Here is a 112335-nt window from a genome sequence, read left to right as displayed (position 1 = left end):
AGGAAAGGAAAGGAAAGGAAAGGAAAGGAAAGGAAAGGAAAGGAAAGGAAAGGAAAGGAAAGGAAAGGAAAGGAAAGGAAAGGAAAGGAAAGGAAGAAAGGAAGGAAGGAAAAGTGACAGGAGTTCAATACCTGTCACCTAAGGTAAACTAAGTTGCATCAGTAACACAATGGTCCTTCAGTGGTTCCCTTCTCATCCACATCCCTCTCTGTGTTTTGAGCAATCTGTGCCAGAGCAAGGAGGAATTCAGAAGTTTAAGTACCAATAGTAGAAAATAATGACTGATGGGAGTGGGATGAAACCTAAGTCTTCCAAATCCATGCCAGCACTGAATTGCTGCCTGTGATGCTCTCATCCCAGTTTCCAGTGACAAATCTGAATCCCACCCCTGCAGTACAGAGAGCTGCAAAGCCACGGGATCATTTCCATGGGTGCCCATAGCCTCAGCACGTGTTGGGGGTGCTGTAAGGGCACCCATCTCCCTGGAGAAGGTCTGGAGTGCATATTTGGGAAGTGTCCTCTTAAATTCTTTGTGTCTGCCTTGCCAGGGAGCAGTGACCTCTTCCTCATTTGCATCCTTTGCCTGCAAAGTTCTGCTCAATCTCAAAACAGTTTGGAACTCAGTTATTGTGCAGATTCACACTTCAGTTCCAGAGCAGATAAAGAAATGCAAGGCCAGCCAGAAGTTCATCTGAATAAAGCTAATCCCTCTTACAGTGGCACATTCTTAGGCCAGGGAACTAAAATTAAACTAATACTCCTCTTCATTCCTGCAAGAGGTAACTGGGGTCTTTCTTAATGATTTGAGTCTTTTCTGGAAAGATGAAACRGTGTAATGAGGTGAATTTAATTACTATTACTTTAATTACTATTCTCCCTCAATTGTAGACTTGCACACACATCCTTTTTGGTAGGTAATAAATACTTTTCAGTATTTACCAGTACAACCAACAGCATGAACTCCCACACCACCAACAGCTACCTAACCTCAGCCTCCTCTTCTATGATTTTAACATTACCTAACCTCAGCCTCCTCTTCTATGATTTTAACATTTCCAGAGTCAGTTCTGTGGCCAGGATGAAGCAATGCCTGGCTGAGATCAGCCCTCTGCATGCCGAGCAGTTAGCTGGAGCTCAGCCAGGAGATAATCCATGGTGGTGGGAGCGTATCTCTGATCTCACCCCTGCTCATYTGAGTGTTGACTAAAGTTTGTGTGCTAGAAAATCCAGAGCCACCCATGCTGCAATTCCATTCCCTGGAGAGATTGTGAGGGGAGGCAGATGTTCATCTCCTGTGGGAAGGTGCTGGATRGCAAAGCTCTGCTGGTCTTGCACCACCTCCATCTCCTGGAAAAAGCTGCTTCTCCCACTGCATCTTCCCTGTTTGCTTTATGCTCTTGTGGGAAAGGACTGACACAGAGGTACGAGATTCTGCTGCCATTCATTGCAATGACATCAGCCTGTGCCACTGAAACACCCACTCTGTGCTAACAGGTAATTTGGCTTGATAGACACCCTGTAGTCAACAGGATTTGGCCTCCTGTTGGCAAAAGAAAGTCCAATTTAGTTCAAAACAGTCTTAGCAGAGCTGGTCTGAAGGTCATGGTTTCTCCTTTAGGATAACCATGTTGGGATCTTTCCTAACTTTAGGTGTCTACTCCAAAGCTGCTTTTGTGTCCTAAACACAGATATTACTCTAAGTATGTGTTAGGGATGAAATTAATACTGTCTGTGGATATAAAGAATTGTTTGTTTAATACTGTCCATGGATATAAAGAGTGGTTTGTTTCATCCTTGAACTGAAACATACAGGGGACTCATGCCTTAAATTTAATACTTTTTTTAATACTTCTGTATTTTTGAGGTCTCCAGTGCTTAATCTGTGAGCCTTGATACCTTCCTCAGATGTAAATACATGTGCAGGAGGCCCCTGAAGCTAGGTGGGGTGACTCTCATCTGCCAGTTCCTCCTGATCTGTGAACAATGTAAGTCAATGACAGCTCAGATTGTTTCAGCAGCAATTACCCAGAGCAGCAATTACATTTCTGCAGCAATTACAAGGAGTGGCACTGGAGGTACAGGAAAATGAGGGGGAAAAAAGAGAGAGAAGGGAATATTACATCAGGGATATTGACCATGTTGTGAAATCTTTAGCTCAAGCCTGTTCTGAGGCTGTGAGTGGTACAGTCACTTCTGAAGTCAGGATTTGTGCAGTGGGGAGTGGGCTGCTCACCAGAAGGGAACCTGGGCTCTTCCTGGGACATCTCTGCCTGCCTCACCTTTAGGAGTGCAGGAGAAATGGCCTTGGAGTTTTGTCAGGGACAGAATCCTTATTGATTTGGTGAAAAAAACCAAAAAAAACAGTGCAGCAGGATGAGACCATGGACAGGCAAGAGCAGAGGGAGACAATGGGGACATCAGTGGTGGGGTTTTTGTCTGGTCTCTCTGCCTACCTGATACACCACCAGCCCTCCCAAATGCACCCCCAGGCATGGGGCTGAGACCCAAAGATCCTTTTCCTGCACAGGAACAAGACCTTGGCATCAGGGAGATGGAAGGGAGAACTTGAGGGGTCCCTTAATTTGCCACTAGATTGGGGATGCAGAAACCCCAGGGAGAGCCTTGGAAAACAGTGCTAGATCAACAGACTGACAAATCCAGGGTGAGAATCCTTATGATGATRTTGAAAATTCCATGTCCAGGCAGCCCTGCTGGCCCTGGGCAGCTGCTCCAGTGACCCTGAGGGGTGGGAGCACTCTCTGCACAGGGCACAGGATTTTAGGGGAGGGCATCTYTTGGTCTGGCTTCCCCTGGTTATGGCCAAAAAGCTGATCAGCTGCTGTCATCTGCCTCTTCAGCCCTTGGCATTGGAGTTACTGGCAGAGTAGAAAAAATACCTACTTTCCATATACATATATATATATATATATATATATATATACACACACACATATACACTCACACACATATATATATACACACACATACACACATGAAAACATACAGAAAATATATATATATATATATACAGGTTTAAGTAGAGGATGTTGTTAGGCCTGTAATCAGAATAATTTTGGAGCGTTATTTGTGAACTCTGCTGTCCACCCTACCATCGGAAATGACCCCAAAGTCACGGCAGGCTGTGGGACTGGCATCCTTCCCATGAGGTTGTCCCTTCCTCGTGCTCTTTCCCCTTCAAAAGGGAAGGCTTCAGCTGCAGGAGTGGAGCCCCTTCCCTCACACACTCCTGACTTACAGACCATTTTAAAGTATGCCATGGGGGCGTCTAATATGCTAATGAAGAAAGTGGGTGGAATTGCAGGGATTTGAGCACAGCTAAAAATGTACATGCCTAACAATTGCAAATCAGCCTGTGCTCAAGTTACCTAAATGTGTTGGCATCGGTGGAAGGTGGGTGCCTCCACACCTCTTCTTGTCACTTTTCGGTGAGTACACGGCTAAAAAAAACCCCGCACGCCTCTCTATATGGGCCTACTGTTTCAGCCAGGGTTATCAGCAAAGGTTTATTCCAAAGTCCTTGAAAAATACAGTTACCTACTTTCCACTCTTATTCATGTGGTAGGAGGAAGAGTCTCTCCATGCAAACACACCCKAGGCTGGTTGCAGGCATAGTATTTTAGATGTGACATCTGGGTGTATGARCAGAGCTGTTATCCTGGAATGGACTTTGGAAAGCTTGGTTAGATCTGGGTCTGSGAGGTGTAAATTAAGATTCTGCGTACTGTGAACTTGTAGCAGTGCAGCAGCACTTTAAATCAGTCACAGATTCATGTGGTTAGGAGTGTAAAAGCACAGCTTGGTTTTGTTTCTGCAGCTCAAGCCCAGCTCTTCCATTGCTATATTTACATGGGTTGTTTTTTCAGCAAAGAACTAAAGTTTTTTTGGATGCATCAAAAAGACRTCCATAAGCACAGCTGCAGGTAAAGGCACTAAAAATATGTTCCTGCAATATCTAGATGCAACTGCTGTGGTTGTACCTGGCCAAAAATAGGATTTCATAGAGAAGAAGGCATGAAGCCATTAGAAAAAAGGCCCAGGGTGCTGTAGGGTGCTGTGCCTGCTCCTGTGGGATGCAGGCAGTGAGGACAGGCTGGATGGGTGGAGGGAGGTGAATACAGCATCCTCTGACTGCAGAGGGACTCACAAGGTCTGATCCTTTCAGCTGAGGGCTGGTACAGTCTCAAAAGTGTGGGAAGAGAGGGTGCCAGGGCAGAGCAGGATCAAAGAGGCCAAGTCTGAGGGGCAGCAGCGAAATCAGGGGGTGGAAATGCCAGATCAGCACCGGGGTGTGGGGTTTGGTGAGGGCTCATGTTCCACAGAAACACACCAAGGGCATCTGGAGGAACAGGGGAGAACATCCAGGAGCAGATCCATCCCCTGGGAGATGGGATGGTAACATGCAAGGCTGCAGAGCTGCCAGAGGAGACCCCAAACCCTGCAGGAGGAACACCCAGTGACACCCTGAATCCATCCTGTGCACAAAGGGTGACATTCCCTGTGCTGCTGCACTCTGTGGGGCTCAGGAGGCTGCTGGCAAGGCTGGGACATCCACAGCCAGAGGGAATGAGGGTGAGGAGCGAGTGAGATGGAAAAAKAACCTGACAGAGCTGAGAAATGCTTCAGTCCCTGGAGAGAAGAGAGAGGAAATCAGCACAGAAAACCCCAGCGCTGTGAGCTGGTGGGTGAGGGAAGCCAGGAGAGCTGCTGGAGGTGCTGGGGGAGTGTGGGAGGTGAGAGGAGTGAGGAGGAGTAAACATTTGTGTGAAGGCATCTCTTTCTGTCCCAGGATTGTCTGCTGAGTGCTGCAGCACCCAGTCCATGTGTGCTGGCTCTGGCAGCTGYGCTTTTCCCAGCCTGTGGGGAGGGGGTCTGTGAAAGGGTTTGTGTGGCACAGACTGTCCCCAGTTTGGGGACTGCAAATATTAACAACAAAGTCTGGTGCAGGAGAGGATGGACTGTGACTCCAGTTTGCTCTGAAAGCCTAAACTATGTCACTTTTTCCCCCTGGGATTGCTGAAGTTCCCAGGGAAACGAGGGATGACACACAGGTGTTCGTGGTTGCAATGCAGCTGGATTTTTCACTGTTTAAAGCCCATATGAATAACTCAGCTTTTCACTTTGATTTGGGCCAAAACATTTTTTTTTTTTCTTGCTGAAATAAGCAAACAAGCAAAATGATTTCACTTTCTCTCTTTGCTTTAGCAAAAGAAACCCAATGGCTTTTTTCAAGGCACCAGTCCAGAAGTTGTAAGAGAAGGTGGAGGTTCTCTTCTTGCCTGGTGGTGAAGATGCTGGGTTTGGATGTGACAAGACCATTTGCTGACACATGTGTGACCTGTGCCCTCCTGTGCTGGGACAACTGAGGAGGTGAAGGAAAGAAGAGGAAGGGTTCTTCATATGCTCCCAGTGTTGCTGCGTTGCTTTATTTATTAAAAAAAGTCACTCTGCTTTTAGCCAATGAGTGTTAGCCTCAGTTCTGGTGATTGGGATATTATTGGGCACAGCTGAGTTTTGGTAATGGCTGCAAGGGTGATGGGAATGATTTCAAGCAGCAGAGATGAAGGAAATCCCATCTGACAGTGACACCAAGGTCTCCAGTGTGGTTTGCAGATCCCCCAGAGGAAAAAAAGAGTTGTTTGTCTTTGTGCATCAGACTCATGTGAGTATCGAGCCCTTTGCTGGTGCACCAGGAGCAGAATTGCCACATTGCTTGCATCGTACCCATTCCTGCAAGATAAATCAAAAGTTTTMTTTTTAATGCCAGAAACAGTTGTAATTACTTCCTATTCATGTGTACTCAACAGGTTGTACAGAGGTCTTGGGCAGASCACACTTGCAGAGGCTTTAGATCCTGCACTGCACCAGCTCCTGGTGCCAACGCTGCTCCTGAAATTGTCTCCTTATCCAGGGAGTGGGGTTGGGCTTTGTAGCAATAATGTAAACTAAAGCCATGAAACCACATCATCCTAGGGGGCAACACTACCCCATTACCTGGGGCTACCTTATCATCAYGAGAAAGCTTAGAAATTTGCAAAAATGCTGGGGGAATCAGTAATTAGAAAAGCCTATAGGTTTTCTTCAGTTTTGCAGTAGCTGAATGGAAGTTTYCTCAGAAACATTTACAGTGGTCAGAAAATAATGTAAAAAATGGAGAGCACATGAACTTGCAGTCACAGGGCAGCCCTGTCCCTAGCTGGTACATAGGAATGAATGCAAATGGATGTGTGAGTGTGTGTGTGTGTCTAGACTTGTCTTTTCCACCTATGTCTAGTAAACTAATTGACGAAAAAAACCCTTCTGCAATTTTATTATTTCATATTGATGGCTGACTCAGTTAATTTACGTTTTGTTGATATTTAATGATGGGGGATGGTTGTTAATATTGTTTCACTATTACTAGGTAGTTCAAAGACTGGGATCAGAGCGAGCTTTTATTAATTATTGTTAAATTTAAAGAAATAAAAAAAAATGCAGTGTAGGGAGTAAGGAAAAGGCAAATGTATGAGGCAGCATTATCAGGATGTTTTATACAGACTTACCAATATTTCTGTCTCTTTCTCATTTACTCTGTGTTTATTTGCCTTTTCTTTTTCTCATGATGTCAGTATAAAGGGGAAAATGAGGGAAAATAATGCTGAAAATAATGGAATTTGCCTTTGATACAGAAGGGAAACATGAAAAAGAATTCCTAGTCTTATTTTGAAACTTTCCATTCTCTTTAGTAGCAAAATCTGGCTCCAACTGCATTTGGATTATGTTTTCTGCAGGAAATGTTCAATATTATGTGCAGCAAAATTAAGAATCAGAAGGTGCCTTTCTTTAATAGGAAAATGGAATTTTCTTTGAAAACAAGAATCAGACTCTAGCTGGAGTTTCACTGGTGGGATGAGTTGCAGTGCAGGTCCAGGCCTTAGAGCTGCCAAATATTCCATCCCTTCAAAGCCAGGTTTTCCTCTAGCTCTTATTTTCAGATTTTTCTCTTCCTTATTTACATTTATGTATATGTATACACACATATATTTATATCCATTTAGGATTTTACGGAGCCTCATTTGAAATGGGCACTKAGGTGAAGTCTAAAACCTAATGTTATGGAATTTATCCTGAATGACATATGGATTTTTTTCCATATCTTTGTTATTTTTCTTGTTGTTAATTTATTAGCTCCATAGGCACCTGATTCTTATTTCCCTCTATACAAAGTTTCCATCATTAGGCTGGAAACAGTGAGACCCAAATAAATAAGACTTAAGAGTTAGGTTATGGAGAGCAGCTCTGCAGGCTCATCAGCCTGATCCACAGGACAATGGTTCTGGCACAGATTGTACTCTCCACACTTATGAACTCCCAAAACCCTGTGAAGTTTATAAGAATTCAGTAATGGAACAGAACTTTCAGTTTTCTGAGTASTTTCATGCCAATGAGATAAAATATTTCTCAAAAAAAAAAAAAAGGGTCATACTTTTCATAGAATTTTAACAATTCTATGAAGAGCCTAAAGGAGGCAGGCAGAGTTTCTTCTGTTTATAAGCTGAAAGATTCACTGATCATTTAACATAATTTTGCAAAAAACCACACCTCAAATCCTGCCTTTTTGCCATGGCTGTAAGACCTGTTCAGACACCTCTCTGCTGAACAAAGGCAGGCAGTGYACACAGAGCAGTTTGGGTTTTTAGTGATTCAGATCTGTCTGAACCCTGAAATCACCGTTCAGACCTCACTCAGGGGTAATTCCCATTTTATGGCGGTGTTTCTCTGGCAGCTGTTGCAACTCCTGGCTTTGATGTCTTTTACTTTGTGCCAGCACTGTCCTGAAGTGATAGGTGTTTATTTCTGATGTTGGTGTTTATTCGTTTTTCTGCTGTTGGTGTTTATTCCTTTTTCTTGTGTTAAGGGATCACTTTGAGACAAAATCTTGGAGTTGTGGCTCCCCAGAAGGACAAACTGCAGCTCTTGATGGAGATCTACAACACGAGCTACAACAACTGGGAACAGACACACTGACAATAGATTCCACTCTTGCTTTTCTTTTCTGTTACTTTTAGGCATGGAAAAATGCTTCCCTACAACACTCACTGGTCACCATAGAAACACAWTGTTTCTGGTCCTGGAAGTGGATGATTTTTAATCTGGAAATGGGTGGAAAAGGGTATTTCCACAGCCTTTAAGAATTATCTTCCCCCTCCCCTCGCTCCCCTGCTCCTCCCTTTCTACAGAACTTTGGGACCCCTTGAGGTAATGAGTTTTGGGTGGTTTTTTTCCTTTTCTTTGCCCAGTTCAGTAGCCTGGATGGTAAGCAGATATCTACAAGCCACTGAACGGCATTACTGATTTGAAACCTGATGGCCAAACTGAAGAATGAGGCAAGAAAGTGGAAATCTCTCTTCCAGCTTTGCTAGGTGTTCTCAGGCAGATCAGACTGGCTGTACATTCTATTTCCATGTTTGAAGGGAGTGAAAATAAGACAGATCTGTTCCACAAGTCTATTCTGAAGCTTTATTTACTTCAAGTCTTCTGGCAATAAGCAATTCATAAAGGAGAAGATTTTTTTCTGCCTGTTTGCTGTTTGCTAGATTTTAGGAAGGAAGTTCCAAATTCGCCTTCTTCCCATTGTTACGTGCCTTGCTCACAGTAGGAAAGTTTAGTCCATAAAGCCATGCAGGCCTGGTTGTACTAACAGGAGTTATTACTGTGATGGARGGCACAGCAGTGTGATTTCACAGCTGGTGTGAATTCCCTGCAATGTGATATACCATCGTCTCAAAATTGGAGATGCAAGGGCATCTCCTCTTCATCACTGAGCCCTACACTGCCATGGCCTTGTTGGGTCAAAAAAATTAAAAATAATCATATCCCTTCCACATCTGTGCTGGTGAAACTTCAAAGGGCAGCACACAACTTAAGCAAGGACTATGGCATTCTTGCTGTTGCTGTGGCTCTGGGGATTTTGGGTGTGAAGAGGTGYGGTCCCTGATTGACAGGAATCAGCAAAAGCCTCGAGCACAGACACCGTTGTACCAGCCAAACCTGTGGATTTTGGTTGTGGGGCAAGGTGGGGCTGAAATAGGCTTTGCTGGTGAAATCTCAGTTTTAGCAATACCCTCTCCATCTGTACTAGAAATGATTCTGCATTGCAGCTATCYCAGGCAGGCAAGGCAGAGATGGCTTTGCTCAGGTGATGGCAGAAGGAAACTTTGGTACATGAAGTGAGTTAACAGAGTAATGTGTATTTTCTTGCTTTTTAACTTTGCAGAGTGTTGCTGGAAGGCTGCTGTTYCAGTCCCAGCTGGGCAGGTACCAATCTGTTAATGACTAATCCTTGGTATTGGCATTGATCTGGTCCTGTTTTGCAATGCAGTGTCATCTCCTGAGTGGGCCTGCTTGGAGCTCCTCCTTGTTGCTAMACCATGCTTTTAATCTGCTCCTGAAGAGGAGAAGGGAAACATCTGGATGAGAAATCAGCTGGAGTTTCAAGCCACACTGGATCAGCTCCTCTGGAGGTGCTGTTCAGTGCTTGCTGCTTACACCAGGGATCATCTCCAAGGGTCAGGCACTTTGCAAACTCCTCACTCCCTGTGCTTTAGGGAGACTCTCCCCCTACGTGGCATTAGTGACAAAAGACATTAATGATTAACAATGATAACAGCTCTGCTTACTTAGAAAACTAAAATACCCTAAAGTCACATAAATCACAGACCATTTTGAAAGCTTGTTCCTGATTCACCCTCACACTTCAGCCCAGCCCTGGAAATTTTCCTCTGCCAGGCAAAACCTTCATGAGAGGAGMGCAAAGATGAAAGTGTGTGCTCCTCTCACTGTTGTCCTGGCTCTGACTCTGAGCAGTGATGGTGCAAGGATGGTAAGTGATCCTTCTGTTTTGGGGTGCTGGATCATTTGTGATGCCTGGCAGGACCGTGCAGCCTTGGGGTTGGATGAGTGAAAGTCTGAACAGACACAGACAAAGAGAGATTCAAAGGGAACACAAAAGGGATTTTCCAGATGAAGGCTGACTCAGTGCTCACTAAATGGGGGGCCTGTGGGGTACCTGGTACTAAACCTTTCTCTGTTTAAAGCAGTTGCTTACATCTGTGCCTTACTATGGAGGAGGAATGGGAGGGGAGGAAGGACCACAGAAATTGAAATCCTTTACAAATATATCTCAGAAATGTGTTGACACAAGCATGTACTGTCAGTAGCATGGAGGGAGAGTTCTCCACTGCTGTCTGGTAGCCAAACAGGCCAGTTTAGGTTACAACAGGATAGCTTTGCCTATCTGGTTCTCTTCAGACTTCTCCCTGTTTCCATGCCAAACCCCTCAGTGTTTTTGCCTCAATGCCTTGTGTCTTTTTTGGGGGTATGTTTGCCAGGCACATGAAGCACTGCTGAGCAGGCTGTGATGGTTTGAATTTTCTAGTTTGCTTTTAAACCCCACCATGGCCTGGCAGCTGATAGCCTGGACCCTCAACACATGGCCTTATGGTCGGCCTTATTTCACTAACTAGGTTAAAACTAGCTCAGATATACTTAAATGGTCCTGTGATCATAACAATCTCAGAGAATCACAAAAGTGTGTCCTCAGATATTACACGTGGGAGCAGAGAGGAATGCTCAGGGTCAAGGAAAAGTCACCCCTGGCTGAAGCCATTGCAAACTGCTCGGTGGTGGYAGAGTCCATATGGAATACAAAAACTGTTCTTTCCTCAGAAAAGGAAGCYCAAGCCCTTTCTCTATATCTTAGCAACAACTTTTCTTAACCCTCACTTTTTATGTCCACTGTCCAGTTCTACATTCATGATGTGCTGCTTCTTTGACTGCTTTTGTGATATTTTTGAATTGCTCRAGTTCAATTGGCAGCACCTTTGGTGGCAGCAGCACTTTATGTGTATTACCATTTTTTTATTATTTCCTGTGGCTTAAAATCAGCTCAGCTCTTTGCCTGGCAAACCCAAATACAGTTAGAAGCTGCTTTTGTAACTAATGCCCTGAGGGATACAGTTAAATAGCAAGAAAAGGTAAACGTTGGGATATTATTTGTAACTGTGAAYTGGCCACAGAGAGTGCACGTTTGCTTCCTGTTGAGAGAAATAGGAGATGTGTCCCTTGGCGACAGAAAGATGAAATGGAGCAGAGCTTTGACCTTTGTTATGTTGTACTGGGTTTTCCTGGTTTAACAGAGACTTTTCAAGAGTCAATGTGTATCTACCCTCTTCCACCAGACTGTGCCCCACCAAAAATCATAAGAAAATAATACGATTTTCTCAGAAGCATTGGGAAAAATACAATTTCAGGGCACCCTGGAAAGTACATTTTTACCACTAGTATGATTCCCAGAGTGAATTTGTGTCTCCAATCCACATTCTCTTTTTCTCTTTATAGCACTACAAAACTGGGGCAGGAAGAGGCTCAAATCATGGGTTCACTCGCTCACAAGGTACAAAGTCAAATCCAAGAGGTTTCATGAGAGTAAGAATGSTCTGTCTGTTCTTATACGCGCTGTGCAAGTCGGTAGGAAGCCTGTCTTTGTTTGGACATGAATAAGGATTATAGAATGGCTCTGCCAATATTAATTTCTGTGTAAAGGGGAATTTGAGATTAGCTCAGGAATCTCAGGTAATTTTCCTTCAGGTGCAGATTCATGGGAAGGTGCTGATGGGATTTTCGTTTGTCTGGTTCACAAGRTGGTGTGGCTGAAGATGTGCAACGCCTTTAATCAGAGCTGCCCTGTAACTTTCAAGCACAGGAGCTCTTTGTATGTACAGGTTCAGTTTCTACCCTGGCCCTTGATCTCTCTGGGGGAGCAGGGTTTGAGTCTCGTGCATCTTTCTGGGTTTCCTTTGTTCTGGTGACACCCCAATGATCATTCATCCTGGCTGTGGGATGCATTGCAGTTTCAGTTTTTAAAGCTTTTTTGGTGCTGTGCTTTTGCTGTTAAAGATCACATGCATTAGGCCATTACTGGTGCCTTTATAAGTGATAACAGTGGCCTTTGGGATGCAATGTTCCTCCTGAATGGGGATGTATTTTCACAACTCTCCTGCCTGCTTATACTGGGAGCTATCAGACAGAGTAAGCTGATATGGGAACATTTGCTGAATTAGAGAATGAAACCTGGGGTTGCCAAGGGATGGCAGAGGGGATGGCAGGGGTTATTTCACATTGATAAAGAAAGAGGAAGTTTGGGCAGGTGGAGTGACCATAATTCCAATGTAAGAAGGGGTTGGATCACAGGGATGGGTTACTTTTTCTCTAATGCTACTAACTGACCTCAGCAGCTCTTTGAAGTGTCTCTGGGCTCGTGAGGGCTGTCAGATATTGTAAGAGTGTGCAGGAGCCCCAGCCAGCATGGGAGGGGTGAGCTCAGGAAGAGGAGCAGTCGTACATTGTCTCAGAAATGAAAATGTGCTGTGCTGCCAGTTTGGTTGARTGCCCCATTTCTCTCTTACAATTGTTGGCTTCCCATTCAGACTTTGGGATATCAAAACAGATTGCTTTTAGTTTAATGGTTAAATAAGCTCTGACAGTTTTTCATTGTCTTTTTTGTCTTCAGCCTCTCTCATTCTCAAGACTCATCTTGAAGGATTTTTTCTGATAGACTCCCACTAGCCTTCCTTAAACTCCCACCACTCTTCCTTAGACTGCCATCACTGWTGTGGCAAATATAAAACTTGCCCTTTTTAGACACTGGTCCCATCAGTTTCTTCCCCCTTGTAAAGAATCTGCTTATCCCAAAGGGAATATGGTATGATAAAAATTACTTCTCTATCCCCAACCTTTAAAATCTTCTTCCTACTGACTGTTTCTATTTCAGTTTGTACTGTCTGGTTCCTTAATTATTTTAAACAGATATTGCAATGTGATATAGAACATGAAAGGATATAACTTCAGAAATTRTTTTAATGTGCAATTACAATACTACATAATTAGAAATGATAATTGCAATTAATGAGTATAATTGGCATTTGCTGTACCAGAAATTGCAGTATATTTTGAACTGAAGTGATCTGAGATCTTTGTTCCACTGCAGAGTCCATTAATCATTGTCGATTCAGTCATTATGAAGGATTTTAAGCCTCTTCTTATGCACTAGACGTTGCAGAGACGCAGAGTCCAGAGTAAAAACTTGCAGATATTTATCTTCATAATTTCATATAATAGTATATAATATAATTTGTGGGTTGGTTTTCAGCTGCATTATGAGTTTTTTGTATTTGTATTTCAGTGKTTACAGAGGATGGACATTTATGCAAATTTCCTTTCCGGTTCGGTGGAAGGTTTCATCACACATGTTTGTCAAATTCATTTTCCAGAAAGAAATGGTAAGTTGACATTGCTCGTAAATGAAAATAGCATTCAAATGAAAATGTCATCCTTTTAGTGCTTTAATCTTGCTTTTGGAATAATTTACATGAGCTTGATGTTGTGCCCAAGGACCTGGTGCRGTTCTCCTGCTGGCAGTCATGGCCCTCGAGCCAGGACTTGTGCTGGGTTTCCAGGAAGTTCAGGAACTGCAGAAATGTTTCCTTGCTGCCCTTCCTATTGGAACTGCAACTTAAATGAGTGACAAGAGCTTGGACAGAAAAAGTATGAACTGATAGAAATCCTCTGCTGAGGGAGAAAGGAGAGATTCAGACACCAGCAAGAGAGGACCCTCATTTAAGGGACAGTTTGATTTGTGCAGGCTGTACTTGTCCTGCAGCAGAGACCATCTSATTTTTGAGGAAAACTGTTTTCTCCCCACCCCCATATCTCTCATTTCTATCCAGATTGGCACCAGAACTCATTTGGACAGTGAGGTATTACTCCTGTTGGCTGGGTAATGATTTATTCTATTAATGTGTTTAAGGCCAGGTCTCCTTTTTTTGGGCAAAGGTTACTCTTTTACTTTTGCAGAAGCTGTTAGAAGTATTCATGATTCATTTTTGGGTAGCGGCAGTCAGTCAGTAATTCAGTCAATTTCACTGAATTATAGCACTGAATAAAAAGATAAACTTTGCAGACAATCTTGTATGATAAACATATATTAACTGAAATCAAAGGCAACAAAGCAAAGAATATGTGGGTACCATTAATTTGAAAATTATGCCAGATGAGCCATGTGGAAGGCAAACAGTTGCATGTTTTCAAGGCAGAGATAATGTTTTAGGGTTTATTTTACTTGCCCAGGCAGGGCAGAACTCTCATTTTTTACACTGGACTGTCTAATTTTTTCATCATTTGCTGGCGTCTTTCTGATGACACATCTGTTTTGAGTGTAAGTGCTGGTGTAATGTAAACAGCACAACAAAAGCTGCTTACACAAACAGACCCYGAGCTTCAGGCCAGGAAACCACTTCAGAATGTCACCAATACCCACAGACACAGCCCAGGCAGGAACAGCCTCCAGGGAACAAGAATTGGAGACTATCTCAGCTAAAGAAAGGGCACTGGAATAATTTTCCAGTTTGAACSCTCTCTTTGATGAACTGCAGGCATAAAGAGTTTGACCTTTGGATCCACTTAATTTCATGCAATGCTTAAGAGGGATCCTGTTAATAGATGACACTGTGTGTTTGCTTTTAGCCAGYTAGGCCACAGAAATGGAAAATGCTGTGAATGGATGGGGTCCAAGGTTAGAGCACACTTCAGAGCTGACCTTGAACAACTTGCTCTCATGCTTCCGACTTTTTAAAAGCCATTTACAAGCGAGGAACCGAGCAGGAGGACAGCTGGAGCTGTTTGGTTTTGACAGACCRTTTCACCCCGTGGGTGACCTTCTGACCAGTGTTTGCTCATCACTCATGAGCTAAAAGCAACTCAGTGTGTGACTCCAGGCACAGAGATGCTGGGAAAAGAGCCCGGAATAGCAGTTGGGAAGCCTGCTCTGTGCATTTTTTGTGTGWCTTGGCACTAACCCAGGCTGGGCTTACATGGAATTCCTGATCCCAGGGGCTGGATAGGTGAGGGAAAGGTTTGTGCCCTTCCTGCTCCTGCCTCCTKCAAGCTGCTGGTAAGGGATGATGGAAGGCTCGGTCCAAATTGCCTCTTGCAGGGAGAATGCAAGGAAACCAGACCAGGAGAGCACTGAATTATGAATTTAAGTTCAATCCTCGGTCCTCAAGTCACACTTTGTGTCAGGAGTACAGGCAGGACTTTTCAGTGCAGGCCAAACCCCACTCCAATTGGCTTTAATTTTACTTTTCCTTATACTACATATGAYACAAATATTGTGTTTCAACATAAATCTGCTCCTGACCACAGAAAGATCTCCCTACTTTCTTTGAGAGCAACAAACAAATTGTATCTTTATAAATATTTATCAAAAATACAGGAAAGAATACAAAATAATTGCAGTATTTAAATAACAGTCTTCCTTTWACAGCATCCTGTATTGCATTTCCCTGTAATTATAATCTGTTTTCACAGATAAATTTCTATTTCGTGGCCTGTTACCAAGTTTTACATGATATCTTAGTAAAGATACAGTGTAAATTTTCCTTTTGTGCTGAGGACAAAAAACGCAGCTGGAATTGCTGCTGAATTTCACTGGTACCTTCAGAAAAACAGAGTAGTTTAGGGACAGATAAAATGGGGTGCAATGAGCATGGAGCAAAGGGGGAGGGTGGACTGAACAGGACCAAACTGTAGCTGCAGGGAAGCTGCCAGCACCTGTCCCTGTCCCAGGATGGGATGGGTTCCTTTGAGATTCTCCTCGAGTGAAATTAATGGCAGGAGTAGATCTTGCCTGAGATTTTGGCTGTAAATTGGGAGATGYTGACTCACACCCTGCAGAAGCCTTATCCTGTGCTTGAATTCTGGATGGGTTAGTTCTGTGTCTTTATGTTTTCACTTTCATATTAACAATTTTACACGACAGGCTGATGTAAAGACATTTGCTATGCCATAAATTTTGAGCGTGGGTGGATTTGCAAACAGCACAGAGAAATAATAAGGTCATTGGGTTGGTTTGGCTGCTGGAGGTAACATCCCACAGGACCAAAATATCACCACATTTTTGGTGAGCCTCCAATCAAAGAGAACATTTTTAAAAGAAAAAGAGGGAGACAAGTGAAATAGTTTTGAGGATGAGCGGAGGCTCTCCCAGACAGTGAGAGATCTGTGGTGGAAAATATAAAAGGATTATGTGACTGTGCAAGAGGCTTGGCACCAAGGAGGCAGCTTGGCATCACAGCAGAGAACCAACCTCGCTGCCATCACTGCAAGGGGACAGGGAAGGGCTGGCTGTGGAGGGCATCGAGTGGGAGGACCAGAGAAGCCTCTGTCAGGGTCTCTGACAACAAAAAAACCTTTTAAAATGGGAAAATGTGAGATACCCCTTTGCTTAGAACTTGGCTGCTGCTGGACAGTGACACAGGCAGTGCTGAGGACACTTTTCACTCGTTTCTCATCGCCATCCTCATGCGTACCAGACCACCCTTTAAAATGAGCACAATCCACTTCCCACTGAAGGAACACTGGGAAATTTCCATCAACTCCCAGCAGTCACACCAGCCTCAGTTCCTGTGGGAGAGCAGCCTTTTAAAATATGTGCCAGGTTAATCTGCACCAGAACCACCAAGCACCTCTTTTAGTGATCCTTACMTAACTGAGGTCACCAAACTTAATATACACAGCCTGTTCAGATGCTCCACAGGACTCATGCATTTTAAATACCACATGGGATCTAATTAAGGACGAATGTGGGGCAGTTAAAATGTAGAAATGCACTACAAYAAAATTTCAATTTAACTTGTGACATCCAGGAGTGAAAAATTTGTTCACGCAGCTGCTCAAGGCATGCCAAACATAATGAAAATAGATCATCAGGCACAGTAAATAAAACTCTGCTTTCTGCTAAGGCCATGTAGCTGGTCAGGGAGCATTTGGTGGATGGTGCATTGGGACAGGACATGGACCCCCAAAATTCAGCCTCAGTTCATTCATGAGCTCCTTGCTTGGCCTTGGGGAAACCTGCAAATCCACCTCTGCAAATGAGGAATAGCAGCTCAGTGCTCCTTAGAGCGCTCTGAGCCTCAGAGATAACAGACTGAGATAAGAGACCACCCTGAGGTGCACGGGGCTCAGTCCCTGCTCTGAGAAAAGGAGAGGTTTTATCTGTGCCTTTGGAAATCACCCTCGTGTCAGTTATTTCCTCATTTTGTCTTGCAAGTTCCAAAATAAGAATGCTTTAAAGGAACTGAGCGTGAAAAGGGTGAAATAAGTTTGTCACTAAAAGTCAGGGAAAAGTCCCTCTKTGGATAGTCCTCCACAGATTATTACAGGAACCATCAGGCATCAAAAAYGGGCTGGGTCCTGTTTTGATTGTTTTGTAACAGTGAAGAAGACATAAATTATTTGCTTTGGTTTTGYTTTTTGATTCTCTCTTTCATTTTCTAATCCCAGAAATAGAAATAATGTTGGGTTTTTCTGGAGGATTCATTGAAAATCCTGGGTCCTGCATTTACATCTCATTTTTAATCTGTTTTTAATGTGAGACAATGGGAACGGAGCAACTTYAACTAAAAGAAAGTGTATTTTTTCCTGTGTTCTTAAGAGAATTTGAATGAAACTGATGGTAATTATGAAAAAAACAAGCATGAGCTTCCAGGCTGCTAGAATGTGATGGCTCTGTAGTTTCAGGGCAAACATTCAGGTTGTTTAAAGCTGCACTGAGCTGCTTTGATTCTTTGATTCTTTGATTCTTTTCAGGTGCTCAACAACACATAACTTTGACCGGGACAGGCGCTGGGGACACTGTTCTCTGCCGCCCAGAGAGCACTCAGGTAAGTCCAGGCACAGCTGAGCTGCTCCAGACACACATCCCTGGCTCGTGCTTTGCTCCCTGCAGGAAGGAGGGACAGCACCTTCAGTTTGGCTTTTATTTGTGCACACAGAGCAAGCCTTCTCATCAGCTGTGTCCATAATCTCTCTGTGACGCTGCACAACCATGGCATTAGTGAATAYCACACAGTCTGTAATTTACTGTTGAATAACTCAAAGCCATGCAGAGAAATTATGGTAATGCCAGYGTGGAGATCTGAACTCCTGCTGGGGCTGAACACAAAGGTGATCATCATCTCCTCCCTCATGGCTCGGATGTGCCTTTTAGCTTTTCCTTTATTAAGGAAAGGAATTCCTGTCTGTTTGACCAGTTGGCTTTTCAGAAGGCACAGAAACATTTGACACCCTGTAAAACACRCAGCCATCACTTCCAGCTGCTCTTCCGTGAGGTGTCATGGCAAAGAGCAGATCTCAGACCAGACTTCCTTGAGCTTTGGACTGTGTCAGAGAAGACAAGAGGCCAGACATGTTCATTGCAGGAGAACTGAGGGATAATGAAAGGATTACTGAGCTCAACAGCTCTGTGGTCACCGCACTCCAGTTCTACAATTACCTCATTGTGAAAGTCTGTCCAAAAGGGGAAGTCAAGGTCTGCAGCAAAGTCTCCTTTAGATAGAAAAATCACTTTAATTGACACCCTGAGCGAAAGTTCCCCAGGGAACATGCATCCCTGCCTTCAGCAGTCCCTCAGTGACTGGCCTTTGCTCCTCTCTGCCTCATTATTTCCATGTTTCATGAGCTGGATACTGGAGAATCTTATTTTGTAAGGAATATATACATGTATAATATACATATATATAATTCTCATTTCATACAGCCGCAGACCAGCTTAAAAGATCGGGTTTTGCTCTGGTCGAGCTTGATGCCCCTGAGCTTTTTTTTGGATCTCTGTCTAAAATGCTGATCATGTTCCTCTTTTTGCCATCTCACTCTTTTCAAATGTGACCTGTCTTATTTAGTCTGCAAGATACGACCAACACCCCCTGATATTCACTTCCCACTTTCAAACGAAGGACATTTTCCACCATGCCCTTTCAGGGAGCTCTCTCAGTGTCGGGAGCTTTACTGCCAAGCTGATTGCAATCTACCAGAGCACTTGAAAAGCCAAGTTAGCTGAATCATGCTGACAATCTAAAATTAAGCAGTGACAGCATCACCTTTTTAAACTTGTCTACTTTAAATTATTTTCCAGCCTGGCTTTAAAGCAGATTAACAGTAGATCAGAGAGGTGAGTGACCTAGCCCCAAAACAAGCAGCAATGTGCACACTTTGTAGTGCAAGTGTGTCAGACATCAACTTTATGGGCTGGTCCTGCTTACAAGAGTCAGGTTATGAGGGCTGCACTTAGATATTCATGAGCAGCTTCCCAGAGCTTAAAATGATGGTAGCTGTGACTTGTGAGTGCTTTAATCCTCCAGTGAATCAGGCACTGTGATGGTGACAGCTGGAGACTCCTCCAGGAGCTGAAAGAGCTCTCCAAGCCTAGTGTCACATATCTGGGGGTGACTTGTGCCACCTCTGTCCCTCTGTCTGCCCATCACCAATGTCCTGCCAGACATCTGGCTGCCTGTGAGCCTTTTTGGGCTGCCTGYGAGCCTTTTTGGGCTGCTTGGCTCATTTTTTTGCTTGTTACCCACAGCAGTGTTGCATAGGGTGGGTTGGAACAAGAAAGCTGCCCTGTCTTGCTGCCAGGGTATCTCTGTTTATGTACCCTAACATCAGGGAGGGATTTTCCTGGCTGCTGATTTCCTCCAGAGGAAAAAAAAAAAAAAAAATAAGAGGAGTTATAAGTGTGAGAGAAGAAAGGAGAGAGTAAAAAGGATGGGGTAGCTAGAAGAGATCACTGCTRGCTGTTGCAAAATAAAAAAATAGCCTGTGTTTCTGGAAGCATTTAGAATTTAGAAAAAAAATTAATAAAAGGTTTTTGCTGTTATTTTATTTATAAACGTTAAGCAGCAAGCACTTTATTTGGGCTTGGAAGATGTTTAACAGATCATTAGCCATAGCTTGAAGAGAAAAGGTTTGTGGTGAGGTTGAAAGGAAAAGCAGCATAATGAATGAAGCAAAAGGARGAAAGTTTGCCTGCTGTGGAAGACAGGTGGGAAGAAATAAGCAGTCAAACTGTGCAACACTGATTTTTAAAATGTGTAAAATAATATGATTTTTTTGGAAAAGAATCCACTGAAGTGTTAAATCTTTGGGTGAATTTTTCTTGAAAAAGAAAAAAAAAGAAGAAAAAATGGAATTTTAGGGAGAGAGTATCCTTTGGCCATGAGAGGTTAGTGAGCAGTGTATCTCTTGTCATGGAGAAGGGGGCTCTTTAGAGCAAAGGTTGAAGCACAAACCCTCTCCAGGTCAAGAATACCACATGTATGTAACGAGTCAACTTCAAAACATTTGGGGTGCTTAAAAATCGATGTTGAGCAAGTGTTGGAGGCTTTGATCCAGAAAAATGCATCTGCCAAATTCAAAGGAAAGTTTAACCAAGAAGCCTTTAGCTTTAGGATAAATGAAACTTGGCTGTGAAGTTTCTCTCCTCCTGTGAGGGAGCTGTCAGTGCTGCACACACATGGGCTGTGCATGCACAGYTCACATGTACACACACATATCCATACATGTGCAATGCCCCTATAGGTGGGGCTGCCAGATCTCAGATAGTCTGGTAGGACTACTGCTCTGAATGCTGGAAATCTTGGACAAATGGCCAAAACCCCAGGGAGAACCAGACATGGGGAAAAAAGTGCCAGACAGCATTTTGAAGATCCCTCTGGACTGATATGGAAAGAAGAAGTGGAGTGGTGTAGGCWGTGCAGGAGGAAGAGGAATCATCCCAGGAGGGGCTCTGAGGAAGGTGGGTGGCAGGAACAGAAAAATTTGTTGAGGGTGTTTTAGACAATGCTGAGAAGGCACAGACTTGGCTCTACCCAGYGAAGGGACAGCAAATGGTGGGCAGGATTCCCCACAGGGAACTGCCATGTGTCCATATGCTCAGGAGCAGAAGCTGTTCCTGGACTCCAGGAAAGATGTAAAGCAACACAGAACAYGCCTGGAAGGTCAGACTGGAGTAGTGGGTGGGGTGTAGTGAGGGACAGATTGAGAAAGAAATCAGTGACTGGAAGTGCTTTTTAAAGATTTAATAAGGATACAAAAAAATTCTTGAGAATTTGTTAGAGCAGAATATGGAGACCAGGTTGTGGTTTGGATATAGTGGGAATAGGAAATACATGATTTTCCTTTGAGGAAACATTACACCACTGGAAGTTTCATAACTATCGACAGCAGGAAGAGTWGGAATGTCAGTGACTTCACTCGCTTTCCCTTGATGTTATCCTGGATTGAAACTATCATTGAATACACCCAGACCTGCTATCTGATAGGATACAGGAATTACACCSCTCTCTTCTGAAGTAAATATTTTGATCTGTGCAGGGGAACCTCAGATTTACACTGCTGTAGCAAACYTCAGGATGTACCTTTTGTGCTTCCCTTCATCCTTCAGTTTGTGTGTGCCTCTGAGTGCTGCATCCCATGCTCAGGACACACTCTCCAGCTGAGGAAGCTCCTGGATTGAGTAACTCTGGGGCTGGCCTAGCAGAGTTTGATGGGCATTAAAAAGGAAGATTTGAATGCAGACAAGGAGTTGGGCCRGCTCTGGAGCAGGTGTAAACGTGCTGCTGGTTCACTTCAGGAGAATACATCCCTCGGCACTGCCTGAAATCAGGAACACTGCCTGACCAGCAAGACTCTTACTTTAGCATTGCACATTGCCAAGCAAAGCTTCTATTGCAGGAGTTGTCTTGGCACACACCTCTTCTCCCATCAGCTTTCCCCATCATTTAGAAAATTCCTTAGTAAGTGGAGATACTCTACACTGGTTCAGTTCTATTCTTTCTTRGCYGGATTTACTTGGATGTGCTTTGTGRTTTGCTTTATAATTTTTCCCTTGGTCCCAGCTGTCCATTAGTCTAAGACATAATCCATAATCCCRCAGCAAATTCTTCTCGAGGGCTGTCCTCAGTGCAGTTTGAAGGAGATGAAGGTGGATGTGGCAATGCCAGGGCTGCAGGGCAGGGCAGAGGCAGAGCGCAGCCTTCCTCCCTCTCCAGGGTAAAGGCACAGCTCCATCTTGTGGGCACCTGTCCCCTCTTCTTCCTCACCACAGTGAAGCTCTGGCCACTTCAGGAGTGTCTGGACCCAGCCCTTCGGACAGCTTACCCTGGGGGAGAAGGCTCAGCTCGGTAAATTGCCATATGGTTTTTAAAAGCTGCATAAATACAGCATTTTAACAGCTGAAAACAAACCCACTGTCAATTGGTTGGATAAACTCTGTTTTAGGTTAATAGATGATGTTAAACCCTCCATGCGTTGAACCAAAATGGTTCATGGAGCCAAAGGGACAAAGCATGACTTGTACCTCATATTTATTAACAACATGTGGCCTCTCCAGATCTCTGTGCAGACAACCCCTGCCAAAACGGAGGGACCTGTTCTCTCAGYCACAACCACAGGATGTACCACTGCACCTGTCCTGAGGAATTCACGGGCGAGGACTGTCAGCTCAGTAAGTATCTCCTTCCACGAGTGTTACAGTGTGAAATAGGAGTTGTAAGCAGAGCTCATTAATGTTTGCTTAATGAAAAGGTAGTGYTGTTGTGATGGGAGAGACCACTGCAGCATGAATGTTTGCGTGGGTGGATTTCCAAATTGTTGTGACAGACAAGCCATTCCTGACAGGACAACTGAAAATAGCTCAGCTGTACAATTATAAATCCAAGTATACTCTGAGCATGGGAAGCACAGAAAGACTCTTCCCCTTCCTTTGCTGTTTTTAAGATTTAAATATTCCTTACATGTCCAGAAATTACTAAAGTCTAGTGGGCAGGGAACAGAGACATGAAAAAGCAGCACAATTTCAGGTGATGCCTTATCCCTTATGTATATGCACATAGAGTCTATTGACTTTTCCTGTGATGTCATCTTTGCACCAGGACAGCTGCTCCACCTTCAGGGCAGTCATTTTCAAAGGAGCAGAGTTGGGCCAAAAGGCTCTGCTTCTGGGATTTTTCCATCTGATGGTGGTGTCACTCCCAATTTACAGCACATCAAGCAAAGAATTTGGCTTTTACACCGAGGGTTTTCAGTTTTGCTTGCTGATGTTTAATGAAGACTTTTCATAGAATTGTAGAACTGCTTATGTTGAAAAAGACCTTTAAGGCCATTGAGTTTAMTCATTAAYCCAGCACTGCCAWGTCTGSCCCTAGCCCATKTTCCTTGCAGCTCTAGACGTCTCTCCTGACAAGAAACAAAGCAGCTTTTTTTCAGTCCTGGTGCTTCCCTGTCTCTGGCACAGTGGATGATGCGTTAAAGTGGGACAGACACTGTGATTTGGATTTCTGTGTTTGCTGAACGAACTTTGGGAAGGGTTTCAGTGATGGTGCTGCTGTCCTGCTCACAGGGCTTTAGGAGAAAGCCACCCCTATCTCGAGATTCCTGGAGCTGCTGCTCTGGTGGCTCAGTGACCCCAGTGCTTGAGAAGCACTGTCAAGAAAMTTGGATCTGCTCAATGGGAAAGAAGGGATGAGCAGGGAATGATGCAGATTGTGGTGCCATTTCTTGCAAGAAATTACATCTGAAAGCTTGTGTTGTTTGTAAAACTTCATTTCAGGGAAATGTTTTGACAACAGCCTCTACGAGTTCTTTGATGTGGGTGTGAGCTGGTCAAGAGTCCAACGAGGAGTGGTGGAGCAGTGCACGTGTGTGAACGGCCAGATGGAGTGTGGGCGTGTGGCACACAAAAGTAAGGCACTGTTTGGGATCACAGTAAGGCACTGTTTGGGATCACAGCTGCGTGGAGAGGGGTAAAGGACAGTGAGGGGGTCAAAACCTGACACCTGAGTGATGTTACACACCCCAGTGCTGCCCTTGCAGTTCATGCACCCTCTTTAAAACACAATATTTCAGCTTCTCTTTCCTAGTGTAAGCAGTTATACTAGACTAGGAAATCCCTTCAATGTGTCCATCCTTATTTGAGAAAGCAATTACATGCTTTATGATGAATTTTAAGGACATCCCTCAGTGTTTTCTTGGAGAGGGGTGAAACCCTGGTCTGCAGCATGTAAGAATATGCAGCAGGCTATATGGCAGAAATGGTAAAGATTTTTCTCCAAAACTGTACCATGTTTGAGAGGCACACCCTGCACACCAACAATCACTTCATATTGCTGTTTCACCTCTTTGTTTTTCCCAAGCTGTTCCACTCTTGAACTGCCAGCATGTAAACTTTACCCATCTCCAGCATCCCCTAAGACCTGCTTTTATTCCCACCTTACATAACTGGAAACTAAAGTATAGAGAGTCAGTCCTAGGCTTTCCAGGACATTGGGAGTCCATGGGAGAGTTGGGAAATTTGATAGGACTTAATGCTTCCCAATCACAAATCTTAAATATTGAACTGAGCTCCCTACTAGGTATGTTACTGTGATTTTTAATAGGGCTCAGTGGCAAGCCTGGAATTAGCAGAAYCCCCTGTAGAGAAAGAAATGTTAATACCATCAGCACTAGTAATAATAATTACCACCCCCATTTTACCTATTGTTCATTGATAATATCTTTCAATAGCTGACATTATCCAATATGAGACAGACCTCAGTGGGCAGAAATCAGTCGAGTTTCCTTTTCTTTTATTTATCACAAGCGTGAGATAAGCAAAAAAGAAAAACTTTCAGCAAATGCATATGCACAGAGGAGATGTACTAGAGTGAGTTAAAACTGACTGATTCTCTTGAATGATTTGTACCGTGGTTGTGTTTCCTTGTAGGTTGTCTTCATGATCCTTGCATGAATGGTGGAGAGTGTAAAATGGTTACCTCCACTGGGAAAATAGTATGTGATTGCAAAGAAAATTATGTAGGAAAGTACTGCAATATTGGTAAGTAAAAACAACCTACAGGCAGATGGAAATTAAGAGTTTTCATCTGGATGTGAGGCTGGTGGGTTTTGCCCCTGTGCTGTATTCTGCATCTGAGGATATCTCTTGTAACAACTGAAGAGTCACACAGAATGAGGGTTGAATTTATTTCTCCAGTGTAAAACATAAAAAAAACACTTCACCACTGAGACTCTGATTCTAAAAATATTTTTTCATGTCCTTTGCTTTATAGAAAATCAAATGCAGAAATTTKAATCCAATTACACATGCCCTGTAAAATAAGCATATGCTTCTATTTTGCAGAATCAGTCACAGAGTTGTACTCTAGAGCTGCTGCCTCCCTACAGATCCATGCATCCCCTCATAAAGCAGGGGTTTTATGTCTGACAAAACCTAGCAGCCATCCTTTGGTATCACTAAATTACTGTGGAAAGTAGACAAAGAGAAAATGCACATCCTTTAGGTTACCTTGTACTTTAAATTAATAGCACATTTAGCCCAGWACAACTTTTCTCTGGTGGGTCAGGGCAGAGAAATCTGCTTTTTGGTATCTATGTGTTAGTCCTGTTTTGTGTTTTAGGTGTTACATAGTTTTTGATACAACTTTCCTCCAGAAGACTTGACATTAATCCCTGCAGGGTTTAAACCACTTGTAAAGCTTTTTGAGTGCTAAAACTTCAAGTTATGCCAGTGACTACTTTTTTAAATAAAGCTGGTTTTAGGCATAAATCATAAAAGGCGTTCAGTCACACCAGCCTGTGACCCCATCAATTCACTGGCTGTGTCTTTCTGAGTGCATAAATCCCATGGCTCATCAAAATTGAGGACATGAATCCCTGAAGCTCTGGTGGGCACATTTTTGATCTGAATGGGTGGTGGGGGAAAAAAATATGTTAATGAACACTGTAATTGATATCTGACATTCTTTTTGTTACTCTGATGGTTAAGAAATGGTGTAGCCAACTATTTAAGCTGTGGAAAAAAAATCCATTTGGGAGACCAGCAGCAGATCTGGAATAGCAAATAGCAGGAGGGTTTGGGCAAGTTGGGTGGTGTATGAGCTGGTCCTGGGCATTCACTCACCAGGTATCTGATGAGTTATGTGAAATGGGTTTGTGCCTCTTTTAGATCTTTCATAAGGAGCATTTTTTTGCTCTGTTGTCTTGTCCTTTAGTTACCCTGGGAAGACCATCCCGGGCTTTGGGAATGCTGCTGCACGGATGTGGGTCACACATACAACCTGAAGCTCAGGGCAGGGCTGCTCTCTGCTCATTTTCACATGGAACTGCTTTTCCAATTCCTATTTTGCGATCAGCTTCCCCTGCCCAAAGCAGCAATGGTGCGCAGAGACCCCCACCCAGCAGGGTCTGGATCAGAAATATCAGGATGGCAGCACTACAGCTGCAATATTGGTTTCTGTCTGACTARCTTAGAGCAAGAAATAAGCAGGTGCTCTTTGATTACTTGAAAATAATAAAGCAAACATTTGGTTTGCTAAACAAGTGGCGTTGGATGCTGACAATCCATCTGCGTTCAGCTGCTGACACCCCCACACAGAGCAGGAATTGAAGGGTTGTGTTTACGTGTTAGGGCCTTGCAAAGAGTCTTAAAAAGAGAAAAAAACTCTTTGTCAAGATTTAGTCATTCTAAATTAATGCAAATAAAYGAGTCTTCAGGTCTATAGACCTTGTAGTCTATAATCACACACTAGGGCAAAGGCATTCTGGTGAAAGTGCTACAGGCTTGTACTCTCCGAGCACTCAGAACTGATTTCTAAATATTTGTTGGATTAATTTTTTCTTCAACCCTTAAATTTGATGCTGTGAACAGAGATGGCTTTTTTCCTTTGTTTCCTTTTTACTGTCTTGTATGGTTTCCCAAGTCTATCAGGATGTAATTGTGAGCTTACYCTTTAGCTGGAATAGCTGGTGGCTRTAATGCTTCATTCAGAGAAAGTGGTCCAGTATCTCATCTCCAAACCTCTACTATTGTAGAGGCAACCCTAAAGCCAAGGCGTGATGCAAAAATGTGTCCTTATATTTCCTTTCTTTTTTTTTTTTAAAGCAGAAAACAATCAATTTAATAAATGTAAGTCTGGCAGACTGTTACTGAGCTGTGATGTGTTTGRGGTCTCTCTGCCCTTGACTTACACACAGAATAACCAGCCTTCATATGTTTCTAAAAACCAGGAAAACCAGCTAATTAATCTTAACATTATTAATAAACAAAGTACCATCCTTCATCCATCAGAACACAAGCCTAAGTACCACTGTGACTCAAGCATTGTCAGAGTAGACTGGGAGCAGAGAAAGCAGCAGCAAAGTACTGAGAAACACTTATCTTGGTTGAAGATTTATTCAGCAGCCACTTGGACCATCATATCTGTCAGACCTTTACCTGTTTTCCATGAATTTGTCTAAACTCTTTAGTACTCCTTTATGCTTTTCCCTTTCACAGCATTCCATGTCAAGAAGTTCCAGAATTCAAATAGATGTGATGAAAAGAAGTATTTTCTATTGTTAACTAAAAACCTACTGCCTGGTAATTTTATTCTTCCCCTTTGAACAGTGAGTAACAGAATAATCATAACTTTTGTGATTTTAAAGATGCCTATTTATCTGTCCATTACTTTTTTGGACTATAGTGTCCCTGTCAGTACTCAAAATTCATCTTTTCTCTGATACTAAAATTCTCTTGCAAACAATCATTATATATATGTGTGTGTATATATATATATGTATGTGTGTATGTGTATATATATATATATATATATATATATATATATATATATATATATATTGCTAGGCCATTATCATAAATGGCCATGTAGCTACTGGAAATTTATGAGCTGATTTCATAAAAAAAAATAAGAGGTGATAAAAGTAACAGAGGAGATATCCATAACAAAGGAGATTGATATACAAAAGACAGTTTCTAATATAGATTTCTATTCTTTGTGGTAATACATTATTTTTTTTTTTCTTAAAGAAGCTTTCAGTACTAAAGAAAGACCTGCCATTTAAAAAAGTGTTCTGAGACAGTTTATATACATAAGATTTCAGTGAAGTTTAATTTTGAAGGAAATTAGATACATCACCAACAAATCTCTCCTCAAACAGATGTGGATTAAAATTGTTCAAGGATCCATTTTTAATTAAGTTCAATCCATAATGATTGCTCTTAAATATGCACCTATTTTCAGAAATAAGGATCTTGTGTTAAAAGAGAAGCTGYATTCTCTTTGGAAACAGCTCTTGCTGAGAGAGCTCTGAATCCAGACTCTRGGTGAAGATTCAGAATCAATTGTCCAACTATGCGTAGCAATGGTTGTCACAGTGAACAAAGAAAGTTATAAAAAGGGCCCAAACTCAGCCACTTCAGCAGTAAAAAGGGGAAAGAAGTGGAACCTCAGAACATGTGAGYGGAATATTTTATCTCTAGCCCAGGCTGGCAGAGGGAATGAAGAGGGATTTTTTTTGGTAGATAATTAGCTCCAGAAATATTTAGCTTCACTGGAGATGATAACTGATGACCAACAGCCATGAACATGTAATTGAAAAATTATTTTGACGTTTTGCATTTCTTTGAACAGATAGGAGTCATGGTGGAGATGTTGGATGGAAACAAAGGGACAACATAGCTAAAGACAGAGGAGGAGTTATCTGGCCATAGGATATATAATTCATTATAATAAAGGGTAAAGGAAGGAGACACAGAATTTTTTCTCAGGCTGTTGGTGCCTTTATGTTTCTCTGGTTGAATCCCCACCACTGCATTCACACTATTTGCTTTATAATATGTGCTAGTAGGTGAGTGGAAATTAATATCTGTCTTGCCAGATTTTCATGTAAAAGCACTTCCTTTTTCTTAACCCCTGCTTTGTTCCTGTTGGTTGTGTGTTGGTTGTTAGCAAATTTGGGGTACTTATTTGTGTTTTAAGTTTATTCTTGATTTATTGGCGGATATGTTCGTGGGGAATCTTTATTCTGTTTACTTAGTCACCAATTCTTTTTCTGAAACATTTGCTCAGTGGGRTTGTGGGTTGCAGTAGATTTGAGTGTATTGAGTGCACAGAGGATTACAGGTTTTGAGTTTTCTTTGGATTAAGGTTTATGCAGCCATAATGGCTTTGATAATATTTTGGTCCTGATGAAATATGAAGTCGGTGAAGGTATTTTTGAAAACTCTGTTTTCTGGTGTTTGGGGTATTTTCCTCATTAGGCTATGAAAAATGGAATTAGAGGGGTACCACAGCTTTAAAGAAAGCAGGAGTTGGAATGCTAATTGTGGAAGGCTTCTGCTTATGTAAGGAGATGTGGTGTATGTCAGAAGTAGGTTGAGGATTTTTAGAAAAGGAAAATGACAGAATAGCTGAATATATAATTACATGCAGGAAAAAAAAAAACCAAAACCTTCTTGGTCACATCTTTGGGGGTTAAACCGGGGGAGTTTGAGGTAATAGAATTAGCAGAAATGACAGCAAACCCACCTTTTTAGTGGTTCTTTTACTGAAATAGGCTGTTTGCAGTTTTCTACYAAAAAAAGATACTTTAGTAAAGGAAATTCAGCTCTGGAGGCTGGAAGGAAAGTTTTAAATCTTTTCCTTCTGAAGAAGGCAGAAGATAATGGATTTTAACTTTCTGGTTTTTATTTACCATCTACTAGAATGCTTTTGGATTAGTGTTWACTAATTCACTTTCTAGAAACACAGGGGAAAATAGGGTGAAGTATAATAACAAGGTCAGCTGGCTGACAATGCTAAATGTGTGTTCAGCCAGTCARTCAGTGAACTTGGACAAGTGGGTCTGTAAATGAGACCCAAAGAGGATTTCTAAGTGGGGCTGAGAAGATTCTTGTTTCTTACATGTGTGAAGCACTGGACTTAGTAATGAAACCAGGCTGAAAAAATAATAAAGTTATTATTTCTTCATGGTTGCGGGAGAATAAATGGAACAACAGATAGAAACACACATTATGGATTATTATGGCTTGGAGAGGACAGGTTTTATAGGTCCCCTGGGATTTTAAATGAGGCAAAGGCATGGGCTAATAATGCAAGGATAAGGAAGAGAAAGCCCAGGGCACTACTGCAGAAATAGTAGGTTGGGTTGGATTTTTACCAGATTTTTTTTTTTATTCTAAAAAATTCAAATAATTCTGGAGTTACATGGATAAAAACTATGTCCAATAGACTGCTGCCTGCAATGATTAATGGTAGGGGACGTTGGAAGATGAAGAAATGAGTGAGTGTGACATTGTCCACTGTGTCCCCACCTCTGATTCATTGCACAGTGCCACCCTAGGGGATGGTGAACAGGAGACCAGAGACAGCTGAGCCTTTGCAAAACAACTATTTGGTGTCTCTTCTGATCTCYCAGCATTCTCTGTAAGTTTAGGACCATAATAAAGCTTTTGGCTAATATAGAGAAAAACAAAAATGAAGAAGGAAGTACTTAATTTGATTAATATTAGTGGCTGCTAACTTGAAGTGGCTGCTTAGTCCTTACTCTTGTGAGAGAGCACCTGACCTGGCAGCACTGTTACTGGGTGCTGGTTAATGCAAAGCCATAAAGGTGTTTTTAGTCCTACTTTTGATTTATTTGAGACATGACGGTGGAATCAGTTCATCATATTTTATAGATGACAAACATCTTCTCTTGGACTGTGAGGGACTGACATCTCTTAATCCATGCAATCTGTTTTCCGGTGTGATTATCAGTTAGGAAGGTGTCAAAGGGTAGATGTGGACGATGTGATGCAGCTCCTCCTCGGATTATTGTGTTCTTTGTCTGTCCCATCTCCTGCTTTCTCCCCTCAGCCCACTCAGGATTCTTCGGGAGCTCAAGAGACCCTTCCCCTCGTTACTGTCACTCTACAGAGCAGCTTCTCATCCGCTTCATCATTATTTGCTGTACAGTCTCTTTCTTTTCCTGTCCAGAGAGTTATTTTGGGTCCTACTCTAAGCACATCAGGACCTACAGGTATATTCAAAAGAATGAACGCCCTCACTATGAGGGGCACTCAGATACTCTTGAAAATCCTGTAGGCAGTCTGTGCAATTATCAAAGTAATACTGTGCTGATATTGACTTGTTGCTGGAATTTCTTTCTCCCACTTCTTGACAACCTATTTCCTAAATACATTGCTCCTATTAGCTTTAGACACCAACCTACTGGATTGTGTTTATGACTCTGTAAATCATAACTATTGTACTAGAATTGAAGAAAATAAATAGAAAAAATGAAGTGAAAAAAGAGCCAGTCCTTTCTCTTATCTAGGATATTACTTTTCTAAGCTATAAGAAAATACTMRCAGRGYTTATAGATTTCTCGATTTAAACTTWTATATTAAAGAATTCARCTTACTCAGAAGGTAGCTTTGTACTTGCTTTTATAACAGACATAAATCTCTGCAATTTTAGCTCAGTTGATCTAAGCATTTGCAAGTAGGAAGAKACAAATATACTTTGAAGAAGAAATATATTAAAAAATCAGTCTAGTTTCAGTAAATTGTGCCATCCTTATGTCAGGATGCAACTTAAAGAGACTTTTTTGTTCTATGCAAATCACTTTGTTTTCAAAGTCTTAAATCCATCTTTGTTTTACATGGGAATGTTCTCTTTGATATAATTGATTACAAAAATATGTCAATTTTCCTACATTTCTGTCTAGTTGTTAGCTCAGACAGATTGTTTATGTCACAATCAGACTGCAGTTTCTGTGGGGATTCATTCCAGYGTTGGCTGCTCTCATTCCAGAGGTTTCACTCCTAGTCATCAAACCAGAAAGTGGCATCATTGTTTGAATCAATTATTTGTTATTAAATACATGCAAGCTGCTATTCATGGCCTCAAACAGAAATATTGAAATCTAGGTAAATATTATAAATRTATGATTGAATTATATTGAAATGCAGATATATTGCTTCCCTTACATTTCATTGGTGGTATGTGTTCATTAATTTTTAAACTGACAGCTCAGCGGGTCCTGTTGCTCCTCACATTCACAGACAGGCAGGAAAATGTGAAGCAATTTGCTTCAATCCAGGAGCAGTCCAGTCCTGGAATCCTCTGCCCACATGGTCAGACTTCACATTCTCATCATTAAAAGGTGAAAAAACTGACAACAGGTTTCTTCAGTGGAGTCTGGTGCACACTTGGGCACCTTTCTAGGTATTTACAGAGATTTCCAGTGGCATGGGGAGACACTGGAAGATAACCCAAACCTTCCTTTGGAAGCAGTGCCAGGTTAGTGTGGATTCTTTCAAAGCTCTCTGCGTGGTGTTTGTTTCATTTAGCACAGAAATATTTGCATTATTGCTTTCAGAACACCTGGCAGGGTGAGTGTGTCTGTGTGAGCTGTGTTTCAGTGCATTATTTGATGAAATGAGATGCCTGTAAGTGCAATCTCCATGAATTCTGGAGAATCTTTTCTATCACACATTTATTGGCAGCCCAGAGGAGTTTTTGGCTGCATGTGCAGCAGGGGAAGTGCAGCTCCCTGAAACCAAAGGCTTTTCACTCCTTTCACCTCTGAGGCCATCTCACAGCTACCCAGGAAAGGAGATCAGGGAACTTCTGGATGAATGAAGAGAAGACAAACCCTTCTGCAAGCATCCAGTGAGTCTGACCTCATGCAGAAAGGAAATTTGGGATGGCTTGAAGAGCAGAATACCCTGTGATGCTGAGGCCATGCAAGCAGCAAACCTAGGAGAAGCATAAAATATTGCTGTTAATTGCTGTTCATCTYGAGKAAACTGCATGAAGCTGAGTCAGGGGAGGTTTAGGCTGGATATATCCTTTTTCTCTCCCCTTCTCTCTGTTCCTGCCATAGCTCATATAGAGCAATACAAAAAAATAATCTAACATATTTAATAAAAGTGTTACAGGTCAGTCAGAGATAAAATAAAAGCATTGCTGAATGAAAAGGTTACTTTAAACCATCCTGTCCCAGAATTAGRGCCACTGGGGGAAAAATGTTTTWWWMMWTTTWWYMMCYWWWRRAWTWRGGSCMMYKGGGGRAAAAATGTTTTCATTCTGTTTTTATAAACAGAATGAAAGAACTTATGTGTATCAGAGCCCAAAAAAATCAGGGAAATTGCTGGTGTTTTGGGAGGAAGAAAATCTGAAAGATGCTTTGTTTTTTGCAGAGAGATTTTCATAAGAAACTCCTGAAAATGTTCAGGTATGCAACTACAGGACTTGAAAGAAGATCTGGAGACAAAAAGTCTAGTGAAATGTTTTCAGGAAGTTAGCAATTAGAACTGGTTGGATAACTGCTRTTTCTGGTTGCTGTTAATTTTAAGACCTGAATCTGTTTTTTTCTGAAAAAATTAAAAGACAAAGATTTGTGGTGACTTGCTGATAAAATAGAAAATCTTAACAAAAATGGAATGCTTTATATGAGTTATCGAAACACTTTGGATTTATAAAACAAAATATAACAAGAAATTATTTCTAGTTTTAAATGTTATTTTTTTTCTGAAAAGAAATGATCAGGGGTGATAGTGGCATAGAACTGCAGAGTAAATTGTAACTGCATTTGCATCAAAACTTTAATGATCTGAAAATTTAGGCCAGTTCCAGTGTCAGCAGTCAGTTGTTGGCAGTACAGTGAAGTGAATGAACAAGAAAAACACAGATTATGTCCTCCATGACTTTCCTCYACATAAGAAAATAAATATGTTTCASARTTATGAGACATTGTGGAAGCTAYATGAATTTGGGACTGAACAAGTCCCAGTCAGAGCAATCCATTAAGAACTGCTGAAAGCAAACCACCTACACACTTTGTGACAGAGAGGGAAAAAAAGAGAGTTTTTCAGTGCTGTAACAGTTCAAAAAAAAAAGAGAATTAGAGGCAAAATATCTATACGACTGCAATAATTGCAGAGGTTTTTTTTTTCAAAAACTGTTTGTTCTGAATTATAGGTGATAAAACCTATAAAGCTTTGCACATGCCTCTCCAAGCAGTCAGGAGAAGGTCTCTGAGTGCAGCACAGACCTATGGAAAGCTACTGATGGAACAACTGTGTCGACTTAGAAACTTCTCCACAAGACATGAAATTAACTCATGTTACTCCTGTATCCAAAATACTCCTTATAAAACAAAAAACAAACAAAAAACTCCTTGAGGCATATTATCGTTTGCCTCAACAAGTAAAAATTGTAATCTAAACTTTTTAGCTACAGAAGGAGAATGTGAGAGATGATTTAGAAAGGAGCCAAATTCTTCCAGTTAAAATATGCTGGCAGCCTTAGCAATGACTGGCAGACCTGATGAAATTGAGATACATTGGATTTTAGGACTGACAAGGATAAGCACAACTTGTAAACACCATCTGCAAGACATCCACACCATTGGTATTGCAAAATATGGCCCTGGGTCTGTATTGAAATGGAATCTCTTGTTTCATTCTCATAAAAGGAGTCAACTCTAAATTGTTTATGAGTGCAATAAATATGGTACAAGTAAATACAGCACCTGGCACTTCCCTAGATAAATTAAAAAAAAATTAGCATACAGCATGATGGTGGCATTTTCATGACAAAGTTTCAGGAAAACAAAGCAGTGTAACTTGCAGCTTGCTCAGAAAATAAATGGCCGGGTTGCCAAGACATGGTTACTCTTGCTAACAATGCCAATGATAGACAAATTATTTTCTGTGAGTTCTTAGACTATGGTTGTCAAAATATGAGTTTGATTTAACATTGTATTTACAGTCATTGAAATAAAGAGAATTAGATTCAGGTTCTGGGTGGGAGAAAATATGGTTTCAGCATGTCAGAAATGTCAGCCTGGCCAAGCTGGAAAGTAGATTTTGCTAAGAGTTAGTGTGCTAACAAACAATGATGCTCTTCCAACAAACTTCTTGACCTCCAGCTCCCAAATTTATGCCATATGCTTGCTTGTGGTTTTGAGGTCTGTCACTGCCCTGATGACTTTGCAGGGTGATTAACAGCAGCAGTTCAGTGCTGTGGCTCATTATTTCAGTGCTGGTTATGTGCCCTGTTTCTTGTGTCACCTTCTTCTGTTAAAAGAAACAGATCTTTGGCAATCTGCACCCTGTAGTGGGATGGGTCATCCTCAGAGGGTGTTTTTCAACAGTTGGTCAATACTGTGATGTTTTATCTTGAAGTATGTTTATAAGTTTAGAAGAAGATTCCACCAGTCTTGTGACATGCAAAGGACATGCCATGTTGACATGGCTGGGACAAGAAACCCTCTGAGGCTCGCTCACAATTAATCCTCTTTGTGCATTAGATGGTTTTGTGTTTCCTTTGGGATACTCTTAGCTGTGTTTTGAGGTGTAGGCTTTCTGCTCAGCCTAGCTATTTGTACACAAATGCATCCCCATATGTTTTTCAGCCATAGTGCTGGTATGTGCTGTTGATAGATCTTGGCAGCTGAGTATACAGGTCACAGAATATGTATGTGCCAGGCCTATCTGAACAAATAACCCATGTGCAGGTGACAAAGACATGGGTTTTCAATGAGGAAATTCAACCTACTAGTTGGATTTTGTAAAATTGATGTATCTGCAACATGTAGCTACATATTTGTAATACACATGGCCATAGCACATATATATGGGTACATATGAGGCCATAAAAATAATAATTTTCAAAACCCAGCCTTTGAAGCACTAGCAGGGCAGGATTGTTTTCAGTACTTTACAACATGTTTATCTCTGTTTGAGCTGGTGCCTTAAGCATCCAATATATTCAATGAAGATTCAGTCAATGTGAACAGGAGTGCATGGGATCCACCTCATCTTAAAAATGTTACCTCAAACAGCCTGGATCAGTTTGGCACTAGAAATCTCTGTTTCTCTTAATTAACTAAAAAGGGAGCCTCCAGCAATGAGCTCAGTTGTGTCTAAAATTAGACCAGAGRAATCCCAGCCATATTGCTGACTTTGCTGCAGATTGCTGAGTGAAATCTTCCATGCACAGCACAAATTTTAGGCCTGATTTTCTGCCATTCTGCCTCCTGAGTAGTTACTTGCTCATGTGTGAAATGAGGTTAACTTACTACTATTTTTAAACAGAGGTTTTAACTTCTTGGGTTCATTYTTTCCTTTATTAAAAGAAGTCCTCATTTGATGCATTCAGGTCCTGTAAAAGGTGAAAGGCACTACACAGTGGGGTCCTCTGGCCCTCATTTGGGACCTCAGCTGTGAAGTGAGTATTTAAGATACAATTAGCATTGATTGCTGACCAGTCTCTTGCTCTGCCAGTCCCCAGCCACCGGTGCTACGTTGGCAATGGCACAGATTACAGAGGCACAGCCAAAACAGCCATTTCTGGACACAGCTGCCTGCCTTGGAACTCAGACCTGCTTTACCAAGAGCTTCAYGTGGACAGCCTTGAGAAAGCTGTGCAGCTCGGCTTGGGGCCCTTCCCTTATTGCAGGTGAGGAAAATTCTTATTTGTTCAGTGTTTGTGCATCAAGAGATGGATGAAATGTGGAAATAACAAGAGTCAGGAATCTCAAAGCAGATTTACCCCAGTCCCAGAAAATTTAGGCTGACTTTAGCATTTAGCCTAACAAGAGGGATTGTACAGAAGACAAGATTTGGTAGACAGGCTAAATCAAGAGCTGAGAGAAGCTCAGACACAAAATAATGTTAAAATTCCAGGCCAAATTTTTTCCCCTGGGTAATGATTTTTTTTTTCAAATGAAACCATAGTGGAAAACTTTTGAAATTGTTCATCAATGACTATCCAAAAGGATAGTCATTGCATTGATGATTATGCATTCAATGCATTGAAATCAGTAAATTGAAATGGCTTAATTTAATTTCTTTTTCTTTGCTTGTGAAAGATGTATCAAAAAGAAATATTTTCMAAAGAGAAAAGTTATTTGAAAATGAAAAATCAAAGCACTGAATTTAAATAAGATTGAAATGGAATGTTAAATTTATTTCTTGGATTTCTTACATAAGAAAACTATTGYCAAACAAGATTTCACAGTGTTTCAATTTTGATTGCACCACATAGTGATAAACTACATTTCTGCTGAAGTTTTCTGTTGAGTTATAATGAGAACAGCTTGTGCTATATAGGTTTGTGCCTTCTTCTCAGTCACCTTATGTTCCCTCTGTTTCTGRGGTCTCCATGAGCTCAATGGATATCCACAAATAAAGGAAATGTTTTTATTTAGAGAGAACATTTCTCATCCTGGAGATGAGAAAATGCTAAACCAATCAAGCTGCAGATGATTCTCCATAAATTACTGGCTGATCACTAAGATTTTGTTTGTTTGCTTGATTGCTTATTTTTGTGTGTGTGGTTAGGTTTTTTTTTGGTTTGTGTTTTTTTTGTAAATGAATTACTTAGACCAGTACTTCAGGAAAATCAGAATATACTGAACTTCCTAATTTGTTTGATGATAAAAAGCAGTAGCTCTTCTTTATCTAACATAAACTAACAACAAGCAATTCCTCCCACKCCTTTAAACCTTCCCACCTTGCTTTCCAGGGCTTGGTCCTCATGCAAACACTTCAGTATTTGATTTATGGCATCCCAGTACGGATGCCATAAATTTATCTGGCACATATTTTATGCTTCGAYAAAATGGAGCCCTTTGATTTACATCATTTATCCCCAATATTCCCTTTCAGTTTGAAATGCAGAGAACAAAATGGTGTAGGAGCTGATGTGTTCATGTTCTGTAGAGCTGAGAAAAAAGCTTTTCACTTTTTTGTCAGCTTGTTACAATTTCTGGGGATATCTCTGCTGTACTATATAATCCTGCAGATATCTTCTTCTTCAAATGGTCTAATTTAGAAACATTGTTGGCGGAAGATGACTCAACCTGTGTTGCTTCTTCAGTTCTGAGAATTTGAAAGTGCTCTAATCTTCTTCTGAAGAGCAGTCAGATTGAAAAAGAAAAAAATTATTGAAGAACCTTACAATAACAGATAGTGCTTGTGATAAATCGAACTGAAATTAGAATTACTGCTTTGCTGGAGCTCTGAATTACCTTGTCTACTTTTCTTGGTCTAATAAAGATCCTTTTGTGTCTTCAAAGTCTCCCTATATTTTTGGAGGAGTAAACTGGGCAGATTTCTGGTTACTTGTAAGGTATTGATGAAGACAGTTAGGCTTTACCATGGAGAAACCCTGATGGAATCAATCCAAAGTCTATTCAACACCAAGGTAGCAAAGGGCTAAATGGTTTCCATTATTCTTTTTTTTTTTTTTTTAACCTTTTTGAAGAATACAATACTTTCTTGAGGTAGTCTTTCATTTCCTCAGACTCTCCAGGGAATGTGAACCTGAGCTTTGCAAATTTGTTTTTGCTAGCTATTCTTGTTATAGATTTTCTATGAATCTACCTGTGCTGGAATCTCCTTGCCTAAAAAATAACCTAAAMCAGGATTTCTCCCATGGGATTTAGTTCTGAAAATAGCTGAGCTCATATCTGTTAAAACACTTCAGTGTGGGCTGTAGCTAAACACTGTGAACATGATCGTGCATCCAAATACTTGTAGGCAAGTTTTACAGGTGTTCAGTTGTGTCTGTATTTCAGGTCCTAGAGAATCTTAGCCTTGGTTAGTTTTAAGATGAAAATTCTACTCAAAGGCTGTTCGACCTTGTAGAGCTTAGCAGGTGCTTCAGCACCTTGTSAGATGGCTCAAAATCTGACAGTCCTGTCAGTCCCCTGCACCGTGCAAGAGGAAAAAGCAGAAAACTTCTGGGAAGCTTGGAACAACACTGTGGTTAATGCTTGTAATTCCCTCTTCCCCTGAATTAACTAGGAATCCAGATGATGATGATAAGCCATGGTGTTACATCATGAAGGACAACAGTTTGTCTTGGGCGTACTGTGACATTCCAGTTTGTGGTATGTAAAAATACCTTAAAATATCTCTTAAAATCGGTGCTATGAATGAATGAAGATTTATTGAGCTTCAACAAGCTTTCACTGTATAATTTTGAATGTTTGACTGTTCCCAGGAGTGTTGAATATTTTATTGTTTCCAGTAAACAGCAGGCTTCTTTTGCATTTTTTGKAGTTGTGACACAATCTGTGATTCTTGTCCTGAAATAGCAGCAGTGTCATGCTACTCTTTTCAGTCACAATCATGCCAATGTCCCCAGATTTTCTGCTAGAACACCCAAGGTGCCAGAAATGACTGMTGCTTTGGTACAAATTGTCACCACCCTGGGAATTGCAGGCTCAGAGAAGGGAATGGTGCTCTGTGAGCAATGAGAGGTCTGCATCCTGAAGATGTGTGAAACGTGGTATTTAATCCCAAGACATAAAGATTCTGGTAGTCTGATGCCATATCCCTTTTTATCTCAGCAAGAAGGGAAAGGAAGCCACCAGTTCCAGACAAAGTAGATCATCCTGTAAGTACCAAAAGACCATGTGGAAGAAGACATAAAAAAAGGAGTTTTGTGAGACCTAGAATTGTTGGAGGATCTTCATCTCTGCCTGGATCTCATCCCTGGACAGCAGCTATATATATTGGAGAGAGTTTCTGTGGTGGAAGCCTGGTTCAGACTTGCTGGGTTGTGTCAGCAGCACACTGCTTTGCCAACAGGTAAATTCACCCCTTAGTGTGACAGTGGGTCCTCACAACAAACCTGAACTGAAACAAGAAAAAAGACGAGGTTAAAAAACACCAGTGTGTCAAAAGGAATTTCTGGCAATTTGAATGYTCTTCATGATCTGAAAAATGGAGTGCTCTAATCCCATAAGCCCTTATCTTGTTCCTTAAGGAGTCTCAAAGAATCTAAATACCCTGACTGAAGGAATAAGGGAGGGTGAAGCAGCACATAGAATGGGACATTGCATGTGCAAGAATCTGCAGGGGGATAGAAGCATTTCTCATCTTCCTGGTTACCTTTTTGAATGTTTATGCCTATTTTGAGATATAACAGAGATGRCTGTGCTCACTGCTGTGTTTTGTTCGGATGATTTATTGGAGACAATAAATTACCGTTGGTTGACACAAATAGAGTGGGCTGAGCTTTACAAAAAGCCACATGGAAGAAACAAACTGTCAAACTTCTGAAGCTGATTTTCTTGAGRGATTTTTATTTTTCTCCTGTGGGACACTGGAGAAACTATTGATTATAGGATGCTCTTACTTTAGTCTAAATACTTAATYTCCTATGAATGTTAAACACTTTCCCTGATTTCGGTTTGATCACATTGAAGRGAAAAATATGACATCATTTGATACCCATTGTTCCTTTCCATAGTAAAGAAGCCAAGAGAAACAGAAAACCTTGTGCCAGAATATATACACTGATAGCTTGTGGAGCTAATAATACCACTGTGAATGCTGTACTGAAGCATTTGAAGCTTAAGCCACAATGCATTTGTTTTTCAAATGTTGTGAAATAGCTACTAACTTTGGCAGCTGTTCAGGACATTTCCACCCACTTCCAGCTGGTCGTTTTGTACGTACAGATTTTCCATAATTACTGCATTGTAGTTTGTGCTCTTCTGTTTGTTTAGTACCTCTGGCAGTCACAATTCCAACTGTTTTCCACTAGGCGACAATAGATACCTGTGCAGCTCAATTATTTCTTTTCATTTTCTGTAACCCCTCCTGTTTTACTTCTTTTCCTGAATGAACCATCTGTAAGTCATAGTAGAACCATTCAGTGCTTCTAAAATTATTCTWAATACTGTTCCAGAAAGTGAACTTYCACTGTTTTACAGGCCCAAAATTTGATTTTCAAGGAAGTTGATTTACTACTGMAAAAAACCTGAGAAAATCATGGCCTTACATATTGATCAGAGAACATTTCATTGTCTTCTTGTGTTCCAGTAACACAGATTAACTTTGCCCTTTTCTTTGTTAACCTTAGGCAGAGTTCTTGTGGCAGGTTGCTGCTGTCTCTCTGCATTTCAATTAGCCAGAATCCCTTTCCTCTGAGCCCATGGCTGCTGTCATCGCTGTGTACTCAGTGCTGGGGGAGGCTCCACGGTGCTTCTGATGGGCTCAGAAATGCAGCCAGGGAAACCACTCTGCCCCTGTGCATGGTGTGTGACAGCAGATGTTTGCTGCTCCTGCACTGGATAACAAAACGCGAGGGCTCCAATGCTGAAGCCAACTAAATTCACTGTAGGCTTAAGCAGATTGAATTGGTTTTCAAATAAGAGTGAAATTTCAAATAAGAGCGAATTCTGTTGCTTTCAAAGCTAGAGAGGATATTGCCTTTTCTAARCACCTCCTGATTATTCCCAAATGTCCCTTACTTCCCAGCTTCTGAACTGGTTCTTATGAGTTTTCTTTCCTAGGACACTGGATGTGAGATGACTGTGGTCTTTTTAAAGTAAAAAACCTGATGGTTGGAAAAGATGGTGTGAATTGCAAATACTGTGTTGTCCTCTGGTAGTGGMGTTTCCCATTAGATCCATGTGCTGTTGTGACCTCCATCAGGTTACTTTTGATCCTGGACAACAGATTGAACACAGATCAATCTAATGTCAGAGCAGAACTGGTGATATCCTTTAGGTGGAACTGCCCAGATGTTCCTGAATTCTCAATGTGCCAGCATTTGGAAATCTTGGCCCATGCCTGTAATTTTTTTCAGGAGACTGGCTTCCCAGAGAAATGAGATATCCACCATTGACTCATCTTTTGATCCCTCATTTCTTTCTGAGCAGTTTATGTACTCAAAGTCTGGTTGAAGTTGACTCAGTTGAGTTTCTCAGAGAGATGTTTGCATCTCCCAGTGATGCTTGTTAGCCAAACAGGAGCTGGGCAGCAGTGCCTGTGCTGGTCTTGCCCGTCTTTCAAGAAGCAGCAGCCTTTAATTAGGCTGATCAGGACCCACAGAACCCAGGCCTCACTGTAGCATTGGTTTTCTTTTTCCTTGCCTTCCRTGGGCAGGAAGCCTGGGAAACAGGTAAAGGTGTTGTGAGAGGGTAAACAATGGATGTGATGGGAGGCTGAGGTTATAATGGTGCATAGGACACCCAGGCATTGGAAAATCAGCTGCATCTGTCCTGCTAATCACAGAACTGCTTGTTCTCTCTTTTGTATTGCAGTCCCCTAAAATCCACTATTAGAGTAGTTCTGGGTCAACAAATATTTAATAAAACGACTGATGTAACACAGACATTTGAAATAGAGAAATACATCTTGCATCCTCAGTATTCCGTGTTCAATCCTACTGAGCATGATATTGGTGAGTATTTTTGTTCCTACAGTTTTATTTTCCATTTACTCAACCTAGTTTCAAGTTTAGTTGGTCTGTTAAAAATTGTMTTTATAGTGGAAAAATCATAGATACTGGGAGAGGCTTTTGAACRCAGAGGGTTCTTAGTTCTACCAGAGTTATAACAGCATCTGAAAGCTAAACAAATTCAGATAACAAATAAATTGAAAAATTTTAAATAATTATGATAATTAGCCTTCGGAACAATTTACCTAGATGTGTGGCAGATTCATCATCACTTCAAGTCTTCGTGAGATTAGGCATTTTTTCAACTGAACCAGAAGCTGTAGGCTTGTTGCAGGAATTACTTGGTAAAATCCTATTGTCTGTATTGTATAAAGGATCTGAYTAGATGAATATAATAACCCCATCTGCTCTGAAAATCTGTGGTACTAAGAATCATTTTTTTTACACTGAGATAGAAGTTAAATGCCCTTYTGATTGACCTTATAATATTAGTCAGAATGACAATGGAACAGCAACTTACTTCTTATTTTCTTACCTGCTCTTGTGAAAAGTGTCACGTCACCCCAGGGCATCAAGCTGTGTGAGCACTTTGTCTGTGAGACTATTTAATAGCCTGACACGGGGAATATTTTAGGTCAGGCATGTACTGGCTTTTTTTTTCGCTCCCAGATGGTGAGTATTTTCTACTCCATAGMAAAAAAGTGTTCAGGCTCTGTGTTGGTGGAGCTCTGTCACAGCATTCCAGGAGATGAACTCGATTTGAGGCATTACTCTGCTTTGAAATATCCTTGTGAAAACCACCAACGACACTCTGAGATCTCACAGCTCTTTAAATTACTCTGAAATTAGGCATGCCTCACCACTGTGCCATGTCCAGATATAGGAAGAGCTGAACATGCAGTACCTAAGACAAGCCCAACTGCAAAAACAAACAAGAAGGCAGAAACTGTGCTGGGGGGAGGACAATGCAGGGGCTTTTTCTGTCCAGTCAGTGATTTCTACTGATGCAGTAGAATGATTGTTTCCTCCTGAGAACACTTTTTGAAAGGAAGCAAACTACCACAGGAGTGTTTTCTAGGAAATTTGAGGGATTCAGAAACCGAGTTGGTAGGGAAGAGGAGGAAGGTGAGGAAGAGCAAGCTGCTGAGTGTGGGAGGAAGGTTTGTGTGGGTTTCTCAGCCTGTGAGATGCTCTTCCCATGTTCCACCAAGGCCAAGAATTGCAGCCWGTAAAGAAATAAGACTGACCAGTGGGATCACTTGCTTTCCACACTGCTGTGCTCACAAAACCTTGAGCTTCCAAAATACCTGAAGAGAAAGTTTAATGGGTGTGTCTGCATTACCTCTGCTCTGTTCTCTTTGAGTGGTGTGGCCAAACCAACATGATGCCCTTGCTCCACCCAGTACAAAGCCCCCTTTGCTGCTCTACAGCCAAATGAAAGAGATTKGTTACAGGGGAATCAATTTTTGAAATCTTTCAGTATCAGTCTCACGGTGCTGCACAGCTTTGTATTAACACTCTTTTCAGCCCCATGACTTAGGAAAGGAAAGTTGACTTAGRTTAGGAAAGGTTGTGCAGGTTATGTAATTCTTTGTAGCTTCAAGAAGCTTSGTTTTGAAATATCCTGAGGTTTTATTCCTTAATTTTCAAGATCTTGAATTTTGCTGAACTCAGTGACAACAGAACATGAAATACACCAGCTCTTGGAGTAATTAATTTTTTTTACATGGAATTGGAATTAGGCCAGTGGCCAGCTTTCAGAAGCTGTGAGTATTTGCACATCCCACTTATTTCAGCTGAAAGTTGGGGATATGTCACTGTTATTTAACTATAAGGTGGGAGGAGATACATATATTTTCTATCTTCCCCCTTCTCTACAGAGGCAGTGAAGCAAAATCTGCTCAGTGAGCATAGCATAAAATAAATATTCCCACAAGGGGAGTAGCTGAATGTTTCAGCCTTCAATTTGCCGTGAAATCAGGTGCTGTTGAGATGAGTCTGTCTGCCTTTGATTGAAATATCTTAATTAAGAGAGGCTTAGGGGATAATTAAATTTGTATCTGAGACCCATTACTGCCAATCCCATTAAAGAAAGGGAACAGTCACTTTCTTCCTCCTGTATTTTCTGTTCTGCAGTTTTGATTAAGCTGAAGAAGAATGGCCAACGTTGTGCTGTCAAGTCCCAGTTCGTTCAGCCCATCTGCCTGCCAGAAAGTAACACTGTTTTCCCTGACCAGTTGAAATGTCAGATTTCTGGATGGGGACACAGGCATGAGAGTGAGTAAAAGGAGAGCTGGTGTCTGTGGGAAAAAAGAAAAAGATGATAACAAAAACATAATGCTCTGGTATATGTTCTGCAACTGAGAGTTTGGTAAAATACTTTGCAAGGGATTTCTGGTGGGATTCTTTTTTATCTGCCTTTAGAGTTTACAACATTTACATCTGAAATAGTCATCCTGAACTTCTTTTGTAGTCCTTGGAATTTGGAGTGTGGTTCCCTTGATCAAATGTTTGCACCAGTTTTTGGGTGGGATGGGGCTATGACCTGGAGAGATCTCCATGGACTGGGAGGGAGAAAGTAGCTGGTTGTATGGCTGACACCTGGCATTTTAGCAAAGTGAATCCCACCCTGATTGCTCCAGGTGGATATCTAAGGCTGCAAACCAAATACAGTCAATTTACTAGTCAGTGATGGAGGGGATTTTTAACTTCACCATCAAGAAACTTTGAAAACCTCAATAGGAGAGGACCAAATAGACTTTGGGCTCAGAAGTGCTCACACCCAGCTTGAGAAAGGTGGAAAAAATCCATCTCATCCTTTCAGAGAAGGGATTTTAGGATTATGATGCTGGACCTTGCTACTTCAATGTGGAGATAGCAGAGACATAGGTAGGTAGGTGAGAAGGGTTGAGGATCTGKTTGCCCCATTTCCATGAGAGATACAGTATGAGCTGATATGCTGGTTAAATGTGTAAAGAAATTAGAAAAAAAGTAATGGAGCCTTCAATAAATGGATGATTTATTATCACATCTGGAAAGAGGTGAGGACAGGAGTGCTGGGATACTGTTCCTGAGTCTCTAGAAAATGAGATAACCCATTTTATCTCTAATTTAGTTAGTTAGTGTCTGGACACTGCAATAGTGTTGTTTTAAAAGGCACTTGGAACCTGACTGGAGGATCAGAAATTATCACTATAACAATTTTTATCTTTWAAAAATGTTCACTATGTGAGAAGTGTTAAATGTGTTTATTATGAGTTGACTGTGTTAAATGTGTTGCACTGTGTCTTGTATTTTCATATTATGCTCTTGACATTCTATAAAAATGACTTTATTTTCCTCTCTGTGAATTTTTTTTAAGATATATCTGGCTATTCAGAGGTCTTGCAGGAATCACTGGTTCCACTTATTCCTGAGCAGAAGTGCAGAAGTCCTGAAATTTATGGAACAGAACTCACAGAAAATATGTTCTGTGCTGGCTACTTCGATAGCAAATCTGATGCTTGTCAGGTAATGCTGTGTGTCATCTCCAGGCAGGTGATAGAAATACATTTTGGTCAGAAATGCTGCAGTGTTACAACTCTTATTTTTGAATTTACAGTGCTCCTAAAGAAAAGAACCTTATGTGACTGCTTCCATCTTTATGTTTTAACAWGTTCAATGTCAATTAAGCTCTACAGAAGGGCTCCAGGGTATTATGTTCCTCCTGCCTTCACATGGGGCAGTGGCTGTGCCCTGGAGGGTGTGTGGCTCTGGCTGCTGCTGAGCAATGCATGGCAGGGGATGGTCCCAGCTGTGAGATGTGCTGGCAGGACACAGCACCAACCTRTGTGGGGCCACAGCCCAGAGCTGCTGCTTTTTCTGCTGCTGAGTTTTCTATAGTGGATGTGAGTGAATGGTGGAGAACGTCAGTCAACTGCAAACTGTGTTATGTAACCTCATTTCATGACAGAATGACCTCATGCTCCTGCTGCTTTGAGTTATGTCACACCTTGGCTCTGAAAAAGGATGCAGAGTTGTTGTGGTGATAGATGAGCCTTCTTAAAATGCAGGAGCAGATTATTCCTTACATAAAWCTTCAGATTTTACCTACAGTTCATTTTGAAGGAGGAGGGTTTTGCTCTATTAGCATAAATTCGTGAAAAGGCAGCACATAGCTAACAATTATCAGTATAAGTGGAGCAAAGAATATCAAGKATGTGCTGGAAGCCCTATAGAGGTCATAAACTTATCCTAAAAAAGGTGTCAAGAGYGAAATGGCAGCAGCCAGCAGTGGCTTAAGGCCAGGGCTCAGAACTTTCTGTTCATAGAAACCAGAGAGATGGAAACTCCCCTGCCCACCCAGCTCCCCTCACCTTAGCCAGGAAATGCAGATACAAGAGACAGAATTACAGCTGATTCCCTCTCCCTGACCTGCAAAAAACAGACCAGGAATGAGAGGGAGAAGGAAGAAAGTGGAAGGAAGTAGAAAAGAGCTGCACAAAGACGTGGTCTGGAGAGAATTGCAAAATCTGAGCAACAGCCATTTAGAGTCACAGACATTGCTGAAGAACAGTACTCATGACAGGAAATCATTATTAGTGATTCAGTAATTAATTTTTCCCTATTGTCAGACTTGTAGTGTGGTCTGAGGAGAAATATTGTAGACCTCTTAATGTAACAACAGATGTAGCTGACCTCTGGGTTTTGTTACTAACACTTAGGATATTAAACTGTAAACTATCTGTTATGTATAAAAATATTCCAAGACCAAGAAACTTCAAACAGATAATTTGTTTTCATTGATTATTTTTAAATTTACAAATATTTTCTTGGAAACTATTTTTAAAAAATCAATCACTGATACCAAAATTGAAATCAATTAGCCTAGTTGTGAAAAATAAGCAAATAAGCAAGATTTTATTTGATGTCCCTCACTTATCTCAGAAATAGCCTAGTAGAAAGAAAATTTTCCTATGTGTTTTGCTCTCAATGATTTTTCTTTTGAAATAGGACAAAATACATTTCTCCTTGGTCTCAAATAACTGGAGTGGTGCCTACTTTCACCAGTACCATTTAATAAGTMATATTTTTCATTTCTAACATTTTAATTTCTTTAGAAAGTCAATCTAAGAGTAACAGTAATAATAAYAGTAATAATAATAACAATAAATAACCCTGTCCTGAATGTTTTCAAGGTTTAAAGTAAGTAGAAGTATTTCAAATTAAACAYTGTTGTAGTGTAGTTTGGGCTGCTTTTTGGTTTATGGTTATAAATACTCATTAGCAAATTCAAACATATGAAAAACCCCATAAGCCACATAAAATTACAGCATCCCACAGTCACAAAGTGTGCCTGTATGCAACACCTTTTTGTGAAAACTTTCATGTTCTCTCAGAATTCCAGTAGACTGCAYTGAGAAACTCTCCAAATGCACCTCTGTAACCCCTCCAGGCAGTGATGGCATTACAACAGTACCAAACCTCTAAGGCTTGCTCTCTTCCATTGAAAATGATCTAAATCATCCATGCTTTTCAGTGTGTCTGAATCTAAAAGAATGTAATATTTTTAAGCAAAATCTGGTATTTTGATACTTTTGTTTAATTGATACTTAAAAAAAAAATCACCATTATTAGAATTATGGCTAAAAGCTTTCTGTAATGAGCTTCAGTAAGCTGCTGTTTCCGTTTTTTTTTTTTTTTTTTTTTTTTTTTTTTAATACATTTCAACCATTTAAACTTATTTTAGGATTTTCCCAAACAGATCTTCTGACTGCTCTCTATCAAATTAAATAACCTTTACTTACTTTTGCTTTTAATATAGGGAGATTCTGGTGGACCTCTGGCATGTGAGAAGGATGACATCTCTTACCTCTATGGAATTATCAGCTGGGGAGATGGCTGTGGCAGAGTCAACAAACCTGGAGTATACACACGAGTGACAAACTATGTAAAGTGGATTAATGAGAAAATAACCCCCCGAAAAACTAGATGAATAGTTAAACATTTGAAGCAGGTTTCAGGAGTCTTTTTGTTTTACTAAAGTGGCATAAATATTTTATTGTAAGCTGGCATGAAAACTGTCATGGTAATTCTTAGCAATTCCAAGCCAGACTACCAAAAACAGGCCTTGCTCCATCTGACATCAGCTGCCTTGATCCAGAGTTCTAGGGCTGTGGATTGCTCTGCATACACAACTGTCTTTATTGTCTTAATAAAAAATCCCAAACATGCCAAGAGACTGAACAAAAATCTACAACTCTCTGTCTGCTTGGTGGATTACATAAAAAGTGATTTTTTTAYGGTTTCTGGCAGAGCTGTCATACCCCAAACCAACATGTAACAACATTGTCCTTGCATTCTTGAAATAAAAAAATAAACAGGAAGACAAAAAATTAAATTCTCTCTCCCTGAGAAATGATCCCTTGGAGCTCAGGTTCAAGAGCACCAATAGAACAACGTAGGTGAAGCTGCCCCTCAGCTAATGGCAACAAACCAGTTCTGGGGAAAGAAACCAGAGGGTTTAGGTTTTGTTTCAATCAAAAACGTAAGCATATTTTTATATAAACATATTTCTGTGTTCCACTGACGTAAAATCAGGAATGAGCCTGAKCTCTACTGAATTTGGTGTGCAAGTTTCCAGCAAGGTTGATGCAACAYCTCCTCAGAGCTCAAAGTTTTTTCCTGAAAAATATTGGAAGTTGGAGCAGCTGATTTAGGTTGATACAACCAGGACCTTTTGCAGACTGTGATCTGCTCTTGGCCCTGAGGATAGCAATGGAAATCTTCACCTTGATGATAAATCCCTAAACATTTCTTTAATTTGACAGTGTTTTGAAGATGTCTTCGATTTTGTACTAACARGTTGTTCAACTATTTAGATAATTCAGAAAGGAGGTTTTTTGTAACAGATTTTTCAACTGGGTGGCTGGGGGTGCAGCTTGACGTGTTCCTTGGGGATTTRGTGATAATAAATGTGATCATAAACCACAGGCTTTACTGTCATGGTCTATGAAATTGTTATGGGAACCATCAATTAATTATTACAATACAYAGAGGCTGTATTAGCAAAAACAGGCAGAAAATGATCCAACCAAAAAACAAGTCTGACAAAGAAGAATGGAAAATTCTCCTTTTTTTCTATTACAGGGAGCCTTTAGCCATGTCAGATGTGTACATTTGAAGTGTTGATGTGAAAGGTATTTCTTCTCTTGTAGTGAACTTTTATGAACTTCCTTAAGTGTTTCAAGAAAAGTTGTGTTTTAAGATAATAGAATTTTAAAGTGGTGCCTAGATATTCAGATGTGTGTTTTGTTTTATAGTAYTGGCAGTGTCCTCACGTGTTTCTTAGTAGTGGTGAATGATATCTGCAGTTAAAAATATTTCTTAGGGAAAAATAACCAAAACCTGAATTTGTGTAAGTACAAATATACAACAATGCTAATCTAGGTAAATGATGTAAACTGTTTAATAAAAACATTTACCCCTGTTTCTTGGACTTAGTCTGTTAAGTATAAAGTTCCAGTAAAATCTTTTAGTCCCTCTATWGGTTGTTGTACAGGTTGAGAGCTGGTAAAAGGGTGAAATAACTCTTTGTGCTGGAAAGCATCCGAAAAATCTCCCCATAAGGACCAATTTCAGCTGGGGGTGCTCCCAGTTTCATGCAAGTGTCACACACATTTCCAGTAGACAGATGTAAGCACCTGGATCTGTTTTTCAGCTATGAATACTGTGAGTTCTAMGATCAAAGCCTTTAGTTTGTTTTTTTCAGGCACTAAACGCTAGCTTGAAAAACTGAAAATCCACCTCTGGGATCTCAATTCCAAAACAAGCTGAAGATTCYTTGTTGTCTGGCTCTGCCTCTCTGGCCATTTGCAGTACAAGTCTGGCTTGCTCAATGCCCTGAACTGAATGTGACCGTGTAACAAGACCAACTGTACCTGCTGCTGAAAGATGAGTACTGCACCAGCAGGAAKGAATGATTTGCTCTTCTTTGGTAGGGATGCATCAGGAACAGGTTTCCACTCAAAGATGAAGCCATTCTGAGTATCTGTATCTGTTCTGTGACTTCAGTTTCACTTTGAAATGAATGTCCATCCACACTGTCCACACTTTTGTGTTGTATCTATCGTCTTGTTCTTCTCTTGCACTCAGGAAGGTGGTTGTTTGATAAGAAAGGTTTTAGACTGGTGTTTCTGACAATTTGTGTAGAGTTTTTTTAGCTGTCCTGTTTCAAAATCTATGCTGCTTGCATCAGTACTCAACACCACCAGTACAAACAATAACACAGTTTAAAAGAATATTTTGAATGGTCTGCTTTCTGCCCTCAGAGGTCTAAATGACAAATCTCCAGTTGATAGTCATTTGAATATTTTGAATGCACTAAAATTAATATGTAGCTTTCAAAGCAGCCTGTTTGTCCACTATTACTTCATTGACTGTGTGGAACTAAATGAAAATAATTTCAGCATCACCTGTATGGTGATTAGCATCGTGTATGCGCAAATGCAGAGTAGAAGGGGCAAGGAAATGTCCAGGCTAAGTAAGATGTCCTTGCCTGACCTCTCACACCCCTGACATCAGTCACATTCCTATGGGKCACTCCACCATCTGCCTCCTGCTTTTCTGTTCAGCATTACCCCTTGGAAACTAATTTTCCATATTTTTCACCCCCTTTAGGTGATTATTGCATTGGTTAAAACGAAAACCCAACTCAAATGTACTAGTGAATTTTTATCTGATTTTTTTCCCTAACTCTATATTGAAATTCAATTAGAATGCAAAGCCACTTTCCTAATTCATTATGAAACACACTTAAAAGATGATTTTATTAAATTGTATGTTATTCCATGCAAACTGATCAATTCAAAAGGAAGAAATAAATGCAAACATCTTACACCCCCCCCCTTTCTATTATGCTATTGAAAGAAAAAATATGCCATAGTCTTGTTTAAAAAAAGCTGAAGAACTAATTACCATCAAATAAGATGCAGCAGGAGTATTTTTGGAATAATGGACTCTAATTAGCCCATTGCTCGTGGAAATAAATTTGAGGACATCATTAACACATCTTATTCTATTAATTGTAGCTGCTCGGGGTTTGGCGTAAGCGGGTTGTTATCTCGTGACAGTTGCATTGCAAAGAAGAAAAAAAAAGTGAGAATTTTTATCGGGGGTAGTTGGCTCCAAGTCTTCTTGGAGCCAAGAAGAGCTGTAATTATACTTTTGAAAAGTGAAAATTGGGCATTACAAGCAGGTTGCGGGAAGGGGGTGTTTCGGCCGGCCAGAGGCGGGACCCGCTCCGCGAAGGTAATCCAGTCCGGGCTTTTCGGCCGCCCGGGCTTTGCGGGGCAGTCTCTGCGGTCAGCGGCCAAGCTGCTCCCGCGGGCGGCCGCAAAGCCCGGAGCCGGAGTTAGAGTCGGAGCGGGGCGGGGGTCGCGCCCRGATCGCATCCGCCGAGGCGGCCCGCGCGGGGCTGCGGCGCTCTGGGTGTCCCGGCCCGCGCCTCGCGCTGTGAAACCCCGGACAAAAAAAACCCCAAAATAATTAAAAAACCCCCTACCCCCAACCCAGAAGTAAAACAGGTGAACAAAGAATTATTGAGGCGGTGCGCGGACCCCCTTTCCGCAGGCGTTAGGTCGGGGGCCGGGCAGGGCCGCGCTGGGCGCCCGCCCGCCCTCACGGGGCCCTGACAAAGCTATTTTGGAAGTGACCCCTCGGGCGGCCGGAGCGCGGGGCGGGCGCAGCGAGCCGGCGCAGCTGTCCGGAATCATGACTGAAGATGACGGATTCCGTGGTGGTGGAGGGTCACGTCAAGTTGAGAGACGGAAAAAAGGTCCCCGCTCCCGGCGCCCCTTCGGCCCGCGGGGGTCCCCGACCGCCGCCCCCTTGCTCTGAGGGGAGAGCGCCCGCTCTCCCCTGCCCGCTGCCCGGCCCCGGCTAACCCTGTCCCTTTGCCTCTCGTTGCAGTGGAAGAGCAGGTGGCTGGTGCTGCGCAAGCCCTCCCCGGTGGCAGGTAAGCGGGGCCCGGYGTGGGGACGGGGCTCAGGGCCCGGAGCTTGCCCGGCTCCCGCGTGTCAGTGCCCGCTGCGCCCTCGGCGGGGCCGTCCCAAAGCCGCGCCGCGTTCCGGCCTCGGGGCGAGCTCCTGCGCTCGCCAAAAACAACGGGAAAAGTGACTTTCCAAGGCACAGCCACTGGATTTGGTGCCCGTTCAAAAGGCACTTTTTAATTTTTTTTTTTTTTTTTTAATTTTGGAGGGGGAACTTATTTTTTCAGGGTGATTGCTGGCTGTAAAAAAAAATAAAAAAAAAGCCGGCATTGTAAGCTCGGTAGTTATTTTTGATCWGTGTTTTGACAGAAAATATCACTTCAATTTAAAAATAAAATGACATTTTGAATTAAGGAAGAAAAAAAAAAATAAGAGCGTTTCCATGCTTCTGAAGGGGAAATTGAAAATGTTGCACGGAGCTGATGTTTTAGTGCTGCAGAGGGAAAAGTAGGCTTCAGGTTTCCCCATCTATTCCCAAYAGGGAAAACATTTGGGCCCAAAAGTATATCTCTGTAGGGCTAAATGTTGCCTACACTTAGCAAATGTGGATCTGTATTGCTGCAGAATGGATTATGGCAGCTTTTCTAGGCTTTTAGTAAAAAGACTGAAGGCTGACTGAAGGCTTCTTATATTGCCGAGTGGTTACAGTAATTTTTAGTGGCTTAAATATCCGTATCCCATCTGAATCTGTGAAACTCCTGTGTGAAAGGGCATCTSTTTGTCCTAGAGCTGGTGTCTAGAWSCATGAATATGGGCCTSAGTTCCTAATGTGAGTAAACCAAGTTTGAAGGGGGTAGATGAAGGAGCCTGACTGATAATGTAGCTTATTCGTCAAAAAATGCTATTTTAATTCTAGCTAAGTTAGCCAGATTTACTAAAAAAAGCCCTGGCGATTTGCTTTTCTTGGTTCGTAAACCATAGTCRCTCTTTCTTGAGACACACGACTGTATTGCAGAATGTTTAAATACCRTGGCTGCAGCTGTTTTTGCTAACAGGTGCACAAAGACAATTGAGGATCCATGCAAAGCTCTGCATTAGTTAGCAGACAGTTCAGTCTTTCAGTCATTTTTCATTTGTGTGGAAATTTGCCAGTCCCTTGCCAAGCTGAGAGCTGCAGGGCACCTCACTGGGGCTGAGAGCACCATCCCCCATATTTATGAAATGTGCATGGGGGTCTTTCTCTTTCGTGGTTTGTAGTTCAGTGTAAGCTGTGGATGTTTCAGCTTTGATATTGACCATTAATTTCATGTATAACGGAGTCCTGTGTGGTAGGAAAGGAATGTGGGGGAAAGAGGGCTGCTTTTGTCATAAATGCAAAAGTTGGTAGAGATTGCTCCCCTTTTCTTGTCTTTTGGGTTTGCTTATGAAATTGTTGCTTTTCCTGTGGGGCCATTGCACTTKAACTGCTTTCTACCAGTGCATAGTTACTGTGTAATAAAAACCTCTGGGAAAGGGTTAAAAACAACTAGCGACACAAGCAAACACTAAAAAAAAAAATAAATGAAGGTGTGGCACATAATGATTTTTAGCAATGGCTGCTGTGTAGCATTTAAGTGGGAAACCTGAGCCAACGGTAACAATCTGGCAGTGTAGTCTGCTCGCCATTTAGTGGTTGGGTAATCTGTGAGCTACTGTAAGAATTTCATTTGTGGTTCAGTATGTTCTAATGAAAATACAGACAACAATAGACTCTCGGCCTTTAGAGTCTGTAATGTGAACAGCTATCCTAGCATAACTCCCAATGCTCAAAATTAACAAGTCAGTCCCTGCCAGACTCAGGACAGTATCTGAAATGCCACGGGACTTTGAGTAAAACAGGGAAGATTTATTATTGGTTTCTTTATTTCTGAGCCTGCAGGTTRACCTTGAAACATGCTTACAGTGTTTGCTTCCTGAAAACAAGGCCTCCAAACTACCTGGGGGTGGGCTGGGAAAAGGAGTYGGAGTTTTACATTGGCTTGATTAAGCTGATCCTGCAGTTGTCTAAAGCACCTTTGTATTGCAGCAGAGCACTGAGAAGTTTGTTATGGTCTGTGCTCTGCCTCATCATCTCTGACAGTTTTGCTTCTTTTAGACTGTTTGCTCATGCTGGTGTACAAGGATAAATCGGAACGAGCAAAAGGGTATAAGGAGAGGAGCAGCATGACCTTAGAAGACATCTGTGGCTTGGATCCTGGGCTCTCCTATGAGGGCTTGAATCACACGCTGGCAATCATCTGTCTCTCTCAAGTTGTGATGCTGGGATTTGAGAACAAGGAAGCAATGTATGCGTGGGATGTACGAATACGCTACAGTTTGGGGGAAGGTAACCTTCGTCTTCTCATGCTCCCCCCCCCCTCCCCCGGTAAAAAAAACAAAGAAAAGTGAAGCTAAAATGCAAATWAAAAAGTACAGTTCAGGACGAGATTGTCACTCATTTGAGAGTGGAGAAACTGTTCTCCCCCTTAGATGTTAAAGCAGGTAACCCTTATGATAGGTTTTGACTACAGTACCACCCTGTACTGATGGATAACTGTGACAACTCTTAATTTGGGGTTTTGATTTTGACACTGACAATGTGTAGCTTTGAAATGAAGTGATCAAATCTCTACTTCTGGTCCTGTAATTGACTCAGGGATTCTGGTAATGGGACTCAGAGGGAGCCTGAGTTAAGAGATGGAGTCCTGAGTAGAACTTTGCCAGTTCATGCCTAGTTTGCTGAGCTATCTACTGGATGTTACATTGATAATGCTCGTTGCTGTTAGTGCTCCATTTCAGAAAGAGACTTTTTGCAATAAGGAGTGCAGTCAGACATATTCTTTCAGCTAACTTAACCTTTCTCCATCCTTCTCTTTTACTTTCTTGGTTAGCAGCTCTAAAATGTACAGTAGTGAACAAAGAGATAATGTTGTCAATCCATAGTATCTGTCTTATGTTTGTTTAGTTATAACTAGGGATGGAAGGTAGGTGTGTGGGAGACACACATTAGCAATCTTTATCATTTGTTACATATGCTCTGCCATCTGTTGGGTTTGTGGGCTCGTTCCTTTTTCAGTACTTATGTAGAAAGATGGCCTGGGAATTTTGCAGTAAAAAATATTTGGAACTATCAGAAGTGAAATGTGTGGATGTACCTCTCAGGGCTATCAAATATGAAGCCTTGCATAACAGGCAAGGTCAGAGGGGGTTGCTGAACAGTATGAGTAGGTGGAGTAGCTGGTGCACTTTAATGATRCAGCTCCCTTGCCTTCCGGTTCTATTTATTTATTTATTTTTACTAGGTTTGGCATCTATATATAGCATAGACTTGTCCTAAAAGCTGAAGGAGTATTTGAATATGACAGGTTAGGTCTGGTTTTTATGATCATACATTGATCATGCTGAAGTAATCTCAATCTGGGTGTGAGGGTTATGGTTGTGATTGGAGGACATGCAAAAGCAGCAAAGGGATTTTTTTCGAGGCAAGCTGTGAATGAGGTAGGAATAGAGCCTATTGAATTATTGCATGTGCAGCCATGCAGTAAAGGTGAAGTGGGAGAGATTGTGTGTGGAGGTGAAGAAATGCAAAAGTAAGAAAAGTGTRATTGGTTGAACTGGCAATTATTTGTATAAAGTTAAATGCGAAAAAGCTTAGGGGAAGGAGAATAAACCAAAGCATAGAATTKTTTTTTAGAATTTTATCTTTCAGTACCTGTTTAGTTAGGAAAAGGAAGYCAAAGTGAATCTAGCTTGAGTGGAAAGAAATAGAAAATAGAGAAGAACTGGATGAAGAGAGGATGGTGACAGGTGTTTTTTTCTTAAAGAGTAGTAAGGGTGCCTTTGTGTGCCTTGAAAGTAAGGTGGCTGGATGATAAAAATAGGCTAGGGAGAGATGACCTCAGAGTCTGGGAAGCAAAAAAAAAAAGTGAAAGGAGCTGACACTGTTCTTGAATGAGGACCAYAGAATGGAGGCGTTCACACTGGAGTTCCCAGTGTTTTCTCTCAGCTTTTAGCAGATGAGGTGTATATGATTCCTGGAATGTGCTTGGGCCCACAACTCATTCTGAGAAGTTAGCATACTGCAGGTCAGTGCATAACTGTGAAAAGGAAAAGATGGGCTGAAGAAAATGATGAATTTAAGTAGTACCTTTTTGTTCAGGAATATACTCAGCTCTGTGTTTTCACAATTTTTTCTTTTTCATAGAGAAGGAGAAGTCAGTGGCTGGGGAGAATTTTGAAAAAAATTCCAATTTTACCAAGAAAGCAGTGATGGAAAATGTTCAAATATGCTTTTACCTCTACTTTGGCTTTGTTCAGATTTGGGTATACTGGTGGTTTTGTTTTTGACAGCAGTCTAGAATTTGAGCTGGAGCTCTTTGTTTTCAGCAGCTGTTGTAACTTGCAACTGATTGTGTAAAGAGTGGGCTCAATTCCTCATTTATGAAGCAGAAAGAATCCTGATGCTGCTTCTCCCATGGTTTAATTGCCAGCAAAATACTGGGCTGAGTTAACTGAGCAGAGGAGTCCAAATGACATTAAAGATTCCTTTCTTTGTGTTGCTGATCACTATGGTTTTGGAGTTTTTTTCATAGCTTATGTTTAAGCAGGTTGCGTAATAACTGCGTGCCCAAAAGGGGACATGGTGTGACTATTGATTTGCTCCCTAGCAGTGCTACTGGCAGAGCTGTAAGCAGAGCTGTGGTTAGTGAGATCTATCTCTGTCTCCTTGCACATTTCACTCGAATGACTTTGTGGCTAATTCTGCTGGAGCCTTAGGGAACTCACCAAATGCGTGTCATAGATGAGGAGTTGGCTTACAGCTGGGATCGTGACTAAGAATATAGCAAGTAGTTAGATGAGAAGCAAGACTCAGACCCAGATGAAATTTGTGATGCTTGAAGAAGCACAGGCAAGGAACAGGGAAAAGTGGATGTAAGAACTGAGAATACCTGGCAGCTGCCCTGTAGATTTCATAGGCAGATAGGCAGAGAACAGTTTGTGTGATCTTTGATGCATAACCAAGAGCTAAATTTATGTGCTTCTTGATAAATACCACCAAAAACCTTCTCCTGGAAATATAACAGTCTAGATGCTTCTCTCTACCAAAAAAAACTTTGTTTTTTTTTTTTTTTTTTTTTTTTTTTTTTTTTTTTTTTTTTTAATTTGTTTTTTCTTGTGTCTAATCACAACATGAAAGAAACTAGAGGAGTAGTGGAGGTCAAAACAAATGTTTGAGAATCATATGCTTGCTCACTTAATTTTCTCCCTTTGAGACTTGAGCACTTGAAGTGATACAAATAATTTATTATTCAGAATGCAATAGCCCTGGAAGAGAAAATGGGAAACCAGTCTAGAACACTGCTACTTTAGGTAAGGATACTGCAATATAGGCTTTACTGGAGTTGGGATTTGAATCTGGATTTTGTAACCTTGAATGAGATAGGTGCTTCTTTTTCTTTCTCCACTCTTAAAATTCAGGAAAAATTCAGGGGGTATGAAAAATTAACTGACATCTGAAAGTGTACCCATAAATCACTTAGTTTCCTAGTAATTTTAAATGTCTGGGCATCTAATGTCACCAACTCCTGACAGAATCACAAAGGCGGAAAAATGTAATTTTCCCTCTTTTACTGCTAGGAAGGAAGTGAAGCAGTTTATTAAACATTGTAAATGAGTCAGTAAAAGAGATATGGTTAGAACTTGCTTGGTTCTTTGAGCCTTGGTTTTTGGGCTCTTTGAGCACTKTGTTATTTGTGTGCATGCAGGTAGGAAAGGAGAAACAGGTTAGAAGAGGAGACAGAAAGCAACCCATGTAGTGATGCAGAGAAGGAAGACGTGGGTGAAGTCTGGGCTGGAAAACTGGCTGATCTGAGATAGGGAGTAGCCAGAAGACTTAAGAGAAATTAAAGTAGCATCACAAATTTAATTTTGTAGCATTAAGCTAATATAGGGTGGTTTTTTTTCCAATCCTAGACTGGCATAAGAGGTAGTAATGGTTTCACAGCTCCTTATATGCRGCTCTCTGGGCTCCTCATAGCTCTTCAAGCCAGAATCTCATGGTGTGGGCAGGGGTTGGTGCAAGTTCCACAGCTGAACAGAATGACTCATGTAACACTTGTATATTCTGTAGTAATTTTTTTTTCCTTATTTGATAGTTCATAGATTTCAAGTCTTTGTAGCCCCTGGYACTAAACTAGAGAGTGGGCCTGCTACCCTGCATTTCTGCAATGAYATCCTGGTCCTGGTGAAGGACATTCCTCCCAGTGTCATGGGGCAGTGGAAGCTCTCCGATCTGCGTCGGTACGGAGCTGTCCCCAATGGATTCATCTTTGAAGGGGGAACCAGGTGCGGCTTCTGTAAGTACAATGGAACCTGTCTTCTAAAATGTTGCCTGATGCCTTTTGCAGAAATGTAAATGCAGTCTCATTCAAAGGGGAGACTGCAGAACCAGCTGTGCTACTTTGTCATACAGGCAGCCTCTTATCAGAGGGTCTGTTCAGAGCAGATTGCTGCAGGGTTCAACCCTGCTGTTCAGTAAAAATCTGACTCTCTGGAGTCCTGGCTGAAAATTGCCCTGTGGCTGTCCAGAAGATATTAAGTCAAAAGTTGCTGTTGAACACAGAGTAAAAATAAGGTAATGAGATTTTGTGTCTTGTGTCATGCAAGAGATAAGGTAAAATGATTTAATGTTCAGATTATTAAATTTTGATTAATTATTTTGCTGTTTGCTGAGGGGGAAGGGATGTGGAGCTTATACAATATTCTCATTGTATAAATGATAATTTCTAAATCCCATAAAGGACTTTTTGCTCCTAAAAGTTAGGAAAAACTCTGTGGTCCCTTCCCTGTTAGTAGGTTTGTAACTTTTGGGGGYAGGGTCGTGTGATATATGGGGTCAAAATGAAAGCAAGCAGGCTGAAGCTAGTTTATGTAGCCTAGTAGCTAAAATGCACTTTTAGATGGCGAGAAATCTCTTGTTCCAATGGCCAATTTAGGACTTTTCAAATTCTCACTTCAGATAGAATGTAATGTTTGTATGCAAGATCTGAAAAGGAAATTTAATTAATGCACAGGTATAATAACATATATAATTAGGTTTGTATTCATAAGGTTTTAGCTTCCAAAGCAGAGTTTGAAGGCATGCTGAATTGATGATCTGTGAGTACAAATGGGTATGCAGATTGCCAGTTTGGATGTGAAGTTGTTTGACTTGCATACTTTCTCAATTAACAAACTGAAAAATTAGAGGGTTTCAGAGTTGATCCAAATACAGATATATTTTTCCGGGGACTTGCATACTTTTGCTCTGCATAATTGCTCTGCTCTGTTAATTCTGGTTGCCATACTTCTATGGAGTGGGAAACCCGAGTTCCTGACTTCTTTCTGACATGGAGGGTGTGGCCTCGGGGGATTGGTCTCTTCTCCCCGGTAACAAGGGATAGGAGAAGAGGATATGGCCTCAAGATGTGCCAGTGGAGGTCTAAGTTGGACTTTGGGAGGAATTTCTACACAGAAGGAGTTATCAAGCATTGAAATGGACCTTTCAGGGAGGTGGTGAAGTCAGCATCCGTGGAGGTGTTTAAGAAATAACTGGACATGACACTTAGTGGCATAATCTGCTTGACATGGTGGTGTCCAGTCAAASGCTGGACTTGATTTTGTCAGGGTCTTTTCCAACCTAATTGATTCTGTGAAATGAGGAGCTGTAGGCAATGGAACCTGAATTACCTATGGTTTTTCTTTCTTTTGTGTACATGCATTTTTAATTTTTTTTTTAAGTTTACAGGTGAATAGAATTGGAAAAGTACTTTGGGAAGGGTCCCACTACCTTGTTGACCATTTTCATGAAATGTGTGTTGATAGCAGAGACCCTTCAGTTACCACGGAAGGGTTTTTTTGCCTTTCCCCTGCATGTGTGCATTTTGGGAAAAACAGTATAATCATTTTGGTACAAAATAGCCTGGCATAGTTGGAAACGCTTTACAAGTTCAGGCTTATCTTGTTAAAGGAGCTGTTGCCCTTAACTAAGCAGTCAAACATAGCCGCAGGCATAACAACATTTAAATATGTGTTTAGTCTAAACRCTTGATTTAATATTGCCACTATAAGAAAATGCTTTTTGAAAATAGAACCTAAAGAAAAACATAACTCTGGTTGTTCTTGACAAAAGTGTGTTGGTAAAGAGAAAGGCCATCTTTCTTTAGGTATCTGACTCCTTAACCTCAGTCTTCTAGAATTCTTGAGGCAAGCAGGTAGTGTTCAGGAAAAAGATTGATATGTTATTTCAGAAGTTGTTTTAGTTCCTAAACAAAAGCACTCTCCATTACCCTGTCAAGTAAGTGTAATATARTATTATGCAGACTCTATTATTAATGTTACTTTCCTACAGGTTAAACCGTATCTTTGCTCACATTCATCCTGTGGAGCTCTGAATGTAGAAGATTAGTGAATTTAAGGTTTAAATATCAATGTAATAAATRCTAATTAAAAGGAGCCAATAATCCTGTGGTTTGATTGCCTCTCCTCTCCATAATAAAACACATGAAGCCCCAAACTGAAGCAGAGCTTTTTTGGGTATGTCTGTGGTAAAACTGAGGTCTAAAAGGTTTTAGCTTTCTGTTTCTTACTTCCTCACAGAAGTTTTCATAAATATAAAATAYTTTGTTATGTTTTGTTGCTTAGTACAGGTTTAGTTCAACTTCAAATGCTTTGGTACTCAAGCCAGGTAGAGGGAAACCATCTGAGATAATGCTGAGATTTCAAACATTAAATCTAGGWGCATTTTCAAGATGGTTTGCACAAGTCTGTTCATAAATTCAGAATTTACATTCTGAACTCCTCTTGCTCTTAACATCACAATTGTACTGATAGAGATTAAAAAATATTTTTCTGCTTCTGAAAGYTACATAAGTTATTTTCTGGGCAAAAATTTTGTTCTTTCTGTAGCTGAAGCTTAGTCACACATACTGTTTGCAAAAAAGCAGGTGTCTTGGCCCAGGGGTCAATTGGAAGTTTTATGTGGAGGAACGGGCTGGAAAACAGGAGCCTCTCACTTTCCCAAGTTCCCAGCTCAATTAGTGTGCGCCAGTTAAAATGACCAGTTGCCAGGAGAATGTTCACTTGGAGGTCAGTGTGAACAAATTTAAGTGGGGTAATAAAAGGGCACGTTAACACCGTGAGAATTCAGGCTCTCCAGTGTGCAAGTGCTTCAGGATTAGCTTCCAGAGCCTGGTTTAAACCTGCCTTATGTTTTCTGACAGCATCTCCTTGAACAAAGAAACTTGTAGWACCCTTAGTGCCCTTTGAAAGAACAAATGCTACTGCTGCTGCTAATTGCAGGATCAGCAGGAGTATTGCTATGATCATTTTTGTGTTTTGGTAAAATTTGGTACTTCCTTCTTTCCTTTCTTGTTTCCTCTTCTGCATTTATTTGAAAATTAGAAGTAGTAGGGGTGAGTAAACTGGGGCAAGATCTGAATTTTTTTGAGAAATCCTAGGCTGTGTAGATTAAAACTTCTGTTTGTATGTGGTTATTCTGTGCTGCCTCCTACTTAGGCCTCCTGCAGACAACCAGAATTGTTATTTTTTTTTTTTTTAGTAGTCATGCCTTTATCTGAATTAGCATTAATAGGAGTGTCCTTTGTCATTTTTCCCAGAGAGAAAAGCAGTGTGAGATACCCTCTAAGGGGGGCTGTTTATGGCCAGGGTTGGGATGTACTGGTTGGATAACATGCTGATTGCCATGGAATGAGCTGCCAGGGTTCCTACTGTCCTGCAGCTAAAAGACTTAAGGCTCTAGCACCTGTTAGGAGTAGTAATTAATGGGAAGGGGCTGACTGTACCTGCTTTCACACACCACAGAGATTGAAGTAATTTTTGGCTATTGTCCATTTTGAAAGTGTGTTTGCCCATGGGTTTGCTTTCTTAATATGATGAGTTAAAATCAACATTAGCAAGATTAAGCAGTACTTGGAAGTTTTGTAAAATTGGTAACTTGTCTTGAATGCTTGAGGGATTGTAAAAGCTTTTACTGCTGCCTGCCACAGAGGACTGGCTCAGTGTTTCAGCCTTGTGCAAGTGATTGGAGGCTGCTTTTCACCGAGTCTCTTACCCATGGAGGGAGCTGAGTGAGCCCTTCAGTCTGGTGAACAGCTGTGTGGTATTACAGTGATGCATACCACATACTCCTCGGCTTCTAAATGCCTGTGCACCAAACCTGTTACAACACATGACTGAGATATGTAATTTCCAGTAGTGAATTTCTCAGTTTTCTCAAGAAAGCGGAAAAGAAATGTAATCTCTTACTTTTATGTATGCTTTAAAACTTGATTTAGTTAAGCCCTACCTACTCATTCATCTCACTTGATGTTTTCTTGCAAGGACCCTTAGACTGCTTCCTTCCCTTGCATTCTAGTTCTACCCACCAAAACAGGAAAGGAAATGTTTCCTGTGAGAGTCAATCAGCAATTAAGGTGCTCATGTGAATAATAGACCCTACAAAGAACTTGTATGTGTATGTTGGATTTGTAACCACATGCACATGGGCATACACTGCTTGCACTGGTTAGGTAAAGGTCATCACATTTGGTTTTGGGATTTCCAAATGACTGATAGTTATTTGCAGAAAAAATCCTTTGAGTTAAGCAGCCARCTCACACACGCACTGCCGTTGTTTCCATTAAAGGTTTGTAGAACCTCTTARGAGTTTAAGTAACTCTTGACAAAAGCTATAAAAGAACAAAGTGGTCCAGATGTGCTCTTTATGTACAGAAATATTTGAGGAATCCTTTTTTTTGGCCCTCAATGGCAATAGGGATGTGTAGGATTCTGCTGAATTATCAAGCCACRTAGTAAATCATTGTGCTTGAGACATGAATGTCCTCTGCTCTGTTGTCTCTATATCCTGCTTATTCATTGTGCACAGAATGCAAAGGTCAGGTTTCTGTACTTTCCCTCTTCTCTGTTCAGGGAGGAAAAGTCAGCTCAAAGAAAAAGCTGAATTTCAAATTATTCCTGAATTGCACTCAGGTGTTTTTTTTCCTAATACAATGTCCTCAATGTCCTTTGACTTTGACATCTCTTGGAGAGGGGAAATGGGGCAAGATTGCAAGTGAGTCACCAGCAAAAACCTTCATACCTGCATTAATAATATTGTAGTCTCCTAGATTGTGTCTGATCATGAAGCCAGGATGTGTTTATATTTCTTTGGTTGAAGAATTCTTGATAGGCAAGATCTGAAGAGATGCAAATGAGGTGGAGTGACAAATCAAGTTATGAAGATGCCTCTGACAATGTTGTCTTGAATAGATTTAAGCAGAACAGGCAGAGGCTTAGATGTGCCATAAATTAGGAATGATAAAAGAGTGTGGACCAGAATATGTTTCCTAGAGTGGTCAGTTTACAGCTTGCTGGCTGTACCTAATTTACTAAAATAATTATTGTGGCTTGTGGTTCACTCTTTATTATTCCTTTTGTTTGAATCCCATAGCCCCTTGTCAAGCTGTCAAAAGTGTATCCATTTATTAAGGGAAATGTGAGTATCCTGTTGGATATGACAGGGCATATGTTTGGAAAGTGATGGGGATGCAGTCATTCTGGTCAAGATCAGCTCTGCTGCTTTGACTAAAATTGGAAAAAATATGTGTGCAACTCAGAATTGGCTAAAGACATGCAGAAGTTAAACATKTCCAGATCAGGGGCCTGAGTCAGAAGGAGAGTCAGGTGAAAAAAACGTACTGCAGGTCTAAGATTTGGTATTGGAGTTTTCTGGTGTGCATGGCTCTACTGAAGTGGCAGCACTTCTTCAAGGTCTATATATTAACTAATTTACTTTTTTGTCTGTACTGAAGTTTTATTTCCCTGAATTTGCTGGTTACTGAGGTGGTCTTTTGCCTGATATTTTAAGGTAATTTTTTTTTTCCTGGAGTGATTTATATTTGGACTGACAATTCTCAAATAAAATGTTTTGTGGAGCTKTTCTAGTCTTTCGTGTTGTTTATGTCGCCATGTACCATGGAGCTCATAACTTGTTTGTTTATTTAGTGATTCTCATTCTAATTTTGCTTGGGGCTATTCTTAATGAATGGAAAGCAAATATCAGAATAGAGCAAAGGGTAAAGATCTGATGACAACCTGTGGAGTTGTGTTACTTTCTGTTAATAATAGACACATAGGACTTAGTCTAGGAAAATCTAAACTGTAATCCAACAATATAACCAAATTCTCATTTGTTGGTATATAAAAAGCTCCTCTTGCTTAAAACTGGTTAAAATTAGAACTAACTTGATTCATTCTTTTGAAGACACCTAAAGTATCCCCAACACTTCTTCCATAGCTAAAATTTGACCTACAAAATTTTAGGGGTAAATAAGAGAGGTAAAAGGTAAAAGACCTAGACAGCTGTTGAGAGTAAGGTGTCAGCATTTAGGGGGGATTGGAACTAGATGATCTTTAAGGTATTGGAGCTAGATGATCTTTAAGGTCCCTTCCAACCCAAGGCATTTTATGATTCTAATGTGTGTGTACTGACCTGAATTTTTAATTTCTTTTCCCAGGAGAATATCTTGTTGACTTCCTTTCATGCACTTAAAACTCTTAATTGCTATGTTATAAATAGCTTCAGCTAAATATATTTATAGTGTTTCCAGGTGAAAACCAGACATATTTATCTTGTGTTTTCTTGCAGGGGCTGGTGTTTTTTTCCTCTCCTGCGCTGAAGGGGAGCAGATCAGCTTCCTGTTYGACTGCATCGTCCGCGGCATCTCCCCGACCAAAGGCCCTTTTGGTCTGCGTCCAGTGCTCCCAGGTTAATGCAGGAAGTGTAGAGTAACCAAGTGAAGCAGGAGCTTGTCATGTCTCACACTCACTGCTGCTGCTGCAAGAACAGCTTGCAGACACCGAGGGTGTGCAGAGTGCAAAGTGGTTTTCATTCTGAAATGTCACCTTGCAGATTTATAAGCTGGATGTACCCAGTTTGCCCCTGCTGCTCTGGCTCATTCATACTTCTGGTGGTATTGCTAACTCTAGCCCTCTCTGATTTAACAGTACTAAAAGATGGCAATAKGAATTGAAAAGGAACTGTAATTTTAGTTTTAAACTTACACATTTAACTTGGATCTGTGTCTGCTTTGTTATTTTGATAGTTTAATGGAAAACTAACTTCTGGAGCATTTTGAGTTTATCCAAAACACAATGTTCTATGTCTTGTCAACCTTAGAAAACTCTGTTTGGCCTCCACATAACATTTATGTTTTTCAGCTTGAGCTTTTTTCCTGATGTGTGAGGATTAAACTTCATTTCTTATTTCGTGGTAAATGCTGCATCCACTGTAATGTTCAGAGAYGAATTTGGATGGCATCATAATAAACCCTATTGCCTTTTGATTTCAGCAGGTGAAATACAGTATTGAGTCAGAATGACTCTGTTGAACAGACAAAAGTGTAGAAATGAGATTGCAGAAAATGATCTGTGATTTGGTGGTGGAATACTGTGAGAATAGGCTGCAGGCATGGTGAAGGATGAGGTGGGATTTGTGGAAATACTTAAGTTTCTGTTTAAGTATTAGACAGTTAAGTATTTGACAGGGTTTTATTGCTGTTATAAGATTAATATAATTGCAGGAAACAAATATCATGGAAAAGATTAGATCTATACGTGACACTTGTTAAAATAAATTATGAAAAATTAGTTTAAATTAAACATAATAAACACAAGGCTCAGTTCATGTAGTCTTTCTCATGTTGTAAGACAGAAGTAAATTAAATAATCAAACAGAATAGTGGACAAAAAAGTCATTCTTGTGTGATGATAAGTTTACATTCAATTAACTGGAATGCTAAAAAAAAGAAGCAAACAGAAAAAAACCCAGCGACAGAAACAGTGTTGATGCTTAAAGCTTTGGTATTGAAAACGTTTTTCTGCATATCTAAAGCGATGGATGTGTATACATACAGGCATATATATATATACACAGATACATATATATACAACTAAATCTTTTACATAGCAAAAATCTATGTCCTGAAAAATTAAGCCTACAAACAACAGTTCTGTTGTCTTTTTTAAAAAATTACTATTTTGAGTTTTAACTTTTAGATGGCACAGTCTTTGAAGATTCATKTTTTAGAAGCATGTAGGAGTAAATCTGCTTTCACATCTTCGTTATCACTTCTGGTGTTTGTGGGTTGTTGTGCCACATACCACAGTCCCTTCCCTCCTTCAGGAGCTCTGACCTCACCGAGGAGCGTGAAGTGGATGTGGAACATCCTGGGGAGTATTTGGTGTTTTTTGTAAGAGAAGGCCTCTTTTCTGAGGTCCTTTCATTTCTCTTCTGTGCTTGATGACCTTGTAATTAGAATATCATCCACCTGATTACATCTTCTTTCTCTGGAGAGGGGAAGTATTTTGTAGAGATTTGTGCTCATGTTCTTGCTGAGTCCTCTGCCTTTATACAAGCTACCTTGGGCCCTCTAACTTTCCTTTTACCCTTGTGTCTTTCCATTTGTTGTCACTTCCTATGTACATGTTCCTTCATGGAAAAAACATTTTTTTATGTTCTCCTTTATCTGTTATCCCATGCAGAAGCTTGTACAGATCTGTTTAAGRCACACGCACATGTAGAGTTCTGGTGACTCATCCATAAACTAATTTTCCTTATCATGTTGTTGTTACACAGAATGTACTGTATTGCTTGAAAAGGGCAAGACTACCAGCTGCACACTGTCAAGTACTGAAATTCTCCCAACCTTTTGAAAGCATCAGCATTTAAACAGATTAATTRTCTGTACACTTCAGGTAACTAGATCAAAACTTCCAGATTGGGGATTCTATCAAGAAACATCTTGTCTGTGTTGTTCATATTTACTACAGTGCAGAATACTGCACAACCTCAACTGTACTTTAGTATGCAATGTTCTGCTGTTGTGCAGTTTAAAAAGATTTTAGASAAACCTTCTCTTCACAGTTTTGCTGCCTGAATTTGGCATCTTGCCATTGCTTATACCTTTCCAACTTAAACATTAAATATTCTTGAACACTCTGGGATTTTCAAGCAAAGAAAACACACAAAGGGCAGATTCACAGAGAAAGAATGTGGTAAAAATAGTCACAGTCACACCAACATCCATAGCACAAATACAATCTKTAGATGTTGTGCAGCCAATGTGTATAGTCTGTCTTAGTAAAAAAGATTAATGAATGAAGCCAGTTGCTTCAGGTGCAAACAGCTCAACTATATGGTTAGATAAAAGGAGTGCTGCAATATTTATTTGTTAGCATGAAAGTAGTCGGAGATAGTCGAGAATGGTTTGAAGAAGACTGAAAAATGAGCAGTTTTCTTACTTGCCACAGTGATTCTTAAATGAATGTAAAATGCCTAGTATCCAGATGGAATTTGTAAACTGGGTCTGCAAGGTGTGTTTGTTCAAGGACAATATTAACATCTTCTTTTCAGGATTGTAGTTTTAAAAATGAKACCTTATTTCCTAAAAAGCATGTTCTTTTCACATGGATATGAATACTGGATTTTATTTATTTTATTTTATTATGTAATCTATAAAATATGTAATGAAAATCCAGTGCAGCGGGACTCATGAACTTGTCTGAGCATTGCCAGGTGACACAATCTGGTCTGATCTCTCATAGCAGACCTGCTTTGAGCAGCAGGTCTGGCTATTGAATTCCTGAGATCCCCTCCAGCCTGAATTATTCTTTGGAAATGAATATTTACTATTTATTAAGTTACTATTACTATTAATTTACTATATGAAATTACTATTCTCATGATAAATAATAATTTTATTATGTGTACATCAAAATAAATTGAAAAAGGAAAAGAACATTAGATGTTTTATGGTTTATTACTTATTGTACGTATTTTGGGAGTCCATTAATTTTTCATAATTGTACCAAAGCAGTCCTATTGATAGCTCCATTAGCAGATTGAAGCTTTTGATTTGTTAAAAGCTGCATTATCAGGTTTAATGAAAAAGCTCCTGAAGACAAAGAAGAGGGAAGGTAAAGGTCGTGTAGGTATAGATACCTGGAGATGTTTTTAGGAAGTGTAATATTTTCAATAAAGCACTCGAGTGATGTGATGTCTTTGGATGGTTTGTTTTTCCCAGCTACTAGTTGGAAGAGAACTGCTGTAATTGTCTGCTAGCATGGTCTATTTTTTGGCCTTGAAGAGATATTTAGAAAASAGATCAGAGAATTTTACATTTTGTCTTGACAGAAGTCTAGATATGGACTTTGTGATGAATCACTGATTGTATGGGGTGCAATCTATACTGAATTTCCATGCTTATTATTTGAGAAATGTTTRTTTATCAGGTGTATGTTGAAATCCTTTTTTTCACTAGCAAGGTTCATGTTGAATGCCAGCCCTGAACACAGCAAAGGCCCAGCAGCCCACCAGTGATATCTKTGATCAGTGGGCACAGCAGCACTTTCTCTATCTGATTGTGACAGTCTAGTCCTGCAGTCTGGAAAGACCSCAGGTGTAATATTGATGGTCTGGATGCTCTCTATTAATTCTGGAGGCTTTTTTTGGGCTGCTTTATGACTGACTGGAGGGTACAGTGCTGCTTTCTGCTCTGGTCTATTTCATCTTTCTTTTTGTTAAAGCTTGATACACCTTTGTCTTGGCCATTGCAAGACAGCTCTGTGGTTGCTTTCTGCAGTGTCTGTACCAAGTGGATCTTCCTCAAACTTTTAGGACATCCTTTCGTTCCTCCAGACATCTTAACAAGGTGTGGAGATGTTAGCAAGAAGGTGAGGGTCCAGGCCTGTTTTATGGATATGCCTGAAGTTACACAGGAAGAAAGGAGAGATTTTCAGCTTAAATTACCTAATTTTGTTTAATGAAGTAACTAACCAATGTTGCATTTTAAAGACGCATATAATCAATTAAGTAGCTGCTGACTGAACTGGATACAATACATTTTTTCCTGACAGGTGCTTATTGAACAACCCCAGAGCTTTGAATTACTGTGACACTTTATTCGTATGTTACCAAAGTATTCAAAATCTCCCACGATGAGCAGCTGATGTGGCTTTAATGAATACCCACCAACGTAATGTAAAAATAAAATCTCCAGCAGAGGCATTTTTAGTCCAGCTAAATTTGATGTAATCCTTCCCCTTTGCCCCAAAGCAGTGTTTAAGAAGATTTCAATGAGTGCCTCACATAAGAAATCTTTTCCCTCATAGCAAGGGATCCATTTTTGATTGGAAAATGATAAAACATTTTATTAGTTGAAGGACCTGAGTGAATCACATGACAGGATCCATTTGTTAAGAGATTGGGAAGTGAAGGTTCTAATTGTTCTTGGAGCTGCTTTGGGACGTTGTGTGGGCAGAAGCAGTCGGAACTTCCTTGGCCAGCTGGCTCAGTACCGGTCATGCTGCTTCTGTCCCCCTGAGTTACCAATATGGTAAATTGCCACACAGCTATTTAGAGGGTGTGAACTGGGCATGCAAAAGGTATAGGATGATGCCAGCAAATCCAGCTTTGTAGAATTATGGCYGAAAAACTTACTGAAAAAGGATAATTTCAACAACAGTCATGGGAGGTTATAGGTTATGCTCTCCAGTAGGGACTGGTCCCTAAAAGGTGGGTGCCAGTGACTTCGATCCATAGTCTGATCCTGTAGGAAAACCTCCTGAAGAGACCTTGCTAGTCTGTAACCAAAAATACTGGTATAAGAATCTCTTTCTTCTGGGGAATAATACTGAGTGTGTTTTCTATAGAAGTCTGTCTTATTAGCAGAGAAGATTAACGGCAAAACAATTTGGGTAAGACTGATAGATAGACATTAAAAATAATTATCTAAAACTTAGACTCTGTGTATGTTTGTCAGGTTTCGAAGTTATTTGTCTGGGTATTTCCTAGAACCTGCTGAGTAAGGTTCTTCTGCTCAATCTTCCACAAAAGTGGGCAATGAGAGGTTGCCGCACATAACTATGAACCTGATTGTATATACTTCTTTTATACACAGGCAATACTGAAGGGGAAGTTTAAAAATTTTGAGTTCTGTTGTACAGACAGTATGTCTGGAGGGTTCATGTTGTTGGGTGAAACCTGCTGTGTTCTGTAGCTGTGCAGCTGGTAGGGAGTTAGGCTTCTGGAGGCAATTGAGAAGTGCAGATTTGCTGCTTCTACTTCCCTTCTACCTCATCTTGTATTTTATTAGAAGCCAATTTTACAGGATCAATCATTTGACCATTTAAAAAAAAAAAAACAAACCACCTTTTGCTGTCTGTTAGAGGGATATCAGGTACTTGAAAAACTAATTCTAGGTGCTCTAGTAATGTTCTGGAAATCTGCATTTGTCAAGTAATCATATTCTGAGAAAAATGAAAGGACCTTTCCTACTGACAGTTCTTTGGTGTGGGAAGGGTTAGAGTCTGTTTGCATCTTGGTTTGACCAATCTGCTGGTCCGTTATGCCAACTGTATGCTCAAAGTGTTCATTGAACATCTTTCTTGAACTTTTTTTGGACATACGGCATTTAAGCCGATACAGCAGAGTAACTGGAGCAAAGGACATTAAAAAATAGACTCAGCAGCTTGTAATGCTGTGTGCTACTGAGCAGATCCTTGTACAGACCTGCCTGGATTGCATCACAGGTGCTGGTGGCCAAATTGTGTGTTTTCCTTTGGCAGAGGTCCACATGGAAGCWTTGGGGGTTTCTTTTGAGTAAGCAGATGCACAGGTTCAAACCAGTCAATGCCTAATGTGAGTTGTCTTGTAGTGTAAATGGGAATGGAGACCTAAGAAAATAATGCACACCAGTCTGTTTTCTGTTCTTAAGTTTGGAATATGCCAAGTACCGTTTGATCTGAGACACAGGGGTCACAGACCCTGTTTGTCATGGGCCTCATTGCCTTGTCCCTCTTAGGACATCTTTGGTTTCCAGTGCATGTTGTTATAGATGACCTGTGTATATCTTGGTTTTTCTGCTGATTTTACCCAGATTGCAGACTGTCAAAGATGGAAACCTCCTCTACATGGGAAAGTAAGTTACAAAGTTCAGCATTATGACTTCTGTTACTACCTAGGGTAGGTCAGAAAGTGAATATAGTTAGGGAGGACAGATGTGGCAGTTTGTTTCTAGGCATAGTTAATAAAGCTCCCATGTAGCTTCAGCTGACCTGGCAGCACCCCTTCCCTGGACTGTGAGCATGCTTTGACTGCTGTGTTGACAGTATAGAAACCAAGTCTTTTAGAACTAAAAGATCTGGGGTGAAAATTAAACTTTTCTTTCATCTTTATGACTGTTTTTTTGTCTTACTAACTCAACCGCAGCAATGTATAGCCTTTTTCATCCTTTTTTCCCTTATTAAATGATTCAGTGTTTTTGTGGTGTGCTTCTACTACCCAGCTGTCAGATATACAAGAGCAGCAGTTGTTAGGAGCCTAMTCTGCTCTCTCTGTCATTAATTACTTTCCCTATGTATTAATAAAAACTACTGAAATGTCTGATGATGAATAAGTCAGCAGACCGTGTCCTCTGCAACCGCTGAACATGGCACACTCATCAGTGTTATTTGAAGGAATCCATAAGGTTTCTTTTGGGATAATGGTTATGATTACTTGCAACATCTGGTTTTATTGTTGTGCCTGCTGGAAACAAAATGTTTTAGAGGAAACTGGCCTGTTTTAATCATGARACTTCTTCCACATTCTGTTTAACTTTCTCTCTTTCTATTTTTGTTGGAATATAATGAGCCCTCAGTGAAATAATTTCAGCTGGAATGGCAAACTCACTAAAATGTATGAGGAAAATCCATGACAGTACGTTTTAGGAGTGATTTATGTAATTCTAACTTGGCTTGTATYAAACATGGAAACAGAGAGCCACCAGGTTGATTATTTTATCTCTGATGTCTGAACTTAATGACCTTCTGAACATCAAACTTGAAAACAAAGTCTTTKTAAATAGATGATCTGGATTGGAAGGTGTCAGATAAATTAATCATTATGAATATGACTTTATGATGTAGATTTGTAAATTTCTAGAATGAAAAACTTGGCCTTTCTCAATATTATATTCCCAGTGAATTCAGGACACATTTTACGTGGGCCAAATTAGTTTTCAAGTCCTCARTGTTCCTCCCCTGATGGTAACTGTTGCAGACAATGGGTATAATCTCTGTAAATCTTTGACATTTGTAATTTTAATTTACTATGTAGCACATGTCCAGGATATGCTTGAAGTCAGATTGTCCCATACATTTTTCCAATCAGCATTTCAAACATAAGAAACTAACATAGGAATGTCTATTTTTCTTTCCTTATTTTTTTTTTTCCGTGTTTCCTCCTTTATTTATTTATTTATTTTCTGTTTCTTTTTAAAGATCCAAGTACAAATCCAGCCTATTCAGAAGAAAGATTGGCTCATGAAGCTTTGCAATTAGAAAAGCGCTTGAGCTTGCTGTCTCATACGAGTCGCCAAGGAAGTGGAGGTAAGAAGGACTTTCAATGAAATAAAAATAAATTATATTCCTTCCTGCCCAGGCTTTAAAAGTTACATGGCCTGTGTTATAGGATGTGGGGCTTACAAGAAAAATAATGGRGAAACGGTCAAGTCATTTATTTGTTATGTGGTTTGTGAGGCAGTTCTCTAACAGCATTGTCTGAAGTCCTTAATATCTGAAGGAGCTTAATTATGTGCTTATATACATGTCCATGGCTGCTTTAGCCTAGATATTGCTGGGTAATGTGGTAATTTGTGACCAAATTCCAGTGAGACTTGCTGAGGTTTTTCTTAATTAGCATTTTACTATCAGACTTGACTGAATGGATAGAAAACAAGTGAGATTTGATAGATAAGCATGCCTGTTTTTTTTTTAATTCAGTCCCTCTGGTCAGAAATCATGGCCCAAATTCTTATACAGTTTCTGCCTTTGTTTTCACATTAGTTTTGTTGAGAAAGAAGAAAATAACATTGTGGAGGCTGTGTGTGCTACAAGAGAGTGTTTTCGTATTTATTTGGTTTTGCATTTTTTGTTAGTGTGGTGGTTTTTTTTGTCCTTTTGCCCTTTCATGTCAATGTCTAAATTTTATTCTTCCATATTCTCTCTTTGATGGCAGTAATTACCTGTTAAAATGCCTTTCTTGCAAGTATCATTGAGGGCAAAAAAAATCCTGCAATATATTAATAAATGAATCACAGAAGACCTTTCTGTATACAGATATATAAACATTTTTATAACAGTATTCTCATATGTACAGTGATGTATGGCTGTATTTTGGTAGAGTAACTCAACTGCATGAAAGCAAAATATGTTTGAAAAGGGGAGAACTTGGTGCATACACTTTAAAAATTTATTGTTGAATGCATTGTGTTCCAAAGCATGGTAGGGTTAGGGCAAGGTGACATACTATTGCATTTTATTTTTCCCGTGGGTCTAGGAGTTATTGCAAGAATTCTGTCTTTCTGATGAAGTTGCACTTGCAAAAAGCAGATGGAATTTCAGGGCCCTTCCTGTTTATACATACTTGCCATGCTTCAGTCTGTTGATTGTGTTTTGGACACAGGTTGATGTGTTCTCTTCTGTTCTAGGAGATGACAGGAGCCTTTCCAGCTCGTCCTCGGACACCAGCCACTCGGATGTCAGTGTTGGGAGCAGGCTGGCAGCGTGGCCGGAGCAGTCCTCAGCCAGCACCTCTCAGGAGAGCCATGGACTGGCAGCTGCCAAGGGCATTCACCTGGGAGAAGAAAAGACCCTTCCAGAAGGGGCCCGTGGCACCACCAAACCCCCTCCGAAGCCCCTGCGATCCAGACAGCTGCAGGAAATMGGCCGTCAGAGCTCTTCTGACAGCGGAATAGCTACTGGCAGTCACTCTTCCTACTCTGGGAGCTTCTCTTCCTATGCTGGCAGCTTGGACATTTGCCACGGGGATGAGTTTGGATCATTGCTAAGCTTGCCATTGAACTTTCCTTCGGATCAGAGCCTATGCACTTGTGCTCACAGTGAGTCCCAGAGAGCTGTGGGGTCRGAGTATCAGGTTCCCAGCTCTCTCAGACACGTGTATGATATACCCAGGAGTGTGTTACAGGCGGCTTCTAAAGAAGCRCAGCCGAAGAGCGCAGATTCCACGCTACCCAAGGACCAGGCCCTGCCAGCTCAAGGTGCCACTGACCCAAAACTGCTGCTACCGCACTTGGAAGCACGGAGGGGACCCGAGCACAGCCAGCACAGAGGGAGGCCTTCATCCTTAMTCACAGAAAGCAGCAAGGACTCAAGTGATGAGACATATGTGGATTTTGGTTCAAGGTGGTCAGATACAAAACCACAAGGACAGGTGTCAGACTCCAAAAGCAGTGAGCTGTCACCACCTGGTGGGGCCTCAGCTGACCCCTGTGACACATGTAGCCCCCACCTTGGGATGACAAGAGCTCTTTTTTCATCTTGTCCAATCTGTGGTGGACTAAAGGTAAATACCTAATACTGAGCAGATGCTAATGAACCTTAGTTAATAGATCATGATTAATTTAAAGTTATTTAAGTTGTAGATCATAAATAAGATAGTTTCCTTTATACTTTGAACAGGTAATAACTTATGTTGTTTATGCTCAAATGGAGAGGCTTAGCGCATGGTTTCCACAAACCTGTGCCTACTCAAGTAAACACTAAACAATATAGGCCACCAATCATTACTTTTAARTTGGCCAGTTTTGGCTTTGTGTACATGTAAGTGAAAGGAAAATATTGCAGGTGCTGGATTTGTCACATATAATGGCAAGCAAGCATGACATTGACGTAGTCCTGACAGGACATTGACCTGTCTTGCTGCTGGCACTTGCAAAGAAGGAAGAGAAGTCAAATAGTATGTGCTGCTCTTAAAGTGATCAGGGTGCATATTTTTATTTTATTGATGTTTTTCTTTGTCATCCTAGTTTGAGCATGCCTTGCACAAGAAGTCAGGTTAGGCAAGTTTCTCACTGGGGAAATACAGGAGAGTCAAGGCAGGGTGGCAGCYCAGTAAAGTAACAGGCCAGTGGGAGGTACTTTAGAGGAGGAACACAAAAACTCATCAGCAGTCTACAAAACAGGACAGCTTATTTGCAGGAAAACTTATTTTTGATGACCAGTCACATAAAGACTTAATGAACCTCCACAGTTTAGTTATTTGCCTTTCCAAACATTTGCCAATATTTGTTAGTAAGACTTTGATGCTCTTCTGACTTCTTTTTGGACCTAATACCTTTTTGTCTTTTTTATGGCAGTAAGTTTTATACATTAATTATAATTGCATGAAAATGTGTCTATTTTTATCCATGCTGGAGAAGATTTTTTATTTGTGAATGTGTTTGCTAAGCTAGAAGAAGGTAAAGCTGCTTGCTAGGAAGGTTAGAGGGAGAGCTTAAATTAGGGAATGTGTGAAGCAGGGATTCAGCAAGAGAGACTTGTGCATGAGGAATTAAACACTGCCATTGAAGTGTGTGTATTTAATTAAACATGAGATTACATAAACCACTGCTATGAAAAGGACTTGAATGTCTAGTAGATGATGAAAGAAAAATCAACAGGTTATAAATTTGAGAGATTATTTTCTTCTCATGAGGTGTTTCATTTATTTTCATCATTGACTTCTCATGTTTGGCAACTGGAAAGCTCTGCCTGGCTGGGCACTTGCACAGCCCTGTCACTGCCCCTTGGGTGTTACTTTGTCCTGTASCTGTGGCACCCAGCAGGCAGGGAGGCACCTGCACTGGTCAGTAGGACCAGTGACCTTCCAAGGCCATCCTTACCAGCCACCTGCACCAAAGTGTGGCTGGAGGCAGGGCAGAMAGGGGAGTGCACACCACTGTGTCTGCTGTTGGCTTCCTGTGGCTGCTGCCTGTTATTATTTTCCCAGTTCCCTGAATTTGGGAAAAATGACCAAGAGTGATTCCCCCCCTGCAAGGGCTCTGCTTTGGGATTAGAAAGCTCGAAGGTGGTTTTGCTAGAGGCAGGGAGCAAAGAAATAGTTGAGGTACGATTAGCTCACATGGTCTAAATGTTCCTGGGTGATCCAAATTGTTGATTTATTGGATCTTATCCTGGGTATCTGTGGAAGATGGGAAGCTGAAAGTGAGTATTCCATCAAATATCTTCAAAATCTTTAAAAGCTAAATTATATCACTACAACTGCTTGTTGACCACAATGACATCATTGCCCACATCTTTTATTGCAAAGTGCTGTCAGGTTTCATGGTGTTTCTAGCTGCCCTAATTAGATAAGTTGGCAAGAATTTCTGATATTRTCTATACTTGAACAAATTTGGTGATAAACACTGGTGGACTTTCCTAATAACTTTTATTTTAGTATGAGATATGCACATCTGCTATATTTTAAAACCAATTTATAAGCAGTCACGAAAGAAGTCTCATTAAATGGAATGATTCATGGGTTTGTTTTTACTTTTGAAAGAAAAAATAACCTTTTGATGCACTCTCCTGAACTGTCAAGATGAGTTATTTTAGCARTATTTAATGGACGCTGTCTTTGGTGTTTCGTCTGATGAGCACAGTGAAAGCACAAATCCATCTGCTGTAACTAAAAAAATTATTATTATTCCTTGTGCATTGAACAGGAGGATATATTTAAGTTAGGGCCAGGAGGAGTTGATTTGTGAATTGATGAAGACACCAGGTTTTCATGTTTATTCAAATTCATGTTCAAAAGGCCTTAATGTGCCAGTGTTTGGAGTTCCTTTGCAATTTTGASTTAAGCTGTTAATTAAATTGTGTTAATGGCTTTTAAATGCCGACTGTTTAAAGTGGTCTGAGTAGAGGAAAGTCTGCAGCAGTCATTAAGGCAATGAGCATTTGTTTGTTTTCTGCCCTGTATGTAAACTTTGGCAAATGGAGATAACGTTTGGGAATGTTGTGTGTGTGTGTGTTGGAGTTCAGCACAGGAAGAGTTGGAGAGAGGTTGAAGGATGAAGRCATGGATATGTGGAGGGCATGGTGGTGGTCCTGATTGGGACTTGTTAGGAACCACCTGCTCCACTAATGACAAGGATGATGATGAAAACAGGGAGAACAGACCCTGGGAAAGTGCCAAGCTCAAGCAGAAAATAGTGCAAGAAAGCCTCTCTGTCACTCTGCATGAAGAATAGAACCAGCATGAAAAGAGTTACTAAATATTGCTTCTATTGTCTGCATATTGTATTTCATATTAGACATAGGGGACTAAGAAGCAAGCATGCAGGTGATTTGCTTTCTGTTGTGTGCAATTGTGGTGTGCTCAAGATGTCCTTTACAGACTTCYCAAGGTGTGCCTTTGCTTTGTAATTTGACCTAGTTGATCTCAGTGCTGTAGATGATTGCAGAGATGAATTCATTGTCTATTGTAAGTATAATTTAAGCTCAGAATTGATTGTTATGAGATTTCTGAGTAAGCTGTAGAGATTTATTATTAGACTTATTACATTTTTAACTACTTAACTAATACTAATTTGATGAATAGAATTTCATTGTATGCCTGTTGCTCTGTAACTTCCTTTGATGCTATGGTTTGAGAAATGATGTCAACTTTTTTTATAGGGTGTTCCTTTTCTTTTTACACCACCATTGTTTGTAAATTTTCTTAGAAGTCTGAAAAATAAAATTATTTTCCAACTGTTATTGTCCTTTTCCATCTGACAAGTACTGGCTTTAGTTTTGCTTTGCTTTATGTCCTCTGACCTTCTTCTTGCAAGTTGAATTAATATGGAATGTTTATGGCTTTCTCTTCATACTACTTAGTGTTATATTCAAATCATTGTTGACAGCTCCAAATGTGCCTATTAGTAGGAATTACATTTATGTATGTCTTGCTCACACTAAACTCATATTTATGTCAGTGGGAGTTCTTATTTATGTAGAAATACAGTGATGAGTACTGCTCTGGTAGTTAACTTGCCATGATAGAGGGGAAAAGGAGTTGTCACTTTGTGTGTGGCTGTTGTCATCAGTCTCTGTTGGTATTCAGCCCCCTACCTAAGTTGATGATTTTAAAATACCAAAGCTTCCTTGGGGACAATATGGTCCCAAATTAGGAGCTGRTCTACCCAAATCCTCTGTGAGGTGSTTATATAGTTCCTGCTACCACAGTGACTCTGTGCCTCAAACTCTGAATCCCCCAGCATATCTGTAGTAAGCGGAAATACTTTTGTATTGCAGTAGTCATGATGAATAAAAGAGTTCAGGGGTTTTGTCGGGCAGTGGGATCCACAGCACTGAGGGGCTGAAAACTTTTCCCTACACAATATARGGAGAAGTGGTACCTGCTTTGGGGGCACGTGGGTCTCAGTTTAAATGGGGAGTTGGTTTGGTTGGTGAYGGGATATTTGAGTCTTTTAGCCTGTCCTGTGGAAACTGCTTTATTTGCATTACAACTCCAGATGAAGGCATGTGCATGTCTGTACTGATCCTTGAGCAGACACTTTAGTACTGTATTTAATCATGGAGCACCACATCCCCCTTTCAGAGCAGGTTAATCACCAGAGTCACTGCTCTAGAGAATCTGTGAATATCTGTGTGTCCCTTATCCACTGTAGACCAGGGAGAGACTAAGCCTAGGGAGAAGCACAGCTGATGTATCCTCAGGCAGAGAAGGGGCTTGAACTCTACAGCATCCAGCACTGAGGTCTCTTTTTCTGTCTTGCCTGGRCTAATTTTACCAGAGTCATGAGCACCTGTAACTGGCTTGGGAATAGAGCCTTGGTCTTCCAAATCYCGTACAAAACCCTTAACCCTGGAGTTAGCTGGTGTGTCTCGCTTTCATTGTAGATGCTGCTTTTGAAAGTGGTGAAAGAGAAGGCCTGTAAGGTGTTAACTTTTGTAGTGAAATTGGAGAAATGGCAGCTGCATGACTACATGGCCATATCTGTGTAACTGAGAATGTTTTAATTTTTTTTGGCTTTTAATCAAGTACTTTTCTAATGTAGTACTAAAACAGATACTAAAGAAATCACAATGTGCTGTTATCTACAACCTTAATTTAGCTATTTTTTTTCTGTTGGGAGTCATTACCTCTTTCCCCAGGAGACTGAAAACAGTATGTGTTTATCTTGTACTGTGTTTATTTCCATGCTTTCTCTGAGAGTGTAGGAACATGATTRTTTGTAATTGCACATCTTTTACATCTCTTTTCAAAGATTTTTTTTTACAGTATTGATGTGTGGTGCTGTAACATTTTATGCTTCCTCCCACTTTTAAAAAAGCTACAAGCTGTCTAAATTCTCAGCTGAGAAGGATGCATTTGTCACCTTCTACAGCATTGTTGCTGCTTGTATTTCTGCTCAAATCTCAGAGGTCTGGGCAGTTGGGCAACACACTGTCAGAACAGTAACTGGAACAGTTTTCACCTCAGAGGAACCTGCAACTCAGTTGACATTAATTGACCTGAATGATGTGTTTGTGAAGCTTTTGTATCTGGATCTTGTTGACTTCTACCATGAATTAGAAAACTTGCTTTTGTGCTCTTTTCTTTCAAGATTTARTTCCAGTTGTTTTTCTRTSAGTTCTGGCTGTGATACCCAAAGCAGCAGTGATGTGCATCTTCCATCATGTGTGTCACCACTAAGTGAGTGTCAGCACTGGACAATGATTTGGCCATCTTGGTGTTTTACTTACATTACCATTACTGTAAGAGGCTCTGAAGGCTCTGAAAGTTTTACAATAAAGTAGTGTTATTCTTCAGGCTTTTCAGAGACTGAAAAGCATCTTAAAACCCATTAATTTTCCCATAGTGTCTTTCTGAAATAGAAGAAACCCATGGTCATTGCTGCTCTTGACAATGAAATGCAGTCATTTATGGAACTGACTTTGCTGACAAAAGCACCTGGTGCTGTGCAGATGAAAGATGAACAAAAGTGTGTTCTCCAGTTGAAGCTGACAGAGAAAAGAGGCATAAACAGGCTGATGTAATGTCAGGCTCAGAGCTAGATTTGTTTTGTTTTCCACTTTTGGCCAGAAGCCCGTCTATTGCAGAGATCTTCATCCTCTTGATCTCGTCTCTTATCCAGGTCTGCTTTTGTACTTTTGTATAGAGATATTGCTTATCATTAGCTTGCAGGGAAGGAAGACTTTTTTTTTTTTCCTTCCCAATTCACCAGAGTTATTTTGTACAGTATTATAAAGCTTCTTGGCAGCAGGCTTCACTCCCAAGTGATCAAGAAGAGACCCAGTTTCCTTACTGCTGTGGCTGGTAAGGGCTCATATAAGTGACCTGGCYCTTCCAAAGGAGGAGGACCATGGARGAGGTCACCTGCTGGGTGTAAAAATKTGGCTTTGAGATGTCACAGTGACACAGGAGACATGCTGCCCTACCAGAGCAGTGCAGATCTGACTTGCTTTTGGTGCTCTAGGAGGCTTCCTTTTATCTGAAAAACTGTACTCACACTCTCCATCTATCATGAAAGAATCYTCACAACTCCTGTGCAAAGAATAAAGGTTTTAATCAAAATTCAGAATAATAAGAGTTGGCACTTCWTGGGATCTGGCACTAAGGGGAGCAGCCAGGCTGTGGTCTGTAGTGAGACAAGAAGTGCCTGCCACAGAAGCCCTGGTAAGTGAAATGATAACAATGTCAAGAGAAGAGAGCATCTTTCCTTMCGTGAGGGAATGCAGATGATGTAGCTCAGCAGAATTCATTCTTCTGTACCAAACACAAGCATTGCTGGATTGCTTTTCTGTCAGAGAGCCATGGAGATAATGATAAACCACGGTATTGACCTTCTATCCCCATCACAATAAACAAATGGAAAAATTGGCTTCCTCCCCTAAATACAATCAAGTTGGGTAATAGCTTTTATTATTACTAATATCGATAGCCACTTCTCCTTCTGTTGGGTGCAGTAGCTTATCTGAACAGAGAAAAGAAATACTTTAAAGGAGGAGTCATCTGACAATAAAAGCTGGAAAAAACTATTCCCTTTGGAATGTAGTGTTTGTGGAGTTTCTGTTTTTGATCCAGCTGTAAAGGAGGCTCTTCAGRTTGATTGGAATGTGACCAAAATGAGAAAATTGAAGTAATTTTTACTCTCTCTGTATTTTTTTTCTTTTCTCTTAAATAGGAATCTATTTCTTTCTGGAAAAATTCAACATAATCCTACAAAGTGTTAGCAGACACTTTCTGTCTTCATTTTCTAAAAGGGAGAAAGTAAAATTCACCTGCAGAGGAAGAAAACACAAAAAGAGATGAGGAAAGCGTAGATTACATGGAGCTGAACTCAGGGGAAGAGAATAACTCCAGTAGCAGCCCTGGATTAAGATTCCCAAATTTGATTCCCATGTGGTTTATCTCATTTTGGAAGAACATAAACAAAGTTACTTTCAAAAAACCTCAATTCATTCACTTGCATTTCTGAAAAATGTTTGTAATGTCTGCCAACATTCTATTTTTAAGGCTGTGCATTAAAAAGACTATGCAGAAAATATTTTGTTTTGATTAACAGTCAGTGATATCAAAGTAATTGCACGGCTCAGAARGAATTGGCGAGTGTCAGTAGGATAGCAATCATTTGGATGGGATGTCTGGAGGGCTGACAGCAGCTCACTTTGAGTAGATGAGAAGACTGAAAATAGATGCTCAGTAGGGGTGTGACCTTTCCARCCAGCCTTTTTTGACAGAGCCACTTAAAACTGGAAGTATGCAAATTAGAAGGGTGAAAGGTGTTTCAACAAAATGATACAAATTGTGCTTAGCTTGTCCWCAACTCAGGACAAGACGCAAGAGTGGAATTAGTTTTGGTAATTCAAGATTCCCAATATCCTAATTACTTCAGGATATCTATGGAAATACTTTCAGTCTGGCTGATAATATGCCATATTTACTTGTAATCAGATTAGATCTGAAGGTATGAGTTGTGTTATGGTGTAGGCAAATCCTGACTTTGCCTTATCTGACCATTTTCCAAGTTGTATTACTTACTCACAAGGAGCAAATAATTTCTCCAGCTAGTACATTAGTGAAATTTAATAATATGGTAAAAAGATTTTCATATGGGTAACGCAATTTTGGCACTTGTTAGCATGAAAATATGTGGCAACAAATCTACTGAATAGAAAATGGTTTATTACCTGTACCATTGAACCTGCTCCATGGTTTCATTAGACTGAAACTGATTTGAGGAATGAATCACTGAAGTATATAAAYATGTTCAGAACTGAATGAATGCTTTCCATAGGCAAAGAGTTAGTAAATGTGCATAAGCCATTCTGATACAAAAATGCCTACCCGTTTTCAGGATGGTCTGTTTTTAAAGTTCCTTGTGATTTTTTGTATGGCTTCATTATGCAGAGTTCTGAATGCTTTTTCTGAAATGCCAGGGAACTTGTCTAGAGGAGAAAGGAGAGGGAATTCTTTAAAAGTCCATGAAGAAGATAAGACTGCCAAATTTACCTCTCAGGCAATTATACAGTTCTGACCAAAAWGTCCCACTGAGGTCAGCAGAAGCCTTGTGCAGACTTCATCTGCTTTCCTCTGACACTCCTAGAAGCAAGGCCACTGAAATCAGTGTAGCCAAAGCATTCACTTCATTAGAAATTTGGGCTGCATGTAAGTTAAATAAGGTGGATCTTTGATATCTAGAACAGGCAGACTTCTGTCCCATAGCAGAAGTGTGGTGCTGACTGCTCTGGACCTCAGGAAACATGGAAAGAACTTGTCCTGAAATCTGGTGTTCTCACTCAGCCCAGCCTAGCGTTGAATGCATTTGACAAACCTGGCCACTGCAGTGTAAAGCTGGCTGTCTATGGCAGACTCCTGGCAGGAGTTTGTGGTGGAAAAGTGGTGKTTGGGGCACTGTCTCACTTTATAAAGAGAAATAAGAACCTTGGGATTTGGACTGATGCAKGAATTTTGTGTTAGGTTTTTATTGTGGCTCTGACCAACTTACTGCACTCTATATCTCTGTATTTGCTTCCCAAGGCTGTTGTCAGGATTGATGGGATGGTGTTTCTACAGGACTTTGGATGCTGAAAATTCTATCCAAGGGCTAAAGATTGTATTAAATGCAATATTTTCTGCGTAGCAGTGAGAGGGACAGATAATTTATATGCCTTTTAAGAGCACTGTGGACARAAAAGGAAGTCATTAATGAGAGGTGCTAAAGGAGAAAATCAACCTGCCAGTACGAAGCAGCTGCTCCACAATTTTTGTTTTAAAGTGGTGGCAAGTCTATCACTAATTTTTATAACTTCAACAAATTGAAAGCTAGTTTCTATTTAATGAAAAATCACAGAGCAGTTGCACTGAATACGTTATTTCAAGTGAGTTTTTTTTTGTGTGTGAAATTGAGCTTGAAGAAAGATGTCTTTCCAGAACTCTAGTTACCAGAAGAAAGTTGTGAATTCAGGAGCCCTTACACTCAGTTGAATCAGAAAGTCTGTGACTGAGGACATGGCAGTTGAAGATCAGTTCTTTCTAAGAATGGGATTAGCCTGAGGGCTGAGCAATTTTTTAGCATTTAGAAAGGAGCAAGGTATCAAGAACATGCTTGAGGATATGCCTGAAATTCAAGCCAAGTTGTAACAAGAGGCAGGAAACATCCATAATGGTATTATGTTTTCTTAATGTATTCTTTTCTAAAATCCTTATGGAGAGGCATATGATATAAAATCCAATTTTGTAGYTTTTTTTGATGCACTGACTTCCCACCCCAATTTCTCTGTTAGATAAAAGCATTTTGCCCAAACAGGGATTAGGCAAAACTGAGCTCTTCCCCCATGAGAGGTGTGAGAGCTGATGACTGCAGKGAACTTCTGGAGCAGTGGTTTAAGTAGCCAATTGACCCAGTTGAGTTCCCTTGGTTCTGACTAAACTTAGCTTTGTGTAAGAACCAAGGTGACACAARGAAACCTCAAAGTTACTGCACCTGACCGAGTACATCTTTTTTAAAGTGTGAAAAAAGCACTTTTTACCAGTTGTGCACAAACTTTTCTGTTCCATTCCTAAACGACACTGCAGAGGGAAAGACTTCCTTGCATTCTGGTCATCCCTGCTAGTGTAACAACATTTTGTGCCTTGAAAAACAAACTCACTTCAGCCAGTAATTCAATCTGTGAGCGTAGGACAGAAATGTGGGGAAAATGTTGTGTGGAGCTACTGTTGTTTTTCCATCGCCTCTGATTCARCTCCAGTGAAATTCTATGCATTGATATGACAACACAGAATTTGTTTGTGTGTGTGTTTAGAAGTTATACTGAGTTTCCTCAGGTGGGATGGGGATGTTAAGGTCAAAATAAGTGTGATTCATATGATAAATGAAAGCCAGGATGGGGTGAGTGAATACCAGAGTCTTACATACGGCTTCTATGCTGCAGTGAAGTGCCTTTACTGCATGTAAGCTCTGCTGGTACATCTTCCTTGTTGTTATCTTTTTTGTATTTCCATGGTTTTTTTTCCCAAAATCAGAGTAAATGAAAGAAAGCAGACCTTGGGACTTTCTCTGCAGCAGTTCAATCCCTCATGAGTCKAAAAGGTAGATGGAAAAGGGGCTTTAAAGTTGACTTTGTGCTCCTAAGTCTTGTCACATGRGGATATCGGGCTATTGGCAGGATATAGTGCAGCAGCCAGCTGTCAGTCAACTAAAATGACTGTTTCAACAGCTGGGAATCAGTGGGACATGAACTCTGGCTGTGTTCCCTCTCCCCTAGCCACATCCTCTGCARCAGTCTGGATTCTGTGGAATCCTCTGCTAATTCAATGCTGATTGGAAGCAATTTTGAATGTACTAGAAATCTGAGCCTGGAAAATATTAAGGAAATATAAACCTTTTCCAGATCTGGTCTATTAGAAGGACAGAGAAGTGCTAAGTGGGCTATATCAGGGCTAGTAACTGTATACTTGAATCCTCTGTAGCACCAGGAAGACATTTCCAGATGAAGTTTGCCGATTCATCTCATTCCTCAAGACACAAAGTCAAGCAGAACACACCTGCTATAGAGATGATTACTATAGGAGGCTTCGGAAAAAAACCCCAGAAGTCATTGTGTCTAATAATTTATAGCACTGCTCTCTGACATAGAAGCAGCCTGGGAGCAGCCCCTGTGCAGAGTTGAATATCTGTATCCTTTGAAGCTGTGCAGCTTAATTACAGTTTCATTACTTTTGACAAACTGTAATTTCAGTGATGGGCTGGGGATAAAGAAAAACACTTGTCTTAATTTTACTATTTTGAGCTTTTTCTCCCTTATTTGTCCTTCTAGTTCCATCCATTTCTTTCTACTGAYGATCACTGATTATCTTGTTAATAATTTTTTTTTTTCTGGAAGAAGTTGACTAACTATAGCTCTAAATGTGAGGTTGAAAAAGAAGGAAAATGAATGTGAAGATCATATTGCAAGGCTTTCATTTTTATTCTTCATAGGCCCATAATTAAGCCCACTCTAGTTCTCTCTCTGTGGAACAGGATGCACAGGTTATAACAAGGATTCTTTTCTTTATGTCTTCATGTGGAATGGGCTGGAAGGAAGGAATCAAGTAACTAGTCTAATTTAAATTGGCATAGCTCCATCAGCTACAAAACAGGCACAAGTGTATTTTTAGTGCCAGCAGAAGCTAAGCTCGCACTGTGGAACAACACTCTTTGGGGGAAGTAGAGGAAGGAAAAGACTTTTCTTAGGGCAGTCCCCTGGTCAACRTTTCAAATTGGCAACTAAAACTTAACATAAACTTTCTCCATCTCTAAGAGCCCATAGAGGCACATTTAGTTAGTCTCTACAGTTTGAGATTTCACTTTGCCAGCTTTTGAAAAGTTTTCATTTGAGTCCTTCTCCTGTCACTTCASCTAYATAGTTGTARTTGAACTCTTTATTTGATAAAAAGWATCCTTTYCTTCTTTWTTTGATAAAAAGGATCMTTTTCTTCATTTAAAATCTTCTGGATTTTAAATCTTGTTGCAAGCTGAAAACCTGACTAAAAGGGACACTTCATGCACTTTTGTGCGCAAATTTTCCCATAAATTGCTGCTTTGCTAACCAGGAGARCAAGGCCACCTCAATCCCTTTGTGTGCATAGGTCCCTATGTTAATGATGGTCTTTGTTGTTTATTTTCCAAGCTTCCTGCTCCATAGTATTTTTGTATTGACTTTGAAAATCTTGAAATGGGTTAATGCTCTGACTCAGACCTTGGCTGTTTCTATTGGGCTGTGCTGTTCTGAGCTAATGTACAGCAGTACTTCCCACAGGTCAAGTTTTCACAGGTATTTCTGTAGTACTGAGGTGCTCAGTGGGGACACAGTTAGTCTTGTGATCTTTAAAATGCAAGGGAAGAGGATCATGTGAGGTGTTGCATCYCATCCATGAGCACCTTGCCTCTCCTGTTTGTGTAACGTGCTGAGCAAGAAGAATGAGCTGAGAGCCTCACACTGATTGTGTGCACAGCAGTCAAATCTGCTGCTTTTCATMCCTGTTTGGGCCCATCTGAGCCTCACTTTCAGCATCAGGGGAGTTTTGCTGGAGTCTCTGCCTTGTGTGGGTTTCACTGGGCGCAGAACGAGTGAAAATGAACAGATCTATTGTACARGGAAGCTCAGACTATCAAATGTGGGGAAACTGAGTGTATTCTTAMTACCAAATGTTCTTGCAGAAGTGTAATGCTACCCCCTGTTGGAATTTGGGATTTATGAAACATAAGCCAGAATACATGGAATTGAAGCTTCTTTGTGCTTCCATTGCACTTCACAAGACTTCAGAAGTGCCAGTCTCTCTTAAAAAAGTTTTCTTTTACATAAATAGGAAAGGTTTTTTCCAGKTATCAGCACTGAATTAAATTGAAAACAATCTTTTATGTTAAAATACAGCTTCAGGTATAGATGCCTGTCCTTTTACTGTCGTTCTGTAAGAATACAAGTGTATAACCTATTAATGTTGATTTTTATTGTTCATAAACGTCTCTCCATAAAGGTTTTGCAACTTTAAAAGAGAAATGCAGCCTCTCTTTTTGCATGACTAAAGCTACTGTGTCTGCCATGATTCAGCTGCAAGCTGAGKGAGAGCACTCGTGTTTGGGGAAATGTGAATGGCTAAAGCAATGCTGTGGGTGCACTGTGCAACCTGCAGCAGTGTGGAAAATGTGTGTTTRAACTCTTGTGCATGAGCATTGCAGGGGCAGTTTCTGTTTGTACCTTAGGAGAAGTGGCTTAACAGGAGCTGAGATGAGCAAGGCACTGGAAAGGGGAAAAGGAAATGTAATATTTCTGTGAAAATATCTCTAAACAGTTGACAGCACTGTTTTGAGCTGGAAAATCTGCTTYRYATCTTAAYGCTTAAACTTAAAATTGTTCCTTTRCATAAAACTGCAGAATGATCATCTGCTGCTGTTAATCAGGMCAGCCCAGCTGAGGAGTTGGGGGGAGCCATGTAGATGATTCTTATTACCTTGAAGAATTGGTTGACTTTATTTTGACCCTAATAATATATGGCATGTTGAACTTTAATTATATTGAGGTATTTGCCTTTGCTCTTAGACCTCACGGTTGGAGAGAAAGCATTTCTTATTTCTGAGCTGAATGTATTTCRTGGTTTATTTTAATGGCAATTGTATAAGGCTGTTTAATGTCCTGAATGGTGGAATGATTACTATGAGATAAGTGGTGAGAGATGGGGCAGTAAAGGGTCATGCTAATACATTTTATTATGTATCTGGCATAAATTCACAGGTGTGTTTTTTCATGGTCCTGTGCTCTGAAATCAGGAGATGCTCTGACCCATTGTTAAATTAGAGAAATATATCCTCTTATGTCTCATTATGGTGTTTTTATATTTAATGAAGGATTGCTTTTAATTCCTGTTTTCTAACTCCTCCACCATTCTGGCCATGTTTTTGAAATATATTGGATTAATATTGGTTTCAGAGGCAACTTGCTATGTCTGGCTTGGCCATTTCCTCTGACTGGTGGAATTCTTCAGCTTAGTCCCGGCTTCCACTGTGAAAAGGATCACTCCTGTATCATGAACCAGGAGTGAAGTGTTCTCTGACTGAACTTCAGTGTCCTTGTCCTGTGAGGTGTGTCCAAAAGCTTAGATGAGCTCAGCTGTTCAGCAATATTCATCATCATTGGAGTTCATCTTTCCATTTGGGTTTCTTTTAAAGCTCTCCCTAGAGGGTTTGTGACTGCACTCTCTGCAGATTGTCACTGTGTTTATCCCTGTAATCTCCATGGAATAATGAAGTGCTCCTACCTGTATAGAAACCAATGCTTCAGAATTTTACCTATGGTTAAGTAGAAGAGACCCTCAAATTCACAGAAGTATTCAATATTTTTTTTTTTTTTTATCTGGAGCCATATTACCAATCTTTGAAGAACCATAAGAAACCTAAAGCTTCTGACATTAGTAAGAAATGTTAWGACAAACATCAACTGATATCAGTTTGATTGAGGTGGCAGAGTGTCTTTATTTTATTTATGTGTTTTAACTTGTAGTTTTGGGCATGACTCTGTAACCACAAGCTGTCTAGCTGATATCGGTGTTTAGGATACTTTAGGAAGGTTTGGTGTTGTGTGCCTTCAGACTTTGTTGTCTACTTGGAGTGAGCATTATTGCTTTGGGCCAGCTGTACATGCTCCTGACTTGTTTTTTTTTGGCCAGCAAGTATGCAAGCTTGGCACATAGTAATGCCTGGAGACAGACACAAACATCACGGATGTGTTTACACCAGGTATTTTATATGCCTTGGATGGTATTGCATAGCTGCTTCATCTAGAATTCTGTCTGAATACTTCTGTGCATAATGAGATACGTGTGTGATGTCAAAAGGATGTTGTTTAGGTTGAAAAGTTAAGCTCCTCACTGTTAAGGAATTGACAGATTTACAGTTGCTCATGTCATCTTGATTGTACCCACACATGTGWCCCTCTCATGCAGTGAATGAGACAGATGTCCCATGGAAAAACTGATCTGTGACCATGTAATTGTGTTACAGTCCAGTTGTTCAGCACATTCCTTGTGTGACTGTCCTGTGTGTAGTAATTCTAGGTCTGGTTTTGAAAAGCAAAAGACAAGAGCACATCMTGTGCCTTGTTGCTGTGTCAGCTTTCCCCATGGGCTCATGTATTACCAGTGACCCTTCAGTAATTGTAACTGAGACTCCACAAATCTGAATTTTTGCTCTCTGGCAGACGGATCCAGGTACTGGCTTTTGTRGTAGTTGTGGCAGGGAACTCAGCTCAGCTTTTCTTTCTCTGCCATGAATGCACAGCTTCAGAGTGTGCTAAGGCAAGCTGTGACATTGTTGAAGRTAATGATCCCATTCTGATGCTCATGGTTGTGTTCTGGGTTGTGTGACAAGKGGCTCCTGGCTGCAGGCAGCTGGGAAGTCCAGAGCAAGGAGCAGGAGACACCTCCCAACAGAAGCRCATGAGAATCACAACTGTAAAAATGAGAGAGAAGGTGGCAACACAAATCTGGACTAGAATTWAGCAATACTTTTGGTTGTTTCTCACCTCTTGTTTTTTAAACAGGACCTGTAAATTGTAGATGAGTAGGGCTTGATTATCCCACGTGTTTTAAGGGGTGTATTTTAATGTGGCAATGTCCATTGCTTGCCAGTGTCACTGAAATTGCCAGCTTAATGCCTCATAAAACAGCTAATGTTTGGCTGAGCAAGTGGAGATGTTTCTGACCTGCCTTTAGCAATCCTTCTTTAGGACAGCAGTTGGCTTGCGACAGATGAAGCTGAGTAATCAGGAGTTTGTGGCTGAAATTGGAGCCCTGCATCTAAGGTATGCTATGGGCAGGAGTTTCTTTCATTTGGAGTTGTTAGGAAGGATTATAGAGTTTAATAATTTTGTATCTTCTATTCTGAATCATGCCCAGCAGTTTGATCAACTGCTGGGCAAGCCCATCAAGGCAAGTGACCTTTAAAGGTTGCTCCATATGTGTGTTTTTACTGACCTTTCCTGGGAATTTTGGTTTTCTTGTGCAGCCTAACCACTCAGGCTTTAAACTTTACTGGTGATTTAGAATAATAGAATAAGTCATAGTCTTTAATCCTTRCAAGAAAAATACTTTGACTGTCAGTTTCATTAAGAATTGTTTTCTTTGTGCTGAAATATCTGAGCTTTGCAGAATTTTGGACATGATCAATACTATTTTTCTTCCATTTTTTAAAAGCACTTTAAACTTTTCTTTGTAACACTGATTTCAAAATCTTCATTCAGGCTCTCTCATTGAGTCCTTTGCTCCTTTGAGAAGTTTTTGGCAGTTCAAATTTCTTGTCACAAACTATATTATGTGGCTGTAATTTGCTGCCTTCCTGAACACAAAAACTGTGTAAAGCAGTCAGAGGGCTGTGGTGATGTGCCACCAGCTCCACACAGCAGGCAGGAGAKTGTTTTTTGATTGTTAGAGAAGTTTGCTCCATAGTTTCTGCTATTTGGGAACTCAGGGATTTTGAGTCATGATTTTGATGGTTTCCTCTTGAAAAACGGGATGTTTTGCATAGCCTTGTTACTATATAATAGCTTTAAAATAAAGGAAGGGAGAGAAGAAAAAACAATCTTGATCATCATCTCTGCAAAAATTAAGCATTTSACCAATGTTGCAGTCAAGCCTCTGTTTATGAGGGAATTTTTGGTAYGTGCAGAATAAAAATCTCACAATGCAAATATTTGCTTCTATTACTGTCAAGTACAAAGTCCTATTTCATAACAAGGAGAATCTAGGAGCCTCTCATTTATGTTAAGCATTTCGTCTTCTAGACTGAGGACCCAGATTAGGGCAAAAATTTTTACAYATRCTTAGACCAAAGCTACTGARACCTAAAAAGCRYWGARTATTTTGTGCTGGARGRGACCTTTGAATGTCTGCAGKGAGYAGGGACACCTTCCACTAGATCAGGYTGATCAGCCCCTACAGCCTAACCTTGAATGTTTTCAGGGRTGGRGCATCCACAACTTCTCTSGGTGACCTGTGCCAGTSTTTTACCACCCTCACAGTAARAAAWTTWTTCCCTAYATCCMGTCTAAATCTACCCTAAATTTTAAAATCATTACCYTTTGTCCTGTCACAASAGGCTCTGCTGAAGTCTGTYCCCATCTTTCYTATGAGCCCCTTTAAGAATTGAAGGGCTGCTATGGGGTCTCCCTGGATCCTTTTCTTTTCCAGGCTGAACAACCCCAACTCTCTCAGCCTTTTCTCATAGGAGAGGTGCTCCAGYCSTCCCATCATTTTGTGTCCACCCTCTGGACCTGCYCCAAGAGGCTCATCTTTCCTTTGCTGAGAACTCTGACTCTCAGTAGGCGCAGAATAATGGAGCTATAAAAAGCTGCCAAACTTAGATGAGCTGAAAGAAAAGCTTCATTTCTAAAGATACACAAAGGGAATTRCATAAGCTGTGGCTGATGAGGTGTGTCTGAAATGTTGACACAGTTATCAGGTGACTGGCATTTCATTCCTCTTGCCAGTGATGATAGAGCCCTGCTCAGCATTAAAACCTACAGAAGCTATTCTTCTTTTTTCTTGGAAGTGTGGGTTCCTCCTTTTTAGGAGGCAAAATARGAAACAAAAATATTTTTGCTCTGTTTGCTTTATATTGAACAGCTATCCRTCATAGCCARTAATGCAAAGAATTAATCTTAAGACACTATTTTCCTTTTTTTTTTTTGTTTCTACCATCTAATTTGGGAGCCTCTGGCTCCTTTTCATGCCATGGAGGTGAACTTGCAAAACTGTTGTGAAGTTTTTTGTCATTATGAATCTGCAAAAACTTCTATAGTCAGGAAACTGTGCAGTGCAGCATCTTTGCTCCTTGCTGTGGAGCTTATGCTAAATGATCTGGACTTTTTGGGGCTGATTTTGTGCCCAAAGGCTAAAAATCCCATAARCAACAACCAAGCAGGATTAGGTATGCAATCAGTGGAAAGTTATATAGAGAAAGGCAGGCCTGTTGCTATTCATATGGGACAGTATTTTTAACTGCTGATTTTTTTTAAAAAAATGGGAATGGGTCTGATCAATAAAATAGTTCATGAAATGTAAAGTGAATGAAAGTTTGAATAAAATAAAATGAAACTTTAAAAGAAAAAAAGAGGTGGAAGAAAGGCAAAGATATTTCCAATATACACAGAGTGGGGGAAAGAAAATCRCATTTTGATTGTAAAAAGGATTATGTGCCATGGTGGTTATTTGTACACACAGAAATKAATGCCAGGCTTAGATTCTATCCAGCTCTTTAGGGCAACCGAGCTAATCTATGAATAATGATCCAGCATATCAAACCAGTGGGTTCTCCTAGCATCTATCATTGAACTCTACCCAAGATATTTGGAAGCAGAACAACAAAAATGAATGTCATCTGACAGCAGCCAGATCACTACCAGAGCTAAAATAGCCCTGGCCATGCAGCTCATGATRTGTGATACTCGAGTGGTGCATATCCTCTTACTGTGGGTGTTGTTGTGCTGGGGTGGTTTGAACCCACAGCCGTGCATCACAGACCCCAGCACGCTGCTCCTGGGTCACAGATAAAAGATTATATCTTAGAAGGATGTTTAACTCACATTTATGAGTAATATTTTGAGATTTTTGGGACTTGGACAATCACATTGTTTGTTTTTGTCTGAGTATCWCAGCAGGTGTAACAAAAGCATATGATTTGAGTGAGGTCACTCACCCCTTTTCTTCTCTGATGTAAGCACAGGGCAGGTTGAGATCTGTGTTATGCTCTGCATCTGAAATCCACACACTTACATTTGTGTGTTATGCCATAATAATTTTAAAAGGTTCTGCTACAGGCAAAAGCATGTTTTGCTGTGTTTTGTGGAATTACAAAAGGTAACTTTTAAGTCTCTCTACTGTCCTTTCTGCTGAGTTGCCTCTGCAGTTGCCACTGTTGGTGAAGTCTCTGCCTTGCAGAGGATTGCAGCAGGAGGCCTCAAAGCTGCAGAAATARTAGAATATGATGTACTGAAATGGAAATTAAGACAATCTTAAAGATGAAAAAAATCACTTAATAACATAAGAAATTTTGGTTTTGTTTTTTGTTTTSTTTTGYTTTTGTTASCTCAGGYTCATTTCTTTATCTAATSAAAGCTGATTCTTGTAGTTATTTTTTGTCTTTCCTATAATTTCTATGATACTTTAACAGTGTGCCACATCTGATGTAATTTCACACATCAAACTTCTGTTTGCATTTTTGCATCTTTCTTTGTCAAGCATAATCTAATATTTTCTGAAATGCTGTGGGATATTTTCTCTCTTTCAAAACTGAAATCTTGGCCATGTTTCTGATTTCCTCCCCTCCCTTCTACTTTCATATACTTCCTATATTATGTCAAGTTTCTACTTGTAAAGGTTTTTCATKCTAACATTTTCTGTTTTCTTTAGGGAACAGCAGTATTACAGTCTGGAGTCTTACCAGCTACATCAGGTAGGAGCCATTTAGTTTTTTGCTTTGTTTAAGGATGATGTTTAAGTCTGAAGTTGTGATGAGAGAAACAGAAGATTTATGGAAGCAGAACTATATACCACATTGAGAGATTTCCTGTTAGTGGTAGGTTTTGCTGCTGCATTTCATGACTCCAAATTATGAAATACATTGTAATCTGTAGTAATATGGGTGCAACAATTAATATATTTGTTTTTCCCTTCCTTTTGTTAATCCAAAGAGGTTTGAAATTGTCAGTTTCCACATGAAGCTGCTTAGTACTTTTCCTACTTTTTCGAAGAACGCCAATAAATTGTTCTTTTTAGGCTCCATTTACACCAAAGGGAAATCTGATTTATGTGTTCAGTGTGTACAGCCAGTTTCCTAAATAACACAAACCTWCAGGAATGAATCTTACCAGAAGCAGCTTGAAGATGYTTCTCTCAYRTCAGTGAAACTATTGATTGATCAATAAAATCACTACGAGAGGACACTGATTATCTGACCTGGAAAGGTTATTTAGGCAAAGGCACTGACCATCTTTGTGTTGTAAACTTCCCTATCAGTAGAATGTGTTGGTTACCTGAGTTCCTTTTCTAATGCAGCCAAACTGGCCTGGCATCTTTGAATTATCATTTTACTTCAAAGAAAACATTTCATARGCATTTGGTTTTGTGTGGTTTCTCTCAATCTTAGATCTTGGAGGGATCTGTGCACAGAATATGGTTTGTATCTTAAATGCCTTTCCATTCCTTAAATAATTTACCTGATAATTCATCAGATCCATTAAATTTCATAAGTTTCCTGCCTCCAACAGACAGAGCAGCTCTTTGTGCTCGGGTTTTTTATTACTTTAAAAAACCTTGGCAAATACGTAAAGCAGGGTAGCTGGTGGATATTTGTGTGAACAAATCCAGTAAGATACTCAGGATCAGGAGGTGTCTCTGGGGAAGGTTAAAAGTAACTCTATTCCTTTGTCTGTCTTAGCAGCAGAAAATCCCRAAGCATTTAGCAGATCTTGTTGCTGGTTATTCCACTCAAGTCAGTGGAATTACTCTTGATTTATAGAGGTGTAAGTAGAAGCCCGAATTGGATCATTAATTTTATCTTTCCCTCTGGTACTCAGGTTTCTAGTCCTCCATTCAAACCAAGCAAACCAACACTTGTGTTTAAAGTGTGTGTAAATACAGGGCAATTTGGGTCTATAGTTGCATGTGGTGGACAGAATATTGTTTCTGTATTAACTCAGTGTCAAGTTAATTATGGATGCAAACAATATCTGWCAAAAYCCTTAATCTSAGACTACTCATGCATTTGAAGCAGTTAAATGTTTTGATAAAACCTATCAAGAAGGAAACTGGAAATGTAAAAATCCATGGCAAATTTATATATCAACAGAAAGAGAAGATACCAGACTGAAGAAATATTAGCAGGTGGATTTTATTGTCTGGTACACTGGGAAAATATAAGAAAAGAACTCTTGTAGGAATAAGTAAAAATGCTTTAGGCAAATGCATCATCTAAAATCAGTGACTGAAGTTTTCTTTGTGGGGTTTCACCTCTCAAATGCTCCAATATACCAGTGSAACTTTATTCTTCAATACTACAACTCGTTTTCAGAATACAGAAGAAGCTGGAATCTTCAACATCGCATTCCATTTTTGTTGTCCTTAGATAATAGATTTGAAAATTTTCTCTTTCATACATGTTAAAATTTCAAGTATAATTGAACTTGGCATTGCAAAGCATTTGAAACAATTCTGTAGCATTTGAGTCTTTAACCTCAGTCATTAACTGAAGGTCCCAGGGTGCTGAGCAGTCATTCACACTGTTCTGTTGGACTGAAGGAACTGCATTAGAACTTGCCTGTGTTTTTCTGTTATGAGAGATTACTATCCATTGTTAAGAATAGCAGAAAGGCACACTAATTTGAGGTAAATAGATTCAAAACCTGTATTGTGCAGATACATGGAGAATGCCCCTACTAGCATGGATGGTTGTACAATGACCCAATAGCCAATTATAAAATTTCCTAGTGTAGCTGTTCACTTAGTCACAAACACATTTATTTTTTATCACAGAGATATTTTCATTCAAATACACTGTAAAATGCAAACCACTCSTTTCTGGAGTGTCCACATGCTCTATGAAACACTTTTGCTCTTGAATGTCTCAGTTCTGTATCAAGACATGGAATTAAACAATCAGGCATCAATTGTTTATGTATTTTTCAGTTTATTGGTAGTGAATGTGGGTATTCTCTTTCTACTTTTAGTTGGATATGCTGAGCAACAGACTCAGCAGCTTTAGAGAAATGTGTTTCATTCTAATAGCAAACAGAAAAGTGTTCTAAATATGGCAGCGATTCTAAGTTATATTACTAGATGGAAAAAACCAAGTTGGGGTGAATCATTTAATTCTGGTTTAAATAATTTGGTTGCCTTTGTTATAAATAGCTTTGTAAATATTGATTAGAAAGAGAGACTGAATTAGATAACTTGAGTTTGTAGGAGGAAAATGTTCCCATTGTTATCATAGCTTTGTGCTGCAGATAAAGCTAAGGGATTCTTTGGAGTTGTATGATGTGGGAATGTGTGCTCTTAAGTATAATAGACTGCATTTATAGTTATGATGGACCTCAAAATACCATGACAGGAGAGAGTTTCAAAAATATGATTCAGATTTCCTGATTTTGAGACTGCTGGGTTCTGGAGACACCTCAGTTTAGTACATTTTGTGTAAGAAGTTCTCATGGGACCTGTACAGGGATTCTCCTGACTGCTTAAGAAATCCTGCAGCTTGATGTAGTGGTTGCAGTTTCAGAGATATGGATTTAGGTATTTCATTCAGGAACTGCTTACGTGCTCTGAGTTAAGGGATCATGAATAAGATGCACATTCAGTGTTGAGAGGTGAAACAAAAACTACCACGTTCCTTCACAGAATGGTGAGCTGAAGGGCTTGTCATTGTCTTCATGATCTTTCTGGTACAATAAACCACAATATTGTAAGAAAAACAGTGCTGAAAGAATTGTCTAGCTAGAGCCTCTGCCCTGAGGKTTGCGTGTACTTCTGTGTATGTCTGACAGGTGTTTAGTTAACGTGTTCTGCAGTGAGAATCCTTAATCCACCTTGAATCATCCAAAATCCTTTGCTATTCTGACATTTAGAATGTCTTTCTTAGCAGTTGTGCTGTTTCTCATTGTAATTTAGGCCTCTTATTTAAATCTTGTTTTGCTATTCCATTGCAACAGCTTGGATAAGGAATCTCCAGATCTTACTTAAAAAGGCACATGATTTCCTTCAAAATATTTGTATTTTCTCGGTTGAGTAGAACTCTGTCACAGCAATGCTGTTTAATGAATGATGTTTAAACCATGAGGCTGTTTTGTGTGGAGGGGAAAYGCCACTATTTTTGTCCCTGAGGAAATGACACTATTTCTGTCCTTAACTGCCAACCCCTTTCCAATGAACTGAGCAATCTGAATCCCAAAATTCCTACGTAGGGAAGGGAGTTTGGGAGCTGGAATAGCTTGCAGAATGCCTGGGGACATTGCAGTCCCTGGAGAAGGTATTTCATGCCAGCTCTGTACATCACATTTCAGAAACTTCTGTCCTTTCCCAGTTCCCACAGTGGGGCTGGTTGCCTGCCCTGAGGATTTCAACACTCAAATTACCATTCTCTAGTGGGAGGTCTGATCTCCCTGTACCTCTGTGCCACGGGCTCTGGCTTTGCAAAAGCCAGTAGTTGAATGGACAAATAACAAATATGCTTCCAGGGAAGCATTGACATTCATACTTTTTCTTTGACTCATAAATAATCTCTCTTCTTTTCAATTYTTCCCATTATTCCATAGGAGCACATTCATCAGCATTGCAACAGCCACTCCTGCACTCTGACAGCCTCTTTGCTTGCAATGCCAAACCTACACAATGCTTGATGGGAAATGTTCTGAGAGGATAAACTAAGGAATAAACAGGAAACAATGTTGTGGATTGGAATTTGGCTGAAATATCAGCAGAATGCTGATTATGAACATTATCTCTTAAATTTTTCTTAGGTAAATAAGTCTCAAGGCAGACAAAAAGTAAGAATAAAATAAAGTATATATCAGGTGCTGAAAATGAAGTCAGCTGTCTCACAGCTTAGCTTTTATGATGAAAAAATAGGCGCTTTTTCATGCATTTTAAAAAATTTTTATTGCAYACCTATGCAGCTGTTACTTTTATTGCACACTTAGGAGACAGCTTTCAAGGAATTAATTGAGAGCAATGAGAAAGAAGAATCTGGGCCATACTGTGGTGGTTATTGTTGCTTGGATTGAAAACTATGTACAGTTCTCAATTCTTTTCAGGAAAYGTTGTCAGCTCTTTAGGTGTAGGAAGACCAAGTGCACTCTGATAYTTTTATGGAGCCAGTAAAGGACTGTGTGCTGAGCAGTGTCCACCACAGATAGTCATGTCATACCTTATAGGGCTAAACACTGCAATGGAAGAGCATCATTATAATGAGAAACTAATTAATAAAACCCTGCTGGAACATGGCATGCTCTTTCTTGGTCATGCTTTGTTCTCTAAGTGCACTCGAAATAATTCTGTAGAGGAAGAGGTACTGGAGCTCAGAAAAAGTAAGATGATTAAAATACATATTGCATTTACAAGATAAATGTTGGCCTTGGTGACTGTGTGAAGTATGAGGGGCCTTCTCCCAGGAGGGGGAGGAAAACAGTCACTGTGGGGAAACCATGTCAGGGAATGATCCAAATGCTGCTCCTGCATCCTCTGGGCTGAGCAGATCCAGCAGGTTCCTGTTCTCTGTTTTGAGGGTGGCAGAAGGTGGTAAGTCCATGCCACAGTGACCCTCCACTCCTTTTGCTTCCCCATGTCTTTTCTGACACTGAAATCTGGGGAAATTGCATATTCCAGTCTTTTAGAACACAAAGGTGAGGAACTTTATTTGCACATATACTGATTATTTCAATTTTTTTTTCCAATTTTTGTTATTGTGCGTGTGACTTTCATTTCTGGCCAGTGTAGATCCTGAAAGTCCAAAATGTCAAGATTTTTTTAAGTAAATATATGTAAAGCATCTTGGAAGGTGTATTTTTCAAAAAACCCCAGACACTGAATTTCCTGGCACAGGAAAATGGTAATAATTCTGTCTTAACTCTTTTGCATTTTTAAGCATGGGAGGCTGGGCTGAAATGGCCCACAGCATGGGAAGATGAATAACAGCTGGAGGTAGTTAAATCCTCCGTGATTTTTTCCACACACTAAAGAGGCATCTTTGGGGTGCAATATYTGAACATTTKAGTTTGAATGAATTTCCAGTTTTGWSTGATTCTACCACTTTTGAARTTGTCTGTTAGAGAGACAGGAGGCATTTCTGAACATGGTGAAATCTGTAGAGCAAGTAAGCATTTTTAAGTATCCCCTCCAGCGTTTATGTCTTGCAGMTAATGCCATTTGTATAGCAGAAAATACATGAAATTACTTTGAAAATTGAAGAGAACAAACAGGGAAGTTTTGCAGGGCAAATATCCAGCACCRGGAAGTCTCCTGTTACATTTGCATGAAACAACCTCCTGGAGTGCTTGCAGTGTTTCTCCTGCCAATCAGTTGCTTTAGCCTTTGGATGCTCTTTTAAGCAAGAGATCTGTTTTCAAAGGAGCAGATGGGAATGCTGCTTGGCTGAGTGGGTCAAAGTTCCTCATAATAAAGGTAGCTTTAACTCCACAAGAAGCAGGAATTTATCACAGAATGTGGTGTTTTTCCTCTGTCTTGACTCCTTGTCAGGAGTTTTAATAACCCAGATCTCTGAAGAGTTTGTGATCTCCCYGTGGAAGGCAGAGTAGAGGTTGGGCAGTGAGAAGTGATCCCTTGGTAAATKCAGTGCAGTGTTGTGTGTGTCTCTTCACTGTTCATGTAATGAGTCACAAGATTTGAAAATGTAAACTCTCTGGGCTCAGTTTGTAATTTATATTCCATCTTCCCTCTATTTTGTTTAATTTTTCCATGGCTCTCTCGTTTAGCACATGTGCTGCAAACCATCCTTATTTTTGAAGAGTGGGCATGAAGCAAGGACTATAAAGTTAGTAAAAGATTTCAACTAGTGCTTGGCTTCATTGAGCTATCTTACACTTTTGCATTCCTCCATATGATTAGACTCAAAATATCCTGCAGATTATTTTGTCACATTTTGAATACCTCCTTCCTCTTACACATTGAGAACAGAAATAACTCTCTTGATGAGATACTAAGTTCTGACAAAGACTTGAGCGAGTCAGCCACACAGAACTGGATGGCAGGAGAAACTGAAAAAAAAAATTAACAATCCCTTGTAAAATGAAAAGAATGATGGAAGGGAGCATCTGTCTCCTGCTGGATGCTTTATTTGCTCAGAAATGTATCTTGCTAACTTGCTTTTTCCATTCCTGCAAGTGTTATCGTAGGATTCATAAATAAGAAACAAACCAGTTTATAYGGTAGCTGAGAAGAAGGAAGAAAATATCTAGGCTGATCTCTGTTGACATGTGTTTATATGATGCAGTTCAAAGCTTAAAAAAAAATTCCCTGAGAGATTTGACTATGTAAATATTTGTTAGTTGCCAGATTTGAAAATGAGGAAAATGCAACAGGTCAAATCCTGAAACATTAACATAGCTCCTTTAAATTAGCTCTGAATGGGAAAGCTTGAACTTGACCATAAATGGATTGGAATAACTTATTGTTTTAAATCTCCTTTCCTGTCCTGGGTGTTTTTCACAAATCCTAAAAACATTGCTTAAAAATTCACATTTCATCTGGAATAATTTCTGCTGAATTGCAGTAAGTTTTTGAGAGAATAAAAAACCCATCCCATACTAGTTTTGTGATGAAGCTGGAATTAGCATAAGGCTGTAATCTTTTTTCAAAGTAAGGTGAGGCTTTTGGCTTCAAAAAACATATTCTGACATTCTTAATGCAGAGACAGGATGCACTGATGTGAGAAAAAGGAAGATCAGTTACAGTGAAAATATAAGTAAATCATCTAGCCTAGGGCTGTCCTATTTTTGCATTTATTTTTGTCAGCAGTCTTGTTAAAAACAAAATTTCAAATAACATTTTTAGTTGTGAAGTCCTCACCAGAGTAGGTGAGGGTTCTACAATCTGATCTCATTTGTTAAAATATAAAATCAGGTTCTCGGTATGGCATACTTTAGAATTGATTTTTATTGGATGACCCTATGTATGCTTTCATGTACACAAAGACAACAAGYTAAAGGTTTTAATTCAGTTGTGCCCTTCTGAAATAGCTTTTWATTATTGTTTTAATYCTTTGTCSTCATTAAGCTAAACAATTATCAGGYTTTTAAAATTTATTTTATAAAACTGTAGAATTAATCTTACAAGTTTGGAAATTCTTAGATTTAGAGATACAAGTGTACCTATATACAGGAGAAAAAAAGTAAGAAATTGCCATTCTCTTTAGATTCTAAGACCATGCAGTTTTCTTAGATATTTCAGAATATTTATCTTACACAATTWCTTCACGTTACATAAGAGCGGTGGTAATTTTTGTACTATTTTAAAAACAATTTGCAGAGCGGTGTCTCACCTGCTCAGAGACTATTCATCAGTTTGGAAGAGTGTTAATTTTGTAGCTGAGCCCCAGCAGCCTGCAGCACATGGCAGAGTCACCGTGGCAGGGTTACTCATCCACACAACCTCCCACCCGATTCCTCTGCAGCACCATCCACTCGCACAAGAAGTTCCCTCACCATTATTCATGCTGATGCCTGATGATTTTTGCTTTTCTTTTTTATGCTTTCTGTAGCCTTTATGCATCCCCCTGTACCCCCTAGCGCATATGCTTGTATTTCCTGGAGCCTGATATTTCAGCTTAGTTTAGGAGTTCTGCTGGGCAGAGAGACCAAACATCCTGAGGAAGGAGTCAGTGTGCCCTGTGCTATCTTAAACCCGAGCTCAGCCTTGGGTGAAGCCTTCTGTCCAGAACATCTTGTGTAAACTGGGCTCTGGCCCCATCTGGGGGGGATTAATTAGAATAGGGGGACATTACTGCATTTGTTAAGTTTCATATTAGGGAATCCTAGATAGATATGCTAATTCCTGAAACCTATAAAACTTGTGTCCGTGCTATACACGGGTGTGTATTCTGCCATCAAGTTGTGCACCTGGGATCCCAAATATTGAGGTAAAATCCTTTTATCCCCTTAACCGTGTCTGTGTCATTATTAAAATCTGTCTGTCCAAGGCAACAATGCCAGGAGGCAAATGGCACTCAGCTCCATTGAAGTGCCCACAGTGACAGAGCAGAGAGAGGAGATGCAGGGCTGGATGGGGATGTGACCCAGCACCCAGCACGTGGGGATGAAGAGGATGAGTTAAAGATGTGTGTGCAGACAAACCACGCAGCATGGTACCATCCTGCAGGTTCCTGAGTTGGCAGCTCTCCTTTCCTCAAGTTTCTCTAACACAGCTTCCTGCTGGTTTCAATCAGCTGGGGAAAGGGGACTGGCTGTGCCACTGGTGTGTCTGTGGTGAAGCTTTCCTGGCTGGAACACTGGGAGGGTGTTTCACCAGAACGTGCTGTGACCTGTGACCACATCCCTGTGGAAACCACATCCCTYGTGTTTCCATCCCCCTGGCCCGGTGTTTCCATTTCTGAGCATGGGTGGTGGACTGCTGAAGGGTGGCACAGCTTTCTCATCCACTTGGATGGGATTTGGATACGGCCTGATCAGATTTTAACTTTGTTGTTGCTAAAGCTACATCATGGATTGCAAAGGCAACTCCCCACTCAGTTCTCATTGCCATTTTATTTCTTAGCTCAAGGAAGCTTTCCCTGTGAGGAAGGTAGAACTCACCACAAACAGGGAGGGACAGCATCCTTAGGTTTTACAGAAGGCATTCTTTCTTTCTAAAAAAAACAAACAGCAAAATTAGATTTCAATGCCACAAACTCAGGATAAAGAATTTAACAAAATTTAAAAAAAATCGCCTAAATGAAGAACAATTACTTGTAATTCTTAGTGTTTTTTTTCTTTTTTTTTCTAGATGTTTCAGAAACATCTACTAAAAATACAACAGGTATTTTGATTGAATGTGAATCTCTGTCTTTGAAAACAGGTGGTGCTTCTGTCATGGCAGCTTCTGGGTCCTTAAAAGTGCATAGAGGGCACAGCCTTCAAGCTGGTAAGTAAAAGTGAATATGAGGTATGTGTGTGCATGTAAATTGAAACTAATTTAAATTTAAATTATTTTAAACTTCAGAAAATATTAAAGGTAATGCTTGATTTGATTCCTATTGTAAGGCTTACGTATTTCTTTGGGTTTTTTTGCTTTGAGGAGTTTTTGTCAGAAAGGCATTGACAGATGGGATAAGTTTAGAAGAGGCAGTGACAGATGAGATAAGTGACAGAGTATAAGCAGTAACCTTATTCACAGCACTGAAATGCTGCCATCACTTTAACAAAGGGCACCCATCAAAAAAAAAAATTCACCTCAGGCCATGAGAAAGCCTGTACCCTAACAATTATATGCTGAGAAAAAACACCCACCACATTTAAATATACTTCTTCCTGATTATGGAGGAAAAAAAAAAACCACTGCCAGAAAAGAGAATTGTGTATGTTTGTCATTCAAAATTAATTGTAATATGTTCATTCTCTGGACACAGCATTTTTGCTCGCCTGGTTTGAACTGAGGTGGAGTCTGAGATGATGAAGATACGTGGGCATCTTTTTTCAGCTTTTTAATCAGGAAAGGCTCGGGAAAGATGATGTTGTGCATCCTGGCTTTTTGTAAAGATGGTGATTTGCTCTTGGAAAGCAAACTGGTCTTTGTAAGGGCTAGCTTAAGCATTTTCTACGGTTTTTCAGAAATCAAGAAGTTATCCATCATGCTGGAGGTGGAATTTTAACAAGAGTCTTCCAGCTGCTCCTGAGATCACCCACGCATTGCTCCCTGATTCATGCGTTCAAGAGAGCTCTGCTCCCACATTGCTGCACAGCAAAATGCACTTTGGCTTCAGTGGCCTCCAGTGGGAATGGTTGTAAAAGTGTCCTAAAGTTGATTTCCTCAGTGTTGCACTGATGAGGAAATGCTGACATAACCATTAGAGAAAAGCCACCACCAGTCACTGCTGATGCTTTCTGAGATTATTCTGTATGATCGTTTACTTTAGAAGGTCACGAGTCAAAACAAGAAAAGCATAGGCTTTGATTGTGTTGTATAAATTCCTAAATCCAAAGTCATTCACAGAGTTCCTTGTTCTAGGTCCTAAAGGTGGGTATGAGATGCTAACACTTTCTTCAGAACCTGGAACTCCAACGAGCTCTGAGGAACCTGGTGAGTACAGGTTTTTGCATCAGAGGTCAGTAACATCTAACACCTCTTGTTTCTTTTTAGTTTTCCTTTTTTTTAATTGTTGAGGCCTCTTCTATTATTTTTGAAGTGTTGCCCTTTGAACATGGCTTTACATGCATGCTCACACACACTTATCTTTGGGCTGTATTTAGGGTGCTGTTTTTCTTTGTTTGTTATTGTTAATTTCAGAGAATGGTGCCAATATTGGGTAGAAAACATGAATAACTAACACTTGCTGAAAGAAACAGCAACACCAGTTTCAAATATAACTTTCTTCTTCCTTCCCCCATTACAGTGTTTTCCTTTCTTTGTCCCCTCAGTTGAGGGCCACTGAATTTTGCTTATACTCTTCTGTTACTTGCTGAACTGTACTTTTTTATTCCTRCACTTCCCCCTTTCTCTTCAAGGAATCATGTTATTCTACCAATTCTCTCAGAATGTTGTAACCATGCATTGTCATCTGTTTTTCTTTTGAATCCTCTTTTCACAATGCTCTCAGTTACTGGCCTTTTGACCCTTCTTGGAAGCATCTCCTGCCTTTGTCCGCCCAGAAGGGACTGCTGAAAGCACTGGCCATGGATCTCTCTGTGCACCATGTCTTCATCAGAAGGAATTTTGGACTGTTTTATTCTCTTCAGTGTCTAATAAGTTTTTTTTGTTTGTTTGTTTGTTTTTAAGGAAGAATGAAACACCAAGTCTTCCTGTGTTTACAATGAAAGCACAGTTTCTATTGAGACAGCACAAACTGAACAAGAGAACAAGAGAAGACTTTTCCTTTCCTTCCATTCTAGTTTGCCCAATTTCATTCTTGTTTTTTTTTTTTCCCTTCTACTCACTCCTTTGAGAATACTTGAGTATTCTTCCATTTGGTTTTTTTTCCCTCTATGTTTCTTTTGCTATTCTTGCACAAGGCTCACCAATTCTCTGGGCTTAGTTTTTTAGTTTTTTAGTTTTTTAGTTTTTTAGTTTTCAGGTAAATTACTTGGCTTGTTTGCATCAAGTATGATGTTCAGCTTCCTGGAACGTGTCAGCTCCTTAGTTCTACAGGGAAGTTTGCTAGTTTCCATGCTAACTGACTTTGAGAATGCTTCACTTAAACCTCTGTGACATCACTTTAACAGCGAACAGAAAGMCTTCCACAATTGTCTTTGCCTTCATGACTCTTCATTACTCTGTACTTAAGATTGAAACTCACTTGCAACTTCTAACTATTTGTGATTTCAATGCTTTTATTTTGCTGAACCCCTTATAGCTCAGTCAGGCCAAATTCCTTTTAAATACTTTGGACACAAAAATTGAAAATAATTTCTGAGACTGATATTTGGTGAAAATATAAAAATTCCTACTGTTTTATTCTGCATTGTTTTGTCATTTTGCTAACACGGTATTTAGCAATAACTTGAATTCTGACTGTCAGAAAAATATTTGTATACTTTGTAGATGTTCCCATGTTTTCTTTATCAAAATCTGTGAGAAAATTGTCCAAATTTCCAGTCTTTTCAACTTTTGGACTGCATAGTAGACTCCTTTGATTTAAACAGCTTACGCCTGGGGAGATTCCATTATCGAGGAACATGCCCTCTCTGTTGGCTAACATTGTATAAGTTATCTCTGCTATTCATAATATTTCCAAGAAGATGAGAAAGTTTCCCTCAATGGTTATTCACTGCTGTTGCTGTCTGGGTATAAGAAGCTGTTCTTTCCSATGATCTCAAATGCCTTGATATCCTACTGCCTCTCCATTCACATCTCAACAGTATCTAAATGGGCAAAAAGGAAAAGCAYGAGTTTGGACAAAAAGAGTTTTGCGATGAGTTCTGTGTGGGGACAAGGGAAGGCCTAATGGGAGAATTTCATGAAAAGGGAGAACCTCAAAGTGATCCCCTTTTTCCTCTACACTCCAGTCTCAAACTGACTTAAGAGCAGAAAGTGTTTAGAGGTAGGGACTCCAGCTGGACTGGACAGACAGACAAGATTAGAGTAATTTAAAGTAGGGCTAGATGAGGTCTTGCAAATAGAAACATTAGACAAAAAAAGTTGGTTTTCAGTCAACATAATTTTAGGATTTGTTTCCTAATAGGTGTTAGTCTGTGTCTTTTTTTTTTTAATCTGTAGAAAACTCTGTGGGATTTCCTCTAGTGTTCTTGTGGTCTTTACCATTTAGAAGAGTTTTCCCACTGGTTTTTTTTCCTGCAATGAAAGTCCTTTAATACTTTGTTGCCTCCACTTGCCATCATTCCTATCTTTTTCAATTCTGCACAGGGAACCTGTCAACATTGCCTCCTCAAGTTTGCCTTGCCTTTGTTTGAAACAGTTCTTCRGTCCCTGTTTTTGGGACATGGTTTAAGAACCTCTACTGATTCTGCTTTCTTTCTTGCAGATGATAGAATAGTTCACATCTTCTTAGACCAAATTACTTCACATAAATCTTTACTAACCTAAGGCAGAGCTTCTGCTGCAGATGTCTGCAGCATGTTCACTCTCTGCCACAACACAGCAAGATTCTTGTTTGTGGTCTTCTGCATAGATCTTGTAAGACTCTTGATCAGTGAATCAGGATCTTTAAAGTAGAAACTGTAGTGTTCTCATGTCCCATCTACCACTGAGAAATGTCCTGTTTGGAAAGCAGAGTTATTGCTGCTCAGTGTTTGCTTTCAGTGTGTCTGTATGAATTGGATCATCGATCACTGCTCATGGTGTCTGTGATAACATCTCRCTTTTTCCAGAAGGGGCAGTGGGTTATTCAGCTGATGTTCCTACACCAGAACGACCCCACAGTGAGGCAGCCACCTATGTCAATATTCCTGTCAGCCCTACTTCCAAAAAACAGCTTCACTACATGGAACTGGAACTTCAAGAATCTAGCACAAGCATAAGAGGTAAGGACTTCCACGATACCTTTYAAACAACAAAGGGTATGCAGAATGTTTGGAGTATGGGAAAGCCTGATTTCATATGAGGAGCAGATGAGGATGCTGGGGATGTTCAGCCTGGAGAAGAGGAGGCTCAGGGGGGACCTTAGAACTTAGAACTGCCTGAAAGGAGGTTTGGCCAAGTGGAATTGGCTTCTTGTCCCAGTCAACAGTGACAGGAGAGGACATGGTTGATGCTCAGACTGCCTGAGGGGAGGCTCAGGTTTGACATCAGGAAGAATTTTTTCACTGAAAAGRTGGTGAGGCATTAGAACATCGACTCCCTGCCCAGGGAGGTGGTGGAGCCACCATCCCTGGAAGTGTTCTAGAAGTGACTGGTCATGGCACTGGTGTTTCAGTGCTGAGGTTTAKTTGATGKTGGTGTTGGACTMGATGATCTCAGAGGGCTTTTTCAGCCTTAATGATTCAATGATCAGGCTTTTGCAGGAGGAGCTGAACCCTGGTATGTTTGTGAGGCAGCTCTTTTAATTGTCATCACTTTTTGGAACAGTTCAAACAGAACTTTGAAGTTCTATAAGATGTTGTATCCCTTTTGCCAGGTGATTGTATGCACGCTCCTTCTAAAGTGAACATTTCAAACTTTGAAGTTGGAAAAACAGAAATTTGCTTGTGYTCTCAAGATTTTCATTGCATATTAGAACTACACTTACCTCATTCCTCTTTCTTGGCTTCAGAAACAGGGCTGTGGGTGTGGGTGTACAGGGCTTACCCCTGAAAACAGTGGCTCTGGAGCCATGCAGCAAATGATTCAGAACAGAACGCAGTGTTCTTCTATCTGCTCTCCATGAGGGTGTGGGAAATTGTCACAGAGAGAATGCCAACCCAATTCTTTATTTTTTTTTTTTAATTCTTTTGTTTGGATTGTGCRTTTCATTTCTGATGCTTGAGTTGGACATACAATAGGTCTGCCATGTGCTGTCATTTAAAGATGCAGTTTTTGCTACAGAAAGCTCCTCATCAGAATCTGGCATTTAATTGCTGACAGTTGGTATTGATGGGTTCTCCATCTATGGTTCTCATCTATTAAGACTTTAATTTTGATACTTTTAAATTTCAGCATTTTTATTAATTTTGAAATGCACTTTTCACATTTTTTTAATGTTTGTGTGGTTTCAGTTGAGTAATTCTAAACTTCTCTGAGACTTGAATGCAGCTCTGTCTACAACATCCTRTTGGAATGTAAAAGCAATGTTTTCTCCTAATTTTAAAGACAATGAACCAAGGCATTAAAAAGGAAGAGTTACATTCTATAAATTTTCCTAAATGTCAACTACCCTCCCAATCTCATCTTGTCTAACTTTAAAGGTGCCTTTAATACCATTTTTTTTTTTTTCATATTAAAGCTTTCCCAGCCTCTAGCCTCTATTTCTGCACCTACACAGAAGTATTTTACTCCTGAACAGACCGAGCAGCTTTTGTCTCCCCTATTGCCAAGAAAAATGAGCTAAAGTGTCACTCTGTGTGAGGCTGCAGGTGGTTCCTCTGGTAAACATTCACAGGGTGCCTAATCCAGACAAAGAAGAACACTGCCAGCTGCCACAAGTGTTTTCTGTTCAAATCCCAGATGTTGCTCATTTTCTGATCTGTAGCTTGGTGAGGAAGCCTCCCAGAAGTGAGAGAGCCAAATTCAATTTTGTCATTCACTGGGAGTAATAGGGGTGGAGATTCAAACCTGGGGCAGAAATGCAAGTGGTTMATTTRCTTATTGRAAGAAAATCAGGCGACTAAAATATRTAGATAACAAAGCTTTCAAGGTGTTTTGTTTTAGTTGTGCTTATGTTACACCCTTCGTACAGCTCGCTCTAAGAGCAGACCAAAATCCTCCACGAAATCCGTGGAAGAAGTGTTTYAATAACTTTTCTGCCCAGGAGTACATGAGAGCAGCAGTGTTTTACGGRATTCCATTTGGTGTTTCAGGGAGTGGATCATCCCGATATGCCCAGATTGACATTGCAGCCACCGAGACAGCCCACAAAGTGGGGACGCAGCACGCGCAGTGCCGGGAGGAGCGCCTGCAGGAGCTGGAGCAGAAGAGGAAAGGAGCTCAGCAGTGACTGCTCTAGGAAAGAGCTTTGTGCTCACCACCAATCGATACTAATTCACCTCCCAAAAGKCTCACATTTATTGTAAAAAACGCTCACACAAAATGCTGCCATTGCTTCTTGCAGTTAMACCAGATTCATTCCGGTATCTCGATTCCTGATTGGAAAGCTGGTAGCGTCAGGGGTGTGTTTGGTCTTTCCTTTTATTTTAATTTGGTTGTAAAGTCCAGATTTTTTGTCATATGCAATGACACGTTACCTTTTTCTGTAATTCTAAAATCATGGAGAACCTGGAACCAATTTCARTGTTTATTAAATGATGGCATTTTCTTTGAAAATGAAGAGCTTGAATGTGTGTAGATACAGGAATGTGAGCGTGTGTGTGGTAGGTGTACACATATGTTTGCATTTGTATGTATGTAAGCACACATTACTGATAAAATATATGTATATATCTGAGTGTATAAAATATGTAAAACCTCTATTAATATATTAATGGACTCTTACAAAAGCAAGAAAATTCAGTGCCTGCTTTTTTTGCAGGTTCAGTTCTGTTCAATTTATATGCTTATTTATGAACATGCTCAATTCTACCTATGACAATTCAATTTTATACCTCACCAAGTCCTGCAGCTTTGGCTAAAGTTGCTCAGATTTAAAAGCTGTAGTGTTAAGGATACATACGTGTATGCAAACAGACAAGAGCACATRAACAAGTTATTTAATTATGTCTATAAACCACAGTAATGTGAAGGGGCATTTGGGTGCTTCTGTTCTTAAAARGCCTTGGTCAAACCATAAGTTCAATTTCGTAGTTGCTGAGTACCTGTAATTCTCAGTGATTTTCCTGGAGTTGAACATCACTTTGAAAATCAGGTCTCAGGTTTCTCACACAGAGTGTTTGAAAACAAAGGTATTCAAAAGAATCATTCACTTTYGAAAATTGAGTCTTTCTTATCACAAAAACTATTCCTAATGTAAATCCAGTATCCACCTTAAACCTAAAACTTTTATTGAAGAATTCTGTACTGTCCCTAAGTAGCATAAACCCAGTTCTGTGTAAGAGGATGRTGTCTCCAGAGATGCTACAGAATTGAGGCACAACAGGATGTTTTCTTGCAAAATAGTTTTAACCATGAGTCTGCCACATCTTGCTTTTGTACAGTGAGATTATACGATTCAACACTTAGTTTCCCTTGTTATCTGTGTAATTCYTCTGTTCTTTTTCTTGCCCTGATATAAAATGTTATTTAAATAAAATGGTGTATAAAATGTATGACAGAGACACTAGACTAACAAAGAAATGCACTTATGAAGAAACCAATTTTTTTTTCTGATAAAATGTCAGCTTGGGCTTCCACAAGTTACTGGGAGTGAAATCTTGGGTATTATGAATTTTTTATTGTGTCCTCTTAAGATCCAACATCTCAGCCAAATTCTGTTTTSTAGATATGCATAATAATTTATATTAGTGACTGGAAGTTTTGTGCCAGTGAGGGTTTCACTAAATGGCTTAGAATGAGAGGTGATGTTTGGGTTTTGAGGCAGAATTTAACCTAAAAATTTATTTCAATGTAGCCTCAATAGTAATGTAAAGTATCAGAAATCTCTCAAATAAAAAAAAAATGTTTGAGAGTTGACAGTTGCTRTTCTCATCTGTCCTGTGTTCAGATGTATGTCTTGGTTGATCCACCTAGCGTATTTCTGAAGGGTAGTGAGAAATTTCTTATGAGATTCTACCTATAATAGATATTTCTTTGCAAGGTTATAGCCCTTGTTGTGTGACTATTTAATATTTAAGAGGAGCATAGCTTGCCTGATGCATAGAAATGAAGTGCTTTCCATGACAATATATAATGAAACTACAATATTCCTATTGTAAAACCTGTTTACCAGGAAAATATATGACCCAGGGTCTCCATAAAGTTTGCTTTCTGTATGGTATTTTCTTCTTCTGCATTGAATTTGGGATTTGTAGCACAGGTAAGGGTTTGACACAATAGTAAAGGTCATCAGATTGCTGCTGGCCTCACTGAGGACTCACAATTTAAAAAAAATATTTTTCAGGTTGAGCAGGACTGTGAATCTGTGCATTTACATGGTGCTGTGTGCACATGTGTTTTTGTATATCATAGTAATTCCTGTTTATTTTTATTTTTTTACTTCACTTGAATAGGGCAGAGGACAGATGACTTTCACTTAGTTTTAAATTCACTTTATAGTTTACTAAGCTACATTAGGAGGCTGAAGCAGGAGGACAAACCATAGTGTTTCATCTGTTAAAAACTGGTTGGTTGTTGTTCTGGTAATACCTTACATTTGGTACCTCCCTGTCAAGTTACAGGCTTGACATTTCTGTTGAAGAAACTGGAGCTTTCTCATTTGAAAAACAGGAGCTCACAGAAATGGAAAATATTTGAAGGTTTCCCAAAATGTGTAAAATCATGTGCCTTCAACTTCCTCTAGTGAACTGGAGGCAATAGAAATCARATCATAATCCTATGAGCAGGTTTGTGCTCACTGTGGCTTTCATGGGTTAACTCTAGTACTGCTGGTGTTGGACAAATAGGGGATAAAACATGGGCATGAGTGATCTAAAATATAGTCTGTGATTTCTATGGGATGATTACAAATTCAGAGCTCTTTGMAACAAAATTCAAAATATTTCTCACCCTTTTGGAGAGAAATGCAACTTGTAACTTCTGATGATAAAAAGGGATTTACTCATTTTTAATTTAGCATTCTATCAGAGTCAGGTCTCCTCCTGTTCTTACGAGGAGCACAAAGTATTAATTACCAGAAAAACAAAACAATGTGTTGTGGCTGATACTTCTGAAAGGTGTTCTTGAAGGACTTTACCATGGCAGAAATGCTCTTGGTGATGAAAAACCACACTGTCAGTAAGTGCAGAAGCAGTGGTGTGCTGTGTATGTGCTTCTCTTCCTGCTGCCAAATGTAACTGCTGCTTCTGTGGGGTTTATGGCATTGTTCATAAGCTGCTGTGGAACAGTTTTATATGCAAATATTTGGGTGATGGGATTTTCTCCAAGGTAATGTGGTGCAGGATGGAGGGGCTGGAGTTTGGAGGTATTTAATTGCCCAACAATGAAAATAGCTGTCTGGGTTTTAATAGCACTCTGGCACCTAATTGTGGAAAGTGCCAGTAGGTGTCTTTAGGCATGTAAATGTTTGTGAAAATCTGCCCTGAGAGTTGTTTTTAGCAAATGGCTTGGAAAAAATCCTCATTTTTCCTCTCTGCTGTAAACAAAACAGTTTTAATTAGTGTAGCTTGGAAAATTATATTTGAATTTGAATTATGAGTTATTRCATTTTTTGTGAGATGCTGAAACATGCACCCTTTGGTAAGTTCCCCTTCTAGAATAAGAGACATACTTGCTGAAATGACCACAGGAGGAAGACACAGTATTTAATGAGTTACTGTTGAAATTATGTATTTTTTTCACATGACATATTTTTATTTCACCTTTTCTTTGGGGAGATCCTCAGCTCTCATTTGACCAGCCATACAAACAATGTCCTGAAAGGAAATGTTAATTTAACATCATACAGCAAAAAGAACAAGCAAAGCAGAGTAAGGCTCGGAGAGTTAGAAGCAACTAAAAGGAAGTTTTGTAAGGAGCAGGTCTGCCCCAAACACAGCACGAACAGCTGGGCAAAGGAGGTGAATGTGTGTTCAGATTTGGTACAGCCTCACCTCGAGTGCTCTGTGCAGAG

General features: G+C 40.2%; 2 protein-coding genes across 2 annotated transcripts; both read left to right on the top strand.

Moving 5' to 3' along the window:
- Window positions 1-9721: 9721 nt before the first annotated feature.
- On the top strand, window positions 9722-50080 carry HGFAC (HGF activator). Its single transcript, XM_057365274.1, has 14 exons — window positions 9722-9880; window positions 11398-11452; window positions 13241-13337; window positions 17707-17780; window positions 22286-22399; window positions 23504-23635; window positions 24656-24766; window positions 36005-36179; window positions 38531-38616; window positions 39079-39319; window positions 41785-41924; window positions 44058-44198; window positions 45283-45431; window positions 47725-50080. The coding sequence occupies exons 1-14, from the start codon at window positions 9815-9817 to the stop codon at window positions 47893-47895; spliced, it is 1752 nt and encodes a 583-aa protein (XP_057221257.1). The 5' UTR covers window positions 9722-9814; the 3' UTR covers window positions 47896-50080.
- Window positions 50081-51478: 1398 nt separating this feature from the next.
- On the top strand, window positions 51479-109455 carry DOK7 (docking protein 7). The gene is made up of 12 exons (XM_057365273.1): window positions 51479-51735; window positions 51870-51915; window positions 54024-54254; window positions 58063-58263; window positions 64593-64712; window positions 72266-72373; window positions 73474-74348; window positions 93219-93261; window positions 102387-102452; window positions 103536-103607; window positions 106352-106504; window positions 108476-109455. Exons 1-12 carry the CDS (start codon window positions 51682-51684, stop codon window positions 108610-108612), a joined length of 2106 nt encoding a protein of 701 aa, XP_057221256.1. The 5' UTR covers window positions 51479-51681; the 3' UTR covers window positions 108613-109455.
- Window positions 109456-112335: the final 2880 nt, after the last annotated feature.

Source organism: Malurus melanocephalus, unplaced genomic scaffold (assembly GCF_030028575.1).
Source record: "Malurus melanocephalus ecotype Western Australia unplaced genomic scaffold, MMel_1.1 scaffold_50, whole genome shotgun sequence".
Taxonomy (NCBI): Eukaryota; Metazoa; Chordata; class Aves; order Passeriformes; family Maluridae; genus Malurus; species Malurus melanocephalus.
Note: the sequence above shows the minus strand (reverse complement) of the source record. Positions and strands in the feature narration are given on the sequence as shown.